This window comes from Oncorhynchus nerka, linkage group LG22 (assembly GCF_034236695.1).
Source record: "Oncorhynchus nerka isolate Pitt River linkage group LG22, Oner_Uvic_2.0, whole genome shotgun sequence".
NCBI lineage: Eukaryota > Metazoa > Chordata > Actinopteri > Salmoniformes > Salmonidae > Oncorhynchus > Oncorhynchus nerka.
Window position 1 is genome coordinate 63,783,793 of NC_088417.1, and position 124,678 is coordinate 63,908,470.

The 124,678-nt window shown below is 43.2% G+C and overlaps 3 protein-coding genes and 1 pseudogene across 5 annotated transcripts; 2 read left to right on the top strand and 2 right to left on the bottom strand.

The window, feature by feature from the left end:
* The first annotated feature begins 936 nt into the window (after nucleotides 1-936).
* On the top strand, nucleotides 937-64,510 carry LOC115105476 (AP-2 complex subunit beta). 3 transcript variants are annotated; one of them, XM_065007306.1, is made up of 22 exons: nucleotides 937-1,081; nucleotides 1,649-1,700; nucleotides 1,941-2,046; nucleotides 2,551-2,686; nucleotides 2,966-3,211; nucleotides 4,976-5,166; nucleotides 17,502-17,723; nucleotides 20,894-21,014; nucleotides 22,152-22,247; nucleotides 22,445-22,560; nucleotides 22,733-22,898; nucleotides 23,777-23,875; nucleotides 24,027-24,286; nucleotides 24,959-25,154; nucleotides 38,132-38,173; nucleotides 38,714-38,860; nucleotides 39,620-39,765; nucleotides 42,442-42,571; nucleotides 49,357-49,441; nucleotides 49,622-49,708; nucleotides 58,622-58,776; nucleotides 62,523-64,510. In XM_065007306.1, the coding sequence occupies exons 2-22, from the start codon at nucleotides 1,664-1,666 to the stop codon at nucleotides 62,595-62,597; spliced, it is 2,859 nt and encodes a 952-aa protein (XP_064863378.1). In that variant the 5' UTR covers nucleotides 937-1,081; nucleotides 1,649-1,663; the 3' UTR covers nucleotides 62,598-64,510. The 3 variants fall into 3 exon arrangements, 2 of the variants coding, with proteins under 2 accessions (XP_064863378.1, XP_064863379.1); XM_065007307.1 differs by lacking the exon at nucleotides 38,132-38,173; XR_010460532.1 differs by lacking the exons at nucleotides 49,622-49,708; nucleotides 58,622-58,776; nucleotides 62,523-64,510 and adding an exon at nucleotides 46,422-46,639.
* A 5,277-nt stretch (nucleotides 64,511-69,787) lies between these two features.
* LOC115104660 (ras-like protein family member 10B) lies at nucleotides 69,788-86,948 on the top strand. Its single transcript, XM_029626012.2, is given in 3 exon segments — nucleotides 69,788-70,081; nucleotides 79,001-79,125; nucleotides 86,602-86,948. Coding segments are annotated over 3 exon segments (690 nt in total). The 3' UTR covers nucleotides 86,873-86,948.
* A 9,797-nt stretch (nucleotides 86,949-96,745) lies between these two features.
* Nucleotides 96,746-97,746, bottom strand: LOC135563858 (GAS2-like protein 2A; annotated as a pseudogene).
* Nucleotides 97,747-106,993: 9,247 nt separating this feature from the next.
* On the bottom strand, nucleotides 106,994-113,879 carry LOC115105477 (malate dehydrogenase, mitochondrial-like). The gene is made up of 9 exons (XM_029627576.2): nucleotides 113,728-113,879; nucleotides 112,268-112,436; nucleotides 112,064-112,147; nucleotides 111,846-111,955; nucleotides 111,358-111,483; nucleotides 111,047-111,124; nucleotides 108,911-109,010; nucleotides 107,939-108,090; nucleotides 106,994-107,418 (listed from the first exon to the last, which is right to left on the bottom strand). Exons 1-9 carry the CDS (start codon nucleotides 113,791-113,793, stop codon nucleotides 107,287-107,289), a joined length of 1,017 nt encoding a protein of 338 aa, XP_029483436.1. The 5' UTR covers nucleotides 113,794-113,879; the 3' UTR covers nucleotides 106,994-107,286.
* Between the last annotated feature and the right edge of the window lie 10,799 nt (nucleotides 113,880-124,678).

Genomic DNA, 124,678 nt, shown 5'->3' on the forward strand with positions numbered 1-124,678 from the left:
TATGTCATGCCTTATTGGAATGGATTTATTGATAATATCTGTTGGAAAAAAAGTTTGGATGTTGCCACACACATACCTACTTGTTAACAAAATTAAGTTTCCTTTAAAATGATTCATAAATATTATCCTGCCAACCACTATATGAAGAAGTTTAAGGAAAACATCAACTCAAATTGCTCCTTTTGTAATGACCACCCAGAAACAGTGTTGCATCTTTTTTGGCATTGTATTCATGTAGGAAAACTGTGGCAAGACATCAGTAGATTTATAATTGAACACATTTATGAAGATTTTACACTATTGTGGAGAGATGTACTGCTTGGATTCTTTACATACGATAGAAATAAGCTGAAACATTTTTATGTAATTAATTTCATTATTCTTTTGGCCAAATTTCATATACACAAATGTAAATTTACAAACAAAAAAAAACAAATTTTCTTACCCTACAAAAAGAAATTGAACTGTATTTTAAGACAGTTAAATACTCTACTAACAAAAAAGCTGTTAGAATTGTAAGTGTATGTATGTCCCGTCCCTTAAGGTCCTTGTGTAATTGTAATGTGATATTGTACCCCCTAGCTCGATTGTCCATTGTATATAATCTATATATACTTGTGTTCCCTCATGTACTTTCTGTATTGATTTGTTGTTAATAAAATAAAATAATAAAAAACATTTAAACATAAAAAAAACGTTAAAAACGGCCTCTTTCGCACTGGACAGTTCCGGTCCCCAGCAACATGGGCATCCCTACAGTTGACACACAACTTTATCCACCGAAACTACACAGGCATAGCTAGCTATCGCCAAGTATTTAATTAAAACGTCTTTGTGAACTACTCCGTGTCCCTCTGTAAACATAGTCCGGCTATTTCCGGTCGAAATTAACTGTTTTCCGGTGTTACGCCTTTCTGGCTCCGATACCCTTCACTCATTTTGTTTTTCCGGGAGTGCTCCATCTTTCTACGGCTAGCTATCTCTCTGCGGCAATCAAGGAGCAAAAACATCTTTCCATATCTGGAATAGCTTCACTCACCCTAGCGACACAGTTTCTTATTGAAATTACCTCTCAAAACAAGTTTGTACCTTTCAATTTGTAATGATGATTTGTTGTGGTTTTAACGTTAATGTTATCTAGCTAGCGCTATAATGCTGGAAGTACAGAGGCCTTACAATCATCCCTAGCCAGCTAACGTTAGCTAGCTTAGTAGGACAGATATTTTCCACTACTCCACGGGCCTGGGGTCACACCCAAGACAATAATTGCCCTGTAATTGGAAACATTTGACTCTGTTGTGAGCTTTTAGCTAGCTAACTACATTTATAATAATAACTAGTCTGTTTACAAACATGTTTTCCATATGTAATGTTATTATAAAGGGAAGTAAACTGCATTACAGACTAGCAAACTAGCTAACGTTAACTACCGACATTAGCCAGTGAAAGTGCTGCTGTTGTGACGTACAACTGATGTCTCGTAGTGGCATGGGATGCTGTTATAGTTCTGCTTTGCTTGTTCCCTTGCATTCAACTATATAAAACATATTTAGAAGCCAAGAGTAAAGATATAGCTATAATTTTTTTGTATCATAGGCCAATGATGTGTCCTTTCTATCCTCTAATGCTGGATGTTTCCCTGTAACAGATTTGAAGACCAACAATGACTGACTCAAAATATTTTACAACAAATAAAAAAGGTGAGTCTTAAAACGATTATTGGTATTGTCTTTTTCAATGACACATTGTCCCCTTAATGGAAATAGATTGGCTCGTACTCTCCTCACAGAAACAGGATGCATGAAATTACCACGAAAGGCTGAACTGTTCATGCCAAAACTGACAACTGAGCTGACTGTTCAACCACTGTTGCTGAATGAGAGCATCATTCTGTTGTCACACTGGACTCTTGCTAATGCTGCATCTGTATCCTGTTACAGGGGAGATATTTGAGCTGAAGGCAGAGCTTAACAATGAGAAGAAAGAGAAGAGGAAGGAGGCGGTGAAGAAGGTCATTGCGGCTATGACTGTGGGCAAGGATGTCAGGTACAGTACAGCTGATTGCTTCCTGTGACACTTCTGTGTGTTGACCATTCATCCCTCTGACATTATCTAATGACCTTGGAATTGTTCGATTACTTGTTAGATATTGCTGCACTGTTGGAACTAGAAGCACAAACATTCCACTTCACTTGCAATAACATCTGCTAACCATCTGTATGTGACCAATACGATTTGATTTGACCTGCATGCAGCTTCTGCTCTCCACACTTCTCAGCAATAATTTTTACTTTAATGTAAAAGGGATTGCCTACTTGTCTATTATTAGCAAGTTATGTATTATAATCTCTATTATTAACGGTATACTCCCTGATATGGCCTTAATGCACAACGTAAACAGCATTGTGGGTCAATTTCTGCAATAATTGAAGCGTTGAAGCACGAAGCTAAACTTCTCCTCTGTTTTGGTCCCGTTGCTACCACATTGTAACAGCGTGAAGTGAACCTGTGCACATGCGCAGGTATGACCTAAAATTGTCTGTCCTTTAGCTCCCTCTTCCCAGACGTGGTGAACTGCATGCAGACAGACAACCTGGAGCTGAAAAAGCTGGTCTACCTGTATCTGATGAACTATGCTAAGAGCCAGCCTGACATGGCCATCATGGCTGTCAACAGCTTTGTCAAGGCAAGGCCTTTTCTTTTTTTAAATATGTTTTTAAAGGTATGAGAGAGCGAGATATCAAAGGGCAGTAGGTTGGACTCAAACCTACGCCGGCACTAGACATGTGTGCCAGAGGCTGCAGCATTACCTACATACCAGCCGGGAGGCATGGCCTTTTATTTGACATAAAAATACACATTTACATGGTTTTCCACTTACTTTGGCTGTTAACATATTACACAGCCTAGCCATCGCAATACTGCACTTCCCCATCCATAGATATCTCACCTCTCTCTCCCTCAGGACTGTGAGGACCCTAACCCCCTGATCCGGGCCCTGGCCGTGCGCACCATGGGCTGCATCCGTGTGGACAAGATCACAGAGTACCTGTGTGAGCCGCTGAGGAAGTGTCTAAAGGACGAGGACCCATACGTGAGGAAGACGGCAGCGGTGTGTGTGGCAAAGCTCCATGACATCAATGCCCAGATGGTGGAGGACCAGGGTTTCCTGGATTCCCTCAGGGACCTCATCGCTGACTCCAACCCCATGGTAGGATAGGCTGGCAGTAGGCCCCTAGGCACAGCCCAGACTATGTACACTACTGGTCAAAAGTTTGAGAACACCTACTCATTCAAGGGTTTTTCTTTATTTTTACTATTTTCTTTGTTGTAGAATAATAGTGAAGATGTCAAAACTATGAAATCACACATGGAATCATGTAGTAACCAAAAAATTGTTAAACAAATCAAAATATATTTTATATTTGAGATTCTTCAAATAGTCACCCTTTGCCTTGATGACAGCTTTGCACACTCTTGGCATTCTCTCAACCAGCTTCACCTGGAATGCTTTTCCAACAGTCTTGAAGTAGTTCCAACATATGCTGAGCACTTAGCTGCTTTTCCTTCACTCTGCGGTCCGACTCATCCCAAACCATCTCAATTTGGTTGAGGTCGGGGGATTGTGGAGGCCAGGTCATCTAATGCAGAACTCCATCACTCTCATTCTTGGTAAAATAGCCCTTACACAGCCTGGCGGGGGGTGTTTGGTCATTGTCCTGTTGAAAAACAAATGATAGTCCCACTAAGCCCAAACCAGATGGGATTGCGTATCGCTGCAGAAGGCTGTGGATGCTCTAAGTGTGCCTTGAATTCTAAATATCACACACAGTGTCACCAGCAAAGCACCCCCACACCATAACACCACCACCTCCATGCTTTACGGTGGGAAATACAATTGCGGAGATTGTCCGTTCACCCACACCGCATCTCACAAAGGGACGGCGGTTGGAACCAAACATCTCCGATTTGGATATCAGACCAAAGGACAAATTTCCTCCGACCGGTTGGATGTCCATTGCTTGTGTTTCTTGGCCCAAGCAAGTCTTTTCTTATTAGTGTCTTTTTTAGTAGTGGTTTCTTTGCCGCAACTTGACCGTGAAGGCCTGATTCACACAGTCTCTTCTCAACATCAACTGTTCACCGGAGTCTGTTACTTGAACTCTGAAGCATTTATTTGGGCTGCTATTTCTGAGGCTGGTAACTCCAATGAACTTAACTCTCTGCAGCAGAGGTAACTCTGGGTCTTCCATTCCTGTGGTGGTCCTCATGAGAGCCAGTTTCATCATAGCGCTTGATAGTTTTTGTGGCTGCACTTGAAGAAACGTTCAAAGTTCTTGAAATGTTCCGTATTGACCGACCTTCATGTCTTAAAGTAATGACGGACTGTCGTTTCTCTTTGCTTATTTGAGCTGTTCTTGTCATAATATGGACTTGTCATAACTGGTATTTTACCAAATAGGGCTATCTTCTGTATACTCCCCCTACCTTGTCACAGCACAACTGATTGGCTGAAACACATTAAGGAATAAAAACATTTCCACAAATTAACTTTTATGAAGGCACACCTGTTAATTAAAATGCATTCCAGGTGACTACCTCACAAAGCTGGCTGAGAGAATGCCAAGAGTGTGCAAAGCTGTTTTCAAGGCAAATGGTGGCTATTTGAAGGATCTCAAATATAAAATATATATTGATTTGTTTAACACTTTGGAAAATAGTAAAACATAAAGAAAAACCCTTGAATGAGTAGGTGTTCTATAACTTTTTACCGGTAGTGTATATGTCAGGCGGCATTCTCAGACTTTGTTTACTTTTCTTGTCTACTTCGGGAGCCTGGGGTCATTTAAAAACAGCCTGTAAGGGTGTTGTTCCAGGACCTGCTTTAACAGTTTCTCTTGATTGACCCTATTTCACTGATGAAAGTCCATTGGCAGACATGACAGACCACTGATCACTGTATCTGAACCTCCAGGTGGTGGCCAACGCAGTGGCAGCTCTGTCTGAGATCAGTGAGTCCCACCCCAACAGCAACCTGCTGGACCTCAACCCCCAGAACATCAACAAGCTTCTGACGGCCCTCAATGAGTGCACTGAGTGGGGCCAGATCTTCATCTTGGACTGCCTGTCCAACTACAACCCCAAAGACGAGCGCGAGGCCCAGAGGTACGCACACATCTTTAGTTGTCACCTCAAACAAAGTAGATTCATTGAGTTCTGTTATCATTCTGAACTTTTTCCCCCAGGTTTATATAAAAACTGAACTAAAACCTGATTTAGTTGTCAGAGTAACATATAACAAGTTTTTTCTTGTGGGCCAGCTTTTGTATGTTAGTTTGCAAACTTCTAAATCCTGCTGCATGGTACTATGCTGCCCAAAAAGCTGCCTTGTGAAATTTATATTTTCTTCTACTTTATGCTTGCCAGCCAAGAAATGTCCCGTCTTGGACACACGAGTGACACTTACATACAAGGGAAACAAACAGACATTGCTCCACTGTTTGTTTACCCTCGCAGTGTATTTACATGTGGTTACAGAGTATCACATCAATCATTCCAAATAGGTTATAGAAATGCACCAAATTTCATATATTCATCCCGATATGTTTATATGCATACATACACTATATGACCAAATGTACAGTGGCTTGCGAAAGTATTCACCCCCTTGGCATTTTTCCTATTTTGTTGCCTTACAACCTGGGATTAAAATACATTTTTGGGGGGTTTGTATCGTTTGATTTACACAACATGCCTACCATTTTGAAGATGCTAAATATTTTTTATTGTGAAACAAACAAGAAATGAGACAAAAAAAACCAGACCTTGACCGTGCATAACTATTCACCCCAACAATGTCAATATGTTGTAGAGACCCTTTTTGCAGCAATTACAGCTGCAAGTCTCTTGGGGTATGTCTCTATAAGCTTGGCACTTCTGGACATTTTCGCCCATTCTTCAAGGCAAAACTGCTCCAGCGCCTTCAAGTTGGATGGGTTCTGCTGGTGTACAGCAATCTTCAAGTCATACCACAGATTCTCAATTGGATTGAGGTCTGGGCATTGACAAGGCCATTCAAAGACATTTAAATGTTTCACCTTAAATCACTCAAGTGTTGCTTTAGCAGTATGCTTAGGGTCATTGTCCTGCTGGAAGGTGAACCTCCTTCCCAGTCTCAAATCTCTGGAAGACTGAAACAAGTTTCCCTCAAGAATGTCCCAGTATTTAGCGCCATCCATCATTCCTTATGTTCTGACCAGTTTCAAAGTCCCTGCCGATGGAAAAAATATCCCCACAGCATGATGGGGATGGTGTTCTCGGGGTGATGAGAGGTGTTGGGTTTGTGCCAGACATAGCGTTTTCCTTGATGGCTTATTTTTTTCTTTAAGCAATGGATTTTTTTCTGGCCACTCTTCCGTAAAGCCCAGCTCTGTGGAGTGAACGGCTTAAAGTGGTCCTATAGACAAATGCACCAATCTCCGCTGTCAAGCTTTGCAGCTCCTTCAGGGTTATGTTTGGTCTCTTTGTTGCCTCTCTGAATAATGCCCTCCTTGCCTGGTCCATGAGTTTTGGTGGGTGGCCCTCTTTTGGCAGGTTTATTTTATGGCCCTCTTTTGGCAGGTTTATTTGACTTCTGAAGGTAATTGGTTGCACCAGATCTTATTTGGGGGCTTCATAGCAAAGGGGGTGAATACATTTGCATGTACCACTTTTCCATTTTTTTTGGGGTTGTTTAGAATTGTTTAGAAAAAATACATTTTCATTTCACCAATTTGGACTATTTTGTGTATGTCCATTACATGAAATCCAAATAAAAATCCATTTAAATTACAGGTTGTAATGCAACAAAAAAGGGAAAACGCCAAGGGGGGTGAATACTTTTGAAAGGCACTGTATGTGGACACCTGCTCGTCGAACATCTCATTCCAAAATCATGGGCATTAATTTGGAGTTGGCCCTGCCTTTGCTGTTATAACAGCCTCCACTCTTCTGGGAAGGCTTTCCACTAAATGTTGGAACATTGCTGCGGGGACTTGCTTCCATTCAGCAACGAGCATTAGTGATGTTGGGTGATTAGGCCAGGCTCGCAGTTGGCGTTCAATTCATCCCAAAGGTGTTCGATGGGTCAATGCTCTGTGCAGGCCAGTCAAGTTCTTCCATACCGATCTTGACAAACCATGTCTGTATGGACCTCACTTTGCACACAGGCGTATTGTCATGCTGAAACAGGAAAGGGCCTTCCCCAAACTGTTGCCACAAATTTGGAAGCACAGAATCTTCTAGAATGTCACTGTATGCTGTAGCATTAAGATTTGACACCACTCCAGCCGACACTTGGCATTGCGCACAGTGATCTTAGGCATGTGTGGGGCTGCTCGGCCATGGAAACCCATTTCATGAACCTCCCGACAAACAGTTCTTGTACTGACGTTGCTTCCAGAGGCAGTTTGGAACTCGGTAGTAAGTGTTGCAACCACGGACAGATTATTCTTTTTACACGCTTCAGCACTTGACTGTCCCGTTCTGTGAGTTTATCAAATCAAATTTGATTGGTCACATACACATGGTTAGCAGATGTTAATGCGAGTGTAGCGAAATGCTTGTGCTATGCTTGTGCTTCTAGTTCCGATCATGCAGTAATATCTAACAAATAATCTCACAACAACTACCTTATACACACAAGTGTGAAGGAATGAATATCTACATATAAATATATGGATGAGCAATGGCCGAACGGCATAGGCAAGATGCAGTAGATGGTATACAGACATTTACATTACATTTAAGTCATTTAGCAGACGCTCTTATCCAGAGCGACTTACAAATTGGTGCTTTCACCTTATGACATCCAGTGGAACAGTAGTGCATCTAAGTCTTTTAAGGGGGGGGGGGGAGAAGGATTACTTTATCCTATCCTAGGTATTCCTTAAAGAGGTGGGGTTTCAGGTGTCTCCGGAAGGTGGTGATTGACTCCGCTGTCCTGGCGTCGTGAGGGAGTTTGTTCCACCATTGGGGGGCCAGAGCAGCGAACAGTTTTGACTGGGCTGAGCGGGAACTGTACTTCCTCAGTGGTAGGGAGGCGAGCAGGCCAGAGGTGGATGAACGCAGTGCCCTTGTTTGGGTGTAGGGCCTGATCAGAGCCTGGAGGTACTGAGGTGCCGTTCCCCTCACAGCTCCGTAGGCAAGCACCATGGTCTTGTAGCGGATGCGAGCTTCAACTGGAAGCCAGTGGAGAGAGCGGAGGAGCGGGGTGACGTGAGAGAACTTGGGAAGGTTGAACACCAGACGGGCTGCGGCGTTCTGGATGAGTTGTAGGGGTTTAATGGCACAGGCAGGGAGCCCAGCCAACAGCGAGTTGCAGTAATCCAGACGGGAGATGACAAGTGCCTGGATTAGGACCTGCGCCGCTTCCTGTGTGAGGCAGGGTCGTACTCTGCGGATGTTGTAGAGCATGAACCTACAGGAACGGGCCACCGCCTTGATGTTATTTGAGAACGACAGGGTGTTGTCCAGGATCACGCCAAGGTTCTTAGCGCTCTGGGACGAGGACACAATGGAGTTGTCAACCGTGATGGCGAGATCATGGAACGGGCAGTCCTTCCCGGGAGGAAGAGCAGCTCCGTCTTGCCGAGGTTCAGCTTGAGGTGATGATCCGTCATCCACACTGATATGTCTGCCAGACATGCAGAGATGCGATTCGCCACCTGGTCGTCAGAAGGGGGAAAGGAGAAGATTAATTGTGTGTCGTCTGCATAGCAATGATAGGAGAGACCATGTGAGGTTATGACAGAGCCAAGTGACTTGGTGTATAGCGAGAATAGGAGAGGGCCTAGAACAGAGCCCTGGGGGACACCAGTGGTGAGAGCACGTGGTGAGGAGACGGATTCTCGCCACGCCACCTGGTAGGAGCGACCTGTCAGGTAGGACGCAATCCAAGCGTGGGCCGCGCCGGAGATGCCCAACTCGGGAGAGGGTGGAGAGGAGGATCTGATGGTTCACAGTATCGAAGGCAGCCGATAGGTCTAGAAGGATGAGAGCAGAGGAGAGAGAGTTAGCTTTAGCAGTGCGGAGCGCCTCCGTGATACAGAGAAGAGCAGTCTCAGTTGAATGACTAGTCTTGAAACCTGACTGATTAGGATCAAGAAGGTCATTCTGAGAGAGATAGCGGGAGAGCTGGCCAAGGACGGCACGTTCAAGAGTTTTGGAGAGAAAAGAAAGAAGGGATACTGGTCTGTAGTTGTTGACATCGGAGGGATCGAGTGTAGGTTTTTTCAGAAGGGGTGCAACTCTCGCTCTCTTGAAGACGGGAGGGACGTAGCCAGCGGTCAGGGATGAGTTGATGAGCGAGGTGAGGTAAGGGAGAAGGTCACGGAGATGGTCTGGAGAAGAGAGGAGGGGATAGGGTCAAGCGGGCAGGTTGTTGGGCGGCCGGCCGTCACAAGACGCGAGATGTCATCTGGAGAGAGAGGGGAGAAAGAGGTCAGAGCACAGGGTAGGGCAGTGTGAGCAGAACCAGCGGTGTCGTTTGACTTAGCAAACGAGGATCGGATGTCGTCGACCTTCTTTTCAAAATGGTTGACGAAGTCATCTGCAGAGGGGGAGGGGGAGGAGGATTCAAGAGGGAGGAGAAGGTGGCAAAGAGCTTCCTAGGGTTAGAGGCAGATGCTTGGAATTTAGAGTGGTAGAAAGTGGCTTTAGCAGCAGAGACAGAGGAGGAAAATGTAGAGAGGAGGGAGTGAAAGGATGCCAGGTCCGCAGGAGGCGGTTTTCCTCCATTTCCGCTCGGCTGCCCGGAGCCCTGTTCTGTGAGCTCGCAATGAGTCGTCGAGCCACGGAGCGGGAGGGGAGGACCGAGCCGGCCTGGAGGATAGGGGACATAGAGAGTCAAAGGATGCAGAAAGGGAGGAGAGGAGGGTTGAGGAGGCAGAATCAGGAGATAGGTTGGAGAAGGTTTGAGCAGAGGGAAGAGATGATAGGATGGAAGAGGAGAGAGTAGCGGGGGAGAGAGAGCGAAGGTTGGGACGGCGCGATACCATCCAGTAGGGGCAGTGTGGGAAGTGTTGGATGAGAGCGAGAGGGAAAAGGATACAAGGTAGTGGTCGGAGACTTGGAGGGGAGTTGCAATGAGGTTAGTGGAGGAACAGCATCTAGTAAAGATGAGGTCGAGCGTATTGCCTGCCTTGTGAGTAGGGGGAAGGTGAGAGGGTGAGGTCAAAGAGGAGAGGAGTGGAAAGAAGGAGGCAGAGAGGAATGAGTCAAAGGTAGACGTGGGGAGGTTAAAGTCGCCCAGAACTGTGAGAGGTGAGCCGTCCTCAGGAAAGGAGCTTATCAAGGCATCAAGCTCATTGATGAACTCTCCGAGGAACCTGGAGGGCGATAAATGATAAGGATGTTAAGCTTGAAAGGGCTGGTAACTGTGACAGCATGGAATTCAGGAGGCGATAGACAGATGGGTAAGGGGAGAAAGAGAGAATGACCACTTGGGAGAGATGAGGATCCCGGTGCCACCACCCCGCTGACCAGAAGCTCTCGGGGTGTGCGAGAACACGTGGGCGGACGAAGAGAGAGCAGTAGGAGTAGCAGTGTTATCTGTGGTGATCCATGTTTCCGTCAGAGCCAAGAAGTCGAGGGACTGGAGGGAGGCATAGGCTGAGATGAACTCTGCCTTGTTGGCCGCAGATCGGCAGTTCCAGAGGCTACCGGAGACCTGGAACTCCACGTGGGTCGTGCGCGCTGGGACCACCAGATTAGGGTGGCCGCGGCCATGCGGTGTGGAGCGTTTGTATGGTCTGTGCAGAGAGGACAGAACAGGGATAGACAGACACATAGTTGACAGGCTAGAGAAGAGGCTACGCTAATGCAGAGGAGATTGGAATGACAAGTGGACTACACGTCTCGAATGTTCAGAAAGTTAAGCTTACGTAGCAAGAATCTTATTGACTAAAATGATTAAAATGATACAGTACTGCTGGGGTAGGCTAGCTGCGTTGTTGACACTACCCTAATCAAGTCGTACCGTTGAGTGTGAAGTTTCTACAATGCTGCTTTTCGGGAGCTAGCTGGCTAGCTAGCAGTGTTGGTTACGTTACGTTGCGTTAGGAGAACGACAATAGCTGGCTAGCTAACCTAGAAAATCGCTCTAGACTACACAATTATCTTTGAAACAAATACGGCTATGTAGCTAGCTATGTAGCTAGCTACGATCAAACAAATCACACCGTTGGGACTGTAATGAAATGAAATGAAAATGTGATACTACCTGTGGAGCGAAGCGGAATGCGACCGGAATGCGAAAGTTCTATTCAGTAGACGTTGGCTGGCTATTGGCTAGCTAGGAGTGTCTCCTACGTTAAGGACGACAAAATAGCTGGCTAGCTAACCTCGGTGAATTAAGATAATCACTCTAAGACTACACACTCTAAACTACACAATTATCTTGGATACGAAGACAGCAAAGACAACTATGTAGCTAGCTAATGCTACACTAATCAAGTCGTTCAGTTGAGTGTGATAGTTACTACAGTGCTACGGTAGCCGGTGAACGTATGCTAGCTGGCTAGCTGCTAGGCAGATAGGAGGACGACGAAATACGATAATAACGCAATTATCTTTGATACAACGACGACTATGTAGCTAGCTAAGAAGAAATTGCTAAGATTAGACAAATCAGACCGTTGTACTATAATGAAATGTAATGAAATGTAATGAAAAAGTTATACAACCTGCAGACCGAAGCGCGGATGCGACCGGCTCGCTCCAACCCGGAATATACAGTACAGTATATACATATTAGATGACTAATGTAGGGTATGTAAACATTATATAAAGTGACATTGTTTAAAGTGACTAGTGTTACATTTATTACATCCAATTTTTAATTATAAAAGTGGCTAGAGATTTGAGTCAGTATGTTGGCAGCAGCCACTCAATGTTAGTAATGGCTGTTTAACAGTCTGATGACCTTGAGATAGAAGCTGTTTTTCAGTCTCTCGGTCCCAGCTTTGATGCACCTGTACTGACCTCGCCTTCTGTATGATAGCGGGGTGAACAGGCAGTGGCTCGGGGGGTTGTTGTCCTTGATGATCTTTTTGGCCCTCCTGTGACATTGGGTGCTGTAGGTGTCCTGGAGGGAAGGTAGTTTGCCTCTCTGGAGAGCCTTACGGTTGTGGGCGGAGCAGTTGCCGTACCAGGTGGTGATACAGCCCGACAGGATGCTCTTGATTGTGCATCTGTAAAAGTTTGAGTGTTTTTGGTGACAAGCCAACTTTCTTCATCCTCCTGAGGTTGCCTTCTTCACCACGCTGTCTGTGTGGGTGGGCCATTTCAGTTTGTCCGTGATGTGTACGCCGAGGTACTTAAAACTTTCCACCTTCTCCACTACTGTCCCGTCGATATGGTTCGGGGGGTGCTCCCTGTGCTGTTTCCTGAAGTCCATTATCATCTCCTTTATTTTGTTGACGTTGAGTGTGAGTTTATTTTCTGACACCACACTCCGAGGGCCCTCACATCCTCCCTGTAGGCCGTCTCACCGTTGTTGGTAATCAAGCCTACCACTGTAGTGTCGTCTGCAAACTTGATGATTGAGTTGGAGGCGTGCATGGCCACACAGACATGGGTGAACAGGGAGTACAGGAGAGGGCTGAGAACACACCCTTGAGGATCAGCAGGTGGAGATGTTGTTTCCTACCCTCACCACCTGGGGTCATCCCATCAGAAAGTCCAGGACCCAGTTGCACAGGGCGGGGTCGAGACCCAGGGTCTCGAGCTTAATGACGAGTTTGGAGGGTACTATGGTGTTAAATGCTGAGCTGTAGTTGATGAACAGCATTATTTTGTGGCCTACCACTTCGCAGCTGAGCTGTTGTTGCTACTAGACATTTCCACTTCATAATAACAGCACTTACAGTTGACCGGGGTAGCTCTAACAGGGCAGAAATTTGAACTGACTTGTTGGAAAGGTAATATCCTATGATGGGGCCGCATTAAAAGTCACTGAGCTGTTCAGTAAGGCCATTCTACTGCTAATGTTTGTCCATGGAGATTGCATGGCTCTGTGCTCGATTTTAATACACCTGTCAGCAACGGATGTGGCTGAAATAGACAAATCCACTAATTTGAATGGGTGTCCACATACTTTTGTGTATATATAGTGTACTACTACTGCAACAACACAATCCAAAACATAGAACACAAACAAAAATCAAAGCTATGGTGTCGCTGATCTGGAGGACATGAGAACAGAATTAGCAGAGGTCCTGCTTTTCTGAACAGTGTGGTCTTGAGTTGTGCCTTAAAGGAGGACAGAGACTTTGCAGCCCTAATAGTGTCTGGAAATGCGTTCCGGAACCGCGCAACTGAAAGCCCTGTCACGATAGATTTTAGTCTGAACCTGGAGGAGCGAAGGGTGCGTGTGGGGCAGGAGAGTAAAATGAGGTCAGACAGGTACTTGGGTCCAGAGTTGTGGATAGCTTGGTAGGATTGAACCAGGATTTTGTAGTCGATACGTGGGCATATTCAGAGCCAGTGGAGGTTGAACAGCACTGGAGTGAGGTGCTTGTCGGAGGTGCTGTGGGTGAGGACACGTGCATCACAGTTCTGAAAATATTGTCGCCTTATTAGGCACTTGGCATATGCACCAACAAAAAGGGCATTACAATAGTCCAGACGGGATGAAATAAAAGTGCTCCAGTTTGTGATGCCATAGGTCATAACCTGCCAATGTTCTGTTGATGGAAACATTTAACTTTGATCATACTGTTGATGTGGGCCTCAAACGAGAGGTGACTGTTAAATATCACACCCAGGTTGTGAACCTCACTGGAGGGAGTGACCTTGACACCAACAATATTGAGGCTGCTAATGTTGTTTTTATTGTGCCAGTGCCAATCAGGACGTCCTCTGTGTTTTTGCAGTTTAACTGAGGGAAACTTCACTGCATCCACGCTTTGTTGTCCTGCAGGCAGCTGACCAGGAGTGCAGTGGCATTGTCAGTGTTGAGACGTACAGCTGAGTGGCGCCAGCATAAAAGTGAAACCCCAGTCCGTGTTTCCTCAAGATGTTTCCCAGTGGCAGCATGCAGATACAAATCAGCAGTGGTCCCAGGACCGAGTCTTGAAGGGCCCCCTGTCTGACCAATGAGAGAGTCCCGGACAGTGTCTGACAGGCCCAGGAGCTTCTCCATGCGGTCCAGTAGGATGGCATGGCTGACTGTGTAATGCTGCACAGAGGTCCAGCAGAATGAGGATGCTGGCAGCCCCAGAGTCGTTATTGGTGACTCTTATCAGGGCAGTCTTGGCACTGTGTCTAGCTCTGAAACCCGGCTGGAAGGGCTCAAGTAGGTTGTGAGTGGCCGGATGGTTTTGGAGTTAGAAACAGTACGTTCGAGGAGCTTGGAAATAGGCCTGTATTTCTTGAGGTTGTCAGGGTCAGATCCAGGCTTTTTAGGTACTGGTCTGACTGTGGCCAGTTTGAGCTGAGTAGGGACACATCCAGTGATGGGGTACTTGTTGATCATTTCGGTGAAGAAAGGCTCCAGAGCAGGTAAGCATGTCATAGGGAGGTGGGCCTCATTGTCCTAACTAGCTTGGTTACATCAGCTGCAGTGACTGTGGTGAAGGTGGAGAACCTTAACTCAGGGAGCGTAGGACTGGGTAGCTCAACTACCGGGGCTGGAGAGGACGGGATGGTGTTATTGATGTTTTCAATTTTGCTTTGGAAGAAGCACAGGTATTGATTGCACCTTCGGGAGGCTGAGGTAACAGAATTGATTATAGGTTGGAGGAGCTTGTCCACCGTAGAGAACAGGGAGTTACCAATGCCGTTGCTGATCAGTTAGGACCAGTAGGATGTCCGAGGTGCATTTAAGGCTTGTTTGTTTTCTTGCTGATGTTTCTCATACATCTGCGCATATACAGTTAGTCCAAGTTTTCTTATACTGTTGTTCTAGACGACGGCCAGTTGCTTTCAGAGAGCGTTGCTCTGCTCCTCGGTGTACCAGGGAGAAGATTTGGAGAAAGACACCATTCGGGTTCCCGAAGGAGCAACTTTATCCAGTATGGAGGCAAATGCAGTGTTGTGTTGAGCCACGAGTCAGTAACTTGCAGGTAGGAGATGGATTCAGTAAGCTGGCCAGTGTTTGTTTTTAGACTCCTAAACTGAATGGAGTGTTTGTTTGGCCGAGTGGGTAGAGGAATAGCTAGGGTGAAGGTGATGAGTTTATGGTCGGACATCCCTGACACGTTTCCTTCCAATTTGGAGAATTCCACGTCTGTAGTACAGACCAGGTCTAGTGTATGGCCTTTGTTGTGGCTGGCAAAGTCCACGTGCTGTTGGAGTCCAAAGATGTCCAGGACATCAGCCAGGCCGGTAGAGAGACTGCAGTCGACATGTATGTTGAAATAACCAAGCTCTAGCATAGCAGGGCACAAAGGGCTCAGGAGTGTTAGTAGCTCAGATAGTTGCGCAAGAAAGTCAGAGTTGAGCTTTCGGAGGTCGATAAATCAGCACAGCCAGTACTGATACCGAGCCAGTGCTCTTGAAAGCCATGCATTCATAACATGAGATTGCTGGTACTGGAGTAGACTTCACAGTGCCGTCTGTCCTGCAGATTACATCCAATCCACCACCATGTCCAGATGTGCGAGAACAGTCCAGGTAGGTGTAACCAGATTGAGTGCATTGTTTGAGGGATATGTACTCATTGGGCTGATGCCAAGTCTTACTGAGGCAGGGAAAGTCTAGACCTCTATCAGTGTCATTAAGTAGTAACCCTTTGTTGTTTATGGATCCTGCATTTAAAAGGCCCAGTTGAATAACTTTGGAAGTTGCCAAAGGGGCAGCCTGCAGAACAGGCCAGTGTCCTTTATTATCCACCTCCGGTGTGCGTGATGTACTGCTCGCAGTGTGACTGCACACAATAGACATGCATTTTTTCTGCATTTTTTTCCTGAGGATTGTTGTGGAATATTTTAGAGACTTTTGGATTTCTTCAAAACAATCAAACTTTATGATTAATTATTGCAATAACGGAGTGGTCAACGACCACCCTTAAGTGATTCCTGAGAGCCCAACGAAAAAGATTTTGGTTACAGATCTTTATAGCAAAGTACATCCTCCTGAATGTTCATGACAAACAACAGATGTGTTGAATTATACAAAGGTACATTGTGATATCAAGCAGCAGACAGCAAGATTTACATGGTGCCAAATGTCTGTCTCTAGGTCTTTTACTACTTGTTTATACAGAAATACTAATGCAACATAGGACACTAGGTCCTTCCCTCAAATTATGAAGTCCAGTGTTCATCTGCAATGTGGGAGAAATAAACTGGAAGGAGGGTTTGCCTGGCACTGGCAGACAGGCCAGCATTTCACAGACACTAATCATGGAATGGAATGCAGTCTTTAGGTTTTATCACCAAGGCATTGTAAATCAACTGTCAGCGTTAAGCCTCAGAGGCTCCTCTCAGAAGAACAGACAAAGTGTGAAAGTACTAATACAAGAATACATTCTAATATAAAGTCATGTGAATAACATAATGTTGTAATTTCCACCACAGGATTCTGTATTGCATAAGGCTGTTTTTCATCTCCCTGCACTTCTGAGGAATCTTTGGGTGTAGTGAGTGATAGTTGCTGCCATTTCTGTATCTTTTGGTCCAGCCTTTGATCCAATAAATGGGAGATAAGAAGAGATGAGGATCTCGGAGGATCGGAGCTGGTATTTGAATCCAAACAATTAGCTATTTGGTTGGAGAAGTAGTCAAATATGTTAACTAATTTAATGTTGTTGAGGGGGATAAAATACAATACTTGATTAGCTATATAAAAAATAAGTTGAGAAAAACAATGCACATAAACACCTAAAACAAATAATTAAGGATACGTTTGCAGGAGTGAACTACCAAGGCAACCATGGAATTCAGTATAGCATTGAGATCGATACAGGTAACTGCCAAAATAAAGGAAACACCAACATAGTGTCTTTATAGGGCATTGGGCCACCACAGCATCAATGTGCCTTGGCATAGATTCTACAAGTGCCTGGAACTCTATTGAAGGGTTGCGACTCCATTCTTCCATGTGAAATTCCATAATTTGGTGTTTTGTTGATGGTGGTAGAAAACACTATCTCAGGCTCCGCTCCAGAATATCCCATAAATGTTCAATTGGGTTGAGATCTGGTGACACACACGCACACGCTTTAAACCCCCCATTCTCCTTTGAGACCCCTCTAATGTCACTGAGATCTCTTCTAGCCATGCTAGCCAAAATAAAAAATATGTGAGCTATTTGTTATGTACCAATTAGTTATGTCCTGTAAAGGGAGTTGTGATTAATCTCCACAATAAGTCCTGTGTACTAAATCTCCACCAGACGTTTATTGCATCTAAAGTAACTGCTGAGTTTGTGCACTAAAATCACTTATGGTGTTGTCAACTTTTAAATCCTTTGTAATATAGATTGCACTAATAAACCCACCTGTCCTCTTTATTTTCCAGCATCTGCGAGCGTGTCACTCCCCGTCTCTCCCATGCCAACTCGGCGGTGGTGCTGTCGGCCGTTAAGGTGCTGATGAAGTTCCTGGAGCTTCTGCCCAAGGAGTCGGACTACTACAACACCCTGCTGAAGAAGCTGTCCCCACCGCTGGTCACCCTGCTCTCTGGGGAGCCAGAGGTCCAGTATGTGGCCCTCAGGAACATCAACCTCATCGTCCAGAAAAGGTCAGTGGGAAATTTACACTCAACATTAATGCTAAGTTATTGCTAGCCTCCAAGGGATCAGGGCTGGAACAGAGCAATCCATCAAAATGTGTTTAGTTTATTACTTTCTAAATTAATCCTCAGTGATGTGGAATGTTTGGTGTTGGATAAGGCCCAGTGAAGTAAAAAATATGATTTTTCTGTGTTATATATACAGTGCAAGTATTCAGACCCCATGGACTTTTCCCACATTTTGTTAGGTTGCAGCCTTATTGTAAAATGAATTTACATTTCTTTTTCTCTCAATCTAATTTAATTCTAATCTAATTCAATCTAATCAATCCAACTTCATAGTGTGGAAATATTTGTATTTATTTATTTAACCTTTATTTAAGTAGGCAAGTCAGTTAAGAACAAATTGGCCCAGTGTCATCCGGGTTAGGTTTTGGCTGGGGTAGGCCGTCATTGTAAATAAGAATTTGTTCTTAACTGATTTGCATAGTTAAATAAAGGTTAAATAAATAATTACAAATATTTCCACACTATGAGGTTGGAATAATACTGTGAAAATGAAAAGACTGCCTGAAAGGTCATCCTGTTTTGTTTGCATGGCGTTTTGGCCTGCCTGGTGACATCACTAGGCGGTAAATCAGTTAATCAAATCAAGCTTTTTTATACAGGCCATTTCAGACATGCAATGCAATGTGCTTCACAGGAAAAAATGAAAATAAAAAAACAGTGAATTTATATTTCTGTTTTTATTTTCACTGTTTGTTATTTTCATTTTTTGTATGTATGTATACACACACACACACACACACACACACACACACACCAAACATGAGGGGGATAAAATAAGCACAATAAAAATTGAAAAGAAAGAAAAGCAAAGCTTAAAAGGTGTGTTTAAGATCTCTTTTAAATACAGTACCAGTCAAACGTTTGTTTTGGTTACTACATGATTCCATATGTGTTATTTCATAGTTAAAAAAAAATTTTATTCTACAATGTAGATAATAGTCAAAATGAAAGAAAACCCCAGGAATGAGTAGATGTGTCTAAACTTTTGACTGGTACTGTTTGTCCACAGTTTCTGGCCCCCCTCCGGTTCTCTGGTAGGCTGTTCCAGAGGCTGGGGGCATAATAACTGAATGCTGCCTCTCCATGCTTCTTGGTCCTAGACTTTGGGAAAGTTAAAAGGCCAGTGCCAGAGGACCGGAGAGACCTACTGGGTGCATAACTGAAAAGCACGTCTGACACGTATCGGGGTGCACAATCGTAGATTGATTTAAAAACCAATAAAATACTTTTTAAAATTAATTATAAAAGTCACAGGCAGCCAGTGCAGAGACCTTTAAAAACCGGTGTAAATGTGTGCTTTCCGTCTGGTCTTGGACAGTACCCGTGCTGCAGCATTCTGTATGTATTGCAGTTGACCAATGGCTTTTCTTGGTTAGACCAGCCAGGAGAGTATTACAGTATCAGCCTGTGATCAGAAATTGCTTTGGCAATGTTCCTCAGCTGGTAAAAAGCTATTTTGGTCACATTCCTAATGTATGATCCGAAGTTGAATTCAGATTCTAAAATGACACCCAGGTTTTTTACCTGGTGTTTTATCTTTATTGCCAGTGAATTAAAATGTGCGACCAGATCCTCTCTGTGCTTTGGCTCCAACAGTAAGTACCTTGGTCTTGTATTGATTAATCTGGAGAAAGTTGTGAGCCATCCAAGTATTTAAGTTAAGAATACAGTCTAATAATTTATCAGTGGAGTTAAAATCCTCTGGTGACACAGAAATGTAAAGTTGTGTATCGTCTGCCTAGCAGTGAAAATCAATACTGTGCTTTCTGAAAAATGCTGCTAAGGGGTAACATGCTGTATATAAACTGAACAGTTCCGGACCTAAAATCTAACCTTGTGGAACGCCACGTGATATGTATTTTCTCTTGAGTTAATTTTACCAAGGGTGACAAACTCTCCACCAGTTAAATAGGTGTTAAACCAATTTTGAACTGGACCGGAGAGGCTAACCCACCTTTCCAGTCTGTCCAGAAGGACATCATGGTCACCAGTGTCAAATGCTGCACTTAAATCCAAGAGTACAAGGACAGAGAGTTGTTTGGCATCTGTGTTGGCACAAATATTTTTTTTTAATTTACCACTTTAACTGAAGCGTTCTCTGTGCTGTGGTGGGCACGAAAACCAGATTGGAATTTTTCCAAAATACAGTTTGCACTTAAATAATAATTTAGCTGTTTGAAAACATATTTCTACAGAATTTTGCTTAAGAATGGAAGGTTGGAGATTGGATGAACATTTCTAAGAGCAGAAGAAACTAGATTTATTTTCTTCAGAAGGGGTTTCACCATAGCAGTTTTCAGTGCAGTGTGGAAAGTGCCTGTGAACAGGGAGTGATTAACAATAGCTTGCCCTTCTTCAGATATGCAATTAAAAACCGTTTTGAAGAAGGTGGTGGAGACGGGATCTAGAAGGCTTGTGTTATCACTTTCCTGAGGATGTCGGTGTTAACCATGGAAAATAAATCCATAGTGCCTTTGCGTGGTAGGCTAAGGCACATATCATCAAACTTCTCATCAGGTCTTGCTTGACTGATACCCAGCCTAGTGTTTGTTATCTTGTCTCTGAAATATGCCGCAAACTCATCACGTTTGGAAAGTTCACAGGTTTGCGGGGGTAAGATTTAATCAGGCCATCAATGGTCGAGAAGAGCACTTTTGAATTAATCTGATTTATTAGTGATCAATTTAGAAAAATGAGCCCGTCTGGCATTTCTAATTAACTTGTTATATATGCTAAGTTGCTCTCTCAGAACATCATAATGGACCTGCAACTTTGACTTAATAGACCAATAACCAAGTTAGTTCCAAACTTCTCTGCCAATAACCGCTAGTTTTTGGTTTTCCCCTCCCACTCAGACCACTCCCAGACAGTTCTAGCAACATTTTTATTTAAGTCAGTCACAGTAAATTAAAACGGCTGCATTGGACCATTTTATGTCTTGGCACCATGTTTTCCTTTGGGGCCTCCTCACTTCCTAGCCACTAGATGACAGCATTTCTCTCCCTATGTACCTTTCCCATCTCTCAGCTCTGTGGGTTCAGATCAGGACCACATAGATAGACACATAGAGTTGTTCTGTTCCCATTATAAATGTAATCTCTACTATTTAGGCCAGAGATTCTGAAGCAGGAGATCAAGGTGTTCTTTGTCAAGTACAACGACCCCATCTACGTCAAATTGGAGAAGCTGGATATCATGATTCGCCTGGCCTCCCAGGCCAACATAGCCCAGGTACTGCTCATGGAACCCCATACCTCACTGAATGAAAGTCTGTATTAGGGTGTTCATTTCTCATGATTTGCTGTACATCATTTTATACTTAGTCACTCTATACAGAAAACCATCTTTGGGGATGATAGCTCCATACGGTATATGTTTTGTTTGTTTTTCATACGGTATCTGTTTGACTTAGAATAATGTTATTGGCCCACAAAAATATACACTTTTGTTAACATAAGAACATGGCCCTTAAAAAACAACAGGAGCTAGCCCAGATTTGCATTAATCTGTTCAGCTACACCAAAACACTGAGTATACCAAACATTAGGTACACCTTCCTAATATTGAGTTCCCCCCCTGTTGGGGCATGGACCCTACAAGGTGTCGAAAGCACTCCACTGGGATGCTGGACCATGTTAACTACAATGCTTCCCACAGTTGTGTCAAGTTGGCTGGATGTCCTTTGGGTGGTGGACAATTCTTGATACACCCAGGAAACCGTTAAGCGTGTAAAACCCAGCAGAGCGGCAGTTGTTGACACAAACCGATGCGCCTGGCACCTGCTACCATACCCGGTTTAAAGGCACTTACATTTTTTTGCCTTGCCCATTCACCCTCTGAATGGCACACACATACAGTCCATGTCTCACTTGTCTCAAGGCTTAAAAATCCTTCTTTAACCTGTCTCCTCCATTTACACTGAAGTGGATTTAACAAGTGACATCAATAAGGGATCATAGCTTTCACCTCGATTCACCTGGTCAGTCTATGTCATGGATAGAGCAGGTGTTCTTAATGTATTGTATACTTAGTTTATATTGAAGACTTATTTCGACAGACATGTTCACCTCCCAATGCGTCACTCCTAATCTGTTTTAGCTGGTACTCTGACAGGCATGCTGTCAGATGATGCCTTAATGAACACACGTTTTGGACAGTGGATGTGCTTGCTTCCTTTGCTGTTAAAAGACAAGCCGTGGCTTGGGTAGTTTAGCCTTGGATGCATACATAATTCACCAACCTTAACCATGTCTCCTCAAATCATTTTCTTACAATGTCAATACGCTTGCTTGTCCTCCCACTACGACTGTGTGTGTAAATGTGTGTGTGTGTCATGTTTTTCACTCAAATGCCCTGCTCTCTCCCCAGGTGTTGGCTGAGCTGAAGGAGTATGCCACCGAGGTGGATGTTGACTTTGTGCGTAAGGCAGTGAGAGCCATCGGACGCTGTGCCATCAAAGTAGAGGTAGGAATCTGAGACCCCATCATAGATGGACGCAGAGAGGGTCTCTGATCAGATTTTATAGCTCTTCCATAAAAGTGCCATCCAATCCTATGACGTTATTTGAAGGAGTTTAAATGAGGTACTTTGGCCACTGATTACCTTTTGTATTTTATTTTAATCTGTCAGTGTTGACTTTGTTCCTGTTGTCTCTCTGTTAGCAATCTGCTGAGCGCTGTGTGAGCACCCTGCTGGACCTCATCCAGACCAAAGTAAACTATGTGGTGCAGGAGGCCATCGTGGTCATCAGGGACATCTTCCGCAAATACCCCAACAAGTAGGTGTCCTTTTCCGTCCATCCCCTATAATTATCAATGAAGATGGAGATTTATTTTCCTCAGTAGGACCTATACCGCCCCTGTCTGTGTATATATAATACCTGTGTATATTCCAAGGCCCAGACAGACACTAGTATATACCCTGACCCTTTGTGTTCTCTATCTCTTCAGGTATGAGAGCATCATCGCCACGCTGTGTGAGAACCTGGACTCTTTGGACGAGCCGGATGCTCGCGCCGCCATGATCTGGATCGTGGGCGAGTACGCTGAGAGGATCGACAACGCTGACGAGTTGCTGGAGAGCTTCCTGGAGGGCTTTCACGACGAGAGCACCCAGGTCAGTTGTCCCAGAGCAGAGCGCCCAGGTCAGTTGTCCCAGAGCAGAGCGCCCAGGTCAGTTGTCCCAGAGCAGAGCGCCCAGGTCAGTTGTCCCAGAGCAGAGCGCCCAGGTCAGTTGTCCCAGAGCAGAGCGCCCAGGTCAGTTGTCCCAGAGCAGAGCGCCCAGGTCAGTTGTCCCAGAGCAGAGCGCCCAGGTCAGTTGCCCCAGAGCAGAGCGCCCAGGTCAGTTGCCCCAGAGCAGAGCGCCCAGGTCAGTTGTCCCAGAGCAGAGCGCCCAGGTCAGTTGTCCCAGAGCAGAGCGCCCAGGTCAGTTGTCCCAGAGCAGAGCGCCCAGGTCAGTTGTTCCAGAGCAGAGCGCCCAGGTCAGTTGTCCCAGAGCAGAGCAGCCAGGTCAGTTGTCCCAGAGCAGAGCGCCCAGGTCAGTTGTCCCAGAGCAGAGCGCCCAGGTCAGTTGTCCCAGAGCAGAGCGCCCAGGTCAGTTTTCCCAGAGCAGAGCGCCCAGGTCATTTGAGGTCTGCAATTTATAATCTAATTCTACCCCGCAAGACCATTAATATACATTTGAAAAGATTGGATCAATGTTTCACCTTGTTGGTTTCATTTGATCTTAATGCCAGATGGCCTCGTTGTTGCCTTTGGGACTATTATGCCCTGCTTGGAAATTAATCTAGGGCAAAGACTGGATTGAATATGGTAAGAGCTCCACCTTGCCCTTGTCTTTAATTTCTGCTATATTGCTTTCTTTAAAGCCATCCTTTCAGATCTACACGTGCCTTGTGGATAGGAGTTGATTTGGCCCCGCCCTAACAATAATTACCTTTATTATCTGGGTTGTGGGGTCAGACCATTCAGTCTTGGGGGTGTGTTGTGTTTCAGGTCCAGCTCACTCTTCTGACGGCCATCGTCAAACTATTCCTCAAGAAACCCTCTGAGACTCAGGAGCTGGTGCAGCAGGTCCTTAGTCTGGCCACACAGGTAACACACACACACACACACACACACACACACACACACACACACAGAGACACACACCAATATATCTCCCTCTTTTGCTTCAAACTGTTTCAAACTTCAACTCAACACTGTCTATTCATCACTGTGATTCCTTCCCCTTGTGTCATCCTAGGACTCCGACAACCCTGACCTACGTGACAGGGGTTACATCTACTGGCGCCTGCTGTCCACCGACCCGGTGACTGCCAAGGAGGTGGTCTTGTCAGAGAAGCCCCTAATCTCGGAGGAGACTGACCTGATTGAGCCCACCCTGCTGGATGAACTCATCTGCCACATTGGCTCCCTGGCCTCCGTCTACCACAAGCCCCCAAACGCCTTTGTGGAGGGTAGCCATGGCATCCACCGCAAGCACCTGCCCATCCAGCACGGCAGGTAAGACACAGTTATGAGAAAGTTACTCAGTTACCTAAGTCCCAGGAAGACAGACACTCACCTAACCCCCCAAATAAAGCTTCCCTCCCCCTCTAGCACAACACAAAGGCTATCATTGCTTACACACAAATACCAACATCTGTTCTCCCATAGTGGGTGTGGCAATAGCGCTGTCTCCGAACTAAATTTAGAGGCCCTCTTCTTGGATGCAGATACAAAATGTTGCTGTTTTAAGCCAATTTCCTACAATTCTACACATTTTGCCATGGGACAGAGAGAAGATTAGTTGTAAAGCTAGTTTCCTGCAATTCTACACATTTCGACGTAGGGCTGAGAGAATGCCGTCTTATGCTATCTGAGTGACTCAAACATTATAACAAAATCAATGGGGGCCCCATGCCATGCCATTTTTTACATTTTAGATTCTCCCTAAAGGTCTAGTTTTTATTTTGGTGATTGTTAGTTCTAAAAAAAAAATCGAATTAAAGCATGTATATCTCCAGTATATTTTCTCCAATACTTTATATCTGGTTTGAGTCGTTCCCCGGGGGGGTGGGGGGGTTTATCATATTTCTGGGAGTGGTGGCAACTATTTAGAAGTGTTGCTAAATGAATATAGGGGAAACATGACATATTGGCATCATTGTGTCCTCCTCTCTTTCCACCTCTCAGCATTGATACAGGCGAGAGCCCAGTGAGCGCAGGGCCAGCGGCCCCCATTGAACAGGCCCAGTCAGTCATCCCCTCCCAGGGTGACCTGCTGGGAGACCTGCTCAACCTGGACCTGGGTCCCCCCGTCAACGTGCCCCAGCAGTCCTCCATGCAGATGGGTGCTGTCGACCTGCTGGGCGGAGGCCTCGACAGCCTGGTGAGTGACGGACACTCACACACAATTGCAAACAACTGAGTTTATTTATTTGGGTTGGAATGGTGGGGATTGTCAATGTAGTCCATGAGGGATCAGTAGGACCGCACTCTCCAGATTGTTTCATTGTGCCATGAACAATAAAACGTAGTATGATGTCGTGTGGAGATTGTGGTCTCATTGATGGTTTCCTAAGCAGGGTAGGCTTTTCTCGGTATTTTCACCTGAGATGTTTTAGGGACGCAGAGGAATTCTAGAGGGCATTTTAATATCATCTGCGTATTACTAGGATAACTGCAGCTTTTGGAATGCATCAGTGACAGTGGTACATGGTGTTCCTGTCAAATATTATGAAGTTGTAGGCCTAAGCTTTACTGTGGAGTGAAAAGGCATAGTTTTTTTTGCTGTGGCGGGGCAGTGTTGTCAGATGTCAATGCTCTAGTCAGGCTGTTGGAAGTTTCCTTGGCGACATCAAATCCATCGATGTATAGTGCTGTGAAAAAGTGTTTCTCCAATTTTTGATTTTGATCTATTTTGCATATTTTTGATACTGAATGTTATCAGATCTTCAACCAAAACCTAATATTAGATTAAGGGAACCTGAGTTTACTAATAACGAAAACATTTATACTTATTTTATTTAATTAACAATATTATGCAACACATAATTCACCTGTGTGAAAAAGTAATTGCCCCCTTACGCTCAATAACTAGTTGTGCCACCTTTTAGCTGCAATGACTGCAACCAACACATCCTGTACTTGTTGATCAGTCTCTCACATCACCGTGGAGTAATTTTGGCCCACTTTTGTATGCAGAACTGCTTCAACTCAGCAACATTTGTGGGTTTTCAAGCAGGAACTGCTCTTTTCACATCCTGCCACAACATCTCAATTTTGATTAGGTTTGGACTTTGACTAGGCCATTCCAAAACTTCAAATGTATATGTAAACTAGAGGTCGACCGATTTATGATTTTTCAGCACCAATACCAATTATTGAAGGACCATCGATAAGAAACATTACTGTGCAGCCGTATTCATTGATCTGGCCAAGGCTTTCGACTCTGTCAATCACCACATCCTCATCGGCAGACTCGACAGCCTTGGTTTCTCAAATGATTGCCTCGCCTGGTTCACCAACTACTTCTCTGATAGAGTTCAGTGTGTCAAATCGGAGGGTCTGCTGTCCGGACCTCTGGCAGTCTCTATGGGGGTGCCACAGGGTTCAATTCTTGGACCGACTCTCTTCTCTGTATACATAAATGAGGTCACTCTTGCTGCTGGTGAGTATCTGATCCACCTCTACGCAGACGACACCATTCTGTATACTTCCGGCCCTTCTTTGGACACTGTGTTAACAACCCTCCAGGCAAGCTTCAATGCCATACAACTCTCCTTCCGTGGCCTCCAATTGCTCTTAAATACAAGTAAAACTAATATGGAACCGTTCCGTATTTTATCGAACGGGTGGCATTTTTAAGTCTAAATATTTCTGTTACATTGCACAACCTTAAATGTTATGTTATAATTATGTAAAATTCTAGCAAATTAGTTCGCAATGAGCCAGGCGGCCCAAACTGTTGCATATACCCTGACTCTGCATGCAATGAACGCAAGAGAAGTGACACAATTTCACCTGGTTAATATTGCCTGCTAACCTAAATTAATTTTAGCTAAATATTCAGGTTTAAAAATATCTACTTCTGTGTATTGATTTTAAGAAAGGCATTGATGTTTATGGTTAGGTACATTCGTGCAACAATTGTGCTTTTTACGCAAATGCGCTTTTGTTTAATCATCCCCCGTTTGGTGAAGTTGGCTGTCTTTTTTAGGAAGAAATAGTCTTCACACAGTTCGCAACGAGCCAGGCGGCCCAAACGGCTGCATATACCCTGACTCTGTTGCAAGAGAAGTGACACATTTTCCCTAGTTAAAAGAAATTCATGTTAGCAGGCAATATTAACTAAATATGCAGGTTTAAAAATATATACTTGTGTATTGATTTTAAGAAAGGCATTGATGTTTAGGGTTAGGTACACGTTGGAGCAACAACATTCCTTTTTCGCGAATGCGCACCGCATCGATTATATGCAACGAAGGACACGCTAGATAAACTAGTAATATCATCAACCATGTGTAGTTATAACTAGTGATTATGATTGATTGATTGTTTTTTATAAGATAAGTTTAATGCTAGCTAGCAACTTACCTTGGCTTCTTACTGCATTCGCGTAACAGGCGGGCTCCTCGTGGAGTGCAATGAGAGGCAGGTGGTTAGAGCGTTGGACTAGTTAACCGTAAGGTTGCAAGATTGAATCCCCGAGCTGACAAGGTAAAAATCTGTTGTTCTGCCCCTGAACAAGGCAGTTAACCCACCGTTCCTAGGCTGTCATTGAAAATAAGAATGTGTTCTTAACTGACTTGCCTAGTTAAATAAAGGTGTAAAACAATAAATAAATATAATCGGCCAAATCGGTGTCCAATAATACCGATTTCCGATTGTTATGAAAACTTGAAATCGGCCCTAATTAATCGGCCAATCTGATTATTCGGTCGACCTCTAATATAAACTTGATTGTGTGTTTTGGATCATTGTCTTGCTGCATGACCCAGCTGCGCTTCAGCTCACAGACGGATGGCCTGACATTCACCTGTAGAATTCTACAGAAGTTTAAGGGGGTGGACCTTTTCACACAGGGGCTGGTGTAACTGAGTTAGGTTAGTAAGCTTTTTCAGTTCTGCTCACACATTTTCCATAGGATTGAGGTCAGGGCTTTGTAATGACCACTTCAATACCTTAACTTTATTGTCCTTAAACCATTTTGTTTGGGGTCATGTTCCATTTGGAAGACCCATTTGCGACCAAGCTGTAACTTCCTGACTGATGTCTTGATGTTGCTTCAATATATCCACAAAATTTTCCCTCCTCATGATGCAATCTCTTTTGTGAAGTTCACCAGTCCCTCCTGCAGCAAAGCACCCCCACAACATGATGCTGCCACCCCCGTGCTTCATGGTTGGGATGATGTTCTTCAGCTTGCAAGCCTCCCCCTTTTCCCTCCAAACATATTGATGGTCATTATGGCCAAACGGTTCTATTTTTGTTTCTTCAGACCAGAAGAAATTTTTCCAAAAAGTACGATATTTGTCCCCATGTGCAGTTGCAAACCGTAGTCTGGCTTTTTTTGGTGGTTTTGGAGCAGTGTCTTCTTCCTTGTTGAGCGGCCTTTCAGGTTATATCGATATAGGACTCGTATTACTGTGGATATAGATACTTTTGTACCTGTTTCCTCCAGCGTCTTCACAAGGTCCTTTGCTGTTGTTCTGGGATTGATTTGCACTTTTCGCGCCAAAGTATGTTCATCTCTAGGAGACAGAACCCGTCTCATTCATGAGCGGTATGACGGCTCTGTGGTCCCATGGTATTTATACTTGCGTAGTATTGTTTGTACAGATGAATGTGGTACCTTCAGGTATTTGGAAATTGCTCCCAAGGATGAACCAGACTTGTGGAGGTCTACAAATTATTTTCTGAAGTCTTGGCTGACTTCCTTTGATTTTCCTGTGATGTCGAGGAAAGAGGCACTGAGTTTGAAGGTAGGCCTTGAAATACATCCACAGGTACACCTCCAATTGACTCAAAGGATGTCAATTAGCCTATCAGAAAATGTAAGGAATTTTCCAAGCTGTTTAAAGGCACAGTCAACTTAGTGTATGTAATCTTCTGACCCACTGGAATTGTGATACAGTGAATTATAAGTGAAATAATCTGTCTGTAAACAATTTTTGGAAAAATGACTTGTCATGCCACAAAGTAGATGTCCTAACCGACCTGCCAAAACTATAGTGCATCTATAATTTTTGACATGTGTTTTTCTGGATTTTTTGTTGTTGTTATTCAATCTCTCACTGTTCAAATGAACCTACCATTACAATTATAGACTGATCATTTCTTTGTCAGCGGTCAAACGTACAAAATCAGCAGGGGATCAAATACTTTTTTCCCCTGTATGCATCAACAGTTCAAATAGTGTACGCACATTCTGGCTGACACAACAAGGGTGATGTATGCTGGGCTGCAGAAACAGAGAGACACTCTGTCTGTCAGTGAGAAGCCTGCCTCGCTGTCCCTGATTGATCTGCCAGACACTAGTACAGAGAGGCATGCAGGCCAGGGATGTCACGATGTGGCTTCACTCTGACATCTCAATACAGAAGAGACACGAGGCGGAGGCTTGGCACGCCATGGTGGCTCTGGCACACACACAGGACCCCTAAGTTTGGTCCTAACGGTGGACGGTGGATAGTGATAGCGTCTTATCAGGTTGTATGCTGCTAATATTATTACACTGTCAAGATTGTTTTGGTCTTCATGCAGATGAGTTGTTTTGTTTGACAAGGCGGTGCATACTAATTAACATTTCAGTTTTGCATCTAAAACGTTCTAACTAGCTAGCTATACACAGCACATTTGAATCTCTATTGTAACAATGTGATAATGAAGGCTCATATGCTCATAGGTCATGTTGTTTTGTGGCTGCTCATCTGGATAACCATTATAGCCCGTGCTTAGCACGTGAAATGAGCAGCAGCTTTTTGGGAAGCTCTATTTATTGATCTTATGTTTTAGGGAGACCTTCTCCTCTTGACAGACAGTAATAACAACTTTTTAATGATACAGTGCATTTGGAAAGTATTCAGACCCCTCTGCACACAATACCCAGTAATAGCAAAGCAAAAGCAGGTTTTTAGAAATTTCTGCAAATTTCTTACAATGAAAAATGGAAACATCACATTTCCATAAGTATGCAGACCCTTTACTTAGTACTTTGTTGAAGTACCTTTGGCAGTGATTACATTCTTCTTGGGTATGACGCTACAAGCTTGGCACACCTGTATTTGGGAAGGTTCTCCCATTCTCTGCAGATAATTTTAAGCTCTGTCAGGGTGGATGGGGAGCGTGTCTGCACAGCTATTTTCAGGTATTTCCAGAGATTGTCTATCAGGTTCAAGTCTGGGCCCTGGCTGGGCCACTCAAGGACATTCAGATACTTGTCCCGAAGCCGCTCCTGAGTTGTCTTGGCTGTGTGCTTAGGGTTGTTGTCCTGTTGGAAGGTGAACCTTCGCCCCAGTCTGATCGCTCTGGAGCAGGTTTTCATTCTCAATCCTGACTAGTCTCCCAGTCCCTGCTGTTGAAAAACATCCCCACAGCATGATGCTGCCACCACCGTGCTTCACTGTAGGGATGGTGCCATGTTTCCTCCAGACGGGACGCTTGGCATTCAGGCCAAAGTGTTCAATCTTGGTTTCATCACACCAGAGAATCTTGTTTCTCATGGTCTGAAATTCCTTTAAGAGCCTTTTGGCAAACTCCAAGCGGGCTGTCATGTGCCTTTTACTGAGGAGTGGCTTCCGTCTGGCCACTCTACCATAAAGGCCTGATTAGTGGCATGTTGTAGAGATGGTTGTCTTGGAACGTTCTCACATCTTCACAGAGGAACTCTGGAGCTCTGTCAGGGTGACCATTGGGTTCTTGGTCACCTCCCTGACCAAGGCCCTTCTCCCCCAATTGCTCAGTTTGGCCGGGCGGCCAGCACTAGGAAGTCTTGGTAGTTCCGAAATTCTTCCATTTAAGAATGATGGAGGCCACTGTGTTCTTGGGGACTTTCAATGCTGCAGACATGTTTTGGTATCCTTCCCAGATCTGTGCCTCAACACAATCCTGTCTTGGAGCTCTACGGACAATTCCTTAGACCTCATGGCTTGGTTTTTGCTCTGACATGCACTGTCAGCAGTTGGACCTTATATAGACAGGTGTGTGCCTTTCCAAGTCATGTCCAATCAATGGAATTTACCACAGGTGGACTCCAATCAAGTTGTAGAAACATCTCAACGATGATCAATGGAAACAGGATGCACCTGAGCTCAATTGAGTCTCATAGCAAAGGGTCTGAATACTTGTGTAAATAAGGTATTTCTGTTTTTTTTATTTTTAACGCATTTGTAAACATAAAACCCTATTTCCACTTTGTCATTATGGGTTATTGTGTGTAGATTGATGAGGAAAAAATGTAATTCAATGCATTTTAGAATAAGGCTGTACCGTAACAAAATGTGGAACAAGGGAAGTGGTCTGAAGACTTTCCGAATGCGCTGTATTAGCTGGGGATTGTGTTCTGAACTCTAGCCTGAAGGGACAGCCACAGCTGTTGTTCTACTCTACTGAGAGTGTTGTAGCGTTGTAACCACCATATGTGGTTAATAATATTAAGTCATAGAGTAAATGGACTACATCTTCAAGTAAATGGAGAGCTTGTATGGAAGCACTTCATCTATTAGTTCATCCAACCCACCTTAGCCTATAATTAAATTTTCTGCTCTGCTTTAGTGAAGTGAAGACTTGAGGGGCAGACTATCGTATAGTTATCAACCAATAATAATAATCATTGATTCTTACCACTATATCCTTTCTGCTTAGCCAGTGAGATGGGAGAGGAGGGCAACAGGGGCTAACTGGGTCCAGTACATGTCTGCTGCTGTTTACCGTTCCACTACCCTACTAGTCCAGACACTATGCCACAGGAGAGGGAGGGTTCAGAAAGGAGTGATTGGCACTGAGTTGGGAAGTCCCTGCCCCAGATGTTAATTTGATTTAATTTGTTAGGTGACATTTTCAAGAGACTACACCTTCGACTGAGTTCAAATTAAGTGTAGGCTCAACCATGAGAAATCATATTGCCCTAGATACACCACCTCATTCCATAGCTTTTTCCAATGAACAGCACATTTGTCAATTGGTTTTCTCCAGGCCAGGGCAACTGTAGTTGGGGCGGGAAGTTCAGCGTAGCGAATTAGTGGTCGTGTCTTTTCGGCCGTGTAGAGCGTGGCCTCGCTGTGATAAGTGTTATTACGATTATCTCGATGTGCTCCTCGTCCCTTTTGGTTGGCCCTTCCAGATTATAAAATGCTTTAATCAAATCTTAATTGGGCGGTCATTAAAACTACAGTGACTCCAATCCAAGTGGGAGAGTCCAATCGAGGACATCTTACCGTTATGCTGCTACACAGAATGTTTAAACAGATCTGCTGAGTAATTACAGTGGGGAGTGAAAGCTACTTTCTTACCAATTATGATCAGCCATTCTGCAAGCCTACTTCCTCTAAGCACATTCGACCAATTTAATGGAATCGATATGGGTTTTAATGAAAGGCAAAGAGCCGTGAGCTGAAACAGCCCTCAGTCGGAAGTTACAGTTTAGCACTGATAAATTCTAAGGTTACCCTTACCTTATCGCAGTCTGGGTTCAAATACTACTGATATTGTGGCTCCTCCAGATTGAACACAGAGAGCAATGCTAGATTTATTTGCTATATATTAGTCAAATTAAAAGCAGGCCTAAGCTTAATGTTGGGCAATCAAGATTTAACATTGTTATAGCCTTTGATGATAATTGAATATGTCATTTGAGTGCAGTGTTTACAGTCTGCACTGAATTCTCCTCTGGGCTTGTTCCTCAAAAGATACAATTTTTAAATCTACAGCAAGAGATTATGTGAAAATACTCCTCCAGAAATTCTATTGCAATGTAAAATTAGTAGTCTTTCATTTCAACTCAGTTTCATCACACCAGAGAATCTTGTTTCTCATGGTCTGAAATTCCTTCAAGTGCCTTTTACTGAGGAGTGGCTTCCGTCTGGCAACTCTACCATAAAGGCTTGATTAGTGGCGTGTTGTAGAGATGGTTGTCTTGGAACGTTCTCACATCTTCACAGAGGAACTCTAGAGCTCTGTTAGTGACCATCGGGTTCTTGGTCACCTCCCTGACCTCTCCCCCCGATTGTTCAGTTTGGCCGGGCGGCCAGCTCTATGAAGAGTCTTGGTAGTTCCAAACTTCTTCCATTTAAGAATGATGGAGACCACTGTGTTCTCGGGGACCTTCAATGCTGCAGACATTTTTTGGTATCCTTCCCCAGATCTGTGCCTCGACACAATCCTGTCTTGGAGCTCTACGGACAATTCCTTAGCCCTCATGGCTTGGTTTCTGCTCTGACATGCACTGTCAGCAGTGGGATCTTATATAGACAGGTGTGTGCCTTTCCAAGTCATGTCCAATCAATTGAATTTACCACAGGTGGACTCCAATCAAGTTGTAGAAACATCTCAACGATGATCAATGGAAACAGGATGCACCTGAGCTCAATTGAGTCTCATAGCAAAGGGTCTGAATACTTGTGTAAATAAGGTATTTCTGTTTTTTATTTTTTAACTCATTTGCAAACATAAAACCCTATTTCCACTTTGTCATTATGGGGTATTGTGTGTAGATTGCTGAGGAAGCTACTTTTTAGTCTTTCATTTCGACTCTAATCATTTCCCCTGTGTATTTACTACCCGGTTGTCATCCACCTTCAGAAACTGGGAGAGTGAGTAAGATTCCGATATTCTGAAGTAATTGGATTTAGGATCCCACTGCTGGGCCCTTCTGGGGAATGGAAGGCTGCCCTCGTTGGGGAAGTAGAATGGTATCAGAGAACTGCCTCGGCTCCTGTTCACACCTGAACCCAGGAGGACTTCGTTAGTGAGAGACTCGAGAGTCATCATGGCTTTAGATATTTCTACTTGGACCCTTGAGAAGGGCTCTAAAAGTGTGACCAATTTGGTATTTATTTTGCGACCAGGAGTTTTATGTTGGGAGCAGATAATTGTTCTAATGAAAAGGCTTCTGATTGCCCTAGAGGAAAAGGTGAGTCAATAGCGGCTTGCTTCTAGCGCAACCAAGTCAACAGATCTGACCCATATTACCGCCGCAACATTTGTATCTTCCTATAGGGGATCACCGGACCACATTTTACATTCATAAATCATGTCGCGGACAGTTTTAAAACTGCTCAGTGGTGTAAAGTACTTAAGTAAAAGTACTTGAAAGTACTACATAAGTAGTTTTTTGGGGTATCTGTACCTTACTATTTTATATTTTTTACAACTTTTACTTATACTCCACTACATTCCTAAACAAAATAATGTACTTTTTACTCCTTACATTTTCCCTGACACCCAAAATACTACTTACATTTTCAATGCTTCGCTGTCTAATTCACACACTTATCGAGAGAACATCCCCGGTCTTCCCTACTGCCTCTGATCTGGCAGACTCACTAAACACAAATGCTTCGTATGTAATTGACGTCTGAGTGTTGAAGTGTGCCCCTGGCTATCCGTTAATTTAACAATCTAGAAAATTGTGCAATCTGGTTTGCTTAATTGTAAGGAATTTGAAATGATTTATACTTTTACTTTTACTTTTGATACTTAAGTATATTTTAGCGATTACATTTACTTTTGAAACTTAAGTACATTTAAAACCAAATACTTTAAAACTTTTACTCAAGTAGTATTTTACTGAGTGACTTTTACTTTAGTAATTTTCTTTTAAGTTATCTTTACTTAAGTATGACAATTGGGTACTTTTTCCACCACAGAAACTGCTTGCGCGTCATTAACCATTTGTTTACATTTGTTCGGTCATGTTACCTCATTGGCTAGCTAGCTAACTTTACCAGTATATCCAAACATTTGAGGGCAGATAAAGGAAATAATAGCTTCTTCGGGAGATCAATGATCATAGCATAGCAATGAATGACAACTCGCTTGCACGTCATCATCATAAACTTCACATTTTTAAAGAGATGGTGTACAATTTTCAATGTAATGCACCAGATAACTAGCCTGCTCATCCTCATGTCATTCCGTATTACAGCTTTCTGGGCCACTGTAAAAGTAGCTCTGCCAGTTGATTTAACATATAAGCCACTTCACAGGACATTGCCTTTGTCCACTGTCTTAACAGTGTTAATGAAGTGTAAACCTCTCAATTCACACCATCAAAGCAAGGGTTGGGATTATGCCAGGTAAAGGACCCTGCCTTTTAAGTGTACTTGCCCAATGCCCATAGAAATAGAATCGCATAGAACTAGAATCAATGTCCCATACCTTGGAACATGCTCCCAGACACCCTGCAGAGAGACAGTGTTGCTAGAGGTTTGAGGCTGCATCGCCAGACCAGATAGACAATGACCTGCTGTCATCAGAAGGGCAAAACCTGGGAATGATTAATGCAATAGAAAGGGCTGAGTCAGCGCCCCAAAACTGAATATTAAAGCTGACCTTCTAGATGAGGAGGCCGAGCCAAGTTAACCTGACAAGCTGTCAAAGCTCTGTGTGCTAGCCATTTTTCAATGCATATAGACTGGGTTCTTCTCGTAGACCTGCCAGTAGCAGACCCCTCTAAAACTGAATGACATATTGGGTCAGGCTTTTCATGGACTTCATTTCTCATTGGTCATAGTGATTCACTCATCTATAGAGATGGATATTTGAACACCAGCTGAAATTGCAAAGGACTCTACGTTCGTCTCCCAATAAAAATATAATGTGACCGTTAACTGCCCCATTAAAAAGGTTTTATTATTGACGAGCCTGAAACTTCCCTCTCCAGCAGTATGTAAATGAGCTGTCCTGTTTATATTTTGCACTCCTAAAAGGCCCTTGTATCGTCAGTATAAAACTTTGGCAGTATTTCCAGACACTTCCCTCCCACATTAAGACTTCTCCAACTTTGTGACTTGCATCTCTTGCCGCTGGTCAAAAGCTGGTACTTCAACCCTGTGTAAATATCAAGAATATTCATATGCTAGAAGAAGAAACAATTCAGTGTGAGGGTGAAGTGAGACAATATTGACTAGTCTGCCAGTTCTACTTCGCATGTGTTGAAGTAAGAGTTAATTCGGCATAGTTGGAAAAGACTCCAAGCTGTCTCTTATATAACACTGCCACAGCATTCAGCCATTTTGTTCTGAGTGGTTCACCTTCAAAATAAACCACTTCGTCATGGGAGGGCTGAACACAATGCACTTTTGTACAAGCTCGCAAAACTAGGTATATCTTGTGGTAAACACTATCAAACAGTTGTATCAAAGTTTGTCAAACATAAGCATTATCGACCTGTGGTACACGAGTGGCACAGCGGTCTAAGGCACTGCTTCTGCAAGAGGCGTCACTACAGTCCCTTGTTCGAATCCAGGCTGAATCACTTCCGGCCGTGATTGGGGGTCCCATAGGGCAGCGCACAATTGGCCCAGGGTCGTCCGGGTTTGGCCGGGGTAGGCCGTCATTGTAAATAAGAATTTGTTCTTAGATGACTTGCCTAGTTTTAAATAAAGGTAAAATAAAAAAATTAATGTTGGGTTCTAACATTAAAAGACAGCTAATTGATTACACTTCATTACAATGATGGATATACAGTGCCTTCAGAAAGTATTCAAACCTCTTGACTTTTTCCACATTTTGTTGTTTTAGATCGTGAATAAAAATGTATTAAATTTATATATTTTTTGTCACCGTCCTACACACAATAGCCCATAATGTCAAAGTGGTATTATGTTTAAAAAAAACGTTATTACAAATTCATTTCAAATGAAAGGCTTGAGTCAATAAGTATTCAACCCCTTTGTTATGACAAGGCTAAATAAGTTCAGGAGTAAAATTGTGTTTAACAAGTCACATAATAAGTTGCATGGACTCTTTGTGCAATAATAGTGTATAATAATGTAACATTATTTTTGAATGAGTACCTTATCTCTCTACCCTGTGCGATACATTCACCTATCAGCAGGACCTTAACCTAAAACACAAGGCCAAATATACACTGGAGTTGCTTACCAAGACGACATTGAAAGTTTCTGAGTGGCCTAGTTACAGTTTTGACCTAAATCGTCTTGAAAATCTATGGCAAGATTTGAAAATGACGGTCTCGTAATGATCAACAACCAACTTGACAGAACTTGAAGAATTTAAAAAAGAATAATGGGCAAATATTGTACAATCCAAGAGTGCAAAGCTCTTAGAGACTTATCCAGAAAGACTCACAGCTGTAATCGCTGCCAAAGGTGATTCTAACATGTATTGACTCAGGGGTGTGAATACTTACGTAAATTTGATATTTCTGTGTTAAATGTTCAATAGATTAGCAAAAAAGTCTTAACATGTTTTCACTTTGTTATTGTGGGGTATTGTGTGTAGATGGTTGAGAGAACACAATGTGGAATACGGGTATGAATACCTTCTGAAGGTACTGTATGTTTGAAAGTAAAATAATTTCATACATTTTAAATTCCCCAAGGTCAAATATCCTCAAGATGTCTTGAACATTGCTTCTAACGTTGCTTTTGCCAATGCTTTTCTATCTGCCTTTTAACAGCCAAATACGAACATGTGATTTGTTCCTTGCTGGGTCTTAGGCTATAAAATAGTTTTATGTTATTCCAGTCCCATTAAGTGTCTGTCAAGGTGACGTCACACTTCTCACAGTCACAATGCATTTAACTAAGAGTGCCAGGTCTCAAAGGAAGTTTTGTCCTGAATATCACAATGGTTTTCGTTACATACGTAATTACATTTTTTTATCCCGCCTCTAAGATGGATATTTTGCATCTCAAAGACGAAATGCTTTCAGAGATTCTAATGAGGATGCGTCTTTAAATATTTTGTGTAGACCTAGACTTGATTTCTTTAATTACTTTATCTTCCCCTTACACCCCTGTAAAAATTCAACTGGAGAGATGAAAGGAGCCCAATACATATAAAGCTATTATAGTATGATTTTTTTGTGAATTCTCAAATGGGTGTATTGAATGAATTTCGCAATGAGCTATTCTTCCATCTTAATGTTCATGTTTTTGCAAGGTTTTCTGGTCTCCTGACTGACTGACGCTTCTTCCTGGTAACCATTTCACTGTATCAAATTGACTATCTACATAATAACCATTGCCATTTTCTAGGCAGTATATGGGTTGTATTGCTTTTGGGGGGGTTGGGGATGGGTTGCTATTGCTAAGTACCTCTATCTCTCTAACTCTCTTTCTCTGTCTATCCGTTTGGATGCGGGTGCTGGATATGGGTCCTCTCTTCTCTCACCTGTAGTTGGGGGGAGACCTGGGAGGAGGTGTTGGGGGAAGTCCAGCAGTAAGTGAGCCCTTCCGTTTCTCCATTTGCCTGCCCCCATCTGCATGTTGCATGCTCTTAGAGGTTCTAGCTGGGGTCAAAACTTAACTGCCACACAGTTCAAAACTGAACAAGCTACACACTCACGCCTCACCTTTTGACCTTGCTTGCCACTGATGGGGAAAAAAGATCACGTATTCCAGTGGACGATTGCTCAAATTGCGAAATCATAGGCCGAAATTCTGACTGAAGATATACAAACTAGTTTCGACCTCTGCAAATCAGAGCATTGGAGAATGTATTTCTCGTGTCAGGATTTCAGCTTTAGTGAATGTACAAAATCACATTTGTCGATCATGACATTGTCTTTAAAAATAAATCATTAGATGCCACCATTGTTATTTGAAACCCACTCTGAGCACTTGACAACAAAAATGAGTTTGGAACCTGTCTCTTCATCGAAGGTTGCTAGAGAACCGTCGAGGAGGTACATTCTGGATTCATAGTTGTGCTGATGTCCTGTATGTCTTTTTTGTGTGTGTGCATGTGTGTGTGACTCAGGTGGGACAGAACTTTATTCCCTCGTCAGTTCCCAACACATTCGCCCCATCGCCCACTCCTGCAGTGCTCAGCAGTGGCCTCAACGACCTGTTTGAGCTCTCCACAGGCATGGCCATCACCACAGGAGGCTATGTCACCCCAAAGTCTGTGAGTACCCACAGCTCGATGCTTATGTTGATGTTCAATGCTAATGCTATCCAGAGCTTAATGTTAATGTTAGCACTATGTTGGGATAAAGATTTTCATTGCTGAGTTAGCACACCAGCAAGGGCAGAGAATAAAGCTCATCAGAATGCTAATGCTAACTCATTAGGACCTAGCAAGTAGAGAAATGCATACAGAAAGGGGGATACCTAGTCAGTTGTACAACTGAATGCCTTCAACTGAAATGTGTCTTCCCTATTTAACCCAAACCCCTCTGAATCAGAACCTTGAGCCCTGCCTCAGTCGCTCTTCATGTAGGACAGTGTATAAATATAGTTATGACATTGTTTGGCAGGGGTGGAAGGAGGGGTGTGTTAAGTTCATGTTGGCATCAACAGGCTCCACCCTAGATTCCTGTTCAAAATGGTTAATTTAGATATACCATACAGTTGAGTCATGCAGACAGAGTCCTCGCTGTGTTATGTGCGCTGTTGATTGGTACGTGTAGCAGCAGGACAAAGCATCCTGTCCAAGGTATCCATCTTAATTTACAGGTTCCATTCTCCATCTCCCTTTGTGTCTGACTCAATACAATGAGTGGGCTACACAGCACAGACATGTAGTTCAGCACTTGTTGTGCAAATCCTGTATGACTCAGGTTGCCATTTTCAAATTACCTTCTTTGCTTTCTCTGCTCCCAGGTATTGGTGAAGCAGTTTGCATGTTCATATTTCTTTATTTATTGTCTATCTCTTCCCCCAGATATGGCTGCCTGCAGTGAAAGCTAAAGGGCTAGAGATCTCAGGCACATTCTCCCGCCGACAGGGCCAAATGTACATGGACATGACCTTCACCAACAAGGCCCTGCAGCACATGACCGACTTTGCTATCCAGTTCAACAAGAACAGGTGAGAGAGGGTGCGACTGGTATCAAATCCTATATGCCATCTCTTGCTATTGTGCCCTTAGTCACAGTGCGATCTAAGAGGTTGACACAGTGTCTCAGGGTCTTCGGATAAAGACTCAAGACAATATCTCATCTATACCAGCATTCAAGGTCCTCTGTGGCCTCACTGTAAAAAACGTCTCTCTGCCTTTTGTTCACACGAACCTTGTATTTAGTTGCTCATTTCACTTATAATTCACTGTATCACAATTCTAGTGGGTCAGAAGTTTACATACACTAAGTTGACTGTGCCTTTAAACAGCTTGGAACATTCCAGAAATGATGTCATGGCTTTAGAAGCTTCTGATAGGTTAATTGACATCATTTGAGTCAATTGGAGGTGTACCTGTGCCTACCTTCAAACTTTGCTTGACATCATGGGAAAATCAAAATAAATCAGCCAAGACCTCAGAAAATGTTGTTGTAGACCTCCACAAGTCTTGTTCATCCTTGGGAGCAATTTCCAAACTCCTGAAGGTACCACGTTCATCTGTACAAACAATACTACGCAAGTATAAACACCATGGGACCACGCAGCCGTTTACCGTTCAGGAATGAGACGCGTTCTGTCTCCTAGAGATGAACGTACTTTGGTGCGAAAAGTGCAAATCAATCCCAGAACAACAGCAAAGGACCTTGTGAAGATGCTAGAGGAAACAGGTACAAAAGTATCTATATCCACAGTGAAACGAGTCTTATATCAACATAACCTCAAAGGCCGCTCAGCAAGGAACTTCATCCCAACCATTAAGCACGGGAGTGGCAGCAACATGTTGTGGGGGTGCTTTGCTGCAGAAGGGACTGGTGCACTTCACAAAATAGATTGCTCTTTGAGGAAGGAAAATTATGTGGATATATTGAAGCAACATCTCAAGACATCTGTCAGGAAGTTACAGCTTGGTTGCAAATGGGTCTTCCAAATGGACAATGACCCCAAGCATACTTCCAACGTTGTGGAAAAATGGCTTAAGGACAACAAAGTCAAGGTATTGGAGTGGCCATCACAAAGCCCTGACCGCCATCCTATAGAACATTTGTGGGCAGAACTGAAAAAGTGTGTGCGAGAAAGGAGTCCTACAAACCTGACTCAGTTACACCAGCTCTGTCAGGAGGAATGGGCCAGAATTCATCCAACTTATTGTGGGAAGCTTGTGGAAGGCTACCCAAAACGTTTGACCCAAGTTAAAACAATTTAAAAGCAATGCTACCAAATACTAATTGAGTGTATGTAAACTTCTGACCCACTGGGAATGTGATGAAAGAAATAAAAGCTCAAATAAATCATACTCTCTACTATTATTCTGACATTTCACATTCTTAAAATTAAGTGGTGACCTGAGTTTAAATGTATTTGGCTAAGGTGTATGTGAACTTCCCACTTCAACTGTATATTATGTGCACTCGGCTCCTTATGTTGGTACAGTATGGGAGCATACTGTATGATAACTAAACACGACCACTAGTCTGGAATACAAGGAATTGTGAAGAGCAGACCTATACACTGTATATACAAAAGTATGTGGACACCCCTTTAAATTAGTCGATTCAGCTATTTCAGCCACACCCATTGTTGACAGGGCCATGGAATCTCCATAGACAAACATTGGCAGTAGAATGGCCTTACTGAAGAGCTCAAACATTCAACGTGGCACCGTCATAGAATGCTACCATTCCAACAAGTCAGTTTGTCAAATTTCGGCCCTGCTAGCGCTGCTCCGGTCAAGTGCAAGTGCTGTTATTGTGAAATCGAAAACTGAAAGTTGGTAGGCCACACAAGCTCACAGAATGGGACCGCTGAAGCACTTAGCACGTTGTAAATCGTCTGTCCTCTGTTGCAACACTCACTACCGAGTTTCAAACTTCCTCTGGAAGCAACATCAGCACAAGGAACGGTTCGTCGGGAGCAAGATGAAATGGGTTTCCATGGCCGAGCAGCCATGTATCACAATGCCAAGCGTTGGCTGGAGTTGTGTGTAAAGCTCGCCGCCTTTGGACTCTAGAGCAGTGGAAACGCGTTCTCTGGAGTGATGAATCACGCTTCACCATCTGGCAGTCCCACGGATGAATCTGGGTTTTGCTGATGCCAGGAGAACGCTACCTGCCCCAATGCATAGTGCCAACTGTAAAGTTTGGTGGAGGAGGAATAATGGTCTGGGGCTGTTTATCATGGTTCGGGCTAGGCCCCTTAGTTCCAGTGAAGGGAAATCTTAGTTTTACTGCATACAATGACATTCTAGACCATTCTGTGCTTCCAACTTTGTGGCAACCGTTTGGGGAAGGCCCTTTCCCGTTTCAACATGGCAATACTCTTGTGCACAAAGTGAGGTCCATACAGAAATGGTTTGTTAAGATCGGTGTGGAGGAACTTGACTGGCCTGCACAGTGCCCTGACCTCAACCCCATTTTGGCTGAAAGGAATCAAGTCCTTGCAGCAATATTATAACATCTTGTGAAAAGCATTCCCAGAAGAGTGGAGGCTGTTATAGCAGCAAACTCCATATACCAGCTCCATATTAATGCCCATGATTTTGGAATGAGATGTTCGACGAGCAGGTGTCCATACTTTTTCTCATGTAGTGTATTTAGCTCCAGTCACCTGAAGCACTTAAGACCCTGTTATGCAATTTATGTTGTCTAGTTTCGGAGTGATCCCCACCACCCCTCTGCCCATCCACACTCCACTGATGCCCAGCCAGAGTATTGAAGTTTCCCTGCCTCTCAACACCATTGGGCCAGTCATGAAGATGGACCCACTGAACAACCTACAGGTAAACTCCTACATGTATTTTCTGGTTATGTAAAGCATGCTCGGCAAGAGCAGCCTACCTCTCAGGGATTTTTCTGCCATTTTTAATCCTTGGACGGGCTGCCAAAGCATTTTTTTCGGATTACCGAAGTCTAAACAGTGTACATTTATAAAATAAAGACCTAGATGCACTATTGTAAAGTGGCTGTTCCACTGGATGTCATAAGGTGAAAGCACCAATTTGTAAGTCGCTCTGGATAAGAGCGTCTGCTAAATGACTTAAATGTAAATGTAAATGTAAAAAAAATTGGGATTGGAAAAACGCTTTCAGTGTCAACTTAAACCAGATGTAAAGTAAATAGAAAAGATAATGGGCCTACAGTGCCTTCAGAAAGTATTCATACCCCTTGACTTATTCCACATTTTGTTGTGTTACAGCCTGAATTCAAAATGGATTACATTTTTTTCACCCATCTACACACAATACCCCATAATGACAAAGTGAAAACATGTTTCTAGATTTTTTTTGAAAATGTATTTATATAAGGATTTACACCCGAATCAATACTTTGTAGAAGTGCCCTTGGCAGCGATACCAGCTGTGAGTCTTTCTGTGTAAGTCTCTAAGAGATTTCCACACCTGGATTGTGCAACATTTGCCTATTATTCTTTTCAAAATGCTTCAAGTTCTGTCAAGTTGTTTGTTGATAATTGCTAGACAACCATTTTCAATTATTTCCAAATATTTTAAAGTAGATTAAAGTTAAAACTGTAACTCTGCCACTCAGGAACATTCACTGTTTTCTTGGTAACTCTTGGTAACTCCAGTGTTTTAGGTTATTGTCCTGTTGAAAGGTGAATTCATCTCCCAGTGTCTGGTGGAAAGCAGACTGAACCAAATTTTCCTCTAGGATTTTGCCTGTGCTTAGCTCTATTCCATACATTTTTTTTATCCTGAAAAACTCCTTAACAATTACAGCCCTTAATGATTACAAGCATACCCAAAACATGATGCAGCTACCACTATGCTTGAAAATATGGAGAGTGGTACTCCATAATGTTTGGGCAAATCCAACACAACACATAACACTTTGTACTCAGGACAAAAAGTGAATTACTTTGCCACATTTTCTTGCAGTATTATATTAGTGCCTTGTTGCAAGCAGGATGCATGTTTTGGAATATTTTTTTTCCTGTTTCCTTATTTCCTTTATACAGCTGACTGAGTGCGGTCTTAGTGCCAGCATCTGTTTGTGGTGGTAAATAAACAGCCACGAAAAGTATAGCTGAGAACTGTCTAGGCAAGTAGTGTGGCCTGCAATTTATCACAATATACTCTACTTCAGGCAAGCAAAATCTAGAGACTTCAATAGATTTTGTGCACCAGCTGTTGTTTACGAATATGCACAGACCACCGCCCCTCGTCTTACCGGAGTGTGCTATTCTATCCTGCCGGTCCAGCGTATATCCCACTAGCTGAATATCCATGTCGTCATTCAGCCACGATTCCGTGAAACATAGGATATTACAGTTTTTGATGTCCCGTTGGTAGGATATTCGTGATCGTATCTCGTCTATTTTATTGTCCAATGATTGCACGTTGGCGAGTAATATTGACCATAACGGCAGATTTTCTACTCGCCAACTGCGGGTCCTGACGGCTCTTCGTCCTCTGTACCTGCGTCGCTTCCTCTTGCGAATAACTGGGATGTTGGCCCTGCCGGGCGTTTGGAGAATATCATGTGAGTCTTGCTTGTTGTTGAAAAAATCTTTGTCTAATCCGAGGTGAGTGATCGCTGTCCTGATATCCAGAAGCTCTTTTCTGCTGTAAGATACGGTTGCAGAAACATTATGTACAAAATAAGTTACAATTACAGCGAAAAACCCCCACATAATAGCACAATTGGTTGGGCGCCCGTAAAACTGCTGCCATTTCTTCCGGCGCCTTCCGGGCCCGATTTCCCGATAACGATGGAGTTTAGGCTTATGAGTGTTTTTAACGATGCATCTTTCCTACCACGTTACTAACGAAGGTTCTGGGAAACACATTGGCTTCTAAAGATAGATCGTAGAAAGGTTCTAATGATGATCTACGAAGGTTCTGGGAAACGAGGCCCATCATCTTCGGTCTTTCTCTTGTATTTTAATGTTCCTGTTGACTCTGTGATAGAGGAATTCTAAATTCCTTTATGTTTAATTGCTAAAACCAATTCACACTCATTTCTAATTCATTAATGAATTGTAAGTTCATTAATTATGCATGAAGTAGATTGAGACCAGTCTTAAAAGCCAAGTAAGAGCGTTTAATTCCAGAGAGTACTAACTACATACACAGATTTCCACAGGTTATAAACTCAAAATGACATCATCAGTTTCCCACGATAGCCCCGTTGTTTTTTGTTTAGGTCCGGAGATGCTTTCTACTCCCCTCATAAACCAGACATTACAATCTGTCTAAAAGATATACTTTTCTCCCACCAATGGAACATAACCCAAACATTCTTATCTTGTCTGCTATATCATTTTCTCCCCCTTAAACTTCCCAAAAGGCACAGACAATTAATTTGTTCTGCTTACATTTTCAGTAACAGCTTAACCAAGAACTCATAATAGTATTAGAATAAATGGTTCTAATCAATAATGTATACATAATTAATCATTTCAAATATAATTTCCTCTAACACTGTAATCAAAGCCTGCCAGGTTAAGCACCCTACTTTTTGCCTGAAGCTTGTTTAAAGAAGAAACTCCAGCAACGCCAGTGTGCCTGATTTGTTTTTTTCTCTCCAACTATACGTACCAGTCAAAAGTTTGGACACACCTACTCATTCAAGGGTTTTTCTTTATTTGACTATTTTCTACATTGTAGAATAGTAGTGAAGACATCAAAACTATGACATCACACACATGGAATCATGCAGTAACCAAAAAAGGGTTAAACAAATCAAAATATATTTTATATTTGAGATTCTTCAAAGTAGCCACCCTTTGTCTTGATGGCAGGTTTGGATACTCTTGGCATTCTCAACCAGCTTCATGAGGTAGTCGCCTGGAATACATGTAATTTAACAGGTGTGTTTTGTTAAAAGTTAATTTGTGGAATTTCTTTCCTTTGTGAGTTTGAGCCAATCAGTTGTGTTGTGACAAGGTAGGGGTGGTATACAGAAGATATCCCTATTTGGTAAAATACCAATTCCATATTATGGCAAGAACAGCTCAAAAAAGCAAAGGGAAACAGTCCATCATTATTTTAAGTCATGAAGGTCAGTCAATTCGGAAAATTTCAACTGAAAGTTTCTTCAAGTGCAGAAACCATAAATCATTATGATGAAACTGGCTCTTGAGGACCGTGAGAGGAAAGGAAGACCCAGAGTTACTTCTGCTGCAGAGGATAAGTTCATTAGAGTTACCAGCCTCAGAAATTGCTGCCCAAATAAATGCTTCACAGAGTTCAAGTAACAGACACATCTCAACATCAACTGTTCAGAGAAGACTGCGTGAATCAGGTCTTCATGTTCGAATTGCTGCGAAGAAACCACTACTAAAGGACACCAATAAAAATAAGAAACACGAGCAAAGGACATTAGTCCGGTGGAAATCTGTCCTTTGGTCTGATGAGTCCAAATTAGAGATTTTTGGTTCCAACCACCGTGTCTTTGTGAGAAGCAGAGTAGGTGAACAGATGATCTCCACATGTGTGGTTCCCACCTTGAAGAATAGAGGAGGTGTGGGTCTGCTTTTTTGGTGACACTGTCTGTGATTTATTTCGAATTCAAGGTACACTTAACCAGCATGGCTACCACAGCATTCTGCAGTGATATGCCATACCATCTGGTTTGCGCTTAGTGGGACTATCATTTGTTTTTCAACAGGACAATGACCCAACACACCTCCAGGCTGTGTAAGGGCTATTTGACCAAGAAGGAGAATGATGGAGTGCTGCATCAGACGACCTGGCCTCCACAATCACCCGATGTCAACCCAATTGAGATGGTTTGGGATGAGTTGGACCGCAGAGTGAAGGAAAAGCAGCCAACAAGTGCTCAGCATATATGGGAACTCCGTCAAGACTGTTGGAAAAGCATTGCAGGTAAAGCAGGTTGAGAGAATGCCAAGAGTGTGCAAAGCTGTCAAGGCATATGGTGGCTACTTTGAAGAATCTAAAATCTAAAATATATTTTGATTTGTTTAACACTTTTTTGGTTACTACATGATTCCATATGTGTCTCTTTTATTTATAGTTTTGATGTCTTCACTATTATTCTACAATGTAGAAAATAGTACAAATAAAGAGTCTTGAATGAGTGGTACTGTAGATTTTTCCCTCCTGGAACAACGTACAGTGTGCAAACTCCTCTTTCAAGCCCGAGACCAATGGAAAACAAAAAAACAAGCTATATGCATTTTATAATAAAAGTTCATTTCAAACTTCAAGATATCCTCAATGTATGGCATTTGTTTATATGCTTTTGATCCTGTCTTTTTTACAGCCTCGTTGAAGCATATATACAACTAGGTATTAAGTCCCCAGAGAAAGCAAGATTCTAAATGCTGTTTATCAAACTATAATCTACAGAATTAGGTGCTTCTGTCTTGCGTCCGAGAGATGAGCTGGAGGGTTCAGTCTTCAGCCCACACACATGGCCGTCAAGCTGAGGACAGTAAAGCCTGTTAGTAGTTTGAGCCCACAGTGTTGGCTCTAATGTGCGCCACCACCACAGGACAGCCACCAACTGGACAATGGACTCCAGCTTTCAGTGCCCCCGCACAAACTTTCTTTTCATAAGCTCACATTTTTATGGAGGTAAGGCAATTCACTGGAATAGCTTTCTGTAAATCCAGTCTCAGAAATTCAATACATAGCCCTTTTTTAAAGCTCTGTAAATTATTTGATAATATGCATAAGAGCACGTAGGCCTATATAAGGGCAATATATAACAGCTACTCAGCTATCCTGGAAAGCAGCCCATCCATCAGCAGACTTTAGTAGTTCCAGTCATCTCATTTTCACTGTTCAGTGGCTGAGAGAGATGGCACTGGAAACCATTCAGCCAAAATAACACTACTTTACAGGGCTCTCCAGCTGAGACGGCTACTTTATTTGTTCCTATATCCCAGGCTAGCCTCCATCCTATAATGATTCCTCCTTTTCTGTTCTTGCCTTCCCGGCATGGGTATTGTTTGTGTGTGTGTGAGAAAATATCTGTCTCTCTGAAGGCCCGGTGGTAAGCAGACCACCTTTAGAGTGTTTGAGCTCACCACACCACAGCTTTTCATCTGGATTGGATCCACATACTGCTGAAATGAACACTGCTCATATAGTATCTACTTACTCATAAATGCAGAATGACATTCAATAGTGAATATTCAACCGCTTGTGTCCTTTTTTTCCAGAAGACTTGCTCATGGGGCTCCCGAGTGGCGCAGCATCTCAGTGCTAGATGCGTCACTACAGACCCTGGTTCGCTTCCAGGCTGTATTACAACCGGCCGTGATTGGGAGTCCCGTAAGGCGGTGCAAAATTGGCACAGCGTCGTCCGGGTTAGGGTTTAGCCGGGAGGCCGTCATTGGAAATAAGAATTTGTTCTTAACTAACTTGCCTAGTTAAATTTTTTAAATGTTTGGCGCCTGTAGTGACGCATTTTGCCAATCACACTTGTCCTTAGGCCATTCTACAAGAAAACAGCAGATTGAGTAATTGATAATAATGACTATAAATATCTACCAATCCCACCATTCAGCAGCTTCTATTCCTAGTTGCTGGAAGGGACACTACTGACCCTGATTCACCTCAGTGTTCATTCTAATAATTACCTCAGAGTCCCTAAGTTGTAATGAAGACTTCTAAGTACTAACAAAGATAAGTTATTGTCAGCTTTGGTACTTAATCACAACACAGCCTAGGGATATTTACCATGTGATTCTGACACCTCTCCCACACTCCCCATTGTGATGCGTCTTGTGTTTTGATATACTTTATTAGTATGTCTATGACTCTGATCATGTGACACTAAACAAATCAAAAGGCCTCTAATGAGCTTGGGTGTTTTATCATGGGGATTTTTTGAAGCCCAGACAGGACATCAGTTTGGTTCAGATGTGTAGGTGGAGACGATTGTCCTTTTGTGGATTAATTTGATTTTCTGTCGGAGCTCTAATTCCATGTTGTGTCACGATGCGAGTTGCGTTGTGAGCTTATGGGGGAAGTTTTTCCACGGAATCGACAACTCCGTCATACTAGATGAGGTTTGTGTGTTTTGTATTTATGTCTCTCTCTCTTTGTGTGTGTGTCCTCGGTGCTTAGCAATGCGCAACTTTCACACACTGTTCCTGTCAAGTACAGGTGAGGCCGGCCAGGGTCTGGTCTTCTGATAATGTCTATTCGTGAACAGAGTAAGGACTGCCTGCCGGAGGGTCACTCCATGAAGCGAGAAATATGAATCAAGTTCAGAGAGAGCTCAGAGTGCCCATGAGGGCTGTATCCTGCATTAGTGCAGAGTCCAACAGACCACACACTCAGCTTTAAGCCCTCGCCACCCACACTCACAAATAGACACCTCTCTAGTCTCTCAGTCTCACTTCTGTCTAGCCATGACAGACACTGCATGGACATTTCAAGATCACTTTTTCTTATTTAGAGCAATTCTATATTTACAGTTGTCTGCCTCATCTTTCTCATGCTCCTAAGTGCTCAGAAGTGTTTGAGGGCTTATTGGAATTCTATATGTCCAAATCAGCCACCTCTAGTGCATGGCACTAAGGCACTGACTGATGTCATATTAACGTTGTGTTGCCTTTTGTCCACAGGTGGCTGTGAAGAACAACATTGATGTTTTCTACTTCAGCGGGCTTATCCCACTCAACATTTTCTTTGTGGAGGACGGTAAAATGGGTACGTGTGTCTGGAAGCAACACTCTCAAACACTCAATATCCAGCTCATTACCATAGCAGTAGAGCCATTATCACCAAAGAGTTTGAGGAATTTATTTTATACCAACACAAGGACCTTTTGTAGCTCCCCGCTCAGTTCAGGTGTCACTCTTGTTTCCCCCCCATCTTCATCTGCTTCAGAGCGACAGGTGTTCCTGGCAACCTGGAAAGACATCCCCAATGAGAACGAGCTGCAGTACCAGATCAAGGAGTGCCACTTAAACGCAGGTAGGCTTCTTTACCTCTGTGGATGAAAGCTATATGTACCTTTGAACACTAACTTAAGTTTTATGCACCATGTGAGAAAGAAAAAAACAAACATTTCTGACCATGATATGTACTCTAAGGGCTGTCACTATTTTTATCTGTGGGGTTTTCCTCCCACTGCTCAATGGTATGAAAACACTAATACAGATCTAGAATGAAAATGTACACTGTGTTTGTGTTGGAGAGGATCATCTTTCACCCTCCTAACCCTGACTGTACTGAAACCCAGCCTATCGAGAAACACAAGGCTTTCAAGCAGTACGGCTCAAAAATGTCCATCATCGGAGCTGTTCACGCTATGCTTTAAAAATGTAACCTTGCGTGATTCAGTCTTAAAGCGTGAGGACATGAGTTGATCCACAATGCTGCTAATATTTGTGGATGACATACACACCACATAGTCATCTACAGTAATCAGGCACAAACACAAATGATAAAAAGACAATTGAGTCTCATCAACAATCTAGCTTCCTGTATTCTTTTTTATGTCAAAGGACATTTGTTAGGTGATGTTGAAATTGCAGCTTAGTGTGGTTTTGAACACACTACCAAGAGTACAATGGGATAAGATCTTTTGTCCTTTTTTTAACTGCTTCGAGCACAAGTGAAGGACAGTGTCGAGTTGGTGTCGTTTCCTATCGATTGAGTGCTGGTGATTCAGTGGAAGGAGATGTTATTTGATGAGGAGAAAGCATGCAGAGAAGGAGGAAATGCATGAAGAGCGCTCTATGCATCTGCCTAGCTGTCAAAAGTTCAACTTATTTCAACTTTTGACGCATGTAAAATGGACAAATGACATCCATTAACCTAATGAGGCCAATAGAAAAACCTTTTGCTCATGATATGCTCAGTCAGTTTTTGGAAGATATGACATCTCTGGGTGTGCTTGTGTTCGGTGACTTGTTGGTGTTTTTGTCATCCTAAAATATTATTTGGTAATATATCAGGCCTATTGTCCTCACGGAGCTCACGTCTGAATCACACTTACTACTACTATCCTCTCCTTTCACAGATCTAACAAGCCAATTACAGGGCAGATAAAGGGCCGTCCTTGTTTTGGGAAAGTTATATTGGAGGGAAGTAGCTTTAGTTATTGTTTAGTCTATATGCAGGGTTTTATTTACCAACCTAGACAGGTGGTACCGCAGGTGACCTTTTGAAACCATCAAACCACAAAGTCATCAAATCCCAGTGGGTCAGACGCTTACATACACTCAATTAGTATTTGGTAGAATTGCTTTTAAATTGTTTAACTTGGGTCAAATGTTTTGGGTAGCCATCCACAAGCTTCCCACAATAAGTTGGGTGAGTTTTGGCCCATTCCTCCTGACAGAGCTGGTGTAACTGAGTCAGGTTTGTAGGCCTCTTGCTCTCACACACTTTTTCAGTTCTGCCCACACATTTTCTATGGGATTGAGGTCAGGGCGTTGTGCCACGCCAATACCTTGACTTTGTTGTCCTTAAGACATTTTGCCACAACTTTGGAAGTATGCTTGGGGTCATTGTCCATTTGGAAGACCCATTTGTTTCATCAGATCAGAGGACACAAAAAGTACGATCTTTGTCCCCATGTGCAGTTGCAAACCGTAGTCAGGCTTTTTTATGGTGGTTTTGGAGCAGTGGCTTCTTCCTAGCGGCCTTTCAGGTTATGTCGATATAGGACTCGTTTTACTGTGGCTATGGATACTTTTGTACCTGTTTCTTCCAGTCCCTTGCTGTTGTTCTGGGATTGATTTGCACTTTTCGCACCAAGGTACGTTCATCTCTAGGAGACAGAACGCGTCTCCTTCCTGAGCGGTATGATGGCTGCGTGGTCCCATGGTGTATATACTTGCGTACTATTGTTTGTACAGATGAATGTGGTACTTTCAGGCGTTTGGAAATTGCTCCCAAGGATGAACCAGACTTGTGGAGGTCTACAATTATTTTTGAGGTCTTGGCTGATTTCTTTTGATTTTCCCATGATGTCAAGCAAAGAGGCACTGAGTTTGAAGGTCGGCCTTGAAATACATCCACAGGTACCCCTCCAATTGACTCAAATGATGTCAATTAGCCTATGAGAAGCTTCTAAAGTCATGACATCATTCTCTGGAATCTTCCAATCTGTTTAAAGGCACAATCAACTTAGTGCATGTAAACATCTGACCCACTGGAATTGTGATACAGTGAAATAAATAAAAATGTGTTTTTTTGTTTTATTTTTATTTAACCAGGTAGGCCAGTTGAGAACAAGTTCTCATTTACAACTGCGACCTGGCCAAGATAAAGCAAAGCAGTGTGACATAAAACAGAGTTACACATGGATAAACAAAAGTACAGTCAATAACACTATAGAAAAGTCTATTTACAGTGTGTGCAAATGGAGTAAGGAGGTAAGGCAATAAATAGGCCATAGTAGCGAAGTAATTACAGTTTAGCAAATTAACACTGGAGTGATAGATGTGAAATAAAATAAATAAATAATCTGTCTGTAAACATTTGTTGGAAAATTACTGTCATGCACAAAATAGAAGTCCTAACCAACTTTCCAAAACTATAGTTTGTTAACAAAAAATGTGTGGAGTGGTTGAAAAACAGTTTTAATGACTCCAAGGTGTATGTAAACTTCTGACTTCAACTGTACCTACTCATTCAAAGGTTTTTCTTTATTTTCACTATTTTCTAAATTGTAAAATAATAGTGATGACATTAAAATATGAAATAACTCATATGGAATCATAGTAACCAAAAAACTGTTAAACAAATCTAAATAAATTGTAGATTCTTCAAAGTAGCCACCCTTTGCCTTGATGACAGCAGTTGCACACTCTTGGGCTTCTCTCAACCAGCTTCTGCATTTCCAACAGTCTTGAAGGAGTTCCAACATATGCTGATCACATATGTTGGCTGCTTTTCCTTCACTCTGCAGTCCTACTTATCCCAAAACCATCTCAATTGGGTTGAGGTTGGGCGATTGTGGAGACCAGGTCATCTGATGCAGCACTCCATCACTCTTCTTCTTGGTCAAATAGCCCTTACACAGCCTGGAGGTGTGTTTGGGTCATTGTCCTGTTGAAAAACAAATGATAGTCCCACTAAGCGCAAACCTGATGGGATGGCCTATCGCTGCAGAATGCTGTAATAACTATGCTGGTTAAGTGTGCCTTGAAATCTAAATAAATCACAGACAGTGTCACCAAAAAAGCACCATCACACCACCTCCTCCATGCTTCACGGTGGGAACCACACATGCAGAGAACCCGTTCACCTACTCTGCGTCTCACAAAGACACGGTGGTTGGAACCAAAAATCTCAAATCTGGACTCACCAGACCAAAGAACAGATTTCCACTGATCTAATGTCCATTGCTCTTGTTTCTTGGCCCAAGCAAGTCTCTTATTATTGGTATCCTTTAGTAGTGGTTTCTTTGCAGCAATTCTACCATGAAGGGCTGATTTACGCAGTCTCCTCTGAACAGTTGATTTTGAGATGTGTCTTTCTTGAACTCAGTGAAGCATTTATTTGGGCTGCAATCTGAGGTGCAGTAAACTCTAATGAACTTATCCTCTGGAACAGAGTTAATTCTGGGTCTTCCTTTCCTGTGGCTGCCTCATGAGCCAGTTTGATCATAGTGCTTGATGGGTTTTGCGACTGCACTTGAAGAAACTTTCAAAGATCTTGAAGTAATGATGGCCTGTTGTTTCTCTTTGCTTATTTGAGCTGTTCTTGCCATAATATGGACTTGGTCTTTTCCCAAATAGGGCTATCTGATCGGCTCAAACGCATTAAGAAGGAAAGAAATTCCACAAATTAACTTTTTAAGAAGGAACACCTGTTAATTGAAATGCATTCCAGATGACTACCTCGTGAAGCTGGTTGAGAGAATGCCAAGAGTGTGCAAAGCTGTTTTCAAGGCAAATGGTGGCTATTTTGAAGAATCTTAAATATTCTTTGATTTGTTTAACACTTTTTTGCTTACTACATGATTCCATATGTGTGATTTTATAGTTTTGATGTCTTCACTATTATTCTACAATGTAGAAAATAGTATAAAATAAAATAAAACACCCCTGAATGAGTAGGTGTCCAAACCTTTAACTGGTACTCTATATATAGTGAGGGGAAAAAGTATTTGATCCCTTGCTGATTTTGTACATTTGCCCACTGACAAAGAAATTATCCGTCTAATTTTAATTGTAGGTTTATTTGAAAAAAATCCAGAAAAACACATGTCAAGAATGTTATAAATTGATTTGCATTTTAATGAGGGAAATAAATATTTGACCCCTCTGCAAAACATGACTTAGTACTTGGTGGCAAAACCCTTGTTGGAATTCAGAGGTCAGACGTTTCTTGTAGTTGGCCACCAGGTTTGCACACATCTCAGGAGGGATTTGGTCCCACTCCTCTTTGCAGATCTTCTCCAAGTCATTACAGCACACATTCAGCTCCCTCTAAAGATTTTCTATGGGATTAAAGTCTGGAGACTGGCTAGGCCACTCCAGGACCTTAATGTGCTTCTTCTTGAGCCACTTCTTTGTTGCCTTGGCCGTGTGTTTTGGGTCATTCTCATGCTGGAATACCCATCCACGAACCATTTTCAATGCCCTGGCTGAAGGAAGGAGGTTCTTACCCAAGATTTGACGGTACATGGCCCCGTCCATCGTCCCTTTGATGCGGCGAAGTTGTCCTGTCCCCTAAGCAGAAAAACACCCCCAAAGCATAATGTTTCCACCTCCAAAGCATAATGTTTCCACCTCCATGTTTGACGGTGGGGATGGTGTTCTTGGGGTCGTAGGCACCATTCCTCCTCCTCCAAACATGGCGAGTTGAGTTGATGCCAAAGAGCTCCATTTTGGTCTCATCTGACCACAACACTTTCACCCAGTTGTCCTCTGAATCAATCAGATGTTCATTGGCAAACTTCAGACGGGCATGTATATGTGCTTTCTTGAGCAGGGGGGCCTTGCGGGCGCTGCAGGATTTCAGTCCTTCACGGCATAGTGTGTTACCAATTGTTTTCTTGGTGACTATGATCCCAGCTGTCTTGAGATCATTGACAAGATCCTCCCGTGTAGTTCTGGGCTGATTCCTCACCGTTCTCATGATCATTGCAACTCCACGAGGTGAGATCTTGCCTGGAGCCCCAGGCCGAGGGAGATTGACAGTTCTTTTGTGTTTCTTCCATTTGCGAATAATCGCACAAACTTTGTCACCTCACCAAGCTGCTTGGCGATGGTGTTGTAGCCCATTCCAGCCTTGTGTAGGTCTACAATCTTGTCCCTGACATATTCAAAGAGATCTTTGGTTATGGCCATGGTGGAGAGCTTGGAATCTGATTGATTGATTGCTTCTGTGGACAGGTGTCTTTTATACAGGTAACAAACTGAGATTAGGAGCACTCCCTTTAAGAGTGTGCTCCTAATGTCAGCTCGTACCTGTATAAAATATACCTGGGAGCCAGAAATCTTTCTGATTGAGAGGGGGTCAAATACTTATTTCCCTCATTAAAATGCAAATCAATTTATAACATTTTTGACATGTGTCTTTCTGTATTTTTTTGTTGTTATTCTGTCTCTCACTGTTCAAATAAACCTACCATTAAAATTATAGACTGATCATTTCTTTGTCAGTGGGCAAATGTACAAAATCAGCAGGAGATCAAATACTTTTTTCCCTCACTGTATATCTCTGGTTAAAGATTGACGTTTGACGTCTGTTCATGTACTCAATTACTCATGCCCATCCCTATGAAGCTCGCGGCCAAACTCCCACACTGTTTTGGGCTCTAGCAGCGTGAAGCAGATACTGCGTGGGAGTGAAGACTTGCATCTCGCACATCGCAATATCTGTAGTGCTGCTCAAGGCAACATCATTTTGCCGAGTCTACTTTTAATTGAAAATTATGACATTGTTGATTTTAGATGCTTTTTAAATTTATTAGACTATTTTCCTCTGTTCAGTGTCTGTTCTTTTGTCCATCTTAATCTTTTCTTTTTATTGGCCAGTCTGAGATTTGGCTTTTTCTTTGCAACTCTGCCTAGAAGACCAGCATCCCGGAGTCGCCTCTTCATTGTTAACATTGAGACTGGTGTTTTGCGGGTACTATTTAATGAAGCTGCCAGTTGAGGACTTGTGAGGCGTCTGTTTCTCAAACTAGAGACACTAATGTACTTGTCCTCTTGCTCAGTTGTGCACCAGGGGCCTCTCCCACTCCTCTTTCTTTTCAGGTTAGAGCCAGTTTGTGCTGTTCTGTGAAGGGAGTAGTACACAGCGTTGTATGAGATCTTCAGTTTCTTGGCAATTTCACACATGGAATAGCCTTCATTTTTCAGAACAAGAATAGACTGATGAGTTTCAGAAGAAAGTTCTTTGTTTCTGGCCATTTTGAGCCTGTAATTGAACCCACAAATGCTGATGCTCCAGATACTCAACTAGTCGAAAGAAGACCAGTTTTATTGCATCTTTAATCAGCACAACTGTTTTCAGCTGTGCTAACATATTTGCAAAAGGGTTTTCTAATGATCAATTAGCCTTTTCAAATTATAAACTTGAATAACTAACACAACGTGCCATTGGAACGCAGGAGTGATGGTTGCTGATAATGGTTCTCTGTACGCCTATATAGATATTCCATAAAAAATCAGCAGTTTCCAGCTACAATAGTCATTTACAACATTGACAACGTCTACACTGTATTTCTGATCAATTTGATGTTATTTTATTGGACAAAAAATAAGCTTTTCTTTCAAAAACAAGGACATTTCTAAGTGACCTCAAACGTTTGAACGGTAGTGTACATTTTTGGAAGATGATATCTCTGGAAGATGATTATGAAAATGTATTTTCTTTTGCTGCCTACATTTTTCCTCAGTCAAATATGGAGAGTCTTATTATGTTACCACCTCTGTTTTTAGATGCTTTCTTTGTAGCGTGACAAACAATTCTCCAGTAGCCTAATTTAAAACAAGGCTCTTTCCACAGCCACAGTAGACCCATGAGTCATGCAAGCGAGAATAATAGCATAGCAAATACAAAATGTTTGCCACCAAGTAGGCAACATACTAGCTAGCTAATTAAGGTAATCTTTCAACACATTAAATGGTCTTGAATCATACTTTTCATTTTAATGGATATAACATTTTCCCAGTAATCAATGTTTGTTTCCCTTGTTCATCTGAGGACCTAGAATGTCATTGTGATAGTGGTTGGATGGTTTCAAAGGCTGTTATTAAAACACAACTGACATCCTTTCTGCCCTGAAAAAGACAAAAAGACATTTCACTTTTTTTTGCCCTGAAAATTACAAGGCACTAATTGGCCACACAAAAATACAAACACCACTTAAGTTGCATCTCACATTCAAACAAAGTAGGGTAACAAAAAGCAGCCATTTACCATCTATGACTGACAAGTGTTGCTCAAAGGTAAATGGTTAGAGCAGTATGGAGTTGGGAGCCTTGACCACTAGAAGCTTCCCTGCAGACTGTAACATAATAGAGACTAGTCATACGGGAAGCTTTTCCACTGCACTGTAGGAGAGATTAAATTTATTCCCCCACTGCCACTTGTCCTGCTTCTTTTTTTTTGACACTTGTCTTTCTCCTTCTCTCCATCCACCACCTACCTCTCAGGACTCCTTTCAAGGCATTTTGCCTCACCCCTCCCCCTCTTTCCCCGAAGGAGACTTCACACAAGCTCTTTAATGATAGCCCACACCATGCCTGGTTGCCCCAGACAACAGAGTGACTGAGGGCTGAGAGCAGTGGCACTGACGATTGCTCAGGACAGGACCTACAATGGGACATGGGCCTCAGGGTCAGACTTTATGGTAGTGGTAGTTTGTCCATTGACCTATGGTTTGAAGCCCATTAGACATAGTGTCTATAGTGACATCCCCACCTCTAGATGTGAGATCTGGAAGTTGTAGTAGCTACTCCCTATATTGACAGTCCACATAAGAGTACAGCTTACAGGCTAGGTTACATCCATGACGTTCAATATATTGCTTCAATGTTCACAGCTCTGTTCCTCTTCCTCAAAGTCTGACTTGGATCAGGACACTTTTTTTCACTTAGAGGGACTAAGCTCCAGCAGTTGTTTCATGAAGCTAATGTAGATATAATACTGAGCTGCTCCCCACTGCCAGTAGTTAGCCAGGCTCACAGAGAAACCATTAGAGTTGCCTTCAGGGTACAGATTGACTGGGACAGAGGAATAGGCAGCTGATGTAGGTCATGGCAATGTGTGTAGTCTAATATGACTCAGAAAGCAGCTAATGGCCTAGTTGTTGGTTTTTCACATACTGTTATTATTATTACATTATTACATTATTGTCTTACATTAAATCAATCTCCTTCACTCTTGTTGTATTGAGTCCCTCAGTCCTTTTTTTAGATGACGCTGCAAACCAACAATGGAAACTGTAGAAACCACTGCATATATAGCCCAATACCTAGTAATAAAGCAAAAACCTCGTGTTCCTAGACTAGAGAATGCAGTTCCCAAAAATGAAGCTACTACTGTACAACACAATGCCTTAGTCTATAGAGAACTCTCCTCTCAGATGTGTATGTCTGAATGAGTACTGTCAGTAAAAAATATATTAATTACAACTGCTGAACTGCACTACAATGGAGAATGCACTTATCCAATGTGCACTTATCAGTAGTTGACCGTAGAATAGCCTACAGCCCATGAGGCTAAGCTTTGCCTGTGTGGCGCTGATCTCCACATAAAGTAGGGTTGGAAAATTCCTGAAATCTTCCCAAAATTCCCATTTTAAGTATTCCCCCGCAGCCTATTCCCTCATGACTCCAGAAATCCTGAAAAAACTGAGAATTTATATCCACACGTCTAGTATATACCTGACTCATATGTAATGTGACCTTGCAGACACTGTGACGGGGAAGCTGCAGAATGACAACATTTACACCATCGCCAAGAGGAACGTGGAGGGCCAGGACATGCTCTACCAGTCACTCAAGCTCACCAATGGCATCTGGATCCTGGCTGAGCTCCGCATCCAACCCGGCAACCCCAACTACACGGTAAAACACCCGCCTAACCTCAACGCTCCTAATTCTAAACTCAGAAGTCACTTACTGTTTTTGTCAGTAGAAGTCTGAAGTGCCAAGCAGAAGGCTCTTTATATTTCCACCCTTCCCTCACTAGAGTACCAGGCAAATAAACACTTTTGTGTTTTGTAAACGCTGTAGTCATTGCGTGACCTTCATGAGTAGACTTGGTCTTTAATGGAATGTTTGAACCCAGGAAATAATTGATAGCCCTTCTCACTGAGACAGCACCTTCGCTACACATGAAGTGCATGTTACATCCAGGAAGTGGTACCTAGAGATGGTTTATGGAAGTAATACAAGTTATCAACCTTTGTTTTACACACACCCAGCTATATCCTATTCCCTTATCATATGTTTGAAGGAACCTGTTCATCATTGAGGACTCATTGGGAATGACATGTCCTCTGGCAGAGTAATGGGTGACCTCGGCAGCAGACGTGCTGCTTGGTTAACTTTTGCTCCTCTAGATTGGCTATGAACAAGGTCAAAAGACCCATATAACACTGCAAAATAGCTCCTAAATACAGGCATGGTCAGGTCTAGGGCTTTTGCGTTGACCGTATTACCGCCACACTGGCGGTCACGAGTCATGAAGGCAGTAAAATTCCAGGTCACCATTTAGTCACGGTAAATGGTGACGGTGATGACCTCTAATAAAAATAGGAGAACCAGCTTTCTATTGCCTAGGCCTACTATATTTATTTCTCAACTTTCCTAATATTAAGCACATTGTTTATATTTACAACAAGAGTATATAGCCTACCTGGCTGGCATGAAAATAAACGGGGAAAAGCTCCTCCATTCGCTATTTAAGTGCATAGATGACATGTGTTTTTTCCCGCTGACCCTGTTTCGATACAGGTGCATAATAATGGTCCATTCAAAATCAAAACAAATTTCACCCATGCTATTTAGGATATTTAAAGACAAGATTAAAGCAAGAATAGTCTGATGGGTGACAATATTAGCCTATATCTTGTGAATTATATATTTTATTTTTTTATTTCACATTTATTTAACCAGGTAGGCTAGTTGAGAACAAGTTCTCATTTACAACTGCGACCAGGCCAAGATAAAGTGTTGTGTGAACAGACAATACAGAGTTACACATGGAGTAAACGATAAACAAGTCAATAACACGGTAGAAAGAAAAAAAGAGTCTATATACATTGTGTGCAAAAGGCATGAGGAGGTAGGCGGATAATTACAATTTTGCAGGTTAACACTGGAGTGATAAATGATCAGATGGTCATGTGCAGGTAGAGATACTGGTGTGCAAAAGAGCATGATGCCCAGCATAAGAAACAAATCATAGTCGTACTAGAGGTTGACCAATAATGATTTTTCAACACCGATACCGATTATTGGAGGACCAAAAAAAGCCAATGCCGATTAATGGACACTTGTATTATTATTATTTATTTTTTAAATATAGTTATTTGTAATAATGACAATTACAACAATACTGAATAAACTTTTATTTTAACTTAATATAATACATCAATTAAATCAATTTAGCCTCAAATAAATAATGAAATATGTTCAATTTGGTTTAAATAATGCAAAAAAAAAGTGTTGGAGAAGAAAGTAAAAGTACAATATGTACCATGTAAAAAAGCTAACGTTTAAGTTCCTTGCTCAGAACATGAGAACATATGAAAGCTGGTGGTTCCTTTATTCCCAGGTAAGAAGTTTTAGGTTGAGGTTATTATAGGAATTATAGGACTATTTCTCTCTATACCATTTGTATTACATATACCTTTGACTATTGGATGTTCTTATAGGCACTTTAGTATTACCAGTGTAACAGTATAGCTTCCTTCCTCTCCTCGCCCCTACCTGGGCTCGAACCAGGAACACATCGACAACAGCCACCCTCGAGGCATCGTTATCCATCGCTCCACAAAAGCCGCGGCCCTTGCAGAGCATGGAGAACTACTCCAAGTCTCAGAGCGAGTGACGTTTGAAACGCTATTAGCGCGCACCCCGCTAACTAGCTAGCCATTTCACATCGGTTACACCAGCCTAATCTCGGGAGTTGATAGGCTTGAAGTCATAAACAGCGCAATGCTTGAAGCATATAATTGTTCCTTTGCTGTCCACATCACCGTCAAACAATCATGGTTCAAACACCCAAGACAGTTGTGAACAGGGCACGACCATGCCTATTCCCCCTCAGGAGATTGAAAAGATTGGCCATGGGTCCTCAGATCCTCAAAAGGTTTGACAGCTGCACCATCGAGAGCATCCTGACTGGTTGCATCACTGCCTGGTATGGCAACTGCACTGCCTCCGAACGCAAGGCATTACAGAGGGTAGTGCGTACGGCCCAGTACATCACTGGGGCCAACTTCCTGCCATCTAGGACCTCTATACCAGGCAGTGTCAGAGGAAGGCTCTAAAAATTGCCAAAGACTCCAGCCACCCTAGTCACAGATTGTTCTCTCTGCTACTGCACGGCAAGCGGTACCGGCGCGCCAAGTCTAGGTCAAAAAGACTTCTTAACAGCTTCTACCCCCAAGCCGTAAGACTCCTGAACAGCTGATCAAATGGCTACCCAGACTATCTGCATTGCCCCCACCTCCATTTTTAAGCTGCTGCTACTCTGTTTATTATCCATGCCTAATCACTTTACCTCTACATTCATGTACATACTGCCTCAATTGGCCTGGCCAACCAGTGCTCCCGCACATTGGCTAACCGGGCTATCTGCATTGTTTCTCGCCACCCACCAACCCCTCTTTTACGCTACTGCTACTCTCTGTCCATCATATAGGCATAGCCACTTTAACCATATCTACATGTACATACTACCTCAATAAGCCTGACTAACCTGTAGCCTCTCTACTTTTATAGCCTCGCTACTGTATATAGAATCGCTACTGTGATTTTCCACTGTCTTTTTACTGTTGTTTTTATTTCTTTACATACCTATTGTTCACCTAGTACCTTTTTTGCACTATTGAATAGAGCCTGTAAGTAAGCAGTTCACTGTAAGGTCTACACCTGTTGTATTCAGCGCACGTGACAAATAAACCTGGATTTGATGAATACAAATGAACAAAGTTAAATAAAATTGAAATTATATTTTCTCTAAACGATTTGAGGGAGTGCGCACATGCGGCTATTCTGTGTTGAGCGGTTAACAAAGAAATAGGTATTCCTATATGCTTAATTTAGAGTTAATAATATAACTTTAGTTCTACAAACGTTGGGATATATGTTTTGATTTTGGATGGCAGGCAGGCAGCTTTGCCCCAGTGATGTACTGGGCCGTACGCACTACCCTCTGAAGTGCCTTGCGGTCGGAGGCTGAGCAAATGTCCTACCAGGCAGTGATGCAACCGGTCAGGATGCTCTCGATGTTGCAGATGTAGAACCTTTTGAGGATCTCAGGACCCATGCCAATTCTTTTTAGTTTCCTGATGGGGAATAGGCTTTGTCATGCTCTCTTCACAACCGTCTTGGTGTGTTTAGACCATTCTAATTTGCAACCAAGGAACTTGAAACTCTCAACCTGCTCCACTACAGCCCCATCGATGAGAATGGGGGCGTGCTCGGTCCTCCTTTTCCTCGAGGCATCGTCTGTAGTCATATAACTTCTCTGGGATAATTGCCGAAAAGCAATTAAACTGTTGTGCAGTAGAGAAGGTGAAATGTACTCAGACTTATTGAGCTGAAATGTAACCTATAGTTTTTCCTATCCTCTCTTCCAGCTGTCCTTGAAGTGCCGGGCTCCTGAGGTGACCCAGTATGTCTACCAGGTGTACGACTCAGTCCTGAAGAACTGAACCTTCCGTCCGTCCACTCACCATCCTCCACTCCACACCTCGCCCCATGAACAAACAGCAGCTGTTAGCGTTTTAGTCATGTATTATTCCTTTCCCTCATTCCTCTCCACCATCTTTACCTCCATGGGAGAATGTGACATCCCCACTCCATCCTAAACTAAATGTCTTAATGTCGTAAAACGTGGTTGATGGTGAAGCTCTCCAAAAAGAAGAAGAAATCTTTCATATTCACTAAGCCATCGGTCCCACCTCTTTGTACTGTATTGCCAATATTTGAAAGTGTAATATCATATATGTTTTGTGTCAATTTTTTATGCTTGTTCTGCTTCCATGGTACTTTTCCTACTTTCCCAACTGTTCCACAAGAGATACTTGATTTGGTGCCATCTTCCAGGCCTTACTGGGGCGGACGTTTCCAGTTGAACCAGTTGCTACAGTATGTCTCCATGATGCAACAAGTACCATTCTGGGCCAAGATAGTGAGTAGTAGTGAGAGGACGAGCAGGAACAGGGAACATGAAATTGTCACGCGGCCATAATTTTAATGCATTAGTGGATGTCATTCTCTACTCATTTTAGTAACCACTATGCTGACCACTATTTATGATGGCTATTATTACTTGTTTGCTCCAGTCTGTGCCATTGTTCTTTTTTATTGATACTTGCAGGTAGCTGATAATTTCAAGCTTCTCAACGCTTTTCTGATTGCTCGACCTGCAGCAGCCATCAAACACAGTTATAGTCATTCCTACATTTCCAATAATCCATGTCCCTTTGCTGATTTTGTGTTGCAGTATTAATTATTATGCCAATTGTGAGTGTGGCATGAGTTGTCCATTCTGTTATACTGTAATCATTTTATGTTGATTCCAATGAGATTATTTGTTATTCTTTATATGTAAGATAGTTATTGATATTCCATTTGCAGCTGTTCCTCCAAACAAAACTAAACCCTAAACCTTGGGTCAAACCCAAAGCCAGGGTCAATATCAGTTGCTATTTTCATAGTAGATAACAACCCCAAACTGTCATCAATTACATACCTACTGTAAGCGTTTGTGGTGTTCTGCAGTTAAAATCACCTCCCTGGCATTGCTTTATCCTAAACATGGAGGCTATGTAGTGCTTGCAGGCCACCTAATGACCAGGGTCCCCCTTCTATGATTATACTGTGCAGTGACGTGGTGTAGTTTGTAGACCTAAAGTTCTGTACGACTAATGAAAGATGATTATTATATTACTACCTTGTAACCCATAATTAGTGTGCTTGTATTCCATAACAGAAAAACGTTGGCGCTATATTCCAGTTATGTACCAAGTCCTTGTGGAAGTTGTATTAATAAATGTATACAAACTGATGTGATTTTAATATGCCATATCTCTATGACTAACCATGCTTGCTAGACCTCTGGTAGTTGAGCTCAAACATTGTTGATCATTTTATTAATTATTTTTATTGAAGTCAATGTAAAGTGCAGTCTGAAGGGTACCAATTGTGTTTGACTTCAGCTTTCTAATTTTATTGTTGCCACATGCTGATGTGCCTGTAAACCTGCATGGAAGCGGTGTCCATTGCTCCCCAAAAAATCTTTGCGGTCTGTTTTCCTCATTCTCAAAACAACACTTGGCTACAGGGGATGGTCTTATCTTTGCCCAGAATTTGACTGCATGTATCCCAAGCAAGATATTATAAAGGTGTATTTGGGTGTAGCTTTCCCATCCAGAACTTGTTTGAGAAAAAATATTGAATGTACTTATAAGCCCAGCAACCAGGAATAAGCCTAAAGAACGGCTGTAGTAAGAAGTAATATGATTCTTCTCCTCAAGCTAACCTATTGATACTGCATCACTCCTCGTCGTCAAGATGGCACTGTATCCTCTATTATTTCAATAAAATGTCTGGTATAAACGTATGCAGTGCCTGATGTTTCACTCATTTGTTCACAATCCATAATCACACCAGAGGTAATATGACCAGTGTATGACACATAGCCAAAGGCCAGCCATAGCAGTGTGTAGTCCACAGATGCTCAGAATACAATGAGACTCGTTCAGAATCAAAGCTTATTTCCCTTGAGATGCTACTGATGTTTTAGGTGGGGTTTTTTTCCTTTGGAGGGTAGGCATTTTCACACTGACAATGTCAGTCTGAATCAGCATGTTGATTTTGTTACAGTTGTGTGTCTGGGGGAAATACAAACACAATGGAAGTTACAGTCTAGAGACCAGCGATATCAATGTTGGAAAAAGTGTTTCACACTGGATTTCCAACTCTTTACATCATCTGCATTGTGGGGATTGGGAAGAAGTCTGGCTTGAACTAAAGTAATTAGCAGAGCTACAGGCCTAGAGAATGTCTCTGGTAATTAGTTGCTCTAATTATCTTCAAAATAGACAATATAACTCAGTCAATAAGACCCCCCCCCCCCCTCAGTTCTCTCTGTTGACACGGCAAGCGGTCCTGCTGCATCAAGTCTGGAACCAACAAGAGCCTGAACAGCTTCTACCCCCAAGCCTCTATGTAGTACTTTGGGCCTCTCATAGTCTGTTCTGGACTTGGGGACTGTGAATAGACCTCTGGTGGCATGTCTTGTGGGGTATGCGTGCAATGGTGTCCGAGCTGTGTGCTAGTAGTTTAAACAGACAGCTAGGTGCAGTCAACATGTCAATACATGCGCTGCTGCTACTTTTTACCATGTCACTTTATTCCTAGCTATATGTACATATCTACCTCAATTATCTCGTACCCCTGCACATTGACTCAGTATTGGTATATAGCCAAGTTATCGTTACGCATTGGCTATTTATTACTTTTATTACGTGTTTTACTTTTAGATGATTTATCTTTTCTTTCACTCTGCATTGTTGGGTAGGGCAGATACATAAGCATTTCACTGTTAGTCTACTCCTGTTGTTTATAAAGCATGTGACATAACATTTGATTTTATTAGAGGAAGAGACGAAGCGAAAGGTTTAACTTCTTATGGCTGAGGGGCAGTATTGAGTAGCTTGGATGAATAAGGTGCCCAGAGTAATTCCACTAGATGTCAACAGTCTTTACAACCTTGTTTCAGGCTTTTCATTTCTAAAGATAGGAATTGTCCGGTTGAAACATTATTGAAGATTTATGTTAAAAACATCCTAAAGATTGATTCTATACATCAATTGACATGTTTCTACGAACTGTAATATAACGTTTTTGACTTTTCGTCTGAACGCGCACTGCATTTGGATTACTGGGCTAAATGCGCAAACAAAAAGGAGGTATTGGACATAACAATATGCACACTTTCCCACCAGAGATGTGTTTCCATCAAATGTACTTGTTGCGGATAAATGGCTGTGTGTGATGAGGTAGTGCACACATACAAACAAATTGCTGTAAATTCCCATGTACAGGATAAAACAATACATCTGTGCTCTTCACAGATGAAAGCAGGTTCACACTGAGCACGTGACAGAGTCTGGAGACACCGTGGAGAATGTTCTGCTGCCTGCAACATCCTCCAGCATGACCGGTTTGGCGGTGGGTCAGTCAAGGTGTGGAGTGGCATTTCTTTGGGGAGCCGCACAGCCCTCCATGTGCTCGCCAGAGGTAGCCAGACTGCCATTAGGTACCGAGATGAGATCCTCAGACCCCTTGTGAGACCATATTCTGGTGTGGTTGGCCCTGTGTTCCTCCTAATGCAAGACAATGCTAGACCTCATGTGGCTGGAGTGTGTCAGCAGTTCCTGCAATAGGAAGGCATTGATGCTATGGACTGGCCCGCCCGTTCCCCAGACCTGAATCCAATTGAGCACATCTGGGACATCATGTCTCGCTCCATCGTTGCACCACAGACTGTCCAGGAGTTGGCGGATGCTTTAGTACAGGTCTGAGAGGAGATCCCTCAGGAGACCATCCACCACCTCATCAGGAGCATGCCCAGGTGTTGTAGGGAGGTCATACAGGCACGTGGAGGCCACACACACTACTGAGCCTAATTTAGACTTGTTTTAAGGACATTACATCAAAGTTGGATCAGCCTGTAGTGTGGTTTTCCACTTTAATTTTGAGTGTGGGTTGATGGGTTGATAAATTTGATTTCCATTGATAATTTTTGTGTGATTTTGTTGTCAGCACATTCAACTATGTAAAGAAAAATGTATTTAATAAGAATATTTCATTAATTCAGATCTAGGATGTGTTATTTTAGTGTTCCCTTTATTTTTTTGAGCAGTGTATAATCTAGACTTCACGTTGAAATATCTTCAGGCCTACAAAAACCTCCAGGCTTCCATAATAAGAGTACATCTAATAAAACATTTTTAAAAATAATTACAGGGGGCAGTTTGGAAAAACTAATCCTGTTTGAATCGTCCTCAGGAATAATGAATGCTTGATAATAGTTAGGCTACAAGACTCTTATACCCGTCCGAATAGGGCTAAAACATGGAAAATAATAGGGTTATCAGCGTAGAGTGCTCGGCATCATCCCATGGAATCCGTCAAGACTGCACACAGCAGAAATATCACTGAAATATTGTAGTACCTACACATCACCTTCTATATTCAAACAAAGTAGACAAATGGGCAGCATCATGCGCATGTCAGTCCTCTAGAACGTAAATGTAGTCTTCCTAGTAGGACTGCAATAATGAAGTCGAGCAAGAGTCTACTCATATGACTCCAACCACAGGAGTCTGAGTCGAGCAAGAGTCAACTTTTTTTCGACTCCAAAATCCAGGAGTTGTGCACCACTAAGTAAAAGATTGTGAAAGGTGACTTGGGCCAGACAGGTATGTGGCACGTGGTTACTTAGCAACAGTGTCAAAATATACTGTTGCTAAGAAACAGCCTCCTTACTTCCCATCGGGTTCACATGTTTCTCAACACATTTGAGTTAATACTAAGGTAGCCCAGTGTTTAGAGCGTTGGGCCAGTAACCGAAAAGGTTGCTAGATCGAATCCCCGAGCTGACAAGGTACAAATCTGTCGTTCTGCCCCTGAACAAGGCAGTTAAACCACGGTTCCCATGCGGTCATTGTAAATAAGAATTTGTTCTTAACTGACTTGCCTAGTTAAATAAATAAAAATACTTTAGAAGAAAGTCAACGATCTAGGCTATTCAGATGGAAAATCAATGCATGTCGGCTACTTCTGATGTAAGAACCCCAGGCACTGTGTAGAAACCACATGGATATTTTCAGTATTATTTTTAATAGTCAAAAAGCAAAGCACGCTGGTTTATGTGTGTTGCACACACAGGGTCACTAAAAATTCCTCAAAACTACCAAGTGTTCTGGAAATGTTAACAAGAGATAGGACTATAACTCAAATTTCAGTTAACCTACCTTTATCTGACACATCTCTGACAGTGGCAACCCTTTTTATTCTCGTGCGACCGACCTTTCCCTAAAAGGCTAGATTATTCACAACATATCGGCTGTCGGTTGTTAACATCTCATTTGACAATGAATCTACAGCAGACGTGATGTGATAGCCCTACAGTAGCCTACATACTTTAAGGTCTCACCCCTTTTTGCTGCCTGTAATATCTGACAGGCGTTTAGACCGCGTGCCGCCTGTTACTATCGAGAGAGTATGTTTTATCTTTAGGACTCTTCACTGTATCCACCTGAGCCACTTATCTTTCAGTGGGAAGCCAACGAATGAGGTTATACACACATCAGCATCACCGCAGGTGTATCCACAGCAGCACTTTGGAATCTACACATTTCACCGCATCGACACCATACTTGTGCGCACGGTAAGATTGTAGTAGCCTATTATTTCTAATCATGTTTACTGATATGGAGTTGTTTAGAAATGCAGCTAAGGTGGTATATTTAGATTAATTTGATCCTTACTTTTTTACAGATCTTCCTGCTTTTATTCTCACAAAGTTGGGATGTAATTCTGATGCCTAAGTTTAATTTTGCATTTCATGAAAACCCATTAGCTAACCATAAAGCCTATCAAAAGATGGTGTCAACATTTTTTTGTTTTTTAAATATGTGATTGTGCTATTTTGCTTGATCAAATAGCATACTAGGCTACTGGAATTCTTTCACCCAATATTGATTCATTTTGTGCATTTAGTTTCTACGTTGGTGAGTATGTCTTTGCGCAGTTACTCATGTCGGTTCCGTGTAGTTTTTGGATGATATTAGATATTAGTCTACTAATTCGGGTATGCCTATATATTTGGGTTCTGATGGTGTAAGACAGTTGAACTATACTAAGTGTTATTCTTCAAGAATCAATGGTTATATATCATTAATTTTAAAAAAATCTAAGAATGGATGTAGCAACTGCAGATTTTCCATTTAATTTGTTGGAATGACAACTTGTTTGGATGGTGATTGTTGTCTTCTAAAAAAAAATAAGTTAGTGATGATTATGCAGCTTCAGATATAGTATTGGTGGGAATTTATGAAACATAGAGAGATTATTGTAGTTGTGCTCATTTCGTAGATTAATCACTCAACATTTTTTCAAGTCATTAATGGGATCAGTGCATGTAGCTGTTCAAAAATAAATCTTAGTCTAGTCTCTTAATGCTCTACTGTCTCCAAAACGGCAAGGGAGAGTTGTAGCATCTCCAATAAACCATCTGGAAGACAATACACTGATTTAAGTGACTACATAAATATTTTGTCACATTTCATTCGAGCTTACAATTTTGAGTGCACAGTGACGTCTTTGGTTTTCACAGAATATCTTATTTAATCTTCTCAGTGTCCTTGTGTATAGGATTTCTATTTTTAGTTGGTTGCTTAGCAGCATAGTGCTTTTGTTTCCCTTTTGTAGATGAATGAAAGGCATGCAGTGGTAAAAATAATGCACTTTCCAAAAGAACCTCTACTTTCAAGTACAGAGTGATCCAGGAAATGGTGGAGCGATTTCTGCATAGTGCATCTTTAAGCTCCAAATGAAGTAAATAACCCATAGCTGTTTGGTGTGTTCCCCTTTTCTTCTCTTCCTCCTACTCTCTTTCTCAAATCTCGCTCTTCCAATCTCTTCAATCCTGCTACCTCCCCCTCGCTCTCTTTACCTCTCACTCCCCAATTCCCTTTTCTACCCTCTCTCCTCCCCCAATCCTCTAGTATGATAGGGGGTGTTGGTGGCCTATGAATGGGGCTGAGCGTGCACCCCACCACCACACCTGCCTCTGCACCCGTGGGGACTATGCGTTGCACAACCCTGAATGCACTAGCCAGTGGTTTGCGAGAACAGGGAAGGGGGCGGAACGTCGGCAAGGGGTCAAGGGGGGCTCAGCATGCCCCCTCCCTTCCGCATCGCTGTGCTGGGGGCGCAGGGTGTGGGCAAGACAGCCATCGTGCAGCGCTTCCTCCACGATGACTACAGCGAGGCGCCTGTCCCGGCAACCAGCCGTGCCCGCCAGGTCCACCTGTCGGCTGCCGTGCTCAATGGCCACGTGCACAACTTGCAGATCACCGACTATCCTGCAATCACCAGCTTCCCCTGCAGCTCACTGCAGGTACTGTCCCACTGAAGCACAATAGTGATGGGAACTGATGTGTGTGGCAGGTTAGACATTGTAGCAAGGTGAAAGGTCCAGTTTAATGTCAGGAGATGAGGAGAGGAAGCCACTGTCAGTGGGTTCATCTTAATAGAGTGGTTTCTTTCTGCTTTGATGCTATCTGTTCCTTGCTATCTAAATGTATCTACATTTGCATAACATACACACACACACACATAGATCTGAGATAAGATAGATAAGATAAGATAAGAGGACAACCTTATCTCTGTATTCACCTGGAATGTAATTTCTCCTCAAATTCAAATACACTGTATATACAACAGTATGTGGACACCTTTAAATGAGTGGATTTGGCTATTTCAGCCACACCCGTTGCTGACATGTATAAAATCAACCACACAGCCATGCAATCTCCATAGACAAACATTGGCAGTAGAATGGCCTTACTGAAGAGCTCAGTGACTTTCAACGTGGCACTGTCATAGGATGCCACCTTTCCAACAAGTCAGTTCGTCAAATTTCTGCCCTGCTAGAGCTGCCCAGGTCAACTGTAAGTGCTGTTATTGGGAAGTGGAAATGTCTAGAAGCAACAACAGCTCAGCCACAAAGTGGTAGACCACACAAGCTCACAGAATCGGATGGCCAAGTGCTGAAGAGCGTAGCGCATAAAAATCGTCTGTCCTTTTTTGCAACACTCACTACCGAGTTCCAAACTGCCTCTGGATGCAACTTCAGCACAATAACTGTTTGTTGGGAGCTTCATAAAATTAGTTTCCATGGCAAAACAGCCTTACATAAGCCTAAAATCACCATGCACAATGCAAACGTCGGCTGGAGTGGTATAAAGGACATTGGACTTTGGAGCAGTGGAAACACGTTCTCTGGAGTGATGAATCACGCTTCACCATCTGGCAGTCCCACGGATGAATCTGGTAGTTTGGTGACACCCTGTTCACAGAGGTTGGGCTAAAACCCAGCCCTGGAAGTTTATTATCCTCAGTAGGCCAAGAGGTACTGCTGAGATAGTGGATGCCATCAACCCCAGCACTCGGAGGCATGTCTTGAACGTGACCGAGCGCCTCCTGTTGAACAAGGAGAGGCACTATCAAAACGGCATGATGCAGTCCTCCGAGGGTGTCCGAGAGAGAATCCAGCATTACGCCTTGGTACTATCTGAGTTGGCACCAAATAGATCCTTTTCTGATTGATCTTGAACCATATGCGTTGTGTTTGGTACCACTTGCCTAGCAGGTAATAATCTGTATAGGACACCTCAGCCCCTTGATTCTCAGTGGTGTGAATGTTTCCTCTACACACTTTCTGAACGTTCAGGGAGCTAGCGCAATCCCAAATGGTATTCATAGACTGTGCCTTCAAAAGAAAACCTTAAAAACCTACTGTCCTGCAGGTCGACTGAGGTGAACCAGTCACCTCGATGAAAAGACAGAGACAGCATGTTGAATGTAAGCATATGCAACTTTGTCAGATAGTTGTTTAGCACCCATCGCCCCAGAACTGGGGAGAACTACTCCCATTTTTTTGTGAACAAGGAAGTACCGGGTGTAGAAGCCAAGGTGGCTCTCTGCCGCATGTATAGCGCGATCGTTTCTTTGCATAATCAAGAGGAGATTTTCTGCTTAAGTATGTGTGCCGAGTCGCCAGTCGCTGCTGAGTCCAAAATTCTGCTTGAACTTGAGCCGGGGGGAGAGCCGTGGCATAACGGGCACTCGGGGGTAGAGTAGATTCCCTCCATCTTCCTTGAGAGTGAACACATTAGAATGGGTCGCAGCACAAAGGGAAGGGTTCTACCCAAGAGTCTGTGCTCCACTGGAGAGGTGGCAGGCCAGAACTTGGAGTGAACTGTTGGCTGCCCTTCTCTGCACCAGGGAGCGTACCCCTAGGTCAGGCACCCAAATCAAATCAAATGTATTTATATAGCCCTTCGTACATCAGCTGATATCTCAAAGTGCTGTACAGAAACCCAGCCTAAAACCCCAAACAGCAAGCAATGCAGGTGTAGAAGCACGGTGGCTAGGAAAAACTCCCTAGAAAGGCCAAAACCTAGGAAGAAACCTAGAGAGGAACCAGGCTATGTGGGGTGGCCAGTCCTCTTCTGGCTGTGCCGGGTGGAGATTATAACAGAACATGGCCAAGATGTTCAAATGTTCATAAATGACCAGCATGGTCAAATAATAATAAGGCAGAACAGTTAAAACTGGAGCAGCAGCACAGTCAGGTGGACTGGGGACAGCAAGGAGTCATCATGTCAGGTAGTCCTGGGGCACGGTCCTAGGGCTCAGGTCCTCAGAGAGAGAGAGAAAGAAAGAGAGAATTAGAGAGAGCATATTGTGACGGCCCTGAATTTTTCTGAACCGTCTCAGTGCAGCTCCTTCCAATCGGGCGCTTTCCCTTTAATTCCCTATTAAATAGCCAGCATCAACTGCGCAAAAGTGGGGTTGTGATGGAGACGTGAATGAGGATGTGTTCAACCCTCAGTTCCGAAGCTTCTCTATTCCGTTTGTTTTGTTGCCGTTAAACATGTGTTTTGTAGCCTAAGAGAGTTTACCCAGGATCGGATCCACTCTTTGCGTCCGTGGACTACACCTCTCCATTCTTGTGGCCTTTCTCCATCTTTTTGTATACAGTATTTCATTTGTTTTGATGTGAGGTATACTGTGATGATTTATGTAGTTAGTTGTAGTTGAGGACTTAGTAAGAGTTGATACGCTTTAAAGTTCTGTGGTAAAATAATTGTTATATTGATGGTATGTTTAATGGGTTTACGCTACACTGAATGAACGGACAAACATTGCGTGACAAAAGTCACTTGAGTTCACTGAACTCCTTTACCAGGCAGGACTCTTTTTAGGCCCGAGGTACAGGACATTTCTGGAGGAACCAGAACTCATTGTGATATTATTATATGTGTGTGTGTAATCATTGGTGTTGCTAATACAACCCACGCAAAATAATATAGTTGTTTTGGAAGTTCTTTCCAATGTTTTAAGGGTTTATGAAAAGTTTATTTCCATCCTGACTTTTACATAAGTCCTTTGTATTGGTGTAGACTTGACGGACCAGATGGGACTCGTTCCCTCCCAAACCAAAAGGAGAAACCAATGTTTTCTCTGGTAGGCACAACCTACCTGGCACCCCTATAAATAATAACCTCAAGTCAAAACCGTTACAATATGTGGGGTGGCCAGTCCTCTTCTGGCTGTGCCGGGTGGAGATTATAACAGAACATGGCCAAGATGTTCAAATGTTCATAAATGACCAGCATGGTCGAATAATAATAAGGCAGAACAGTTGAAACTGGAGCAGCAGCACGGCCAGGTGGACTGGGGACAGCAAGGAGTCATCATGTCAGGTAGTCCTAGGGCATGGTCCTAGGGCTCAGGTCCTCCGAGAAAGAGAAAGAAAGAGAGAAGGGGAGAATTAGAGAACGCACACTTAGATTCACACAGGACACTGAATAGGACAGGAGAGGTACTCCAGATATAACAAACTGACCCTAGTCCCCCGACACATAAACTACTGCAGCATAAATACTGGAGGCTGAGACAGGAGGGGTCAGGAGACACTGTGGCCCCATCCGAGGACACCCCCGGACAGGGCCAAACAGGAAGGATATAACCCCACCCACTTTGCCAAAGCACAGCCCCCACACCACTAGAGGGATATCTTCAACCACCAACTTACCATCCTGAGACAAGGCTGAGTATAGCCCACAAAGATCTCCGCCACGGCACAACCCAAGGGGGCGCCAACCCAGACAGGATGACCACAGGGGAATCAAATGGGCGGGACCTCGATGCGGCTGCAGAAAATGACAGGTTTCCCTATTGGCGGTGCCTGTTTGGGAATCCGAACTGTGGGGTCGGTGCATGCTGTGTCACTGGAAGCCTCCTGCGGAAAGCCCTGGTGCCAGCGAATTGGTCTGGGTTAGGCTTTTTGATAGCTAGGAGATTATGCATCTCTAGCATCAAATCGGTCTGATAAACCAGCGGTATGGTTGTAACATTCAACTGCCATATAGGACGTGCGGTAGACATGTAAACCTTCTGGTAGATGGACATGAAGAAGTGTTCCCTCTTACCAGGGAGAGAAGTGCCTGTTAGTGACGAGGAACTGTGTTTGAGGTGGTTGGCCAGTGATGGCTCGACCACCGATGGCTTGCCGAGGCCCAGCTCCTCCATGTCCTTGAAATTCATGCTGGCAAAAAGTCTGGTTTGGACCTTGTCGGTCGAGGGTTTGTCCCAATTGCGTTTGGCTTCCGCTATGCAAGCTGGGATAGCTGGGAGGAGTTGCTTGCTTGGGGCAGTGCGAGAGGGGAGTTTCCGTCCATCGTACCAGTCCATCTCTGCGCTGCCACTCCCCATGAGTTTGGGGCACTCAATATTGAGTCTGGTCGCTGCCTGAGGTCTGTTCAACGCTGGTCCGACCAATCTGATTCCACACTCCAAGACTGCTTCCATCACGTGGACTGGGATATGTTTCGTATTGCGTCAGACAACAACATCGACGAATACGCTGATTCGGTGAGCGAGTTCATTAGAACGTGCGTTGAAGATGTCGTTCCCATAGCAACGATTAAAACATTCCCAAACCAGAAACCGCGGATTGATGGCAGCATTCGCGTGGAACTGAAAGCGCGAACCACTGCTTTTAATCAGGGCAAGGTGACCGGAAACATGACCGAATACAAACAGTGTAACTATTCCCTCCGCAAGGCAATCAAACAAGCTAAGCGTCAGTATAGAGACAAAGTAGAATCTCAATTCAACGGCTCAGACACAAGAGGTATGTGGCAGGGTCTACAGTCAATCACGGATTACAAAAAGAAAACCAGCCCCGTCACGGACCAGGATGTCTTGCTCCCAGGCAGACTAAATAACTTTTTTTCCCGCTTTGAGGACAATACAGTGCCACTGACACGGCCCGCAACTAAAACATGCGGACTCTCCTTCACTGCAGCCGACGTGAGGAAAACATTTAAACGTGTCAACCCTCACAAGGCTGCAGGCCCAGACGGCATCCCCAGCCGCGCCCTCAGAGCATGCGCAGACCAGCTGGCTGGTGTGTTTACGGACATATTCAATCAATCTCTATCCCAGTCTGTTGTTCCCACATGCTTCAAGAGGGCCACCATTGTTCCTGTTCCCAAGAAAGCTAAGGTAACTGAGCTAAACGACTACCGCCTCGTAGCACTCATGAAGTGCTTTGAGAGACTAGTCAAGGACCATATCACCTCCACCCTACCTGACACCCTAGACCCACTCCAATTTGCTTACCGCCCAAATAGGTCCACAGACGATGCAATCTCAACCACACTGCACACTGCCCTAACCCATCTGGACAAGAGGAATACCTATGTGAGAATGCTGTTCATCGACTACAGCTCGGCATTTAACACCATAGTGCCCTCCAAGCTCGTCATCAAGCTCGAGACCCTGGGTCTCGACCCCGCCCTGTGCAACTGGGTACTGGACTTCCTGACGGGCCGCCCCCCAGGTGGTGAGGGTAGGCAACAACATCTCCACTCCGCTGATCCTCAACACTGGGGCCCCACAGGGTGCGTTCTGAGCCCTCTCCTGTACTCCCTGTTCACCCACGACTGCGTGGCCACGCACGCCTCCAACTCAATCATCAAGTTTGCGGACGACACAACAGTGGTAGGCTTGATTACCAACAACGACGAGACGGCCTACAGGGAGGAGGTGAGGGCCCTCGGAGTGTGGTGTCAGGAAAATAACCTCACACTCAACGTCAACAAAACTAAGGAGATGATTGTGGACTTCAGGAAACAGCAGAGGGAACACCCCCCTATCGATGGAACAGTAGTGGAGAGGGTAGTAAGTTTTAAGTTCCTCGGCGTACACATCACAGACAAACTGAATTGGTCCACCCACACAGACAGCATCGCGAAGAAGGCGCAGCAGCGCCTCTTCAACCTCAGGAGGCTGAAGAAATTTGGCTTGTCACCAAAAGCACTCACAAACTTCTACGGATGCACAATCGAGAGCATCCTGTCGGGCTGTATCACCGCCTGGTACGGCAACTGCTCCGCCCACAACCGTAAGGCTCTCCAGAGGGTAGTGAGGTCTACACAACGCATCACCGGGGGCAAACTACCTGCCCTCCAGGACACCTACACCACCCGATGTCACAGAGACTGAAAAACAGCTTCTATCTCAAGGCCATCAGACTGTTAAACAGCCACCACTAACATTGAGAAGAGAATGATCAGAGGGCGGCCGAGTGGCTCTTTAGTATTAAGGGAGGAGCTACCTCATTGGCCACTCGACCTGTCTGGGTCAGACAGATGTGTATGATTGGTTCTTCGAACTACTTAGAGTTTCTGGTGAATCCCACTGTGAGATATTGAAACAAATAATTCAAAGAGAACCCCTGTTTGGGGTAAAACTTCAATCACTTCACATTTCACACTCTACTGATAATTTATACAACCTGGTCTCAAAGCATTTTGCATGATTCTGTACGTAAATCTGACTCCATTTACAGTGAACAAAAATATAAACGTAGTACATCCAACAAGCCTCACAAGTGCAGACCACGTGTAACTACGCCAGCCAGGTCCTCCACGTCCGGCTTCTTCACTTACGGGAACGTCTGAGACAAGCCACCCAGACAGATGATGAAACTGTGGATTTGCACAACCAAAGAATCTCTGCACAAACTGACTGCAGTTTGGCATCGTAACCGACTTCAGTGGGCAAATACTCACCTTCGATGGCCACTGATATGCTGGCGAAGTGTGCTCTTCACCGATGAATCCCGGTTTCAACTGTAACCGGGCAGATGGCAGACAGCGTGTATGGAGTTGTGTGGGCGAGCAAACAGAGTGCCCCTTGTTGGCGGTGGGGTTATGGTATGGGCAGACATGAGCTAGAACACAATTGCATTTTATCAATGGCAATTTGAATGCCCAGATATACCGTGATGAGATCCTGAGGCCCACTGTCGTGCCATTCATCCACCACCACCACCTTTCAGCATGATAATGCACGGCCCCATGAAAATAAAAGAGAGCCGCACACTCTAGGAGCTCAGATGCAAAAATGTAATACCAACGTTTCGACAGCCAAGCTGTCTTCATCAGGGTATAATCACAAACACTGCGGGATAACTCGTTTATATAGTGTCAAAAGACACAGGTGTCTGTAATCATGGCCAAGAGTGGCCTAATATCATTGGTTAATAATCAAATATTAAAATGTCATACAAAGAACAGCATACAAACAAATGGATAGCATACTATCATAGATTAATTTAACTACACAATTACAATGGCAAAATCACAATAATCACAAGAATGGCTTCAAATCAAAGTCTATGTTGAGACCGAAGGGCGCAAGGGTCTTTAAATTAAAGATCCAGGCAGCCTCTCGTTTTAACAATAAATTATCAAGGTCACCCCCTCTCCTAGGGAGGGTGACATGTTCGATGCCAATATAACGCAGAGACGAAATCGAGTGGCCTGCCTCCAAGAAGTGGGCCGCAACTGGATAAGTAAAGTTTTTACACCTAATGGTGCTACAATGCTCTGAGATACGTACTTTTAATTCGCGCTTTGTTTTACCTACATAATTTTTACCACAAGGACAATTTATTTTTATTTTTTTATTTTACCTTTGTTTAACCAGGCAGGTCAGTTAAGAACACATTCTTATTTTCAATGACGGCCTAGGAACAGTGGGTTAACTGCCTGTTCAGGGGCAGAACGACAGATTTGTACCTTGTCAGCTCGGGGGTTTGAACTCGCAACTTTCCGGTTACTAGTCCAACGCTCTAACCACTAGGCTACGCTGCCGCCCCGACAATGCACGGCCCCATGTCACAATGATCTATACACAATTCCTGAAAGCGGAAAATGTCTCAGTTCTTCCATGGCCTGCATACTCAGTAGACTTGTCACCCATTGTGCATGTTTGGGATGCTCTGGATTGACATGTATGATGGCGTGTTCCAGTTCCTGCCAATATCCAGCAATTTTGCACAGCCATTGATGAGGTGTGGGACAACATTCCACAGGCCACAATCAACAGCCTGATCAACACGCACATACAGCTAACATTAGCAAGCTAGCTAACGTTAGCCACATAGCTATAATTTGTAACATATCATACGTTTAGCACATTTGTTACAGATTGTATGTTTCGCAAATTCATCAAATTCGTAACTTATAACACATTTTGAAAATGTGTAACTTATTGTATGTTTTGCAATTTCGTATCATATAATATGAATTGTAATTCGTAAACATATCATATGAAATGGAGTGTCTCGGATTTGCGTACAGAATAATTATACGAAATGCTCCGAGACCAGGTTGATTTATAAAGTAATCAGTGTTTCATTTGCACTGTGGAGGTGCTTGAGGTGTTTTTGAAAAGCTATCCAAGGCAAGCCCTAGCTTGCAAACAATATTTCTCACAGTGAGGAGCCAATTATAAAGCAGAAATTAAATTACAAAAAGTTTGAATTCAATAAGAGAGCAGATTGTGTTCTGGTCATATTGATCAGACAGTAAGCTATGTTGCAAGTCATTTAAACAAATTAACTAGACTAAAATAATTCTCAAAAGCTGTGTGTGTGTGTGTGTGTGTGTGTGCATGAGTGTGTACAGAATATGTGAAAACTATTGGTCTCCATGCATCTATTTAAAATAACATTCCCAGACAAATTAAACATTTTTAAAACAGTGCCATCAGATTTTACTAGACAAAGGGAAGGTTAATTTGTGTTGCTTCGTAATGAGAGATCTCCCTATGTCTTCTCTCCTCCCTCCTGTCTCCTTTCCTCCCCTTTCTATTCTTGCTAAAAATGTTATTCCAGCCATTTTTATTCTCCTTTCTTCACTTTTCTATCTTCTTCCCCCCCCCCCTCCTCCAGGAGTGGACAGACACCTGCTGCAGAGGAATCCGCAGCGCTCACGTCTACATCCTGGTCTATGACATCTGCTGCTTCGACAGCTTCGAATACGTCAAGACTATGCGCCAGCAGATCCTAGAGACCAGGTGAGGACACGGCCTGCATGACAAATAGGGACCAGCTCCAGCTGGCACCGGTTCTTTGAACAGATGTAATTACGGCTCGCTATGCAATCAGGAGCCCCCACCGCCACACGCACAGAGAACATTTGTTTAACATTTGGACTGAAATCAACCTGAGTGACTCAGACTGCCATGGTCAAGTGTCTTCATAATCACTTTGGCTTTTCTTCACAATTCCTCTATTGTATTTTTTTCTCTATTGTACAAAAGTTCTTTTGAATTCAGTATCCAATGGATGTTGCTGGAAGCGAAAGGCAGTGTGGAGTGGTGTGATGAAAACAGTTTTAACAGCACCCACTCTACAGAAACTCACTATACACTAGATACTCAGCAGACATTCACTCACTTGTTACAACAATAGTCTTTCACAGTGGTTATTTTACCATAATAAAATAAGTTGAGTCACAGTCTGAAAGAACCATTTTATTTCACCTTTATTTAACCAGGTAGGCTAGTTGAGAACAAGTTCTCATTTACAACTGTGACCTAAAGCAAATTACAATATAGCAATTAAACACTGGAGTGATAGATGTGCAGAAGATGAGTGTGCAAGTAGAGATACTGAGGTGCAAAGGAGAAAAGTAAATCAAATAAATAACAATATGGGGATGAGGTAGATGGATGGACAATTTACAGATGGGCTATGTACAGGTGCAGTGATCTGTGAGCTGCCCTGACTGCTGGTGCTTAAATCTAGCGAGGGAGATTTTTGCAGTTCGTTTCAGTCATTGGCAGCAGCGAACTGGAAGGAAAGGCGGCCAAAGTAGGAATTGGCTTTGGGGGTTGTAACGGTTTTCTTCATCTGAAGGAGAGGCGGACCAAAATGCAGCGTGGTGGTTATTCATGTTTTTAATAAAGACGACTATACATGAACAGACTAAACAAAACAAGAAAAGTGAAAACCTAAACAGTCCTATCTGGTGCAAACACAGAGACAGGAACATTCACCCACAAAACCCAACACAAAACAGGCTACCTAAATATGGTTCGTAATCAGAGACAAATCAGAGGGATTTGAAATGGTTGGTGATCTGTTTGTTAACTTGGCTTTCGAAGACCTTAGAAAGGCAGGGTAGGATAGATATAAGTCTGTAGCAGTTTGGGTCTAGAGTGTATCCCCCTTTGAAGAGGGGGATGACCGTGGCAGCTTTCCAATCTTTGGGTATCTCAGACGATACGAAAGAGAGGTTGAACAGGCTAGTAATAGGGGTTGCAACAATTTCGGCTGATAATTTTAGAAAGAGAGGGTCCAGATTGTCTAGCCCTGCTGATTTGTAGGGATCCAGATTTTGCAGCTCTTTCAAAACATCAGCTATTTGGATTTGGGTGAAGGAAAAATGGTGGAGGCTTGGGCAAGTTGCTGTGGGGGTGTGCAGGGCTGTTGACCAGGGTAGGGGTGGCCAGGTGAGAAGCTTGGGCAGCTGTAGGAAAATACTTATTGACATTCTCAATTATAGTGGATTTAATCTGTGGTGACAGTGTTTCTTAGCCTCAGTGCAGTGGGCAGCTGGGAGGAGCTAATCTTATTCTCCATGGACTTTACAGTGTCCCAGAACTTTTGGAGTTTGTGCTGCGGGATGCAAATTTCTGTTTGAAAAAGCTAGCCTTTGCTTTCCTAACTGCCTGTGTACATTGGTCCCTAACTTCCCTGAAAAGTTGGATATCGTGGGGGCTATTCGATGCTAATGCAGTAAGCTACAGGATGTTTTGTGCTGGTCAAGGGCAGTCAGATCTGGAGTGAACCACGGGCAATATCTATTCCTGGTTATACATTTCTTGAACAGGGCATGCTTATTTAAGATTGTGAGGAAAGCACTTTTAAAGAATAACCAGGCATCTTCTACTGACGGAATGAGGTAAATATCCTTCCAGGTTACCCGGGCCAGGTCGATTAGAAACGCCTGCTCGCTTAAGTGTTTTAGGGAGCGTTTGACCACAGACCCATTACGGACGCAAGCAATTAGGCAGTGATCACTGTGATCCTGGTTGAAGACAGAGGTGTATTTGGAGGGCAGGTTGGGTAGGAAGATATCTATGAGGTTGCCTGTGTTTACGGATTTGGGGTTGTACCTGGTAGGTTCATTGATCATTTGTGTGAGATCGAGGGCATCAAGCTTAGATTGTATGATGGCCGGGCTGTTAAGCATGTCCCAGTTTAGGTCACCTAACAGCACAAACTTTGAAGGTAGATGGGCGGCAATCAAGTCACATATGGTGTTGAGGGCACAGCTGGGGGCAGAAGGTGGTCTATAGCAAGCGGCAACGGTGAGAGACTTGTTTCTGGAAAGGTGGATTTTTAAAAGTAGAAGCTCAAATTGTTTGGGCACAGACCTGGATAATAAGACAGAACTCTGCAGGCTCGCTCTGCAGTAGATTGCAACTCCACCCACTTTGGCAGTTCTATCTTGTCGGAAAATGTTATAGTTAGGAATGGAAATTTCAGGGGTTTTGGTGGCCTTCCTAAACCAGGATTCAGACACGGCTAGGACACCAGGGTTGGCAGAGTGTGCTAAAGCAGTGAATAAAACAAACTTAGGGAGGAGGCTTGAAATGTTAACATGCATGAAACCAAGGATTTTACAATTACAGGAGTCAACAAATGAGAGCGCCTCGGGAATGGGAGTGGAGCTAGGCACTGAAGGGCCTGGATTAACCTCCACATCACCAGAGGAGCAGAGTAGGATAAGGGTATGGCTAAACGCTATAAGAACTGGTCGTCTAGTATGTTCGGAACAGAGAATAAAAGGAGCAGGTTTCTGGACGCGGTAGAACAGATTCAATGCATAATGTACAGACAAAGGTATGGTAGGATGTGAATACCGTGGAGGTAAACCTAGGCATTGAGTAACGATGAGAGAGGTATTGTCTCTAGAGACATCAATTAAACCAGGTGAGGTCACCGCATGTGTGGGAGGTGGGACAAGAGGGTTAGCTGAGGCATATTGAGCAGGGCTGGAGACTCTACAGTGAAATAAGACCATAATCACTCACCAAAACAGCAATGGACAAGGCATATTGACATTAGGGAGAGGCAAAGGTTGCCGATTGATCATAGGGTCCAGTGAGTAGCTGGGCGGGCTGGAGACATGGCGATTCAGACAGCTAGCGGACCAGGGCTAGCAGATGGGCATTCAGGGGAAGTCGCAACGGAGGAGCCCGTTGGAAGAAAAACCTTGGGCGGATTACGTCGGTAGTCCAGTCGTGATGGATCGGCGGGGCTCCGTATCGGCAATAAAAGGGGTCCTGGCCAATTGGCAAAATAGGTATTGTAGCCCAAGGAGTGGCTGATGGACCACTTCAGCTAGCCGGGAGATGGGCCTAGCATAGGCTAGCTCCAAGCTAATTGGTGCTTGCTTCAGGACAGAGATGTTAGCCAGGAGAAGCCAATCGGATAGCAGCTAGCTAGCTGCGATGATCCAGGTGAAGAGGTTCAGAGCTTGCGGTAGGAATCTGGAGATATGGAGAAAAATTATTCCGATAAGCTCTGGGTTGAATTATGCTGTGCAGACTGGCAGGAGTTGGCCGGGCTAAAGGTTAGCTGATGATTGCTAGCAGTGGCTAGCTGACTACTAGCTAGTAGCTAGTTAGCTGCTGTTGGGGTTTCTGGTTCTAAAGTAAAGAAAATAGCAGAACCATACCACATTGGGTGAGACGGGTTGCAGGAGAGTATGTTGAAGTTGGGGTTAAGAAAAACATAAAAAATGTATGCGAAGAAAAAAGATATATAAAGATGTATACACGGGACACGACAAGACGAAAACAAAGACGCCTGACTGCTACGCCATCTTGGATTTCAAACTGCTATTGTAATAAAGACCTTGTAATATCTAACGTAGTATAAATTAGTTGTAATTCTTCATAACACACCATGGTGAAAATGTATCAAGGCATATGAGTTATTGTAGATTTGGCCTAAACAATCCTCTCGGCCTCAGTTATTGGAAAGTCAATAACGCTTCCTTTTGAATTTGCAAATCGTATCACCTTCGTGGCACTGGGATGTCAAAGTGGACGTCACAGCTGTTCCAGAGGTGACCGTAGGGTCAGGGTGACGGTTACCTGTCATTAGCAGCAGTGATGGATGTGAGGTGTAGTTGTCACATCAGCCTTGTTGGCTGCCGTCACATGGTGGTCACAATGAGTCGTCGAGCCGCTCCGTGGCTCGACGACTCATTGCGAGCTCACAGAACAGGGCTCCGGGCAGCCGAGCGGAAATGGAGGAAAACTCGCCTCCCTGCGGACCTGGCATCCTTTCACTCCCTCCTCTCTACATTTTCCTCTTCTGTCTCTGCTGCTAAAGCCACTTTCTACCACTCTAAATTCCAAGCATCTGCCTCTAACCCTAGGAAGCTCTTTGCCACCTTCTCCTCCCTCCTGAATAATCCTCCCCCCTCCCTCTCTGCAGATGACTTCATCAACCATTTTGAAAAGAAGGTCGACGACATCCGATCCTCGTTTGCTAAGTCAAACGACACCGCTGGTTCTGCTCACACTGCCCTACCCTGTGCTCTGACCTCTTTCTCCCCTCTCTCTCCAGATGAAATCTCGCGTCTTGTGATGGCCGGCCGCCCAACAACCTGCCCGCTTGACCCTATCCCCTCTCTTCTCCAGACCATTTCCGGAGACCTTCTCCCTTACCTCACCTCGCTCATCAACTCATCCCTGACCGCTGGCTACGTCCCTTCCGTCTTCAAGAGAGCGAGAGTTGCACCCCTTCTGAAAAAACCTACACTCGATCCCTCCGATGTCAACAACTACAGACCAGTATCCCTTCTTTCTTTTCTCTCCAAAACTCTTGAACGTGCCGTCCTTGGCCAGCTCTCCCGCTATCTCTCTCAGAATGACCTTCTTGATCCAAATCAGTCAGGTTTCAAGACTAGTCATTCAACTGAGACTGCTCTTCTCTGCATCACGGAGGCGCTCCGCACTGCTAAAGCTAACTCTCTCTCCTCTGCTCTCATCCTTCTAGACCTATTGGCTGCCTTCGATACTGTGAACCATCAGATCCTCCTCTCCACCCTCTCCGAGTTGGGCATCTCCGGCGCGGCCCACGCTTGGATTGCGTCCTACCTGACAGGTCGCTCCTACCAGGTGGCGTGGCGAGAATCTGTCTCCTCACCACGCGCTCTCACCACTGGTGTCCCCAGGGCTCTGTTCTAGGCCCTCTCCTATTCTCGCTATACACCAAAGTCACTTGGCTCTGTCATAACCTCACATGGTCTCTCCTATCATTGCTATGCAGACGACACACAATTAATCTTCTCCTTTCCCCCTTCTGATGACCAGGTGGCGAATCGCATCTCTGCATGTCTGGCAGACATATCAGTGTGGATGACGGATCACCACCTCAAGCTGAACCTCGGCAAGACGGAGCTGCTCTTCCTCCCGGGGAAGGACTGCCCGTTCCATGATCTCGCCATCACGGTTGACAACTCCATTGTGTCCTCCTCCCAGAGCGCTAAGAACCTTGGCGTGATCCTGGACAACACCCTGTCGTTCTCAACTAACATCAAGGCGGTGGCCCGTTCCTGTAGGTTCATGCTCTACAACATCCGCAGAGTACGACCCTGCCTCACACAGGAAGCAGCGCAGGTCCTAATCCAGGCACTTGTCATCTCCCGTCTGGATTACTGCAACTCGCTGTTGGCTGGGCTCCTGCCTGTGCCATTAAACCCCTACAACTCATCCAGAACGCCGCAGCCCGTCTGGTGTTCAACCTTCCCAAGTTCTCTCACGTCACCCCGCTCCTCCGCTCTCTCCACTGGCTTCCAGTTGAAGCTCGCATCCGCTACAAGACCATGGTGCTTGCCTACGGAGCTGTGAGGGGAACGGCACCTCAGTACCTCCAGGCTCTGATCAGGCCCTACACCCAAACAAGGGCACTGCGTTCATCCACCTCTGGCCTGCTCGCCTCCCTACCACTGAGGAAGTACAGTTCCCGCTCAGCCCAGTCAAAACTGTTCGCTGCTCTGGCCCCCCAATGGTGGAACAAACTCCCTCACGACGCCAGGACAGCGGAGTCGATCACCACCTTCCGGAGACACCTGAAACCCCACCTCTTTAAGGAATACCTAGGATAGGATAAAGTAATCCTTCTCACCCCCCTTAAAAGATTTAGATGCACTATTGTAAAGTGGCTGTTCCACTGGATGTCATAAGGTGAATGCACCAATTTGTAAGTCGCTCTGGATAAGAGCGTCTGCTAAATGACTTAAATGTAATGTAAATGTAAATGTGTGTGAGCATGAGGCCTTCAGTTAGCGCCCACTCTGACAGCGCCACGTGGCCAAGGCTACACAGAGGCTAATGGTGTCAGTGACAGCTCCTTTCACAGCCATTCATCTCCCAGTCATCCATCTATGGCGTGGGCTCACCCATTTATGATTATTATTATTATTATTATTACGCACAAATTATTTACTTTGTTTGATTTCCATGATAAAGGTTTTAGCAGTAAATTCTTGTAAAATCAACGTTTGGAGCAGTGGTCTACATTTTTTTAAAAATCAATACGAGAAGCAGAGTGGACAATCTCCCTCCATTGTCCTTTGCACATATTGTTGTCCCACACCATCATGTTGTTTATACTGTTCAAATTCAGCCTTTTGCTTTTAAGGAACTGACAGCTTAGGAAAAGGTATTTATTTCCTAGAAAAGAGGGAACTATCATCATATGGAAGAGACAAAAGCTGAATGCAGAGGCTTGGGGATGTGGAGAGGAGAGTGACACCCTGGGTTTTACTCACGTTTATCTGACGAGGAGTCCCGGGATAGCAGGGGGAGCCCGGTGACAGCTTGTCAGTAAGATTCCAGACAAAGCCAGGCGCTGTAGACAGAACAATTGCATTAACCAAGCCTAGTGGAGCAGTGAAGGAGAGACGGGGAATTACAGTCAGCCACAACAGAGAATAGAGAAAAACACACAATGAACACTCACCTCAGAAACCCAAGGTTTCAAACTTCCTCTGTAGGAGCTACCAGCATATTACTTTGACAAGATGGGGATCTGTGGGATTTTAAACCTTCCCTCGACAATAACTCAAGGTTTCTGTCAAGGTGTACTTTCGTTAGTAAATTTGTTGTCTGGGTTTTTGGTCATGAATATATCCAGAAACAGCCCTTTCTTCTCTCCTTACGAAGAGTCAATTTTGGCCAGGGTTAACAGGGCAGGGGATGTGATAACTCTGCTTTAATAGCATCAACTATAACATCATAAAAAACCCTCAGGATATCTTTTTCAGATTTCTCTTGACTGGGTGTGAAGGTTAAAATCTTGGGGTACAAACCTGTCAGTCATAGCTAAGCCTTGCTTTTATGTTATGCTGTATTTCTGTTTAAATGACTACAGAAAAGGAACCACTGTGTGTGCCTGGCTTTAGCTGACCACAGGTGTTTAACCTCTCATTCTCACTGTTTTTGTCTCTCTTTTCCTTTTTCCAGGGTGGTGGGCACAGGCGACACACCCATCCTGATTGTGGGAAACAAACGGGACCTGCAGTGGGGGCGTGTCTTCCCCCGCCATAACGTGTCCGACCTGGTTAGGAAGAACTGGAAGTGCGGCTACGTGGAGTGTTCAGCTAAGTACAACTGGCACGTGCTGCTGCTGTTCGGGGAGGCTATGCGCAGTGTGGTCTGTGCCCGCTGCAAACACGTCCATGCCACCATTCGCTTTCAACGGGCACTGAGGAACGAACGCTGCGCCCTCATGTGATTTACTCAGTGACGAGGGACGGGCGCCGGAGTGGCATTGAGGGCCATTGGTACAGAAAACCTCATTAGGAACAGCTGAGAATTATTGATGATCACTGTGACGGACTACCATGAGTGACCACGTTTCTGCCCAATGTGAAACTACAGAATTAAACACCCCTCTGTTTTGCTGCTGATACATGACGACATACAGTGGGGCAAAAAAGTATTTAGTCAGCCACCAATTGTGCATCTTCTCCCACTTAAAAATATGAGAGAGGCCTGTAATTTTCATCATAGGTACACTTCAACTATGACAGACAAAATGAGAAAAAAAATCCAGAAAATCACATTGTAGGATTTTTAATGAATTTATTAGCAAATTATGGTGGAAAATAAGTATTTGGTCAATAACAAAAGTTTTTCTTAATACTTTGTATTATACCCTTTGTTGGCAATAACAGAGGTCAAACGTTTTCTGTAAGTCTTCACAAGGTTTTCACACACTGTTGCTGGTATTTTGGCCCATTCCTCCATGCAGATCTCCTCTAGAGCAGTGATGTTTTGGGGCTGTTGCTGGGCAACACGGACTTTCAACTCCCTCCAAAGATTTTCTATGGGGTTGAGATCTGGAGACTGGCTAGGCCACTCCAGGACCTTGAAATGCTTCTTACGAAGCCACTCCTTCGTTGCCTGGGCGATGTGTTTGGGATCATTGTCATGCTGAAAGACCCAGCCACGTTTCATCATCAATGCCCTTGCTGATGGAAGGAGGTTTTCACTCAAAATCTCACGATACATGGCCCCATTCATTCTTTCCTTTACACGGATCAGTCGTCCTGGTCCCTTTGCAGAAAAACAGCCCCAAAGCATGATGTTTCCACCCCCACGCTTCACAGTAGGTATGGTGTTCTTTGGATGCAACTCAGCATTCTTTGTCCTCCAAACGACGAGGAGTTGAGTTTTTACCAAAAAGTTATATTTTGGTTTCATCTGACCATATGACATTCTCCCAATCTTCTTCTGGATCATCCAAATGCTCTCTAGCAAACTTCAGACGGGCCTGGACATGTACTGGCTTAAGCAAGGGGACACGTCTGGCACTGCAGGATTTGAGTCCCTGGCGGCGTAGTGTGTTACTGATGGTAGGCTTTGTTACTTTGGTCCCAGCTCTCTGCAGGTCATGCACTAGGTCCCCCCGTGTGGTTCTGGGATTTTTGCTCACCGTTCTTGTGATCATTTTGACCCCACGGGGTGAGATCTTGCGTGGAGCCCCAGATCGAGGGAGATTATCAGTGGTCTTGTATATCTTCCATTTCCTAATAATTGCTCCCACAGTTGATTTCTTCAAACCAAGCTGCTTACCTATTGCAGATTCAGTCTTCCCAGCTTGGTGCAGGTCTACAATTTTGTTTCTGGTGTCCTTTGACAGCTCTTTGGTCTTGGCCATAGTGGAGTTTGGAGTGTGACTGTTTGAGGTTGTGGACAGGTGTCTTTTGTACTGATAACAAGTTCAAATAGGTGCCATTAATACAGGTAACGAGTGGAGGACAGAGGAGCCTCTTAAAGAAGTTACAGGTCTGTGAGAGCCAGAAATCTTGCTTGTTTGTAGGTGACCAAATACTTATTTTCCACCATAATTTTCAAATAAATTCATTAAAAATCCTACAATGAGATTTTCTGGATTTTTTTCATTTTGTCTGTCATAGTTGAAGTGTACCTATGATGAAAATTACAGGCCTCTCATATTTTTAAGTGGGAGAACTTGCACAATTGGTGGCTGACTAAATACTTTTTTGCCCCACTGTACTTGATCAGATGGAGAGTACTACCCTATCCATCTTTGTAAAGTGTCTTTGATCTTTTCTTGACTTGGAGGCAGTTAAACCAACCAAAATCCGTGGCTGTACAATTTTGAACTCATCCAAGAGCACTAAAGAAACTTTCCAGCATCTGTTGTTTGATTAACACGGGCTTTGATCAATGTATGACATTGCTAATGTAAAAGCCCCCTTTGGAGTGGGACTGAGGCTGGCATCTGCTGATGCGGGGACAGGCAGACGGATCCTTCCGCTCCTGGGGCTCAGTGCATTCTCTTTCTCTACACTGATATGTCTTGAAGGTGCACACGAGTGTAAAATCCTTAAAGGCAGCATTACGAATTTCATACCCAACCACTCAAACACTACAAGCACAAACAAAGAACCCAACTGTCATTCAATTTAAGCCAATCGCAAAGGACCCTCTCCTTCACGCCTTCAGAAACCAAAACAAACAACCGTAGAGTCACAGTGTCCCACACAGTGTTTAATCTTCTAATAGCTTACAAAACACTGACCGTCCTTACCAGAGAACTGTCTCTCATTTACTGAGGACACATCACTTTTTACATCAGGGTTTCTAGTCCTTGGCGGAGGTTTAAACAAGCGTAGTGAACTTCAAAGAGGATGGTGATATGTTATTTGGAGTAATATCACCAAATCCAAGCCAACTTTTACACTCCAACTGCAAACACAACCTTGTACATCATAAATCTACAATTGTAGATGCACATAAGGGTTTTTAACACAATATAATGCGACAAAATACTTTTGCAAGGCACTGGATGTATTGTATATAAAGTTGTGTTATTTGTTTTGACAACAATCTACAACAATCTACAATCAATACTCTATTGTCAAAGTGGAAGAAGATGAAGATAAATACAAATTTAGAACAAAAATATAGTCATTGCATAAGTATTCAGCCCCTTTGTTTAGGCAAGCCTAAATTAGTTCAGGAGTAACATTTGGCTTAACAAATCACATAAGAAGTTACATGGACTCACTCTGTGTGAAATAATAGGGGTTGATGTGATTTCTTTAATGACTAACCCTTCATCTGTCCTCCATATATACAACAGCTGTAAGGTCCCTCAGTCAAATGGGTAACAATAACAAATCAGACATTGAATATCTCTTTAAGCATGGTCAAGTTAATAATTATACTGTATGTATTAAACCACCCAGACTCAAAGACACAGTTGTCCTTCTGAACTGAGCCACAGGACAGGAATGAAACTGCTCAGGGATGTCACCATGAGGCCATTGGGGATTTTAAAACAGCTACAGAGTTCAATGGCTGTCATGGGAGAACGCTGAGGATGGATCAACAACAATATGACAGTGAAATGACAGTGAAAAGAAGAATTCAAGTGTACAGAATAAAATACTGGGGAGTTTTTCAGGATAAAAAGAAACAGGATGGAGTGTGTTTGCACAGAAACCTGCTTCAGGGACTCACGAGTGGCGCAGCGGTCTAAGGCACTGCATTGCAGTGTTGCGGCATCACTACAGCCTGGGGTTCGGTCACAACCGGCCGCGACCGGGAGTCCCATAGGGCGGCGCACAATTGGACTAGCGTCGTCCGGGTTAGGGGAGGGTTTGGCTAGGAGGGCTTTACTTGGCTCATCGTGCTCTAGCGACTCCTTGTTGGCGGGCCCGGGCAGCTGCAGGCTGACTTCGGTCGTCAGTTGAACAGTGTTTCCTCCGACACATTGGTGCAGCTGGCTTCCGGGTTAAGTGAGCGGGTGTTAAGTGCGGCTTGGCAGATCATGTTCCGGAGGACGCATGACTTGACCTTCGCCTCTCTTGACAAGATCGCAATCACGAAATTGGGGAGAAAAAGGTAATAAAAATTACAACAACAAGAAAGTGATTAAAAAAAATTCTACCTGCTTCAGTCTGCTTTACACCAGACAAATACACCTGGAATTCCCCTTCCAGTGGGACAATAACCTACAACACAGGGCCAAATCTACACTGGAGTTGCTTACCAAGAAGACAGTGAATATTCCTGAGTGGCCAAGTTCCAGTGAACTTAGGGCCTAGATTCAATCAGATCAAGCGTTAACCGGTGATAGCAGACACCTGCATAGCGGATGTTTTGGCAATGTCAGAGGTGGAACTACTTTGGATCATTCAAATCTGAGTAGCTGCTCTTGCAATCATTGTCACTGAAGTCACATCCTCCGAGAAAGTGTAGGCTATATAGACATTTTTATGCTCAAATTGAAAAATGATTAAACAAAATAATGAGGATTTCTATTATCCTAATTGAGGTGGTGTAGATTACATTTCACATACCAGTGTTCCAACTTGTAAACAAGGCTGCATGGGATTTCTGTTAATGCCACTCCATGCAGCCAATGACAATGTCCGCTTTAGGTACAATGCAGAGAGCCACTTGTGGATCTGACATCTCTAACGCAGTTCCAACACCGTCAAAACAACCGCTATGTGGATGTCGGCTAAAGCGGATCTGATTGAATAGAGCCTTAAATAAGCTTGAAAATCCATGGCAAAACTTGAAAATTGCGGTCTAGACAGAATTTTGAAAAGAGTAATGAGCAAATATTGCACAATCCAGGTGTGCAAAACTCTTATAGACTTACCCAAGAAGATTCACAGCTGTAATCGATACCAAAGGTGTTTCTAACATGTAATGCATTAGGGAGTTGAATACTTATGCAACGACTATATTTTAGTTATTACATTTTTATAAATACATTTTGATGCCACTTTGTAACACAATAAAATGTGAAGGAATCCAGTCTGAAACTTTTGAAAGGCACTTTGTACCTACAAACACAAGTCAAACCAAACCCCTGATACCTGCCTGTTAATAATGAGATATTATAAAAAGAGGTCTTGTCACGGCCGTTGGAAAAAGAGCACCAAGGTGCAGCGTGGTGAGCGTACATACTTTTAATAGTAGATGTCGCCGACAAAACAATAAACAATAGACACAAACCGTGATGCTTAAGGCTATGTGCCATCAAACAAAGTTAACTTCCCACAAACACAGGTGGGGAAAAAGGGTACCTAAGTATGGTTCCCAATCAGAGACAATGATAGACAGCTGTCCCTGATTGAGAACCATACCCGGCCAAAACCTAGAAATAGAAAATCATAGAAACACAAAACATGGAATGCCCACCCCAACTCACACCCTGATCAAACCAAAATAGAGACATAAAAAAGATCTCTAAGGTCAGGGCGTGACAGGTCTAAATGTAATTCAATACTTTAGACAGTTGTTGCCAACATATCGGCCTGTTCAGGTTCTCTAAACTGCTAAATACAGCAATAAATGCACATTCCCTGTTTGAATCCTGGCAACCTTTGAGAAAACAGTAAGCTAGAATTTGTTTTGGAATAAGGGGGAAATATAGGATACACTTGTTCCTAGAAGGTTGCATTCAATGAAAGGACAATACTATTATGCAGAATACAATGCAGATACTAGCCTACCTGACTAGAACCACTTGTGTATAAGACAGAGAGTGTTTGAGAGGAACAAGATTTGTGTAATACTATAAGAAGATTGCTTCATGATATTGACAAACTGCCAAACTGCCAGGTGGCATAAGTATTTGATCTGTGTCTGGGCAATCACATTGCTTAAGGAGAGCCTCAAATGTCTGTAACAGCCCTCGAAATCAGAACAGCACTGAATTACTGTCATGTCCTGTGATTTTAACGATCCTCTTCCTAAATATAAAATTACTTTATATACTGTATGCTGATGAGCACCTGACTGTGTATGATTACAAAGATGAATGAGAAATAGCACTGTGTTGATGTGAAGCTATAATTACGAAGGGCACAGACATCCTATTCGCTGCTCTGTTTCATGATTATGTCATAATAATTTGATACTCCACAGATAGGTCTGTCTGGTTTATAATACATGCTAGAGAAACTCGACCGACTCTATAAATCTCATAAAGACCACTGCCTTGAATTTACCCCACAGGTCATATTGACTTAGATACTTTTCCCTCCTCCACTGCCTGTATCATATCTTACCATTCCAATAAAATCATTTATTTTCAGGATACCTGTTGAATTTCCCAAGATCTGAATGAATGCCCCTTCCCATGAGAACCATTATGCTGGTATTGCGAGGTGGTGTCTAAAATATCAGTATTTTTATTTAACCTTTTATTTAATTAACTAGGTCAGTAAATTCTTATTTAGAATGACGGCCTATGGGACTCCTAATCATGGCCGGTTGTGATACAACCTGGAATCGAACCAGGGTCTGTAGTGACGCCTCTAAAACTGAGATGCAGTGTCTTAGAACGCTGTGCCACTAGGAAGCCCTGGAGTATTGTGATCTACTGGAGGGGTATATTGAACCTGAGGGCGTCACAAGGAAATAACCATCAGTTGTGAATTAGAAGATGTTTAAATGCTGTATTCAAACCAATCAATTGTTCAACAAACTCAACACGTGCCTGTTTTGAGAAATTAAGTTGCTGAAAAAAAAGACTGAATTTGAGTTCAAGGTTACTGGATGCTGATCCCTGGTATGTCCCCGTATGTATTGTTCTTCCTTAGTACAGTTCACAGTGTGTGTGTGTCTCGCTGGCCGGCCCCACAGACAGTGGCGGTAATTGAAGGAGTATTCCTAGTCAACTCAGAGGCGAGGAGCGTGACACGAGAGCGAACGGATGAGGAACAAGCACAGCTGCTTTAGTGCTACGGGCTGCAGCTTTGACAGGGATATTAATAGCCCCAGACTTGATCTTCCAAGCAGCATTTCGCCAGAGGGTTATTTCTAAGTCTGTAGCCACAAAACTCAATACACACAAGGTGACGAGGACAGCATCTGAAGTGATGTGGAGCAATCAGAGGATGCTAAAGTAGCGACCCGCAGAACTGTTTAATGAGAGGGTCACTCCTGGGAGGCAGAGGTCAATTAAAAAAAGAATGCCTTGCACAATTACATTTTCAAAAATCTATTCAAAGTTAATTATCTGTGATTCAGCACACATACATCATGAATCTAAAACTTTCAAATCTTACATAAAAAATACATTAGCAAAAGAGTTTGTGGCTTCAGCCACCAAAGGTGTCCGATCTCATGCTGCGTGACTGTGTGCGAGGGTGTTAATGTCTATCTGTGTCTTTGAGAATGTGTGTGGATGTGTGTTTTCAGCCTTGTATCAATACTGGGTCTGTGGGTCTTGGTGAGATTCTCTGCTAATCTTCTGTGCTCTGATAGAACGGATCCTGGTGTAATGTGGGCAGCAGCTGTGAGACGTCCGACTGTGTCTGCCCGCTGCCTCTGTTTGTGTTCCTTTGTGAGTGGAGAGCTACTGGGAGTCAACATTGAAGTGGAAATCTGACCTCCAAATTTCCCTTACATATAAAATCACAGGGAACGTAATACATTCAGCTTTCGGAGAATAGAGGAGAATGGTGGGGGAAAATTGCTATTTTCTTTTGGAATAAAGGCAAATATGATTACCAGAGCATTGAAATAGTGTTGTGTTTTGGGTTAAAATATTTTTATCTGTGCAGTGCACACAGGATAAGTGAAACATTTTTAACTGAAACTGAGCATTATAATTGAAAAAAAGTATATTTGTTGTGTCACACCCTGATCATTTGTATGTTTCTATGTTTTGGTTGGTCAGGGTGTGATCTGAGTGGGCATTCTATGTTGGATGTCTTGTTTGTCTATTTCTATGTCTGGCCTGATATGGTTCTCAATCAGAGGCAGGTGTTAGTCGTTGTCTCTGATTGGGAACCATATTTAGGTAGCCTGGGTTTCACTGTGTGTTTGTGGGTGATTGTTCCTGTCTCTGTGTTTTGCACCAGATAGGGCTGTTTTCCACGTTTATTGTTTTTGTAGTGTTCGTGTTTATCTTTTGTTATTAAACATGAATCAAAGAAACCACGCTGCATTTTGGTCCGCCTCTACTTCACCACAAGAGAACCGTTACATGTTGAGGTAAATGCTCCACTGAATGCTGATAATCTTTCACCACCACTGTGTGGTCTGATTCATCAAAAATGATGTAGTATACTATAGTACCTGTAAAGTCGTGGCCAAAAGTTTTGAGAATGACACAAATATTAATTTCCACAAAGTTTGCTGATTCAGTGACTTTAGATATTTTTGTCAGATGTTACTATGGAATACTGAAGTATAACTGCAAGCATTTCATAAGTGTCTAAGGCTTTAATTGACAATTACATGAAGTTGATGCAAAGAATCAATATTTGCAGTGATATGACCCTTCTTTTTCTAGACCTCTGCAATCCGCCCTGGCTTGCTGTCAATTAACTTCTGGGCCACATCCTGACTGATGGCAGCCCATTCTTGCATAATCAATGCTTGGAGTTTGTCAGAATTTGTGGGGTTTTGTTTGTCCACCCGCCTCTTGAGGATTGATGACAAGTTCTCAATGGGATTAAGGTCTGGGGAGTTTCCTGGCCATGGACCCAAAATATCAATATTTTGTTCCCCGAGCCACTTAGTTATCACTTTTGCCTTATGGAAAGGTGCTCCATCATGCTGGAAAAGGCATTGTTCGTCACCAAACTGTTCCTGGATGGTTGGGAGAAGTTGCTCTCGGAGGATGTGTTGGTACCATTCTTTATTCATGGCTGTGTTCTTAGGCAAAATTGTTAGTGCGCCCACTTCCTTTGCTGAGAAGCAACCCCACACATGACTGGTCTCAGGATGCTTTACTGTTGGCATGACACAGGACTGATGGTAGCACTCACCTTGTCTTCTCCGGACAAGCTTTTTTCCAAAGGCCCCAAACAATCAGAAAGGAGATTCATCAGAGAAAATGACTTTGCCCCAGTCCTCAGCAGTCCAATCCCTGTACCTTTTGCAGAATATCAGTCTGTCCCTGATGTTTTTCCTGGAGAGAAGTGGCTTCTTTGCTGCCATTCTTGACACCAGGCCATCCTCCAAAAGTCTTTGCCTCACTGTGCGTGCAGATGCACTCACACCTGCCTGTTGCTATTCCTGAGTAAGCTCTGGACTGGTGGTGCCCCGATCCCACAGCTGAATCAACTTTAGGAGACGGTCCTGGCGCTTGCTGAACTTTCTTGGGCGCCCTGAAGCCTTCTTCACAACAATTGAACCGCTCTCCTTGAAGTTCTTGATGATCTGATAAATGGTTGATTTAGGTGCAGTCTTACTGGCAGCAATATCCTTGCCTGTGAAGCCCTTTTTGTGCGAAGCAATGATGACGACACGTGTTTCCTTGCAGGTAACCATGGCTGACAGAGGAAGAACAATGATTCCAAGCACCTCCCTCCTTTTGAAGCTTCCAGTCTGTTAATCGAACTCAATCAGCATGACAGAGTGATCTCCAGCCTTGTCCTCGTCAATATTCACACCTGTGTTAACGAGAGAATCACTGACATGTCAGCTGGTCCTTTTGTGGCAGGGCTGAAATGCAGTGGAAATGTTTTTGTTTTTTTTTGCAATTAATTTGCAATTAATTGCAATTCATCTGATCACTCTTCATAACATTCTGGAGTATATGCAAATTGCCATCATACAAACTGAGGCAGCAGACTTTGTGAAAGTTTATATTTGTGCCATTCTCAAAACTTTTGGCCACGACTGTACATTACCATCCAAAACTAGTAATGTTCCCTTGACTATTGCAATTGGCTATGGAAGTGAAATGTAAGGGGTTAGACCCAGGGCTCCGGGTCCACTGCTGTCTCCTGTTTAGGCATTTGGCACTGCCTTAGCCTCAATGTGGCCTCATAGCCATGCTGCCTGTAGCTCTGATACCTTTCCGTGGAGCACTGTCTGTCTGCCTGTAGTGGTGAGGTGTGTGTGTGTGTGTTGCTTGTCTGTGTGTCCCTTCTGGACCCTCTGTAGGAGATTGGGGTGGGGATCCACGTGGGCTTCCTGCCTAGTCTGTAGTGCCTGGGATGGACTCTGGGCTGAAGCTTCAGCTTGTAGATGGAAGGCACCCTCTCTGGTTTCTTCAAGGTCCTCTTCTGACTGAAATAGCCTGTTGAAACCAAAGAAAGGGTATCTGAGCCTGTTGTGATAGTGGCTCTGGAGTTCCTTGCATGTGAAGTGGCTTCTGTCACCCTGCGCCTGCTGCTAATGCTAACTCCATTCCCAGAGTCAGGAGAGGTTGTAGAATCAGTGGACAGCTCTTTCTACACTGTAGTCCAGAGAGGACCAAGAGCTGGTCACACAAGCTTTTGCCACATTGAGGTTTAAGTTTGAGTCCACCACCTCTGAGCTGCTGCATGTCTCTCTACTGGCTCTAGGGCTGCCACAGTGTGTTCACCCAGCTCTCCACACACACCTTCTCCAGCAGCCTCTTCCCTTTGGAGAGTTCAGCGATGACTACATCGAAGCTGGCTTCACCTGGATTGTGTGACATTAGAGGCTGAGGTATGTGGAGATGGTTTGGACCCAGCTGGAACAGTAGAGAATCTACCATGGACATTCTGAGTAGGTTCGTATTGACCGTTTTCCTCGCTGTCGTCTGGGAGGTTGTGGCTGTATTCTGAGTTGACGCTGAGCTGCTAGAGGTTGGACAGGATTTCGTGCTCCAGACACGGGTACAGACTGACTTCCCGGGCTGATGGGGGAGGGGTGAAGAGGTAAACACTGTCTATCGCTCTGTCTCCTGCCCTAAAGATATTGCCACATAGTTATGGATACTCAGGCTCTTCAAGGTTTGCCTCAGTGCTTTTGTGAGAAGCCTTGACAGGAAAGCCAAATGCATTTGGTCTCATCAGGTTCTGTATTCTCTTGTGGTTGGAGTTGCTGTTTATAGAGCCGTGTGGAAGGGTTGGTTGTGATGTCATAAGGGGTGGGTTTCTTATTTTGATCCCTCAAGTTTCCCCCAATGGGTGTGAAGGGCCTGACTCTGGGTTCCCCAGAAGATTGTTCACAGCATGTTTTGACTGGACAGAATGTGCAAATTATATCTGAGCTCTTTTGAGGAGTATCACTTTCTTCAGGCTACTGGATAGTGATGATGGGTTGTTTGGGGCCGACGGGTAAATCTGCCGGGCTGTAGTCTCTGACGGGTGTAGCGACCCTTGCCGTGTTGGATTCTCCATGCATCTGGGGGGCCGAACTGCATTTTGCTACCTCTGCATTTTGCAGTATAACGCTTTTACTAATGGGTTTGACAATCGTCAGTAGCTAAATACAGTACATGGACTTTCTCTTAATTGCGATGGTTGTTTAATTTGGAGGATTTCTCACCAGGGACCTTTTGATTTAAATCATGGTTCATTTTTTTCTAATATTTTAGATTCCCAAGAGGAACAAAAGGAAGAAGCTCACCCAGCAACCCAGCCAAGGCAATGCTGCCAATAGCAGTGATCATCAGGGCTCCCGAGTGAGTTCCTGAGTGGCGCAGCGGTCTTAAGGCACTGCATCTCAGTGCTTGAGGCGTCACTACAGACATCTTGGTTTGATTCCAGGCTGTATCACAACTGGCCGTGATTGGGAGTCCCATAGGGCGGTGCACAATTGGCCGGTTTAGGCCGTCATTGTAAATAAGAATTTGTTCTTAACTGACTTGCCTGGTTAATTAAATAAAACATAAAAATTAAATCAGAGTGAATTAATCTACATCTACTAACTTTATTATACTGTAGTGGTTATAGTTCATGTAGATAATATATATATATATATATGGATCACATCATTTTTTGCGAGGTATTTCAGATTTTTCTGGCAATTCTCACATAGTAACTTAATTTACAGGAAAGATGTCTAACAAGCTTTTTAAATTTGTATTACTAAACATTTTTATGAAAATCATGATGAAAGTGGCCATTTTAGGCCCCTTTTATACCTATACATGTAAGACCCTATGATCTGTTAACAGTACATAATACAGACAACATCTTGGTGTCATTATACTCATTATAGTGTGCTCTCAAATTTGGAGTATGTCTAGATTCTGAAATACACATTACTACATAAATGTACTCAACATTTAAAAACATGATATGAATATCTCAAAACTACTCTTTTTGATTTAGCTTATTTTTTCTACATTTTGTTTGGAACAATATAGTCTTCAAACAAGTCAAATTTCCAGAGGGGGCTTGAGGCGTCACTACAAAGCCGGGTAAAAATGGAAAAGAGTAGAGGGCCTAGAGAGCTGCCCTGCAGTACAGCACATCCTACATGTTGGACATTAGAGAAGCTTCCATTAAAGAAAACCCTCTCTTCCCTCTTAGATAGCTCTGAATCCATGATATGGCACAGGTTGAAAAGCCATAACACATACGTTTCAACAGTTTGCTTAGAGCTGGCAGCAAGCTGATAAGTCTGCTGTTAGAACCAGTAAAGACCGCTTTACCACTTGGGTAGCGGAATGACTTTGGCTTCCCTCCAGGCCTGAGGACAAAGACTTTCCACTAGATTCAGATTGCAGATTTGACAAATAGGAGTGACTATAGAGTAAGCTTCCATCTTCAGTAGCTTTCCATCTAAGTTGTCAATGCCAGGTTTGTCATTATTGATTTATAAAAAACTAAAACAATTCTACCTCTCCTACACTACCTTTACAAAATTCAAACTTACAATACTGTTCTTTCATTATTTTATTTTTTTATGCATGAGTTCGATGGCTCACCGTTCGTTGTTCGCATTTCCTGCCTAAGTTTGCCCACTTTGCCAATTAAGTAATCATTCAAATAAGCCATCTGATTCAATGAAGGAAGGAGCTGAATTGGTCTTTCTGCCCGTAATTTCATTTAGAGTACTCCAAAGTTTTTTTCCATCATTCTTTATATCATTGATCTTGGCTTCATAATACAGTTTCTTCTTTGTTTTGTTGAGTTTAGACACATCATTTCTCAATTTGCAGTAAGTCAGATGTGCAGCCAGACTTATTAGCCACTCCTTCTGCCCCATCTCTTTTAACCATACGTTTTTTTCAGTTCCTCATCAATCCATGGAGCCTTAACAGTTCTAAAAGTCAGTTTCATAACAGGTGCATATTTATCAATAATTGGAATAAGCAATTTCATAAATTCATCAAGTGCAGTGTCTGGATGCAGTAAGAAGCTTCCTCTTGAGCGGACAGCTTGATCAAATCACAAGAGGTATTCCTCTTGGCCAGATGGGATAGGGCAGTGTGCAGTGCGATGGCATTTCCATCGTCTGTGGATCTATTGGGGTGGTAAGCAAACTGAAGTGAGTCTAGGGTGTCAGGTAAGGTAGAGGTGATATGATCCTTGACTAGTCTCTCAAAGCACTTTATGATGACAGAAGTGAGTGCTACGGGGCGATATTCATTTAGTTCAGTTACCTTTGCTTCCTTTGATACAGGAACAATGGTGGACATCTTGAAGCATGTGGGGACAGCAGACTGGGATATGGAGAGATTGAATATGTCCGTAAACACTCCAGCCAGCTGGTCTGCTCATGCTCTGAGGATGGAAGCAAGACATTGGTGTCTGCGACGTGACTGGTTTTCCCTTTGTAATCCGTGATTGTCTGTATACCCTGCCACATACGTCTTGTGTCTGAGCCGTTAAATTGCGACTCCACTTTGTCTCTATTTTGACGTTTTGCATGTTTGATTACCTTACGGAGGGAATAACTACACTGTTTGTATTTGGCCATATTCTCAGTGACCTTGCCATGGTTAAATGCGGTGGTTCGTGCTTTCAGTTTTGCGCGAATGCTGCCATCTATTCACAGTTTCTGGTTAATGTAGGTATTAATAGTCACAGTGGGTACAACATCTCCTATACACTTCCTGATAAACTCAGTCACCATATCAGTGTATTCGTCAATGTTATTCTCGGAGACTACCCGGAACATATTTCCCAATCCGAGTAATCAAAACAATCTTGAAGCGTGGATTCCGATTGGTCAGACCAGCGTTGAATAGTCCTTAGCACGGATACTTCCTGTTTGAGTTTCTGCCTATAGGAAGGGAGGAGCAAAATGGAGTCATGATCAGATTTGGCGAAGGGATGGGGAGGAAGGGCCTTGCAGGCATCCCGGAAGTTGGAGTAACAGTGGTTAAGTGTTTTAGCAGCGCGAGTAATACAGTCAATGTGTTGATAGAACTTTGGTAGCGTTTTCCTAAAATTTGCTTTGTTCAAATCTCCAGTTACAATAAATGCGGCCTCAGGATATGTGGTTTCCAGTTTGCATAAAGTCCAGTGAAGTTCTTTGAAGGCCATTGTGGTATTGGCTTAAGGGGGAATATACACAACTGTGACTGTAACCAAAGAAAATTATCTTGGGAGGTAATACAGTCGGCATTTGATTGTGAGGTGTTCTAGGTTGGGTGAACAAAAGGACTTGAGTTCCTGTATGTTATCACAATCACACCCTGAGTAGTTAATCATGAAACATACACCCCTGCCCTTCTTCCCGGAGAGATATTTATTCCTGTCTGCACGATGACTATACGGCTATACAGACTAAGACAGTATATCCAGAGAGAGCCATGTTTCTGTGAAATAGAGTTTGTTACATTCCCTAATATCTCATTCCCTAATCAGTTCAATTGCCTTGGGGGGTACGAACAAACAAAGGATCCGATTCGGGAAAGTTGTATTCCTGGTCGTAATGCTGGTGAGTTACTGCCGCGCTGATATATAAAAGTTCTTCCCGGCACTATGTATTAACACAAAAAACGTACTGGGCTAATAATGTAAAAACAATAGCACACAAAACAAATACTGCAAATTTTCCTAGGAGCTAGAAGCACGTCTGCCCTATCTTTTTTTCCTGATAAAAAACAGTCCATTTTCAGGTCCCCAAGAAAGTAGACCTCACTGTTTATATCACATGCACTATCAAGCATTTCACACATATTATTTAGCACTTGTTGGCCTATAGCAACACACCAAAAGAATAGGCTTTAGGTGAACATGCAACCACAACACTTCAATAACACTTGACATAAAATATTCTTTAAGCATTACAGGGATATGGCTCTGAATATATACAGCAACACCTCCCCCATAAGCATTCCTGTACTTTTGATAGATGTAATATCCTTATATTGCTACTGCTGTATCATCAAATTAATTAGAAATGGCTAATATATGAATGTTACCTGATGTTAACAAGTTATTGATTTCATTAACCTTATTTCTAAGGCTACATATATTAATATGGGCAATTTTTTTACCTTTCCTGGGTAGTTTATCAGAGATAGACATAATATGGAAAAGAGCAAACAAAGCAAGAAAAAATATATATACATTCAGCAGTCCATTATTCAGTTGGTTTGTGAAAGTGTGTGATGTGGGGTTGAAGCTACAAACCCATAAGCTTGACTCTCTCATCTCTCATCTTGACTCTCTCAGGCTTTTGGGAGGGAGGGTGGACAAAGAGCCTGTCATAGCGGATGTCCCCACACGCTCTGGCAGCTTTCATGGCTGGGATAAGTTCTTTACTTACTGGTGCACAGCTTCAGGATAGTCTTCGTTGAGGAAGATGTAAGTTCCTCTCAAGTTCTTGGCTCTTTCCATAACAGCTACCTTGTCCTTGAACCTCAGGAACTTGACTACTATCACCCTGGGCCTGTCACCTGGGCCAGTGGTGGGTTTTCCAGTCCTGTGGGCCATTTTCAGTTTCTCCAAGATCATTTCCCTCACTCTGTCCAGGTCTCATGTGGAGATTCTGCAATTCTGTCCACAACCATGTTGTTCCACGGACCTTGGACCTCCCGGTCACGGACTTCCCGGTCATGGCCGGCTGCGACAGAGCCTGGGCGCGAATCCAGTGTCTCTGGTGACACAGCTAGTAGGTTCATCATCAATATTACTAAACTCTTCATCAATACCATCACCATCATTCTCTTACCTGTTGGGAGAAGGAGTCTGATACTGCGTTTGAGGGAGGATCTGATACTGCGTTTGGGGGAGAAAAAAGCTCAGAGTCCTTGGGTCTAGTGATAGGGAAACCTTGGTCCTGGCTGACTTTAGACCCCTGGGGGAGGAAGTGGAGGTGGTTGCGGACAGGGTCCAGAGGACGGGCTGGAGGGTGGTCTGGGCGTGACGACTCAGGAGCAGTGTGGTGGTCATGGTTGTACCCTGGCCATCTGGGCGCCCCGGCAACCTGCCTTTGATCTTGTGGACTGGCGTGCCCAGGCACTGGGCCAGCTTATGGGCTGAGAATGGCTGGATGGATGGGAGAGGGATTAAAAACGTGAGAAGAAAACAAGGTCATCATCTGTCACCAGTGCTACAGCAAAGCTGTTAATATCCCAATATCTGACCGAGGTGAAAATAAAATGTAAGGTACAGTTGACAGGATTCAGCAGCACTCATTTAAATGTTAATCATTACATAAAGCACTTAATTCCATTATGGTGATCTTTTTAGGAATGAAGTACAATTTATATATCCTGAAAAACATAAACGCAACATGTAAAGTTTTACTCCCATGTTTCATGCGCTGAAATAAAAGATCCCAGAAATCTTCCATATGCAAAAAAAGCTAATTTCTCTCACATTTTGTGCACAAATTTGTTTACATCCCTGTTAGTGAGCATTTCTCCTTTGCCAAAATAATCCATCCCCCTGACAGGTGTGGCATATCAGGAAGCTGATTAAACAGCATGATCATTACACAGGTGCGCCTTGTGCTGGGGACAATAATAGGTCACTCTAAAATGTTTAGCTCTTCACCTGCGTGATTGTCTGTGACCAGCCACCCGGACAGCTGATGAAACTGTGGGTTTGCACAACCAAAGAATTTCTGCACAAACTGTCAGAAACTGTCTAATGGAAGCTCATCTGCATGCTCATCGTCCTCACCAGGGTCTTGACCTGGCTGCAATTCGGCGTCGTAACCGACTTGTGGGAAAATGCTCACCTTCGTGAACAGAGTGCCCCATGGTTGCGGTCGGTTTATGTTATTGGCAGGCATAAACTACAGACAACGAACACAATTGCATTTTATAGATGGCAATTTGAATGAAGAGATACCGTGACGAGATCCTCATGTTTCATGTTGCATGGCCCCATGTTGCAAGAATCTATGCACAATTCCTGGAAGCTGAAAATGTTCCAGTTCTACCATGGCCTGTATACTCACCAGACATGTCACCCATTGAGGATGTTTGGGATGCTCTTGATCAACGTGTACAACTGCATGTTCCAGTTCTTGCCAATGTCCAGCAACTTCACACAACCATTGAAAATATTGGGACAACATTCCACAGGCCACAATCAACAGCCTGATCAACTCTATCTGAAGGAGATGTGTCGTGCAGCATGAGGCAAATCGTGGTCACACCAGATACTGACTGGTTTTCTGGTACACCCCTCCCCATACTTTTTTAAAAAGGTTTCTGTGTTTCATTTTTAGCTGAAGTATTTAACATTTATAGATCTTATGAATAAATACCAATTAGGTTTATGCTTGCCATGTTATTGCCTGTCACAATTCATATTCTTAGTCAACTTAATAAAATAAAAAACATTGGGGAATGAATGATCGTCTCTCATCAGCAGAGAGGATAGAGGTTACACTAGTAGGGGTTGCTCCCAATATAAATATGTGTCTCTATTCTATGATGAAACGACAACCACAGTCCACCGTTCTTCCTGTCCTTCCACTCTGTCCCTTTGGGACTTTATTGTATAAACCTGGTGATTCAGGAGAGTGAGATGTTACATGCCTTTGGTTAGAAGCCATCCTTGGAGAGGACAGGCCAGCAATGATTCAGTTACATAAGTCATTTATTACACCAGCATCTAGTGTGGAGCGGTGACGTAGGTGACAGAAGCTGTGTCACAGAGTGTGACTCAGCAGAGCAACGGGGACCAGCATGATCTATCCATGCTTCCTTTTCTTGACACCTTTAATGCATCTACTTTGTCAATGCACTGTAATACACAATGAGCAGCTCATTTGTCCAAACATAACAAGTGTGCACTGCTGCCTAGTGTGCAGCATGCCCTATGCTGTATGGAAATATTGAGAATAGCTTTGAGTAATATTCCAGGTCAAATTTACAAACGTATCGAAAACCGGGTGGCACCAGTTGTTGGCAGCTGGACCCGTCACACCATCCCGTAATTCTCTGAATTATCTCTCCCACCCCTCGTTGTGAAATTATTGGCGTGGGAACAGAGAACTGTGCCAGTCTCGAGCGCATCCATATTGTTCAGTCAATATCGTACAAGTCTCTCAACCATTCTGCTAAATTCTCCATCACACACAGATAGAAACCAATGCTGTACATAAACCCTGGATTGCTGATGCTTTGTATTGGCCATAGAAAGGCTTTGAATGGAATTCTACATTAAATTGACATTAAATGTTTCAAAATTACATGAATTATTTTTTCATAGGAGTGGGGACAGTAACATTAGTGATCTAAAAAATTATACTCTAAGGAAAATGTTTGTATATATGTTTTCTTTGTTTAGCTCACATTATAAAGTAATCATTAAGGTGTCTAATATAATAAACGTGGCAAAAACTAATGTAGACATTAATAAGTGCATTTCTGTAGCTTCCACTTTGTTCAGGCACACAGGATTCCATTTCTGTGGAACTTCTTCAGTTTGTCTCAGTTGTTGAATCTTATGTTCATACAAATATTTACACGTTAAGTTTGCTGAAAATAAACGCAGTTGACAGTACGAGGATGTTTCTTTTTTTGCTGAGTTTATAAATCATTGACAGGTACTTGTCTTCGATAGACTTGAAGGGCTTGATGCTTTGATTCTTGGCATGATGAATCCAGGTAGACATTATTTTGATCAATAACAATGGACACTTCAAGCAGAGAAGTCATGATGAGGTAAAAGATTAATTTGAAGGTATTACAGCAAATATCATATTTTGCCTCAGCCTGCACCTGGTTCAACTTATTTCATGTTGTTTAAGTAACATCATGACAATGAACACATACAGTTGAAGTAGGAAGTTTACATACACTTATGTTGGGAGTCATTAGAACTTGTTTTTCAACCACTCCACAAATTTCTTGTTAACAAACTATAGTTTTGGCAAGTCGGTTAGGACACCTACTTTGTGCATGACACAAGTAATTTTTCCAACAAATTGTTTACAGATTATTTCATTTATAATTGACTGTATCACAATTCCAGTGGGTCAGAAGTTTACATACATTATGTTGACTGTGCCTTTAAACAGCTTGGAAAATTCCAGAGAATGATGTCATGACTTTAGAAACTTCTGATAGGCTAATTGACCACATTTGAGTCAATTGGAGGTGTACCTGTGGATGTATTTCAAGGCCTACCTTGAACTCAGTGCCTCTTTGCCTGACATCATGGGGAAATCAGCCAAGACCTCAGAAAAAAAGGATTGTAGACCTCCACAAGTCTGGTTCATCCATGGGAGCAATTTACAAACGCCTGAAGGTACCACGTTCATCTGTACAAACAATAGTACGCAAGTATAAACACCATGGGACCACACAGCCGTCATCCCGCTCAGGAAGGAGACGCGTGCTGTCAATCCTAAGGAGAATTTGTGGGCAGAACTGAAAAAGCGTGTGCGAGCAAGGAGGCCTACAAACCTGACTCAGTTACACCAGCTCCGTCAGTAGGAATGGGCCAAAATTTACCCAACTTATTGTGGGAAGCTACACGAAACGTTTGACCCATGTTAAACAATTTAAAGGCAATGCTACCAAATACACTCAATTAGTATGTAAACTTCTGACCCACTGGGAATGTGATTAAAGGAATTAAATTAAAGAAATAGAAGCTGAAATAAATCGCTACTGTTATTCTGACATTTCACATTCTTAAAATAAAGTAGTGATACTAACTGATCTAAGACAGGGAATTTTTTACTAGGATTAAAATGTCAGGAATTGTGAAAATGTATTTGGCTAAGGTGTATGTAAACTTCCGACTTCAACTGTAGTTAGCTAGTTTAATTTAGTGTAAAATACTTGAAAGGAAAAGGTATTGATCTCAGATGGTAATCAGCTACCGCCACCAACCATAGATATGCAGAGGTTAGTCAAAATTAACCTGAAATATGTCTGCATATTTTATCTCTAGCTAGCAAGAGTGTTTTGTAGTGTGATTTAGCTGTGGTACTCCTTGGTTACAAGGTAATAATGAGCTCATTCCAAATATTCAATTTCACGACCACACTTTCCCCATAGCTCAACAGATCCAAATGAATTCTAAAACATGTCCAATGTCCGGCGTTTGAAACATTTTTTTTTGCAGCTGGATGCCACTTGTTACACATTTTGATGTCCAAATTCAAATGTATAACTGAATATCATTGACAGACTCAAGGTAATACATTTGGAATACTGATTGACATTTCCATGGACCCCTTCCCCTAAAATATTAAAATACAAATCGCAAAATGTAAATGGGGTTGAGATTTCTTTATACATTTGAAACAAGCCACAATAGTTGAGTTGATGGGCAAAGACAAAATACTACTCAAATAATTCCATGCATAGTTGATTCTCTCAGAGATCCCTCTCAAACCTACATTGATCCAGCTCAAGATGGTGAGGTCAACTGTTTGAGTAAATATTTCTGATCAGTAACAAACTATTGCTTTGTCAGGCATGATGAAACTTTGATTTTGGAGAGGCCTGGCACCATTTATGTGACTGGACAATATAAATAACCACAGGTTGAGAGTTTCAAATCCTGCTCACTTCATATTAGCAACAAAATCCTCGCCCTTCTTGATGGAGCCCTTCAGCTCACCAATGGCATCAGCCACCAGATTCTCCTCAAAGGCTGACAGCTTGCCCAGTCCAAGGTTCTTCTCAATTCCGTGTTTCTAAAAGAACAAAAATATTCCTACTGGTTACAACTTCAGCTTATGAACTGTATTCAAGAAAAAAAGTGTCTGTCATTCAAATAGGAACTTGAAAGGGGCAGTGCAGTTACAAATGTGATTTTCCAATAACAAATATATTTATTTCCACACTACGATGTCAAAATAACACAGAAATTGTGAAAATGCCAGGAATTTCTGCTGGTTCAGGTAGGATGGAACTTTTGACCCAAATCTAGACCTAGACCATCCTAACAGCCAATCAGAGCGGTGTATGTAAATATCTTCAAATTTGTTTCCTAACGCCCACACGATCAGACTGCGCATTAAGGGCCAAAAGAGGTTCAGGCATATAAACCATTCAAAATATATAAAAAATTTATTTTCACAAAATAAAAGTGATTAGGCATTGATTTAAAATAAAATTACATAGTATGGGGCTTTAAGTACAACATTAATAAGCAAAAGGTGAAATTTCTGTCTCCAAGTTATAAATCTATTAATAAGGTGGTGCAGGACTTACCCCAAGGAGGAGAGGTGTGGAGAAGTATTTGCATTCGGTCTCTTCTGACCTTACATACGCGCACTCTACGACTCCCTCCTTTCCGTTCATGGCATCCAGGACAGAGAAGGTGAACCTAGCCCCAGCGTAGGCCATGGACAACGTAGCAGAGCCTGAACACATAGGTTAGCCAGTTAGAGCTCAATCAGTGGTTAAAACACAGGATCCACCCCATTATAGTGAATGAAAAAAACGAAGTGTGCGCAATCTTCGTAAAATTCAAAAATAGTGGTACCAATAGCTGCTTTTAATGTCCCTGAACTTATTTTTTACATAAAAAAAATAATAATAATCACACACAGAAGTTAATTTAGATAATTTAGTTGCCAATGGCAGCCTGCAGTAGCCCGGTCAGCCTTCAACTTGAGTTAAAGGCTCTGCATGGTCAATCCATTATCTGCAGTGGCTGTACACCATTTACTGTGATGCGGCCTCTGCAGAAGTCAGGGAATTCATACTTCCTGTGCTTCGCAGAGCAGATCTGTTGTGAAGATAGTTGTCAAGGAAGTGAGTGTGTTTATACAGGACCACCCACCCCCACCAACCGTCAACCAATCATGTCAATTCGGAGCTATACTGAGCACTCCGCATCGTTACAAAATTTGGGAGGCGCACGGCGCTGTGGTACATTGCTCATTTTGCCCTCCGGAGGCTCCGCAATGGTGTCAAACCCTCCGTACGGAGCCTCCGGATCACATTTCCGGAGCAAGAATAAATTGGCATTTAATCAATGTGGCGGCAGCACTGAGCTAACCTGCAACGTCACTTCCTGGAGTAGCTGAAACTGCGCATGTTGTTTCCATGAGATGCCATCTTAACCGATTTCAATGCACTATAGTCTTCAAATAGGAATGAATGGTGTCACATGATCGATGGCTTTGTTCATATATAGACAGTCATTGGTCAGTCCTCAGGGTAACAAACACTGCCTACCTGCTCCAGCCTTGGCCTTCACAACCTCAGTGCCAGCATCCTGGATCCTAGCAGTCAGAGCAGACAACTGGTCGGCTGGGAATTCCACTTTGGGTGTTGCCTACAGAGAGACGTGGGTAGAGTTATTATAATATCCACACATGTACATATTACCTCAATTACCTTACCTAACCGGTGCCCCCATACACTGACTCTGTACTGGTAACCCCTGTATATAGCCTCGCTAGTTATTTTACTGCTGCTCTTTAATTGTTACTTATATTTCATATTTTTGGGGGTATTTTTCTTAACTGCATTGTTGGTTAAGGGCTTGTAAGTAAGCATTTCACTGTAAGTTCTACACTTGTTGTATTCGGCACGTGACAAATCAAATCAATAGAGTTCAGTGTGTCAAATCAGAGGGCCTGTTGTCCGGACCTCTGGCAGTCTCTATGGGGGTGCCACAGGGTTCAATCCTCGGGCCAACTCTTTTCTCTGTATACATCAATGATGTAGCTCTTGCTGCTGGTGATTCTCTGATCCACCTCTACGCAGACGACACCATTCTGTATACTTCTGACCCTTCTTTGGACACTGTGTTAACTAACCTCCAGACGAGCTTCAATGCCATACAACTCTCCTTCAGTAGCCTCCAACTGCTCTTAAATGCAAGCAAAACTAAATGCATGCTCTTCAACCGATCGCTGCCCACACCTACCCACCCATTCAGCATCACTACTCTGGACGATTCTGACTTAGAATATGTGAACAACTACAAATGCCTAGGTGTCTGGTTAGACTCTCCTTCCAGACTCACATTAAGCATCTCCAATCCAAAATTAAATCTAGAATCTGCTTCCTATTTCGCAGCAAAGCATCCTTCACTCATGCTGCCAAACATACCCTAGTAAAACTGACCATCCTATCGATCCTGGACTTCGGCGATGTCATTTACAAAATAGCTTCCAACACTATACTCAGCAAATTGGATGCAGTCTATCACAGTGCCATCCGTTTTATCACCAAAGCCCCATATACTGCCCACCACTGCGACCTGTATGCTCTCATTGGCTGGCCCTCGCTTCATATCCGTCGCCAAACCCACTGGCTCCAGGTCATCTATAAGTCGTTGCTAAGTAAAGCCATCGCCTTATCTCAGCTCACTGGTCACCATAGCAACACCCACCCGCAGCACGCTCTCCAGCAGGTATATTTCACTGGTCACCCTCAAAGCCAATTCCTCCTTCGGCCGCCATTCCTTACAGTTCTCTGCTGCCAATGACTGGAACGAACTGCAAAAATCACTGAAGCTGGGAACTCATATCTCTCTCACTAGCTTTAAGCACCAGCTGTCAGAGCAGCTCACAGATCACTGCACCTGTACATAGCCAATCTGTAAATAGCCCATCCAACTACCTTATCACCATATTATTTATTTTGCTCCTTTGCACCCCAGTATCGCTACTTGCACACTCATCTTCTGCACATCTATCACCCCAGTGTTTAATTTGCCATACTGTAATAATTGCCACTATGGCCTATTTATTGCCTCACCCCCCTTTATCCTACCTCATTTGCACACACTGTATATAGTTTCTCTATTGTATCATTGACTGTATGTTTGTTTATTCCATGTGTAACTCTGTTGTTTGTGTCACCCTGCTTTGCTTTATCTTGGCCAGGTCGCAGTTGTAAATGAGAACTTGTTCTCAACTGGCCTACCTGGTTAAATAAATAATAAATACAAATTGTGATGTGTATAGTTATTCACAGGGAAAGCATTGTTCAGTGAGAACCTTACACGTTTTCTTTTCCAACTTCATTTTTAAATGACCATGAATGAGGAATTTCTTAAAGCCCCTGACTAATGAAAAATACCTAATCAAGGCCTCCTACTGTAGAACAACCCTCATTCGCTTTGATCCACACCATAAAATGTTACACTAGAGGGAGCCATAAACACATTTGTCTCCAATAGGGGGATGGGATATCTAATAGCTCAAATACCAACAGAATGAAATTACATGAAACAGTAGAGAATTGCAAAAGTGTGTTATCTTTGTAATTTGATTAAGATGTAGGCCTAATGATGGCATTGCAAGACAATCATTCAGGTATTGGATTTTTTATTTTTGTGAAAAAGCCCTTAATTCTTACCTGTGAGATGAGAGGAATAATAGTCTTTCCTGCATGACCTCCAATCACTGGTACATTGACACGTGCTGGGTCAAGGCCCTGCAATACAAAACACCAAATAGTCAGCCATCTAGCATTGCCAATCATTATACAATGAGTGGATACTAGCTGACTAGCATTTGCTGCTGAACAAAAAAAACATCTGTAAGATACAAACAAAACAAGCGTTTTTCCGTTCAGGGTGATATCCCTGTGAACTTTGAGATCACTCCTGATGTGTCAAAGGTATAGAGGGTGTGTATAGGAAGCTCTGCAGCTTGAAGATGGATTACTTTCAGCTCTGCAACGAAAGCGTTGGCTCTGACGATGTCCAATGTTGTGACTCCAAACACTCTATTGGGGTTGTAGACGCCATACTTCTTCATGACCTCTGATGTGATGGGAATAGTGGAGTTGACCTATGGATTGGAAACAAAACTGTTCCTATGTACACAACCAATTGTATATTTAAGAATTTACCATTTAAAATGCATTCAAACAAGATATTGTATCATTAAAGGGCATATTGACTGAAGCATCGAAACACAGTCAGTGAACTAAACAGAGCTGGCATGGAAAATTAATTCCCTTCCAAATTAAAGCCTTGACCTCTATTCCTGAAAGTCAGTAGTACCTTCTCTTTGGCAACAACACAAAATGGCTTTTCTCCAACACTAAGGCCTCTAACTCTAGACATCTGAGCTGCTCTAGAGTAATGTGAGTCGTCAGGAGGGTGAGTTAATCTGTGAGGTGTCTGGAGAGGAGGTAGTGGTGTATTTACAGGGTTGGCGATGATGCAGATCATGGCCTCGGGGCAGTTGCGGGCGACGGCGTCGGCCAGTGTGGCCACGATGGTGGCATTGGTGTTGAACAGATCATCACGGGTCATGCCTGGAAGAAGTTCACTTTAAAATGTAATGTGTGCACTTCTCAATTGAAAGAAAAGCATAACATGATGTTCTTCATTATGAATCACATTGTCAACTTGGGTGAACTCACCAGGTTTTCTTGGGACACCAGCAGGGATGACAACGACATCACAGCCTTTCAGTGCAGCGTTCAACTGGTCTGGACCCATGTAACCTAGTGAAGGAATCATGATAGTTAAATGACATCAACCAAGCAGACATTTTCACACTCATTTCACTATACAGCATCAAGACACTAGTAGCTTAGCTGATGTCCAGCAGTAAGGTGTCTTACCAGTGACGTGGGCCCTGGTCTCGATGTGGCTGAGGTCAGCTGCCACTCCAGGTGTGTGGGCAATGTCAAAGAGAGACAGTTCGCCCACCAGAGGACTGTTCTTTAGGAGCAGTGAGAGAGGCTGGCCAATACCGCCGGACGCACCCAGCACTGCCACCTTCGCATTGTTCTGAGGGGAGAGGAGACAATTTCACTGACTGTCTATCTATGTTAATGATACTGTTATGCACATTTTAGAAATCCTGGCTACTAACTGTATTTCCGACATAAAATCACACAGAACCAACATATCTTCTGTGTTTTTGAAGATTTACAGCACAAACTGTATTTTAGAATACAGACGTGCATCTATTACCAGCAATAAGATTAAATGAGCGACAGACTCATTGTTGGTTTTGTAGGATGGGTTCCATTAGATCAAGGGTTATAGTCCAAATTCAATGTAGAACTTTGCAATGTATCTTTGCACAATAACTCCTTGTCATTTGCTGATATCAAAGACAGGACAGACGAACCATTCACCAGAAAATGACATCTGTATTTTGTAGGCCATAAACCACTTAGACCCACTTCCTGAGAAGCCAGTATTTCAGAGTGGGCGATTCAAGGCTCATTAAGCTGTAGAAAGAATGTAAGCCACCCTTACATTAAGCTCACAGATAATGGTAACAGATTATATTCAAGAGGTAACTTCTTGATCAATGTAAAAGGCTCTGGAATTATAACATTGTGTCATTTTCAATGTCAACCTAAAGTAACATATTTAACACAGATTGTGTCAAGGATAAAATAAACACAGGATTGATGAAACACCTTGCAGTTTTGCTCAAACGGGTGTAGAAAGAAACATGGCAATATTTTTTATGCTATTGTATATTATCAGTAGTTTTAGTTTATAATCACCTGGGCTAACCATGACTTAAATACAAGGCTACTGTTGTGCCTCATCTCATGTGTGTTACATATGGATACATTAGCTGAAACCTGAATTTGAAAAAAAAGGCCCAATAAACTAATCCTAATATCATTCATAAAAAATTGAAATGGGCCATCAGAGGTGGTTCACTACCATCATGTCATGGAGGACAAACTAGAGATGACAACTGACAAAACACATGCCTTGCGGACTTTAAAAGTGAAGGAAACGTTTATTGACCTTATACAGTGCACGCAGCTTTCAACCGTGTACACATCCTTGCCAGCAAGCTATAGCTAACTTATACGATATGGTCGGCAACTATCACTCGTTTTAAACAATCTAGACCATTCTGCGGTGGCTCAACGCGTACGAAGTGTATCTATTACATTGCAAGTTATAGCTAGTTAACTGGCTGTCTAATTATTCTGACAAGCTAGATGGCAACCATGCTAACTAATGATAACGTTAGTCACGTTAAGCTAACTATCTCTCTGGCTGACAAAATTGTCTTTTTAAAATATATATTAATCGTATTATTTACCTGTGAGGAGGTGGTTAAGCTTCTGTTAGCAATGCAAAGTGTGGGTCTTGCAATGCGGGAAAACATGTTGTCTGATTTTATACCAAAAATAAAATTTGCTGATCCTCTCAGTGACTCAAACGTCCTCTACCTCCGTGCCCGGTTGAGACAGAAAGCGTTCAAAAGCGAGCTACCTACCGTAACTATCGGGGACAGCCTACTTCCTGCTCCATATGCAGTTTGATTGGTTAACATATGTAAATGTCAATTTGTGATTGGGCGAAAATAATATCAATCATGTATCATAACGTGAAGGTCAAAAGTGGTCCTTTCACTTTAGTGCTGTATTTGTTGGAGTGTATATTCAACCCTTTGCAAACATACTTTAGAGTATGTTGCCTGTAAAAAAAAATTATCTGCCAATGTTTTTTAGAACCCAATTCATACGGTCCCACCTTTACCACATTCTTTACCACATTCTTGTCGAGATAAGTCTTTTATATCTCCCATGCCAGAAAGGTTAGGAGTGGTAGATGTGAACCGTTGTCTATTTTTTTTTTTAAATCACAAAGAAATCCATTATTCATTTGTTTTAGGCATGTCATAAACACAAGACTAATCAAATGTATTTTCAAAATAATATAATGGTATATTTTGAGTTTAATTATGTTACTGGTCTGTGCTGGCTATAGGCTGGATGGCTGCCATTCACATGAAATCAACAGTTAGTTTGTTCATTAAAACAGAAAAAACACTTAGGCTACCCTGATCACAGTCAAAACACATATTTTATAGTAGGCTATGAATATAATGAAATATAACCCACACAACTTGCGTCACGGCAACTTGTGGATCTGCAGTCATAAAAAGGTTACATTTTGAAACAGAGCCCATGCTTTTTTGAGCAACGTTTCACCTCTTTCCTACCCTTACTCCGCATTGTTAGGGAGCAGGCGTAGAGTCTCAGATATTCATCATGATACAGATAGAAAATAAAATAAATCTATATTTTATATTTTCAAAAGCATGTAAGTCTCATGTTAATTTTTCACAACTTCCGCAGGCTTTTGGAGTTACCTGTACGCGATTGAGCAAAATAATAGGTCTACACTTGATTTAGGCTACATTATTGTATGCTACATTTTCTGATCAGTTATAGATGATTGCAAATGAATATATAAGCTATACCACCTCCACTTATTTGCCCAGCCAGAGAATTAACCAAATATACAGATGGAGATTCAGTGAAACAAAATCACATTGATTGATTAAGACAAGTCACAGGCTTTTGGTCAGGAGTAGGCCTAGGCTACTAATCAACTGCGAGTGAAGAGCAAAATAAACCACATGTAAAGCTACATAACATGCTGTCAAATGTTCTGATCAGTGCTAATAAATGAGCCAACTAGACAAGATGATCATTAGCAGCCCTCACCTGAGCTTAGCTAACATTTCCACAACCTAATTGTAGCCTGACCAATATCCAAATGGAGATTCAGTGAAAATCTGAAATTGATTGATTTATCAAGACAAGTCCCCACACTTGTCTCAAAGCAGCACAAAATGGCGCTGAAATGGTTGACAGTGTAGCTATTCCTTCCGCAAGGCAATCAAACAAGTGTGGTGAAGAAGGCGGAACAGCACCTCAGGAGGCTGAAGAAATGTGGCTTGCCACCCAAAACCCTGACAAACTTTTACAGATGCACAATCGATAGCATCCTGTCGGACTGTATCACCGTCTGGTACGGCAACTGCTCCTCCCACAACCGCAAGGCTTTTCAGAGGGTAGTGAGGTCTGCACAACGCATCACCGGGGGCAAACTACCTGCCCTCCAGGACACCTACAGCACCCGATGTCATAGGAAGGGCATAAAGATCATCAAGGACATCAACCACCCAAGACACTGACTGTTCACACCACTACCATCTAGAAGGCGAGGTCTGTACAGGTGCATCAGAGCTGGGACAGATAGACAGAAAAACAGCTTCTATCTCAAGGCCATCAGACTGCTAAACAGCCATCACTAACTCAGAGAGGCTGCTGCCTACATTGAGACCCAATCACTGGCCACTTTAAAAAATGGATCACTAGTCACTTTATACAATACACTCTAAATAATGCCACTTTAATCATATCTTACATTACTCATATCACATGTATATTCTGTATTTTATACCATCTATTGCACCTTGCCTATGCCGCTTGGCCATCGCTCATCCATATACTTACATGTATATATTCTCATTCACCCCCTTTAGATTTGTGTATATTATGTAGTTGTTGGGGAATTGTTAGATATTACTGCACTGTCGGAACTAGAAGCACAAGCATTTTGCTACACTCGCATTAACATCTGCTAACCATGTGTATGCGACAAACAAAATTTGATTTGATGAGGTTGAAGCAATTGCCCGTAGCACTCAGAGACAGGATTATGTAGAGTAACAGCTCTAGGGAAGGGTACCAAGAAAATGTCTGCAGCATTGAAGGTTCCCTCGAACAAAGTGGCCTCCAACATTCTTAAATGGAAGAAGTTTGGAACCACCAAGACTCTTCCAAGAGCTGGCCGCCCGGCTAAACTGAGCAATCGAGGGAGAAGGGCCGTGGTCAGGGAGGTGACCATGAACCCAATGGTCCCCAATGGTTCCTCTGTGACTAGTCAGGACCGAGGGAGAGATGAATGGAGTGAAGTACAGAGAGATACTTGATGAAAACCTGCTCCAGAGCACTCAGGACCTCAGACTGGGGCCAAGGTTCACCTTCCAACAGGACAACGACCCTAAGCACACAGCCAAGACAATCCAGGAATGGCTTTGGGACAAGTCTCTGAATGTCCTTGAGTGGCCCAGCCAGAGTCCGGATTTGAACCCGGTCGAATATCTCTGGAGAGACTTGAAAATAGCTGTGCAGCGACACTCCCAATCCAACCTGACAGAGCTTGAGAGGATCTGCAGAGAAAAATGGTAGAAACTCCCCAAATAGAGGTTTGCAAAGCTTGCCGCGTCATACCCAAGAAGATTTGAGGCTGCCAAATGTGCTTCAAGAAAGTACTGAGTAAAGGGTCTGAATACTTTTGTAAATGTGATATTTAAGTTTTTTTTTTTAAGTGTCATTACGGGATATTGTGTGTAGATTGATGAGGGGGAAAAAACTATAATACATTTTTAGAATAAATCTGTAACATAACAAAATGTGTAAAGTCAAGGGGTCTGAATACGTTCCGAATGCACTGTATATGTTACATTATTATTAAAACTTACCCTAGGTCCTTGTTCTGTGGTTTCTCTGACAGCAATATAGCTAACTAGAACTGCCAAGATTAGCTAACTAGATTAATTCTAGCAAAAATATTATCATATTTGTCCTTGCAGTGGATCCTTCTAGTTTGGAGCCTCAACTTCCTATGGATAGACGTTTGTATTTTGTATCATTTAGCTAGCTAGTTCCTAATTAAATTCAAATATGTTCATGAACATCAAGCCTTAGTTCTTTACCTTGTGTGGAATTTGTTCCCAGACTCTCTGTCTCTGCATTATCCACAGGGTAACTGTCAACTTAGTCTGAAATTGGACAAGGTGAACAAATCTGCATTGCAAGTATCAATTTGATGTTTAAATACCTTATTTTCAAATACAGATACAGTTGAAGGTTTACATGCACCTTAGCCAAATACATTTTAACTCAGTTTTTCACAATTCCTGACATTTAATAAAAAAATTTAATATAAATTAATTTTAATTAAATTTAAATGACCATTCTTACATCAGTTAGGATCACCACTTTATTTTAAGAAAGTGAAATGTCAGAATAATAGTAGAGAGAATGATTAATTTCAGCTTTTTTTTCTTATAATCACATTCCCAGTGGGTCAGAAGTTTACATACACTCAATTAGTATTTGGTAGCATTGCCTTTAAATGGTTTAACTTGTTTCAAACGTTTCAGGTATCAAATCAAATCAAATTTATTTATATAGCCCTTCGTACATCAGCTGATATCTCAAAGTGCTGTACAGAAACCCAGCCTAAAACCCCAAACAGCAAGCAATGCAGGTGTAGAAGCACGGTGGCTAGGAAAAACTCCCTAGAAAGGCCAAAACCTAGGAAGAAACCTAGAGAGGAACCAGGCTATGTGGGGTGGCCAGTCCTCTTCTGGCTGTGCCGGGTGGAGATTATAACAGAACATGGCCAAGATGTTCAAATGTTCATAAATGACCAGCATGGTCGAATAATAATAAGGCAGAACAGTTGAAACTGGAGCAGCAGCACAGTCAGGTGGAAGTTGAAACTGGAGCAGCAGCATGGCCAGGTGGACTGGGGACAGCAAGGAGTCATCATGTCAGGTAGTCCTGGGGCATGGTCCTAGGGCTCAGGTCCTCCGAGAGAGAGAAAGAAAGAGAGAAGGAGAGAATTAGAGAACGCACACTTAGATTCACACAGGACACCGAATAGGACAGGAGAAGTACTCCAGATATAACAAACTGACCCCAGCCCCCCGACACATAAACTACTGCAGCATAAATACTGGAGGCTGAGACAGGAGGGGTCAGGAGACACTGTGGCCCCATCCGAGGACACCCCCGGACAGGGCCAAACAGGAAGGATATAACCCCACCCACTTTGCCAAAGCACAGCCCCCACACCACTTGAGGGATATCTTCAACCACCAACTTACCATCCTGAGACAAGGCTGAGTATAGCCCACAAAGATCTCCACCTTCCACAAGCTTCCCACAATAAGTTGGGGGGAATTGTGGCCCATTCATCCTGACAGAGCTGGTGTAACTGAGTCAGGCTTGTAGGCCTCCTTGCTCGCACATGCTTTTTCAGTTCTGCCCACAAATGTTCTATAGGATTGAGGTCAGGGCTTTGTGATGGCCACTCCAATACCTTGACTTTGTTGTCCTTAAGCATTTTTGCCACAACTTTGGAAGTATGCTTGGAGTCATTATCCACATAATTTTCCTGCTTCATGATGCCATCTATTTTGTGAAGTGCACCGTAGTCTGGCTTTTTTATGGCGGATTTGGAGCAGTGGCTTCTTCCTTGCTGAGAGTCCTTTTAGGTTATTTCAAAATAGGACTCGTTTTACTATGGATATAAATACCTTTTTCCTCCAGCATCTTCACAAGGTCCTTTGCTGTTGTTCTGGGATTGATTTGCACTTTTCGCGCCAAAGTACGTTCATATCTAGGAGACAAAACGCGTCTCCTTCCTGAGCGGTATGATGGCTACGTGGTCCCATGGTGTTTATACTTGTGCAGATGAACGTGGTACCTTCAGGCGTTTGGAAATTGCTCCCAAGGATGAACCTGTCACGCCCTGGCACAGGGAGAGTGTGGCAGAGTCAGGAGTCAGACCTGAGCCAACTCCCCCTGTTTATCGTAAGGAGCCAAGGAGGAAACCAGGACCAGAGCCGGTGTTGGAGGTGAGCGAAGCAGAGACCGTGAAGGAGTTAATGGGGAAATTGGAGGAGAGCGTTATGAGGGAGTTGTTGTGTTGGTGCATGAGGCACGGCATTCGCCCGACGGAGCGTGTTGGGGATTTGATGGCACCTGGGTCAGCTCTCCATACTTGTCCTGAGGTGGGTGCTCCCTAGCCTTGCACGTCCTGTACTAGCTCAGCGCTACAGTGCTCCTTCCCAGTGCTAACCAGAACCAGCGGAGTGTGGTACTGGTCAGGCACCGTGTTATGCTGTGGATTTTCTGCACAGTGTTCCCAGTACGTGTGCCAAGCCCGATTCGCTACATCCCAGCTCCCCACATCTGCCGGGCTGGTGAAGATCCAGCCAGGGCGGTTGGTGCCAGCCCTGCTCTCAAGATCTCAGTACGCCTTCACGGTACCGGTCCATCCAGTGCCACCTCCAAACACCAGCCCTCCAGTGGCAGCTCCCTATTTCACCAGGCTTCCTGTGCGTGTCCAGAGCCCAGTACTCCTGTTCCTCCTGCCCGCACTGGAGATCGCCCTGAGGTGAACGAACAGACCCTGTTACTAAACCCTGTACCACCAGCGGGAATGGGACCACGCACCAGGCCTTAGTGCGCCTCGCCTGTCCAGAGCCGCTAGAGTCTCCCGTCTGTCCATTTTCCGCTAACAAGTCTCCCGTGTGTCCAGATTATACATTCAAATCTACAAAGTCTCCCGTCTGTCCAGAGCCGCTAGAGTCTACCGTCTGTCCAGAGCCGATAGAGTCGACCGTCTGTCCAGAGCCGACTCTTCACCCATCATTAATCAAATCTAACCTTAACTCCAACTGTTTTTAAGATTTCAGGATTTTCGTTACAATCTTTATTAAAAAACAGTTTAATCATTGAAACAAATTACAATCTAATTCCCCTTCATCTCAACACTATTCTCATCAAACATTTTCCCATGATGTCAAACAAAGAGGCACTGAGTTTGAAGGTAGGCCTTGAAATACATCCACAGGTACGCCTCCAATTGACTCAAATGATGTCAATTAGACTATCAGAAGCTTCTAAAGCCATGACATCATTTTCTGGAATTTTCCAAGCTGTTTAAAGGCACAGTCAACTTAGTGTATGTAAACTTCTGACCCACTGGAATTGTGATACAGTGAACTATAAGTGAAATAATCTGTCTAAACACGGGTTGGTAAAATTATTTGTGTCGTGCACAAAGTAGATGTCCTAACCGACTTGCCAAAACTAGAGTTTGTTAACAAGACATTTGTGGAGTGGTTGAAAAACTAGTTTTAATTACTCCAACCTAAGTGTATGTAAACTTCCGACTTCAACTGTAAGTGCACAGAGTTAATTTGTGCACTGTTTTGTTTTCAGATGTATCCTATGCCACAATTCAACAATGCACCAAGTTATTTGAGCAGAATTCAATATTATTAAAAGCATTCCTTTAATTGTCAAAGTCATGACTTTTCAAAGTATACTACAGCATGCTATTGTGTAATAGTGCTTCACTTTGATGTTTTATACATTGCATGTGAATGTAGCCTAGCTACTGTATGTTAGGTAAATAGCTAAATCTTTCATTCATTAAAATAAATGTCAACATGTATTTATGAAATATATTTTGGAATATACACTCAGTAACCAGGTTATTAGGCACACCCATCTAGTACCGGGTCGGAACCCCCTTTGCCTCCAGAAGAGCCATTGCTCAGTTGGTTTCAAGGGACCTATCGTGTGCCATAAAAACATTCCCCACAGCATTACACCACCGCCACCAGCCTGTACCATTGACACCAGACAGGAAGGGGCCATGGACTCATGCTGTTTACACCAAATTCTGACTCAAAAACTGGGATTTGTTGGACCAGGTAATGCTTTTCCACTCCTAAATTGTCCAATGTTGGTGATCGTGTGCCCACTGGAGCCACTTCTTCTTGATTTTAGCTGATAGGAGCGGAACCCGGTGTGGTCATCTGCTGCAATAGTCCATCTGTGACAAGGACCGTCGTTCCAAGATGCCATTCTGCACACCACTGTTGTACTGCGCTGTTATTTGCCTGTTAGCGTGCACAATTATTGCCATTCTCTTTCGACCTCTCATTAATTAATCTTAATGGTTGTACAGTCGTCTCAAATAAAACTGTGAAGGACCTCGGCGTTACTCTGGACCCTGATCTCTCTTTTGAAGAACATATCAAGACCATTTCGAGGACAGCTTTTTTCCATCTACGTAACATTGCAAAAATCAGAAACTTTCTGTCCAAAAATGATGCAGAAAAATTAATCCATGCTTTTGTCACTTCTAGGTTAGACTACTGCAATGCTCTATTTTCCGGCTACCCGGATAAAGCACTAAATAAACTTCAGTTAGTGCTGAATACGGCTGCTAGAATCCTGACTAGAACCAAAAAATTTGATCATATTACTCCAGTGCTAGCCTCTCTACACTGGCTTCCTGTCAAAGCAAGGGCTGATTTCAAGGTTTTACTGCTAACCTACAAAGCATTACATGGGCTTGCTCCTACCTATCTCTCTGATTTGGTCCTGCCGTACATACCTACACGTACGCTACGGTCACAAGACGCAGGCCTCCTAATTGTCCCTAGAATTTCTAAGCAAACAGCTGGAGGCAGGGCTTTCTCCTATAGAGCTCCATTTTTATGGAACGGTCTGCCTACCCATGTCAGAGACGCAAACTCGGTCTCAACCTTTAAGTCTTTACTGAAGACTCATCTCTTCAGTGGGTCATATGATTGAGTGTAGTCTGGCCCAGGAGTGGGAAGGTGAACGGAAAGGCTCTGGAGCAACGAACCGCCCTTGCTGTCTCTGCCTGGCCGATTCCCCTCTTTCCACTGGGATTCTCTGCCTCTACCCTGTTACGGGGCTGAGTCACTGGCTTACTGGGGCTCTCTCATGCCGTCCCTGGGGGGGGTGCGTCACCTGGGTGGGTTGATTCACTGTTGTGGTCGGCCTGTCTGGGTTGGCGCCCCCCTTGGGTTGAGCTGTGGCGGAGATCTTTGTGGGCTATACTCGGCCTTGTCTCAGGATGGTAAGTTGGTGGTTGAAGATATCCCTCTAGTGGTGTGGGGGCTGTGCTTTGGCAAAGTGGGTGGGGTTATATCCTTCCTGTTTGGCCCTGTCCGGGGTGTCCTCGGATGGGGCCACAGTGTCTCCTGACCCCTCCTGTCTCAGCCTCCAGTATTTATGCTGCATTAGTTTATGTGTCGGGGGCTAGGGTCAGTTTGTTATATCTGGAGTACTTCTCCTGTCCTATTCGGTGTCCTGTGTGAATCTAAGTGTGCGTTCTCTAATTCTCTCCTTCTCTCTTTCTTTCTCTCTCTCGGAGGACCTGAGCCCTAGGACCATGCCCCAGGACTACCTGACATGATGACTCCTTGCTGTCCCCAGTCCACCTGGCCATGCTGCTGCTCCAGTTTCAACTGGCCTGGGCCCTAGGACCATGTCCCAGGACTACCTGACATGATGACTCCTTGCTGTCCCCAGTCCACCTGGCCATGCTGCTGCTCCAGTTTCAACTGTTCTGCCTTACTATTATTCAACCATGCTGGTCATTTATGAACATTTGAACATCTTGGCCACGTTCTGTTATAATCTCCACCCGGCACAGCCAGAAGAGGACTGGCCACCCCACATATGCTCTCTCTAATTATCTCTTTCTTTCTCTCTCTCGGAGGACCTGAGCCCTAGGACCGTGCCCCAGGACTACCTGACATGATGACTCCTTGCTGTCCCCAGTCCACCTGACTGTGCTGCTGCTCCAGTTTCAACTGTTCTGCCTTATTATTATTCGACCATGCTGGTCATTTATGAACATTTGAACATCTTGGTCATGTTCTGTTATAATCTCTACCCGGCACAGCCAGAAGAGGACTGGCCACCCCACATAGCCTGGTTCCTCTCTAGGTTTCTTCCTAGGTTTTGGCCTTTCTAGGGAGTTTTTCCTAGCCACCGTGCTTTTACACCTGCATTGTTTGCTGTTTGGGGTTTTAGGCTGGGTTTCTGTACAGCACTTTGAGATATCAGCTGATGTACGAAGGGCTATATAAATAAATTTGATTTGATTTTGATTTGATTAACGAGCCCACAGGACTGCCGCTGACTGGATGTTTTTTGTTTGTTGCACCATTTTCGGTAAACCCTAGACACTGTCGTGCTTAAAAAGCCAAGGAGACTGGCCGCTTCTATGATACTAGAACCGGCGTGCCTGTCACTGACAATGATACCATGCTCAAAGTCACTTAGGTCACTCGTTTTGCCCATTTTAACGTTCAATCAAACAGTAACTGAATGCTTTGATGCCTGTCTGCCTGCTTTATATAGCAAGCCACGGCCACGTGACCCACTGTCTGTAGGAGCAAACCATTTTCGTGAACGAGGTGGTGTACTTAATAAACTGGCCCCTGAGTGTATTTTGCTAGATACCACAGCATGCAAAATACACTATTCCAAAAACATGCATCCTGTTTGCAATAAGGCACAAAAGTAAAACTGCAATAAAATGTGTAAAAAAAAAAACTGTATGTCCTGAATACAAAGCGTTACGTTTGGGGCAAATCCATCACTAAGTACCACTCTTCATTCTGTTCAAACATGGTAGTGGCTGCATCATGTTATGGGTATGCTTGTCATCGGCAAAGACTTTGCCTCACGCAGTCTGACACATCTCCTTCGCATAGAGTTGGTCAGGTTGTTGATTGTGGAATGTTGTCCCACTCCTCTTCAATCAATCAATCAAACAAATGTATTTATAAAGCCCTTTTTACATCAGCCGATGTCACAAAGTGCTATACAGAAACCCAGCCTAAAACCCCAAACAGAAATCAATGCAGATGTGTATGCACAGTGGCTAGAAAAAACTCCCTAGAAAGGCAGGAACCTAGGAAGAAAGGGCTGGCCAGTTCTCTTCTGACTGTGTCGGGTTGATATTTTAACAGTGCATGTTGATAGATGACCAGCAGGGTCAAATAATAATAATAATAATAATAATCACAGTAGTTGTAGAGAGTGCAACAGGTCAGCACCTCAGGAGTAAATGTCAGTTGGCTTTTCATAGCCGAGCATTCAGAGCCAGAGACAGCAACTGCGATGGGGTTAGCTAGAGATGGTTGGAAACTGGAACACGTCGATCAAGAGCATCTCAATAATGCTGACGTGTGTGACATGTCTGGTGAGTATGCAGACCATGGAAAAACTGATGCTGAAACATGAGGTGATGGCGGCGGATGAATGGCATGACAATAGGCCTCAGGATCTCGTCATGATATCTCAGTGCATTCAAATTGCCATCGATAAAATGCAATTGTGTTCATTGTCTGTAGCTTATGCCTGCCCATACCATAACCCCACTGCAACCATGGGGCGCTCTGTTCATAACATTGTTGACATCAGGAAACTGCACGCCCACATGACGCCATACACGTGGTATGCATTTGTGAGGCCAGTTGGATATACTGATAAATTCTCAAAATTATATTGGAGGAGGGGCATCGCATTGCTAGCTGTGCCACCAGAGACCCTGGCTTG

Excerpts from the sequence above, each read along its gene's own strand:
- LOC115105476 (XM_065007306.1), top strand. The coding sequence starts at position 1,664 with ATGACTGACTCAAAATATTTTACAACAAATAAAAAAG. Across the intron at positions 22,899-23,776 it reads TTCACGACGAGAGCACCCAG|GTCCAGCTCACTCTTCTGAC; the intron begins GTCAGTTGTCCC and ends GTTGTGTTTCAG. Across the intron at positions 42,572-49,356 it reads ACCCACTGAACAACCTACAG|GTGGCTGTGAAGAACAACAT; the intron begins GTAAACTCCTAC and ends TTTTGTCCACAG.
- LOC115105477 (XM_029627576.2), bottom strand. The coding sequence starts at position 113,793 with ATGTTTTCCCGCATTGCAAGACCCACACTTTGCATTGCTAACAGAAGC. Across the intron at positions 111,956-112,063 it reads TGGTGTCCCAAGAAAACCTG|GCATGACCCGTGATGATCTG; the intron begins GTGAGTTCACCC and ends AACTTCTTCCAG. Across the intron at positions 111,484-111,845 it reads TCTGCATCATCGCCAACCCT|GTCAACTCCACTATTCCCAT; the intron begins GTAAATACACCA and ends TCCAATCCATAG.